The following is a 116,846-nucleotide window of genomic DNA, read 5'->3' as shown; positions in this document are numbered from 1 at the left end:
GGAAGACCCCAAATCCCACCAAAAAAAATCCCAAATTTTGGGACTACATCCATTTTCGGACCAGAATAACCCCAATCCCACCCAAAAAACCCCCAAAATTCAGGAATTCACCAATTTTCAGAGCAGAACAACCCCAATCCCACCCAAAAAACCCCCAAGTTTGGAGCTACACCCCCACTTTTGACCCCGATCCCACCCAAAAAAAACCCCAAAATTTGGGACTATACCCATTTTCGGACCAGAATAACCCAAATTCCACCCAAAAAAAACCCAAAATTTGGGAGTTCACCCATTTTTGGACCAGAACGACCCCAAATCCCACCCAAAAGAACCTTAAAATTCGGGAAGTCACCCAATTTTTGAGAAGAACGACCCCAATTCCACCCAAAAAACCCCAAAATTCGGGATTACACCTCGATTTTTGGAGCAGAACAACCCAAGTTCCACCCAAAAAAAACCCCAAATTTTGGACTGCAACCCCATTTTTGACCCCGATCCCACCCCAAAAAAACCCAAATTTGGGGCTACACCCCCATTTTTGACCCCGATTCCACGCAAAAAAAAACCCAAAATTGGGACTACACCCATTTTGAACCCGATCCCACCCAAAAAAAACCCAAATTTTGGAGTTACACCCCGATTTTTGGAGCAGAACAACCAAAAACCCACCCAAAAAAACCCCAAAATTCGGGAGTTCACCCATTTTCGGACCAGAACAACCCAAATCCCACCCAAAAAAAACCCCAAATTTTGGACTACACCCACATTTTCGACCCCAATCTCACCCAAAAAAAACCCCAAATTTGGGGCTACACCCCCATTTTCGAAGCACAACCCCAAATCCCACCCAAAAAAATCCCAAATTTTGGGACTACATCCATTTTCGGACCAGAATAACCCAAATTCCACCCAAAAAAACCCCTAAAATTTGGGTTACACCCCCATTTTGACCCCGATCCTACCCAAAAAAACCCCATATTTGGGACTACATCCATTTTTTACCTCGATCCCACCCAAAAAAATCCCCAAAATCTGGCACTACACCCATTTTTTACCCCGATTCCACCCAAAAAAACCCCAAAATTTGGGGCTACACCCCCATTTTTTACCTCGAACCCACCCAAAAAAACCCCAAATTTCGGGAAGTCACCCAAATTTTGAGAAGAACAACCCCAATCCCACCCAAAAAAAACCCCAAAATTCGGGATTACATCCATTTTTGAACCAGAATAACCCAAATTCCACCCAAAAAACACCCAAAATTTGGGCTACACCCCCATTTTTGACCCCGATCTCACCCAAAAAAACCCCAAAATTTTGAGAGTACGCCCATTTTTGGACCAGAATAACCCAAATCCCAACCAAAAAAAACCCCAAATTTTGGGACTGCGTGCATTTTCGGACCAGAACAACCCAAAACCCACCCAAAAAACCCCAAAATCTGGCACTACATCCATTTTTTATCCCGATTCCACCAAAAAAAACCCAAATTTGGGACTACACCCCCATTTTTGACCCCAATCCCACCCAAAAAAAACCCAAATTTTGAAGCTACACCCCCATTTTTGAACCAGAACCCCCCAAAAAAACTCATTTTTCCACTCCGTTTCTCCAATAAAAGCCCGTTTATTGCCCGCGCTCACTCCATGGGCGGCTCCAGCAGGTAGCCATTCTCCGCCCCCAGGTAGCCATCGCTCGCCGCCATCCCCTCTCCCCCCAGGAACATCTCGGGCTCTCCCCCGGGGGCTCCCCCATCGCCCCCCTCGGGCCCGGCCCCGCTGCCCGGCCCCGCTCCGCTCCCGGTTCCTCTCTCGTCGCGCCGCTCCCGTTCCCGTTTGTGCTCCCGTTCCCTGTCCCGCTCCCGTTCCCGTCTCCGTTCCCGTTCCCGGTGCCCGCGCCGCCGTTCCCGTTCCCGTTCCCGTTTCTCGGCCGCGTCCCCCGCCATCCCCTCTCCGGTTCCGGGCTCTCCCCCTCCTCCCATCTCCTCGGGGGGTTCCAGCCCTTCCAGGCTCCCCTCGTCCTTCTTGTCCCGTTCCCGCTCGCGTTTTCTCTCCCGGGACCGCGAGCGCCGTTTGCGGTCCCGGTCCCGGTCTCGGTCCTTGCTGCGGTCGCGGCTCCCGCCCCGTTTCCGTTCCCTCTCGTCCTTCTCGCGGCTCCGGGTTCGTCTCCGCCTCTCCCGGGAGCGCGAACGGCGCCGGTCCCGTTCTCGGGAGCGCTCCCGGCGGTCCCGCTCCCGCTCCCGCTCGCGGTCGCTGTGGGGAGGGGGCGCGGTGAGGGGGGGAAAGGGGGGGAAAAGGGGGGATGAGGGGGGTGGGGAGGGGTCCCTGAGCCAGCCCAGGGGGTCCCAAGGGAGTCCCTGAGGTGTTCTGGGGGGTCCTTGAGGTGTCCAAAGGGTCCTTGATCCACTGCAAGGCGTCCCAAGGGGGTCCCTGACTCATCCCAGGGGGTCCTTGATACATTCCAGGGGGGTCCCTGAGGTGTTCTGGGGGTCCCAAGGGGGTCCTGACCCATTCCCGAGGGTCCCTGACCCAGCCCAGTGGGTCCCTGAGGAGTTCTGGGGGGGTCCTTGACCCATTCCAGGGGGTCCCTGACCCATCCTAGGGAGTCCTGAGGAGTTCTGGGGGGTCCCTGGGCCATCCCAGGGGGTCCCACGGGGTCCCTAGCCCATCCCAAGGGGATCCTGACCCAGCCCAGGGGGTCCCAAGGGGGTCTTGGGGGTCCCTGACTCATCCCAGAGGGTCCCTGACCCAGCCCAGAGGGTCCCTGAGGTGTCCAGGGGGTCCCTGACCCATCCCAGGGAGTCCTGAGGAGTTCTGGGGGTCCTTGATCCATTCCCAGAGGGTCCCTGAGGAGTTCTGGGGGTCCCTGGGCCATTCCAGGGGGTCCCAATGGGGTCCCTGACCCATCCCAGGGGGTCCCTGATGTGTCCTGGGGGTTCTTGACCCATTCCAGGAGGGTCCCTAAGGTGTTCTGGGGGTCCTTGATCCATTCCAAGGGGTCCCAAGGGGGTCCCTGACCCATCCCAGGGCGTCCCTGAGATGTCCTGGGGGTCCCTCACCCATTCCATGGGGTCCCCGAGGAGTTCTGGGGGGTCCCTGGGCCATTCCAGGGGGTCACTGAGAAGTTCTGGGGGTCTCTGACCCATTCCAGGGGGTCCCTGAGGTGTCCAGGGGGTCCCTGACCCATCCTAGGGAGTCCTGAGGAGTTCTGGGGGTCCTTGATCCATTCCAGGGGGTCCCAAGGGGGTCCCTGAGGAGTCCTGGGGGTCCCAGGGGGGTCTGACCCATCCCAGGGGGTCCCAAGGGGGATCCTGAGGTGTCCTGGGGATCCCTAACCCATTCCAGGGGATCCAAGGGGGGTCCCTGAGCCAGCCCAGGGGGTCCCTGATGTGTCCTGGGGGTCCCTGACCCATCCCAGGGGGTCCCTGACCCATCCCACGGGGTCCCTGAGGTGTTCTGGAAGGTCCCTGACCCAGCCCAGGGGGTCCCTGAAGTGTTCTGGGGGTCCTTGATCCATTCCAGGGGGTCCCAAGGGGGTCCCTGAGGAGTTCTGGGGGTCCCAGGGGGGTCTCTGACCCATCCCAGAGTGTCCTGACCCATCTCAGGGGGTCCCAATGGGGTCCTTGATCCATCCCAGGGGTCCCTGAGGTGTCCAAGGGGTCCCTGACTCATTCCAGGGGGTCCCAAGGGGGTCCCTGATCCATCCCAGAGGGATCCTGAGGTGTTCTGGGGGTCTCTGACCCATCCCAGGGGGTCCCTGAGGTGTCCTGGGGGGCTCTGAAGTGTTTTGAGGGGTCCCAAGGGGGTCCCTGAGCCATCCCAGGGGGTCCTTGATACATTCCAGGGGGTCCTGAGGTGTTCTGGGAGGTCTCTGATGTGTCCTGGGGGTCCCTGAGGTGTTCTGGGGGGTCCCTAACCCATTCCAGGAGATCCAAGGGGGTCCTTGACCCATCCCAGGGGTCCTGAGGCGGTCGGGGGGGTCCCTGGGCCATCCCAGGGGGTCCCACGGGGTCCCTGGCCCATCCCAAGGGGATCCTGACCCAGCCCAGGGGGTCCCAAGGGGGTCTTGGGGGTCCCTGACCCATCCCAGGGGGGTCCTGAGGTGTCCTGGGGGATCCTTGATCCATCCCAGGGGGTCCCTGACCCATCCCAAGGGGATCCTGAGGTGTCCTGGGGGTCCCTGACCCGTCCCAGGGGGTCCCAAGGGGGTCCCTGACCCATCCCAAGGATCCCCAAGCCCCTCAGAGGCTCCCAAAGGTGACACAGGGGACCCCAAAGGTGACACTGGGGGTCCCCAAGGTGACACAGACAGTCCCAAAGGTGACATGGGGGAGTCCCAAAGGTGACACAGGGGGTCCCCAAGCCCACCCAGGTGTCCCCAACCTCCCCCAGGTGTCCCAAAGATGTCCCCAAGGTGTCCCAGGATGTTACCAAGGTGTCACAGGATGTCCCCAAGGTGTCCCAGGATGTCCCCAAGCCCCCCCCAGGTGTCCTCAAGGTGTCCCAGGATGTCCCCAAGCCCCCCCAGGTGTCCCCAAGCCCCCCCCCAGGTGTCCCCAAGGTGTCACAGGATGTCCCCAAGCCCCCCACAAGATGTCCCCAGGGTGTCCCAGGATGTCCCCAATCCCCACCAGGTGTCCCCAAGCTGTCACAGGATGTCCCCAAGCCCCCTCAGGAGGTCCCCAAACCCCTCCGGGGTCCCAAAGCTGACACTGCGGGTCCCAAAGGGGGTCCCAAAGGTGACACAGGATGTCCCCAAGGTGTCACAGGATGTCCCCAAGCCCCCCCAGGTGTCCTAAAAGTGACACTGAGGGTCCCAAAGGGGTTCCCAAGGTGACACTGGGGGTCCCCAAGCCCCCTCAGGTGTCCCAAAGGTGACACTGGAGGTCCCAAGGGTGTCCCCAATATCCCCCCAGGTGTCCCCAATTCCCCCCCAGGTGTCCCCAAGGTGTCACAGGATGTCCCCAAGGTGTCCCAGGATGTCCCCAATCCCCCCCCAGGTGTCCCCAAGGTGGCCCAGGATGTCCCCAATCCCCCCCAGGTGTCCCCAAGGTGTCACAGGATGTCCCCAAGGTGTCACAGGATGTCCCCAAGGTGGCCCAGGATGTCCCCAAGCCCCCCCAGGTGTCCCCAATCCCCCCCCAGGATGTCCCCAAGGTGTCCCAGGTGTCCCCAAGCCCCCCCAGGATGTCCCCAATCCCCCCCAGGTGTCCCCAAGGTGTCACAGGATGTCCCCAAGGTGTCACAGGATGTCCCCAATCCGCCCCCAGGTGTCCCCAAGGTGACACAGGATGTCCCCAATCCCCTCCCAGGTGTCCCCAAGCCCCCCCAGGTGTCCCCAAGCCCCCCAGGATGTCCCCAATCCCCCCCCAGGACGTCCCCCAGCCCGCACTCACCGCTCGTCGTAGCGGGAGGTGTCGTCCCTGCCCGAGTGCCGGATGTTGACGTCGGCGCCGCCGCGCCGGGTGCCCCCCAAACCTCCCCCTGTGGGGACAGGGACAGGGACATCAGGACACCCCAAAACTGACCCCAAAAACTGAGCCCCCCAAACCTCCCCCTGTGGGGACAGGGACAGTGACATCAGGGGACACCAAAAGTGACCCCAAACTGACCCCAAACTGACCCCAAAGTGACCCCAAACCTCCCCCTGTGGGGACAATGACATCAGGGACCCCAAAGTGACCCTAAAACTGACCCCAAACCTCCCCCTGTGGGGACAATGACATCAGGACACCCCAAAAGTGACCCTAAAACTGAGCCCCCCAAACCTCCCCTGTGGGGACAGGGACATCAGGGGGACCCTAAAACTGACCCCAAAGTGACCCCAAAACTGACCCCAAACCTCCCCCTGTGGGGACAGGGACAGGGACATCAGGGACCCCAAAAGTGACCCCAAAGTGACCCCAAAAACTGACCCCAAACTGACCCCAAAGTGACCCCAAAGTGACCCCAAAGTGACCCCAAAAACTGAGCCCCCCAAACCTCCCCCTGTGGGGACAATGACATCAAGGACCCCAAAACTGACCCCAAAGTGACCCCAAAGTGACCCCAAAACTGACCCCAAAGTGACCCCAAAGTGACCCCAAAACTGACCCCAAAGTGACCCCAAAGTGACCCCAAAACTGACCCCAAAGTGACCCCAAAAACTGACCCCAAAAGTGACCCCAAACCTCCCCCTGTGGGGACAGTGACAATGACATCAGGGGGACCCCAAAAGTGACCCCAAAACTCAAAATTTGGGATGAAATCTTTTTTATAGGGCAAAAACTGCCACAAATTTGGGGCAAAATCTCCTTTTTTAGAAAGAAAAAAACCCCAAATTTGGGATAAAATCGTTTTTAAAAACAAAAAATCCACCCTAAATTTGAGATAAAACCCTTTTTTAGGACAAAAAACAAGCCAAATTTTGGGTGAAATTCGTTTTTGAGAACAAAAGCCACCCCAAATTTGGAGTGAAATCCTTTTAAGTTCCACAAACCCCCAAAAATTTGGGGTGTGACACCACAAAAAAAACTCCAAAACATCAAAATATCCACCAAAATAAACCTAAAAAATCAGAATTCCCCCCAAAAAACCTAAAAAATATCAAAATACCCACCAAAAAAAACCCCTAAAAAATCAGAATACTCCCTCCAAAAACCTAGAAAAATCAAAATACCCACCAGAAAAACCACAAAAAATCAGAATACCCCCCAAAAAACCTAAAAAAATTAAAATACCCACCAGAAAAAAAACTAAAAAAATCAGAATTCCCCCCAAAAAACCTAAAAAATATCAAAATACCCACCAAAAAAACCCCAAAAAAATCAGAATACTCCCCCAAAAAACCTAAAAAAATCAAAATATCCACCAAAAAAACCCCAAAAAAATCAGAATACTCCCCAAAAAAACCTAAAAAAATCAAAATACCCACCAGAAAAACCCAAAAAAATCAGAATACCCACCAGAAAAACCCCAAAAATTCAGAACACCCACCCAAAAACCTAAAAAAAATCAAAATACCCACCAAAAAAAAATCTAAAAAAAATCAGAATACCCCCAAAAACCTTAAAAAATCAAAATACCCACCAGAAAAACCCCAAAAATTCAGAACACCCACCCAAAAACCTAAAAAAATCAAAATACCCACCAGAAAAAACCAAAAAAATCAGAACACCCCCCAAAAACCTAAAAAAAATCAAAATACCCACAAAAAAAAAATCTAAAAAAAATCAGAATACCCCCAAAAACCTAAAAAAATCAAAATACCCACAAAAAAAAATCTAAAAAAATCAGAATACCCCCAAAAAAATCAAAGTAATCTCACAATTATGAGCGCCACTACCGTAATTAACAGTGTATACGCGCACTCTACCATAATTACCCATATATACGTGCACTCTACCGTAATTACCTGTATATAAGTGCACTACCGTAATTACCTGTATATAAGTGCATTACCGTAATTCATGGTGTATACATGCACTACTGTAATTACCCATATACAAGTGCGTTGCCATAATTGCCTGTGTATACGGGCACTCTACCGTAATTACCCTAATAAAGGTGCACTACTGCAATTATCCTAACATATGCACACTCTACCGTAATTGCCCGTATATAAACGCACTACCGTAATTCATAGCATATGCATGCACTCTACCGTAATTACCCGTATATATGCGCGCTCCACCGTAATTACCCGTATATAAGCACACGCTACCATAATTGCCCGTATATAAGCGGACTACCGTATTTGCCCTAATATATGCCTACTCTACCGTAATTACCCGTGTATATATACGCACTACCATAATTATCCTGATATACGCGCACTCTACCATAACTACTCTAATACATGCACACTCTACTGTAATTACCCTAATATACGTGCACTCTACCGTAATTACCCATATACAAGCGCACTCTACCGTAATTACCCCAATATACACACATTCTACCATAATTACCCTAATATACATGCACTCTATCATAATTACCCATATATAAGTGCACTATCGTAATTAATATACGCGTCCTTTACCGTAATTAACTGTATATAAGCGCACTTACCATAATTACCCATATATAAGCGTGCCACCGTAATTTCCCCAATATATGCACACTCTACCATAATTACCCGTACATACATGCGCATTCTACCGGAATTACCCGTGTATACAAGCACTCTACCGTAATTACTCGTATATACAAGCACTCTACCATAACTAACCGTGTATACAAGCACTCTACCGTAATGAACCGTATATAAGTGCACTCTACCGTAATTACCATAATATAGGCACACTACCGTAACTACCCTAATATACGTGCTCTAACGTAATTATCCATCTATAAATGCACTGCCATAATTACCAGTGTATACATACATGCTACCGTAATTATCCGTATATAAGCGCACTACCGTAGTTACGATGCACACGTGCACTCTACCGTAACTACCCGTATATGAGTGCAATACCGTAATTAACTGTATATAGGGACACTCTACCGTAATTATCATACTATACACATGTTACCGTAACTACCCATATATATGCCCACTGTACCGTAATTACCCGTATACAAGCGCGCTACCATAATTACTAGTGTATACACGCAATCTACTGTGATTACCGGTGTGCACGCGCACTCTACCGTAATTACCCATATATAAGCATGCTACTGTAATTCGTGGTGTATACACGCACTACCGTAATCACCTGTATATACGCACACTACCGTAATTAACCTAATATAGGTGCACTCTACCATAATTTACTGCATATAAGCGCACTACCGCAATTACACGTATATATGCACACTACCATAATTACCCATATGTAAGTGCACGACCGTAATTACCACAATATATGCCCGCTCTACCGTAATTATCCGTATATATGAGCGCTACCGTAATTTATTGTGTATGTGTGCACGCTACCGTAATTACCCGTATATAAGAGCACTACCATAACTACCGGTGTATACACGCACTCTACTGTAATTACCCATATATACTCACACTCTACCGTAATTACTCGTATATATATATATGCGCACTCTACTGTAATTACCTATATATAAGTGCACTACTGTAATTTCCAGTGTATATACCCACTCTACCGTAATTACCATAATATAGGCACACTAACGTAATTACCCTAATATACGTGCTCTAACGTAATTACCCATATATAAGCGCATTGCCGTAATTACCGGTGTATACACACACACTATACCGTAATTACCTGTATATAAGCGCACTGCCGTAATTGCCAGTGTATAAACACACTACCCTAATTAACCATATATATGCGCACTACCGCAATTACCCTAATATACGCACACTCTACCGTAATTATCCATATATGCGCTCTACCGTAATTACCCTAATGCATGCGTGCTCTACCGTAATTCCCCTAATATATCTGCGCACTCTACCATAATTACCATAATATAAGTGGACTCTACCGTAATTACCCATATATATGTGCGCACGCTACCGTAATTACCCTAATATAAGCGCTGGCTACCGTAATTACCCGGATATATGCACGCTACCGTAATTACCACAATATAGGCGCACTCTACTGTAATTACCTGTATATAAGCACACTCTATCGTAATTATCCATATATAAGCGTGTTACCGTAATTATCGGTGTATACATGCACTCTATCGTAATTACCTGTATATACACGCACTCTACCGTAATTACATGTATATAAGCGCACTCTACCGTACTTACCAATATATACACGCGTTACCGTAATTACGCGTATATAAGTGCACACTACCATAATTTCCATAATATAGGTGCATCATACCGTAATTACACCGATATAGGCGCACTCTACCGTAATTGCCTGTATATAAGCGCACTACCGTAATTACAGTATATGCGCGCTACCATAATTAATCACACATATGCGTGCTACCGTAATTTACCCATATATACGCGCACTCTACCGTAATTACCTGTATATATGTGCACTACCGTAATGGCCCGTGTGTATATATACGCACTACCGTAATTTATCGTGTGCTGCCGCAGATACCGTAATTTACCGTGCATACTGATGCTGCCACCCAAATTACCGTAATTACCCAAATTACTGCGATCACCAAAATTACCGTAATTACAAAAATCGAGTGCCCCCACAACCCCTCCTGGTGCTCCCATAGCGGTAAGTACGGTGATAGCGGTAGTTACGGTAATTCTTGGAATAATGGCTGAATACGGTAATAGAAGTCAAAAAATCAGAATACCCACCCAAAACCCCAAAACAATCAAAATACCCACCAAAAAAAATCAAAATAGTCACCAAAAAACCTCTAAAAAATCAGAATACCCACCAAAAAACCTCTAAAAAATCAGAATACCCACCAAAAACCCCCTAAATAATCAAAATACCCATCGAAAAAAAAACCCAAAAAATCAAAATACTCATCAAAAAACCCCCAAAAAATTAGAATAACCACCGAAAAAAACCCAAAAATCAGAACACCCACCAAAAAAATCAAAATACTCACCTAAAAAATCCCAAAAAATCAATAACCCACCCAAAAAAACCCCAAAAGTCAAAACACCCACCAAAAAAATCAAAATACCCACCAAAAAACTTCAAAAAATCAGAATACCCACCAAAAAAACCCTCAAAAAATCAAAATATCCACCCAAAAAACCCCAAAAAATCACAATAACCCACCCAAAACCCCACACAAACCCAAATTTCAACACGAAAAAAACCCCAAATTCAGGTTAAGACATTCCAGACCCCCCCAATTTTTGGGGGAGGGGTAGAATTTGGGGAGGGGTCTCACCCAGGCGCCGGGGCCTCCAGCCCTTGACGGTCCTGCCCCGTTCCACGTCCACCAGCACCCGGCGCCCGTCGATTTTCTTGCCGTCCGCGTGTTTGTAGGCGGCTGCAAAATATTTGGGGAGGGGTCCCGAGGGGTTTGGGAAAGGGGAGGGGGATTGGGGTCAGCCACAGTGGGGTCAGAGCAGCCCCTCCACCCCCCACCCCCAAAAAAAACCAAAAAATTTTAAATTAAATAAAAATCCCACCCAAAATTTTTTTCTCGGTCGCGGCGCCGCGGTATTAAAAATAAATAAAATTTAAAATTTAAATTATAAAATTTTTAATTGGGGGGTGTTTTAGGGGTGATCCCCCCCTTTCCTCACCCCAAAAAATGACATTGCTGGAAAGGAAAGGGTTAAAGGATTGAGCCCCCTCCCCCCCAAAATAAATTAAAAATAAATTAAAATTAATTAAAACTAATTAACCCCTTCCTAACCAACAGAAAGCAATTTTAGGGCGTCACACTGACCCCACACACCTGGAATTATTTTTTTGGGGTGGGGGTCAATTTTTTACCTGATTATTGACCCCTCCCCAGTTTAATTTTTTGGGGGGGGTCCCCATTTACTTGTAGTGACCCCACACACCTGGACTTTTCTTTTTTGGGGGGGTTGTCACCTTTTTACTTGTTTATTGCCCCCCAAAATTAAATTTTTTGGGGGTTTCACCCCCCAATTCCCCATTTTTTGGGGGTGTCACCTCATTACCTGTAAACTACCCCTCCCAAATTAAATTTTTTGGGAGTTTCACCCCCCCAAACCTCATTTTTGGGGGTGTTACCTCTTTACCTGTTTATTGCCCCCCCAAATTAAATTTTTTTGGGGTTTCACCCCCTTCACCTGTACCTGTCACCCTCAATTCCACATTTTTGGGGGTGTCACCTCTTTACCTGTTTATTGCCCCCCCAAATTAAATTTTTTGGGGGGGTTTCACCCCCTTGACCTGTACCTGACCCCCCCAATTCCTCATTTTGGGGGTGTCACCTCTTTACCTGTTTGTTATCCCCTCAAATTAAATTTTTTGGGGGATTCACCCCCTCAATTCCCCATTTTTGGGGGTGTCACCTCTTTACCTGTTTATCACCTCCCAAATTAAATTTTTTTGGGGTTTCACCCCCCCAATTCCCCATTTTTTGGGGGTGTGACCTCTTTACCTGTAAATTACACTCCCCCAAATTAAATTTTTTGGGGGTTTCACCCGCCCACACCTCATTTTGGGGGTGTTGCCTCTTTACCTGTTTATTGCCCCCCTCAAATTAAAATTTTTGGGGGGTTTCACCTCCTTCATCTGTACCTGAACCCCCAATTCCTCATTTTTGGGGGTGTCACCTCTTTACCTGTTCATTGCCCCCCAAATTAAATTCTTGGGGCGTTTTCACCCCCTTCACCTTTACCTGACCCCCAAATCCTGATTTTTTTGGGGGTGTCACCACTTTACCAGTTTATTGCCCCTCAAAATCAAATTTTTTGGGGGTTTTCACCCCCCCCACACCTCATTTTTGGGGGTGTCACCTCATTACCTGTTCATTGTCCCCCAAAATTAAATTTTTTTGGGGGTTTCACCTCCTTCACCTTTACCTGACCCCCAAATCCTCATTTTTGGGGGTTGTCACCATTTTACCTGTTTATTGCCTCCCAAATTAAGTTTTTTTGGGGTTTCACCCCCTTGACCTTTACACTGACCCCCAATTCCTCATTTTTTGGGGGTGTCAGCTCTTTACCTGTAAATTCCCTCCCCCTCAGTTTGATTTTTGGGGGTTTTGACCCCCCCACACCTCATTTTTGGGGGTGTCACCTCCTTTACCTTTTCAACAACCCCCCCCCCATTAATTTGAGGGGGGGGCACCCCCAAACCTGCCTTACCTGCACTGCCCCCCCACTCTCACACCCACACCCTTATTTTTATTTTTAATTTTAATTTTTTTTTGGGGGTGGGGGGCACCTGTTCCAACTCAGGCCCCTCCCCCTCCCCAAAAGGAGTCACCACACCGGACGCAGCCCCTCCCCCACCCCCTGAGGGCCCCTCCCCCTCCCCAAATTTCCCCCCCCCATGTCCCGTGCGAGTCCTGGGTGCGGTGGGGGGCGGGTCCGTGTCCCCCCCCCCGGCTGGGGGGGCCCCTCCAGACGAAGCCGCTCCTGGACGGGCGCTGGGGCCTTACCTGAGACCCGTCCTACCTCACCCCCCCCTCCCCGAAAAAACTCCCCCCACCCCTCAGGGACCCTCCCCCACCCTTCCCCAGAGTGGGCTGGGGGGGCTCAGCCCCCCCAAAAACGCCACTTTCATTTTTATTTATTATTTTTTAACCCCCCCATCCCCTCTCGGTCGATGGGACCGGGGAGGGGTCGCTCCCCTTTTTTATTTGGGGGGGGGGCTGAGCCCCCTCCCCACATTCCCACCCCCCCAAACCCGACCCCCCCCCACTAAGGGGCCTGTCCCCTCCCCCCCCAGCGAGCTGTAGGCCCTACACAAACATCCAGGCTCCTGGGGGGGGTCCCCAATTTTTAATTTATTTTTTTTGGGGGGTGGGGGGCACTCGGAGCCCCCCCCCCCCTCCTCCCCTTCCTCCTCCTCCTCCTCCTCCTCGGGCAGAACAAACACGGGGGGGGCACCTGGGAGGGGTCCTGCCTTATCAGCCCCCCATATCAAAAGGGTGGGGGGGGGCTCCTGGAGGGCCCCCTCCCCAAAATTTTGGGGGGGAAGGGGTTGGAGGGGTCACACGTCCCCACCTCAGCAGAGACTGAGGCCGTGACTGTGCTTGGGGGAGGGGAAATTCGGGAAAAATTTTGGGATTTGCTCCCTACCCGCGCTGGGAAGGGGATCCATGAGGTTTAGGGGGGGGGTGGGGGGCGCTGTGAGGAGCCCCCTCCCCAAAAACACAGAGGGGGTGTGGGGCGGCTCCCCTAAACGCAGAGCAGGATTTTGGGGGGTGCTGCCAAACCTCAGGGGGTCCAACCCTGCCACCCCCAGCCCGGCCACGCCCGGCTGGGAGCAGAGGGGGCTCCCCCAAAATCCCAAACCCCCCTCCCCAAACTCCTGCGCTGCCCTGGGGGTGGGGAGGGGTCGGGGGGGAGGTCAGAGCTCCTCCCCAGCCCCCCCCTCACCGCTGTGGTGATTGTGGTTGGGTTTTGGGGGTGCGGGGGGGTACAAACGTGTCTTACCAGGATACAAACCCTTATACCAACCATACACTGAGGTGTGGAGGGGGGAGCATTAGGATCAGCTGCAAGCCAGCAGTGGCAAAAGCCATCACAAAGGTGGCTGCAGTGACAATAAAACAGAGTTAATACGAGCCCGCTGACGGCCGAACGTCCGTCCGTCCTCCCCTCCCCAACCGCACGCGGAGACGGCACCCCCGGAACCGGCACGGGAGGGACACCCCCGGAACCGGGAAAGCCCGGAACCGGAACACACCGGAACTGGGGCGCTGCTGGAACCGGAACTGGGGGACTCCCGGAACCGGAATACCCCGGAACCGGAACATCCCGGAACCGGAACACACCGGAACTGGGGCACTGCTGGAACCGGAATACCCCGGAACCGGAACACACCGGATCTGGGGCACTCCTGGAACTGGAAAACCCTGGAACCGGAACTGGGGTGCCCCCGGAACCGGAACACCCCAGAACCGGAACTGGGGCACAACCGGAACCGGAATACCCCGGAACCGGAACTGGGATGCTCCCGGAACCGGAACACCCCAGAACCGCAACACCCCGGAACCGGAACTGGGGCACTGCCGGAACCGGAAAACCCTGGAACTGGGGTACCCCCGGAACCAGAACTGGGGGACTCCCGGAACCGGAACACCCTGGAACCGGAATACCCCGGAACCAGAACCAGGGCACAGCCGGAACCAGATCTGGGGGGTTCCCGGAACTGGAATACCCCAGAACTGGAACTAGGGCACAGCCGGAACCAGAACTGGGGCACTCCCAGAACCGGAACACCCCAGAACCAGAACTGGGGCACTCCCAGAACCGGGACATCCCCAGAACCGGAACTGGGGCATTCCTGGAACCAGTGTGGCCCCAGAACAGGGACGGGACACCCCCTCTGATCGCCCGTCCCGAGGGGGTGCAGGGATGGAGAGACAGAAACAGAGAGAGAGCGGCGCCGGCACGACGCGCCCGCCGCAGGATGGGCCAGCGGTTGGCCAACCTCAATGGAAGGTTGACCAATGGCATTGACCAATGGTTGGCCAACCTCAATGGAAGGTTGACCAATGGATATGACCAACAGTTGGTCAACCTCAATGGAAGGTTGACCAATGGACATGACCAATGGTTGGCCAACCTCAATCTTCTAATGGCATTGACCAACAGTTGGCCAACCTCACTCTTCTAATGGCATTGACCAACAGTTGGCCAACCTCACTCTTCCAATGGCATTGACCAACAATTGGTCAATCTCAATGGATGGTTGACCAATGCACATAACCAACAGTCGGCCAACCTCACTCTTCCACTGACATTGACCAATGGTTGGCCATCCTCAATGGAAGGTTGACCAATGGCATTGACCAACAGTTGTCCAACCTCAATGGAAGTTGACCAACAGCACTGACCAATGGTTGGCCAACCTCACTCTTCCAATGGCATTGACCAACAGTTGTCCAACCTCAATGGAAGTTGACCAATAGTACTGACCAATGGTTGGCCAACCTCACTCTTCCAATGGCATTGACCAATGTTTGGCCATCCTCAATGCAAGGTCGACCAATGGACATGACCAACTGTTGGCCAACCTCAGTCTTCCAATGGCATTGACCAACAGTTGGCCAACCTCAATGGAAGGTTGACCAACGGGAGCTCTACCCATAGGCTCGGCCAGCTGGACGCTTGACCAATAGGTGGTTGGCCAATGGTAGCCTTGACCAACGGAACGCTGGCCAACCAGAGACTTGGCCAACCCAAATCTTGGCTAACAGTAGCCTTGGCTGCCTATAGTTGCCAAGTTTGAAACCTTGGCCAACGGAAACCTTGGTTGCCCACAGTTTGGCCACATGGAATCTTGGCCAACGGTAGCCATGACGGGTTGTAGGTTGGGCAACAGCACCACTGGCCAACTGTAGCCTTGGCTGCCTCTAAGTTGGCCAACAGTAGCCTTGATCAACCACACCATTGGCCAACCACATCCTTGGCTGCCTGTAGTTTGGCTAGCTGGAGCCTCGGCCACCAACTGCAGCTCTGCCTCCGCTTTGGCCACCATCTGTAAGTTTTGGCCACCGCTCGTAGCTCTGCTCATACCTTGGCTACCACCTGTCCCTCTGCTCGGCCAACCACAGCCTTGGCCACCACCTGCAGTTGAGCGGTGACCACGGTAGCCTCGGTTACCTAGAACTTGCCCTTGTTACCTTGGTAGCCTTGGCTACCTAAAACTGGACCACCTGTAGCCCTGACCACCTGTAAATTTGGCCACCTATGCCCTTGACCACTGGTAGCCCTGTCCACCTACAGTTTGGCCACCTGAGCCCATTCCACTTGTAGCCTTGACCACCTGTATCTTGACCACCAACATCCTCGGCCACCTACGCCCTGAGCGCTCGTAGCCTCGCTGGGCCACGCCCGTTGGCCCGCACGCCCCGGTACTTACCTGGCTCCCGGCCCCGGGGAGGGGTCACGGGGCCCCCCAGGTGTGGGTGGGGGGTGGGTGGGAGGTCAGACATGCGGAGTTGGGGGGGCTGGGGGGAATTTGGGGGGTCCAGGGCGGGGGTCTGGGGGTACTCACAGTGCATGTCCCGCTCGTGCTCGTACTCGATGAAGGCGTAACCGCGCGGCTTCCCCGAGCGCTTGTTGTACACCATGTAGATCTGCGGGGGGGACAGGTGGGACAGGTGAGACAGGTGGGACAGGTGTGGGACAGGTGTGGGACAAGTGGGACAGGTGAGACAGGTGGGACAGGTGTGGGACAGGTGGGACAGGTGAGACATGTGGGACAGGTGTGGGACAGGTGAGACAGGTGAGGGACAGGTGAGACAGGTGTGGGACAGGTGAGACAACCATGGGACAGGTGTGGGACACATGGGACAGGTGAGGACAGGTGAGAAAGGCATGGGACAAGTGAAACAGATGGGAGATGGAGGACAGGTGAGGGACAGGTGAGGCAGGTGTGTGGAGACACGTGGGACAGGTAAGGGATAGGTGGGACAGGTGGGGACAAGTGTGGGACAGGTGTAGGGACAGGTGAGCACCCCAAAACCAGAGTTGGCAGCACAGGTGTGACCCCCTCAGGACAGCAATCACAAGGATATCTGGGGCGATTGTACACCAGGTACATCAGCAGGTGTGAGGGGACAGGTGTGACACCCCAAAATTGAGGTTGAGGGACAGGTGTGACACATCTGGACAGCAGGGAGTGTCTGGGGGGTGTTTTTGGGGGTTCACCCCCCCACTCACCCTCTTGATGGGGCCGTAAACCTCAAACTCTCGGCGCAGCTTCGACTCCGTCGTGTCGTAATTCTGGGGAGAAATGAGGAGGGGTGACCCCAAATTGAGGGGAGGATGTTCCCAAGAATTGGGGGATCCTGGAATATTGGGGGGAGGCCCAAAGGTTGGGAAAGCCCAAAAAGATCAGGAGAAAATCCCAAAGATTGAAGGGAACCCCAAAAATTTGGGGGGAGCAGCACAGATCTCCAAGGATTTCACAGACTGGGGAGTAGAACCCAAAATTAAAAAGATTGGGGAACCCCCACAGCCTGCAGGGACCCCAAAGATTGTGAGGAGACCCCCAAAAACCTGGGGGAACCCCAAAAATTGGTGTGAGCCCCCCAGAATTAGGGGGGACCCCATTTCTTTCCCCCCAGCACTCACCACTCTGGCCACAAACAGGGTTTTGAAGGCATCTCCTTGAGCGTTGGGGTCGTTGTGGGGGTCCCCTGGGGGAGAGGAGGAAAAAGGGGGGGTCAGGAGGGGTCAGAAGAAAAGGGGGGACCCCCCCAAACCCCATGAGAGCCCCCCAATTCCCACAGGACCCCCCCCAGCCCCACAGGACCCCCCCAATTCCCACAGGACCCCCCAACTCACAGAGCTTGAGCTCGGACTCCACCTCCTGCTGCCTCCGCTCGATTTTCTCCCGCCGCTGTTGGGGGACAAAGATTGGGGGAAGTGACCAAAAAATGAGGAGTGGGGTGACCTCAGGGGGGGTCCCAAACCCACAGCCCCCCAAAAGTCTGTGGGGAACCCCAAGAATCCCAACAGGAGGGGATAAAACCCAGCAGGATCCCCAAAAACTCAGAGGGGATGAGCCAAGCTTAGCATTGAGGGTGATCTGAAATTTAGGGGGTGACACCCCCTTGGTGGCAGTTTTGGGGACCCCCAGAGCATTCCCAGCTTTGTGAGGAAGGGGTTGAGACCCCCCTGGGGGGGCTGCACCCCATTTTGGGGGGGTTCTCCCCCAGTTTTGGGGGGTTCTGGACGCACCTTGCGCTCCATGCGCTCCTCACGCGTCTCGGCGCGCGTCGGCGGGGGGGCATCGCGGGGGTCCTGGGGGACACAGAGAGGTTTTGGGGGGGGTCCGAGGGGGTTTTGGGGGTGGGGAGAAGGTTTGGGGTGGGGTTATGGGGTGTGGGTGGAGTCCAGGGTAGGGTTATGGGGGGGCATGGGGGATTTGGGGGAGAATTATGGGGGTCTGGGGTGGTTTTGGGGAGTTCTAGGGTGGGGTTTTGGGGGTCGTGGGGGATTTTGGGGGATCTGGGGAGAGTCTGTGAGGGATTTTGGGGATGTGGGGAGGGTCTGTGAGGGATTTTGGGGGTCTGGGGAGGGTCTGTGTGATGTATGGGGGGTTTGGGGAGGGTCTGTGAGGGATTTTGGGGAGGGTCTGGGAGGGGTTTTGGGGGTCTGGGGATGGTTTGTGTGGAGTTTGGGGGATCTGGGGAAGGGTCTGTGTAGGAATTTGGGGTCTGGGGAGGGTCTCTGAGGGGTTTGGGGGGGGGTCTGTGAGGGATTTTGGGGATCTGGGGAGGGTCTGTGTAAGAATTTGGGGTCTGGGGAGGGTCTGTGAGGGATTTTGAGGATTTGGAGATGGTTTATGTGGGATTTTGGGGATCTGGGGAGGGTCCTTGAGGGATTTTGGGGTCCCAGGGCTTCGGGGTACCTCGAACTCCCGGATGTAGGGCGCGATGCCGCTGTAGGGCTGGTTGTGGTGCTTCTCATGGGGTAACTTCTCGAGAGGGGGCAGGTAAGGGATGGGGTCCCGAGGGGCAAAAAGGGCCAAAAGGTTGGGGGGCAGGAACTGCGTCATCCTGAGGGGCTCTGCAGGGGGACACGAGAGGGGTCAGCACCCCCTGAGCCCACCCAAGATCACCCCAATTACACAAAAATCCCCCAATTCCACCCTCAGTGCATCCACTCACCCCACACCGAACCCCCTCCAGAACCCCAAAAATCCCCCGCGATTCCCCCAACCCCTCCTGGGCTCTTTTCGCCCCACACCAGCCACCCCTAAAGCTCCATTAATCCCCTCCACACCCTCCTGAACCCCCCTCAGACCCCAGCCCAGACACCCCCAGCCCCATCCCGAACCCCCAGACCCACCCCGAGCCCCTCCGGGACCCCCAAAACTCCGCACAACTCCTCCCCCGACACCCACAGCCACCCGCACACCCCACAGCCCTCACGGCAGCTCCCCCCCCACCCCCTCACAGACCCACCCCAGACCCCCCCATGACACCCCCGCCCCTCCGAGCCTCCTCCCCCTCCTCCCCCCGGTCCTTCCCGCCCCATTCCCCCCACGGGACCCCCCGGACCCCCTCAGGCCGCGTCCCCGCCCCCCCCTCGGCCCTCACGGACCCCGCGCTCCCTCCGGCCCGGCCGCTCCGCGCGCGCCTCCCCCCGCGCATGCGCGGCCGCCGCGGCGCCGCCGGAAGTGACGAAACACCGGAAGTGGCGGCGGCGGAAACGCAGGGTGGGGCCGGTAACGGCTCCGTGAGGCGATGGGGGCGGGGCCAAAAGGGATGAGGAGGCGGGGCCAACGGCGGCTGTTGCTATGGGCGTGGTCTAATTAGCCGTTGCTATGGGCGCGGTCTAATTAGCTGTTGCTATGGGCGTGGTATTAGCCGTTGCTATGGGCATGGCCTAGTTAGCCGTTGCTATGGGCGTGGTTTTAGTTGTTGCTATGGGCGTGGCCTAACGAGCCGTTGCTGTGGGCGTGGCCTAGTTAGCCGTTGCTGTGGGCGTGGCCTGGAAGGGGCGTGGTCACCACTCAGTGGCATGGCCACGCCTCCACCGCTCGCCATGGCAACGTGGGTGGGGCCTCGTTACCAGGAGAGCCGTTTCCATGGCAACCGAAGGCATCCTCTGTGTTCCCTCCATAGCAACGGGGAGAGGGGTGAGGAACAGCCCCTCTCGTTGCCATGGTAACCAGGTTGGCTCCCCCCCCTCCGCCCCCCATAGCAACCGGGGTGGGGCGCCCCGTGTGGTTTCCATGACAACCGAGGCGACACCCCCCAAATGTCACATCCCCTCCCGTTGCCACGGTAACCGAGATGTTCCCCTCCCTCACAGGTAGCCAGGTGACACCCCCGTCCCGTTGCCATGACAACCGGGGTGTCACCCAACTCCATGACCCCACCCCCCCCATTCTGTCACTTTTGTCACTTTTGTCACTTTGTCACCCTCGTGCTGCCATGGCGGGGGGAGGGGTCCCAGGGGTGTCCCCCCCGCTCCTTGGGGACAATCGGGATGACCCCGGGGAGGGGAGGGGGGGGAGGACCCGGGTGTCACCCACCCCCCCAACAGTGTCACCCCCCCCACAGTGTCACCCCCCCCAGTGTCACCCCCCCCAGTGTCCGGTCACCCCCCCCAGTGTCCGGTCACCCCCCCCAGTGTCCGGTCACCCCCCCCCCAGTGTCCGGTCACCCCCACCCCACCCCCCCCCCGTTATTTTTAGCGCGGGGGGGAACCCGACACCGCGGGGCCACCCTGTCACCCTGTTTACGGGACAGCGGCGGTGACAGCGGGACGGCGGGCCGGGGACACCCGGCGGTGACACGGGCAGGGGACGGGGACACCCCGTGGGGGAGGGGGGGGTTGGGGACACCCGGGTGACGTGGGAGGGGGGCACCTGGGGACGGGGGGAGGGGGGGACAACAGAGGGTTGGGGACACACCTGGTGACAAGGGGTGACAGGAGGGAGCGTCCCCCCCCTGCTCCAGGGGGGACAGGGGGTCAGGAGGGGTTGGGGACACTCGGTGACACGAATTGGGGACCTCGGAGGTGGCGGGGGTCAGGCGGTGACAGGGTTGGGGTCAGGCGGTGACAGAGGGGACAGGGGTCAGGAGGGTTGGGGACAGCAGGGACGGGGTTTGGGGACACCCAGTGACCGGGGACAGGCCGGGGACAGGAGCTGGGGACCCCCTGGTGGCACCTTGGGGACACAGAGAGCCGGGGACCCCCCGGTGACAGCGGGACAGGAGGGGTGGGGACACCCCCGTGACACGGCCAGGGGGGTTGGGGACAAGTGGGGGACACCTGGTGACAGCGGTCAGGCGGGTTGGGGACACCCGGGTGGACATTCGTGACCCTGGGGACACCAGTGACACCTTTGGGGTCACCCCAAATCTTTGGGGTCACTTTGGGGTCACTTTGGTCACCCCACAACTTCAGGGGTCCCCCAAATCTGTAGGAGCACCCCAATTCTGTTCAGCCCCTAAAAATTTAAAGCCCCCCCCTCAAAAAATCTTTTAGGACCCCAAAAAGTTTTGGGGTGTCCCTGAGGTCCCCCCCAACCCTGAAGAGTCCCTCAGGATTTTGGGGTCCCCCAACATTGTACCCCAAATATTTCAGGGGTCTCCCCAAATATTTAAATCCCATTAGGACCCCCAAGATTTTTGGGGTCTCCCCAAATCCTCAGGATCCCATTTGTGCTCCCCAATATTTTGTGGGTTCCACCAAATTTTTAGGGTCCCCGTTGGGACTCCCGATATTTTTGGGGTCCCCTGATATTTTTGGGGTCCCCTCGATATTTTAAGTCTCTCCCCAAATCTTTAAAGTCCCCATTGGGACCTCTGATATTTTAGGGGTCCCTTCAAAATTTTAGGGGTCCCCTCAAATCTTTAGGATCTCATTGGGACCCCTGATATTTTTGGGGTCCCCCCGATATTTTAGGGTTTCCCTGATTCTTTAGGGTCCCATTGGGACCCCTGATATTTTAGGGGTTCCCCCAATATTTCAGGCCCCTCCCCAAATCTCTAAGCCCCCATTGGGACCCCCGGTATTTTTGGGGTCCCCCTGATATTTCAGGGATCCTACCAAGTCTTAAGGATCTCATTGGGACCCCTGATATTTTAGGGGTCCCCCAAATATTTTAGGGTTTCCCTGATTTTTTAGGGTCTCATTGGGACCCCTGATATTTTTGGGGTCGCTCTGATATTTAGGGGTCTCCCCAAATCTTTGAGACCCCATTGGGACCCCTGATATTTTTGGGGTCCCTCTGATATTTTTGGGGTCCCCCCGATATTTCAGGGGTCCCACCAAGTCTTAAGGATCTCATTGGGACCCCCAATATTTTAGGGGTTCCCTGATTTTTTAGGGTCTCCTTGGGACCCCTGATATTTTTGTGGTCCCCCCAATATTTTCAGCCTCTCCCCAAACCTTTAAGACCCCATTGGGACCCCTGATATTTTTGGGGTCCCTCTGATATTTTAGGGGTCCCCCCAATATTTTCAGCCCCTCCCCAAATCTCTAAGCCCCCATTGCCCCCCAACACCTCAACCACCCCTCAACCCTTTCCCCCCAAACCCCCCAAGAACCCCCCCAAAACCCCCGGGGTGCCCCCCAGACCCCCCAGGCTGCCCTCTGTCCCCTCCGCCCCGCCCGTGGCCCATCCCGGCGCCGCCGCGGGCATGGGGGAGCCGCTGGGCTGCTGCGAGCGCGTGGCCATCAACGTGGCCGGCCGGCGCTTCGAGACGCTGGTGCGGACGCTGCGGCGATTCCCGGACACGCTGCTGGGCGACCCCCGGCGCCGGCGGCGCTTCTTCGACCCCCAGCGCCGCGAGTATTTCTTCGACCGGCACCGCGGCGCCTTCGGGGCCGTGCTCTACTACTACCAGTCCGGGGGGCGGCTGCGGCGGCCGCCCGACGTGCCGCTGGACGTGTTCCTGGAGGAGCTGCGGTTCTACCAGCTGGGGGAGGAGGCCGAGGAGAGGCTGCGCGAGGCCGAAGGCTTCACGGTGGAGGAGCCGCCGGCGTTGCCGCGCGGGGGTTTGAGGCGCCGGGCGTGGTTGTTGTGCGAGCACCCCGAGAGCTCGCCGGCAGCGCGGGTGGTGGCGCTGCTGTCGGTGTTGGTCATCCTGGTGTCCATCGTGGTGTTCTGCCTGGAGACGCTGCCGCAGTTCCGGCCCGGCGCCGAGGGGGAGGTGAGTGGGGGTGGAAGGGTTCGTCATCTTCATCATCATCATCATTGTTATTGTTCTCGTTGTCATTGTCATCGTCACCTTCATTGTCATTGTTATTGTGCTTGTTGTCATTGTCATCACCGTTGTCATTGTCATTGTCGTCATTGTCTTTGTCATCATTGTCATCGTTATCGTTGTCATTGTTCTTATTGTCATCATTGCCATCACCTTCATCATCATCGTTCTCATTGTCATCGTTGTCATCGTCATCGTCATCGTCATCGTTGTCATTGTCCTTGTTGTCATCCTCATCGTTGTCATCATCGTCATAGTTCTCATTGTCGTCGTTGCCATCATTGTCATCGTTGTCATTATTGTTATCATGCTCGTTGTCCTTATCACCATTATCATCATCATCATCGTCATCATCATCATCGTTCTCATTGTCCTCGTTGCCATCTTTGTCATCATCATCATCGTTGTCATTCTCCTCGTTGTCATCGTTTTCATCATCATCATCGTCATTGTTCTCGTTGCCATCATTGCCATGACCTTCATCATCATCGTTCTCATTGTCATCGTCATCATCATCATCATCATTGTTCTCATTGTCGTTGTTGTCATCTTTGTGATTGTCCTCATTGCCATCATTGTCATTATCATCATCATCGTTGTCCTCATCATCATCATCATCATCATCGTTATCGTCATTGTCATTGTTCTCACTATCATTGTCATCGTTGTGATTGTTCTTGTTGTCATCATTGTCATCGTCTTCATCATCGTCATCATCATCATTCTCGTCCTCATTATTGTCATCGCCATCAACTTCATCATCATCATCCTCATTGTTCTCATCATCTTCATCATCATCATCATCATCATCATTGTCACTGTCATTATTCTCGTTCTCCTCATTGTCCTCATCATCTTCATCACCATCGTCGTCGTCATTTTTCTCATCATCCTCATTGTCTTCATCATCCTGTTGGTCCTCATCATCATCATCATCGTTGTCATTATCCTCATTGTCCTCATGGCCCTCATAATCTTCATCATCCTCATCATTGTCCTCATTGCCCTCCTCATCCTCATGGTCCTCATCATCATCATCATCATTGTCATCGTTCTCGTTATCCTCCTTGTCATCGTTGTCATCTTCATCATCATCATTGTCTTCATTGTCCTCACTGCTCTCATCGTGTCCATCTTTATTAACCTCATCATCATTGTCCTCACCATCATCATCATCATCATCATCCTTATTGTCCTCCTCCTCATCATCATCGTCCTCATCGTCCCCATCATCATCATCATCATCATCATTCTCATCGTCCTCATCATCCTCATGCTCTTCTTGCCATCCTTGTCATCCTCATCATCCTCATCACCCTCATCATCCTCATCGTCCAACATGTCATTGTCACCATCCTCATCCTCATCTTCCTCATTCTCGGTGTCCTCGCCATGGCCATCTTCATCCTCACCCTCATCATCCTCAATGTTCTGTTTGTTGTCATCTTCATCATCATCCTCACCATCATCATCCTCATGGTCTTCGGCCTCACCACTCTCATTGTCACCATCCTCATCCTCACCCTCCTTGTCCTGTCCTTCTTCACCATCCTCATCCTCACCCTTCTTGTCTTCATCATTCTCATCATCACCATCCTCATCCTCACCCTTCTCCTCATCCTCACCACCCTCCTCACCTTCCTCATCCTCATCTTCATCTTCTCATGGACATCATCCTCACCCTCCTCATCCTCACCGCGCTGTGCTCCCCTTGTCACCACCCCTGTCCTGATCTTCCTCCTCTTCCTCCTCCTCCTCGCCCTCATGATCCTTGACCTCATTTTCTTCCTCCTTGGCGCCTTCACCATCCTCATCCTCACCATTCCTGCCTTCCTCATCCTCACCATCCTCACCTTCTTCATCCTCTCCATCCTCACCATCCTCACCCTTTCCATCCTCACCTTCCTCATCCTCACCATCCTCACCATCCTCATCTTCACCATCCTCATCCTCAGCATCCTCTCTGTTCGTGCTCGTTCTCACCATCATCTTCATCCTCACCCTCGTGCTCCCCAAGCTCCTCCTCCTTCCCACACTCATCCTCACCATCCCCAGCCTTCATCCTCCCTCTTTTCTTCCTCCTCCTCCTCCTCCTCCTACTTGGACTTTGCCGTGGGACGTGGGGGTCTGGGGGGGTCTCCAACTCATGGTGGGTGATGGGTCTGGGGTCTGGGGGGGTCTCCAACCTTTTTAACTCATGGTGGGTGGGGGATCTGGGGTCTGAGGGGTCTCCAACCCCATGAACCCACCCTGGGGGTGGATCTGGGGGTCCTGGTGGTCTCCAACCCCATTAACCCATACTGGGAGGGTCTCCAACCCCATTAACCCACACTGGGAGGGTCTCCAACCCCATTAACCCAAACTGGGGGGTGAATCTGAGGGTCCTGGTGGTCTCCAGCCCCATTAACCCACAGTGGGAGGGTCTCCAACCCCATTAACCCATACTGGGAGGGTCTCCAACCCCATTAACCCACAATCTAACTTCCATGAACCCATTTTGGGGGTCTCCAATCCCCATTAACCCACATTGGGGATGGATCTGGGGGTCCTGGGTGGTCTCCAACCCCATTAACCCATACTGGGAGGGTCTCCAACCCCATTAACCCACATTGGGAGGGTCTCCAACCCCATTAACCCACTCTGGGAGGGTCTCCAACCCCATTAACCCACACTGGGAGGGTCTCCAACCCCATTAACCCACACTGGGAGGGTCTCCAACCCCATTAACCCATACTGGGAGGGTCTCCAACCCCATTAACCCATACTGGGAGGGTCTCCAACCCCATTAACCCATGGTGGGTGGTCTCCAACCTCATTAATCCACACTGAGTGGTGGGTCTGGGGGTCCTGGTGGTCTCCAACCCCATTAACCCATACTGGGGAGTCTCCAATCCCCATTAACCCACACTGGGAGGGTCTCCAACTCCATTAACCCACGGTGGGTGGTCAGTTTGGGGGTCCTGGTGGTCTCCAACCCCATTAACCCACCCTGGGGTGGATCTGGGGATCCTGGTGCTCTCCAACCCCTTCTGAACCCTGAACTTCAACATCTCCGAGACCCCCCCGTTAACCCCGTCACCTCCCTCCTCTCTCCCCACAGCCCCCCTCGCCCACCCCCACCAACTCCACCACGGCCGCGCCCCCTCCCCACCGCTCGGGCCTGACCGACCCTTTCTTCCTGGTGGAAACCATTTGCATCTGCTGGTTCTCCCTGGAGCTGCTGGTCAGACTGGTGGCCAGCCCCAGCAAGGCGGCGTTCTTCCGCAGCGCCATGAACCTCATCGACCTGGCGGCCATCGCGCCCTACTTCATCGCGCTGGGCACGGAGCTGGCGCAGCAGCGCGGCATCGGCCAGCCCGCCATGTCGCTGGCCGTGCTGCGCGTCATCCGCCTGGTGCGCGTCTTCCGCGTCTTCAAACTGTCGCGCCACTCCACGGGGCTGCAGATCCTGGGCCAGACGCTCAAGGCCAGCATGAGGGAGCTGGGCCTGCTCATCTTCTTCCTCCTCATCGGCGTGGTGCTCTTCTCCAGCGCCGTGTACTTCGCCGAGGCCGAGGACGCGGCCACGGCGTTCACGTCCATCCCGCAGGCCTTCTGGTGGGCCGTGGTCACCATGACCACGGTGGGTTACGGGGACATGGCGCCGGTGACGGTCGGGGGGAAGCTGGTGGGGTCTCTGTGCGCCATCGCCGGCGTGCTCACCATCTCCCTGCCCGTGCCCGTCATCGTCTCCAACTTCTCCTACTTCTACCGGCGCGAGCTGCGCGGCGAGGAGTCCGGCGGCGTGGTGCCGGCGTCGCCGTGTCCGCACCACCCCGAGGAGCCCGAGGCCAAGGGGGTGGACGGGGAGGCGGGGGGGGAGAAGGCGTGGGGAGGGGGGAGGTTGGTGACCGAGGTGTGAGGGGGGGGCTGGGGGGGAAGGAGGGGAGAGAGGATGGACTGGGGGGTGCTGGGATGGACTGGGAGTGCGCTGGGATGCACTGGGATGGACTGGGATGGATTGGAATTAACTGGGAGTGCACTGGGATGGACTGAGATGGATTGGAATTAACTGGGAGTGCACTGGGATGGACTGGAATGAGCTGGGAGTGCACTGGGGTGGATTGGGAGTGCACTGGGATGGACTGGGATGGAGTGGGAGTGCACTGGGATGAACTGGGAGTGCACTGGGATGGACTGGAATGAGCTGGAAGTGCACTGGGATGAACTGGGAGTGCACTGGAATGGACTGGAATGAACTGGGAGTGCACTGGGATGGAGTGGAATTAACTGGGAGTGCACCAGGATGGATTGGGAGTGCGCTGGGATGGACTGGGATGAGCTGGGAGTGCACTGGGATGGACTGGGATGGATTGGGATTAACTGGGAGTGCACTGGGATGGACTGGAATGAGCTGGGAGTGCACTGGGATGGACTGGGAGTGCACTGCAATGGATTGGGATGGACTGGAATGGATTGGGATCGACTGGAATGGATTGGGATCGACTGGAATTAATTGGGAGTGCACTGAGATGGACTGGGAGTGCACTGGAATGGACTAGAATGAACTGGGAGTGCACTGGGATGGACTGGGATGGATTGGAAGTGCACTGGGATGGATTGGGATGGACTGGAATGGATTGGGATGGAATGGAATGAACTGGGAGTGCACTGAGATGGACTGGGAGTGCACTGGAATGGACTGGGATGAACTGGGAGTGCACTGGGATGGACTGGGAGTGCACTGGGATGGATTGGGATGGACTGGGATGGATTGGGATGGACTGGAATGGATTGGAATTAACTGGGAGCGCACTGAGATGGACTGCGATGGATTGGGAGTGCACTGGGATGGACTGGAATGAACTGGGAGTGCACTGGGATGGATTGGGATGGACTAGAATGGACTGGGATGGACTGGGAGTGCACTGGGATGGACTGGAATGAAGGAGGATGAACTGGAGGTGCACTGGGATGGACTGGGATGAACTGGGAGCGCACCAGGATGAACTGGAACAACCAGGAGCGCACCAGGATGAACTGTGGGGTGAATGAGGATGAACTGGGGTGCACTGGGATGAACTGGGGTGCACCAGAACGAATTGGGGATGCACCAGGATGAACTGGGATGAACTGGGGGTGCACCAGAACGAACTGGGAATGCACCAGGATGAACTGGGGGTGCACCAGGATGAACTGGGGGGCACTGGGATGAACTGGGGGTGCACCAGGATGAACTGGGGGTGCACCAGAACGAATTGGGGATGCACTAGGATGAACTGGGATGAACTGGGAATGCACCAGGATGAACTGGGATGAACTGGGGGCGCACCAGAACGAACTGGGGGCGCACCAGAACAAACTGGAGGTGCACTGGGATGAACTGGGAATGCACCAGCATGAACTGGGGGCGCACCAGGATGAACTGGGGGGCACTGGGATGAACTGAGGGACACGAGAGCTCGCCGTGAGGACACGCCGTGACACGCAGAGGACATGGAGGACCCCCCCTCACCCCGGCTGTGTCACCAAAGCCCCCCCGGGAGCCCCCCGGGGCCTGGTGTGATTTTGGGGAGGGGGACACGAGGCAGCCCCACCCCCACAGGACAATAAAGGTGACACTTGGTGGCACGGCGGGGGTCGTGGGGGGGTCCTGGTGTGAGGACAGGGGATCAAGGGGATCCCAGGATCCAAGAACCCTCTCCCAGTTCAAACCAGTCCCTCCCAGTGGCCTCCAGTGCCCTTCCAGTCCTTCCCCATTTCCCTCTCCCAGTCTCTTCCCAGTCCCTCCCAGTTTCCCCCACGCCTCCCCTAGACCCCCACAGTCCTTCCCAGAGCCCTCGCAGCCCCTCGGCCCCTCCCAGCGCTCCCCAAACCTCTCCCAGTCCTCCCCAGTCCTCCCCAGTTCCCCCAAGTTCTCCCACCCACCCTGGGAGGACCCACCCGGTCCTCCACCGCCAGGGGGCGCGGTGGCGCTCAGCCCACCGGAAGCGGCGGCGTAGCAGAACCGGAAGTCGCCTTGAAGGCGCCAAAAGAGGCGTGGCTTTACCCATATATGGAGTGGGCGGGGTTTAAGCGAAGTAGGCGTGGCTTTACAAAGGACAGGCGCGAGTGCAAGGACAAAAAAGGCGGGAACAAAACAAGCGGGGGCGGGGCTGTGAGCGGAAGTGACGTCACACGCAGTGAGGTGAAGGGAGCCCCGGTTCCGGTTCCGGTCCCGCTGCCCGGCCCGGTTCCGTTCTCCGCTCCCGTGGCGATGCGGGCCGAGCTGCGCGGCCTGGCCGGGCCCGTTCCGCTGCCGGACGGGCAGCCCGTGGTGCTGGGCCGCGGGCCGCTCACCGGCGTCACCGACCGCAAGTGCTCCCGGCGGCAGGGTGGGTGCAGGGGCCTGCTCCGGTATCCCGGGACACCGGGACCCCGTCAGAACCCTGCCCGGCCCTCAGTGATGGGGTACCGGGACCACCAACCCACCCCAGGGTGGTGGGGACAGCCCCGAATTCATCCCCAGGACCCCCAAATTCAGCCCTGAGTCTCCCCAAGGACCCCCCAAATTTCTCCTTCAAGACCCCAAAATATCCCCCCCAGGACCCCCAAATATTTCCCCCAAATTCTCCTTCAGCACCCCCAAATATTGACCCCCAGGGCCTCCCCAAGGACCCCCAAAATTCCCCTCAGGACCCCCAAATATTCACCCTAAATTCATCCCTCAAGATCCCGAAATATTTCCCCCAAATTCACCCCCCAGGACCCCAAAATATTCACCCCAAGAGACTCCCCAAGGACCCCCCAAATTTCCCCTTCAAGACCCCCAAATTCCCCCCCAAGACCCCCAAATATTCACCCCAAATTCTCCCCCAGCACTCCCAAATATTCCCCCCAAGACCCTCCCCAAGGACCCCCAAAATTCCCCTCAACCCCCCCAAATTCCCCCCCAGAATCCCCAAATATTCACCCCAAGAGTCTCCCCAAGGACCCCCCAAATTTCCCCTTCAAGACCCCCAAATTCCCCCCCAAGACCCCCAAATATTCACCCCAAATTCTCCCCCAGAGTCTCCCCAAGGACCCCAAAATTCCCCTCAGGACCCCCAAATATTCACCCCAAATATTCACCCCAAATCCCCCCAGCCCCCCAGAACCCCCCCTGGAACCCCCCAGACCCTTTCTGGGCTCCCCCTCCCCTCCCCGATTTTTTGGGGGGCTCAGGGGGGGTCCCCAAATGTGAAACCCCCTCCCCACAGTGGAGATCGTGGCCAACTACGGCGAGGGCACGGCCAGGGTCACACAGGTGGGAAATTTGGGGAGGGGTCTCTCGTGAATTTGGGGTTTAAAGGGAATTTGGGGGCTCATTTTGGATTTTGGGGAGGGGTCTCACATGAATTTGGGGGGTCAGAGGGAATTTGGGGAGGGGTCTCACATGAATTTGGGGTTAAAGGGATTTTGGGGGGGTCAGAGGGAATTTGGGGAGGGGTCTCACATGAATTTGGGGGTTAAAGGGATTTGGGGAGGGGTCTCACATGAATTTGGGGGTTAAAGGGATTTTGGGGAGGGGTCTCACATGAATTTGGGGGGTTAAAGGGATTTTGGGGGCTCATTTTGGATTTTGGGGAGGGGTCTCACATGAATTTGGGGATTAAAAGGATTTTGGGGAGGGGTCTCACATGAATTTGGGGGGTTAAAGGGATTTTGGGGAGGGGTCTCACATGAATTTGGGGAGGGGTCTCACATGAATTTGGGGTTTAAAGGGAATTTGGGGGGGTTTAAAGGGATTTTGGGGAGGGGTCTCACGTGAATTTGGGGGTTAAAGGGATTTTGGGGAGGGGTCTCACATGAATTTGGGGGTTAAAAGGATTTTGGGGAGGGGTCTCACATGAATTTGGGGGTTAAAGGGATTTTGGGGAGGGGTCTCACATGAATTTGGGGGTTAAAAGGATTTTGGGGAGGGGTCTCACATGAATTTGGGGGTTAAAGGGATTTTGGGGAGGGGTCTCACATGAATTTGGGGGGTTAAAGGGATTTTGGGGAGGGGTCTCACATGAATTTGGGGGTTAAAGGGATTTTGGGGAGGGGTCTCACATGAATTTGGGGGGTTAAAGGGATTTGGGGGTGTGTTTATTTGGGGAGGGGGCGTTTTTGACCAGGTTTATTTTGAGGAGAGGGGATTTTAGGGGCTGTATTTATTTTGGGGAGGGGTCTTTACTCCTCTATCTCCCCCTCCCCAGCTCGGGGTGAACCCCAGCTCTGTGGGGGTGTGATTATTTTGGGGAGGGGGATTTTTTGGCTGTATTTATTTTGAGGAGGGGGTGTTTATTTTGAGGAGGGGTCTTTAGGGGCTGTGTTTATTTTGGGGAGGGGTCTTCACCCCTTTATCTCCCCCTCCCCAGCTCGGGGTGAACCCCAGCTCCGTGGGGATGTGATTATTTGGGGAGGGGGATTTTTTGGCTGTATTTATTTTGAGGAGGGGGTGTTAATTTGGGGAGGGGGATTTTAGGGGCTGTATTTATTTTGGGGAGGGGTCTTCACCCCTTTATCTCCCCCTCCCCAGCTCGGGGTGAACCCCAGCTCGGTGGGGGGGTCCCCCCTGGCCCGGGGGGGCTGCGGGACCCTCGCCCCAGGTCAGACCCTGCTGCTGGTGAACGGGAGGTACCCCCTGGTGCTGCACCTGGAGAGAAGCCCCCTCCCCAAAAAACGCCCGGGGAGCCCCCTCCCCAAAAAACGCCCGGGGAGCCCCCCCGAGGAGCCCCCCCCCACCCGCAGAGACCCCCAGGGGGGGTGGCAGAAATTGGGGACCCTCCTCATCCTCACCCCGCCGGGAATGCGGCACAGCAGCAAGGTAGGGAATTTGGGGAGGGGGCTTGGGGGCTTGGACCCCACCCCCAGAACCACTCAAATCCCAGCTGGAGCCCCCAGGACCCCCAAATCCCACCCCAAAATTGCTCAGGACTCCCAAATCTCACCCCAAAATCTCTCAGGACCCCCAAATTCCTCCCCAAAATCCCCCCAGGACCCCCAAAACTCCTCAGGACCCCCAAATCTCACCCCAAAATTGCTCAGGACCCCCAAATCCCACCCCAAAATCTCTCAGGACCCCCAAATCCCACCCCAAAATCACTCAGGACCCCCAAATTCCTCCCCAAAATCACTCAGGACCCCCAAATCCCACCCCAAAATTGCTCAGGACCCCCAAATCCCTCCCCAAAATCCCCCCAGGACCCCCAAATCCCACCCCAAAATCACTCAGGACCCCCAAATCCCTCCCCAGATCCCCCCCAGGACCCCCAAAACTCCTCAGGACCCCCAAATCCCTCCCAAAAATTCCTCAGGACCCCCAAATCCCACCCCAAAACCCCCCCAAGATGCCCAAAATCCCCTCTCTATGACCCCTTTTTTGCCCCCCAAAACCCCCTCTAAGGGGGTCCCAGCCCCCTTGGGGACCCCCCATGACCCCTCCCCTATTTTGGGGACCCCTCCCCATTTTTGGGGACCCCCCCAGATCGCTGGCTTTGACCTGGACGGGACCCTGATCACCACCCGCTCTGGGAAGGTGTTTCCAACCAGCCCTGATGATTGGAGGTGAGGAGGGGGCGTTTTTGGGGGGTCCTGGGGGGGTCTGGGGTCATTTTTGGGGTCTTGAGGGTTATTTTGGGGGTCCTGGGGGTCATTTTTGGGGTCTCATTCCTGGTTTTTGTGTTCCTCTCCAGGATTTTGTATCCTGAGATCCCCAAGAGGCTGAAACAGCTGCAGGATGAGGGGTACAAGGTGAGACCCCCTCCCCAAATTCCACCTTGGGACCCCCAAATCCCTCCCAAACCCCCTCCCAGACCCCCCAAATTCCACCTTGGGACCCCCAAATCTCCCCCAGACCCCCCAAATCCCCTCCCAGCCCCCCCAAACGCCCCTCAGACACCCCAGATCCTCTCCAGATCCCCTCCCAGCCCCCCCAAATCCCCCCCCCAGACCCCCCAAACCGCCCCTGAATCCCCCAAATTCCACCTTGGGACCCCCAAATCCCCCCCCAGTCCCCTCCCAGCCCTCCCAAATCCCCTCCCAGACACCCCAAATTCCATCTTGGGATCCCCAAATCCCCTCCCAGACCCCCCAAATCTCCCCCCAGACCCCCCAAATCCCCCCCAAATCCTCTCCCAGACCCCCCAAATGGCCCCTGAACCCTCCAAATCCCCCCAAATCCCCTCCCAGAGCCCCCAAACACCCCCCAGACACCCCAAATCCCCTTTCAGACTCCCCAGATCCCCTCCCAGACACCCCAAACTGTCCCTGAACCCCCCAAATTCCACCTTGGGACCCCCAAATCCCCCCCCAGTCCCCTCCCAGCCCCCCCAAGTCCCCCCCAAATCTCCCTCCCAGACCCCCTAAGTCACCCCTGAACCCCCCAAACTCCACCTTGGGACCCCCAAATCCCCTCCAAACCCCCCCAAATCCCCTCCAGACCCCCCAAATCCCCCCCAAATCTCCCCCAAATCCCCCCTGACCCCCCAAACCCCCATTTTTTGTGCCCCCCAGCTCGTGGTGTTCACCAACCAGCTGGGGATCTCGCGGGGCCGCCAGCGCCCCGAGGTGTTCCAGGCCAAGGTGGAGGCCGTGGCTCAGCAGCTGGGGGTGGCCCTGCAGGTCTGGGGGACCCCTAAACCCCCCTGGGACCCCCCAAATTTGGGGATCCAGCCCCCCAAAGGGACCCCACCACACCTCCCACTCAATGCAGGTGCTGGTGGCCACAGGGCCGGGGATCTACAGGAAACCAGTGCTGGGAATGTGGGATCATCTGTGTGAGAAGGTGGGACTGGGAGGGACTGGGGAGCACTGGGAGGGGAGTAGGAGGGGACTGGGAGGGGATTGCAGGGGACTGGGAGGGACTGGGAGATACTGGAAGGGGACTGGGATCTGCTGGGGGGGAGTAGGAGGAACTGAGAGACGATTGCAGGGGACTGGGAGGTACTGGAAAAAGATTGCAGGGGACTGGGAGGGACTGGGAGAGGATTGCAGGGGACTGGGGGGAACTGGGAGGTACTGGGGGGCACTGGGAGAGGATTGGGAGGGACTGGGAGGTACTGGGAGGGGATTGCAGGGGACTGGGGGGAACTGGGAGGGACTGGGAGGAGACTGGGGGGCATTGGGAGGTACTGGGAGAGGATTGCAGGGGACTGGGAGGGGACTGCAGGGGACTGGGAGGTACTGGGAGAGGATTGTAGGGGACTGGGGGGCACTGGGAGGGACTGGGGGGCATTGGGAGGGACTGGGAGATACTGGGAGGGGACTGGGAGGAGACTGGGAGGCACTGGGAGGTACTGGGAGAGAATTGCAGGGGACTGGGGGGCACTGGGAGGAGACTGGGGGGCATTGGGAGGTACTGGGAGGGGGTTGCAGGGGACTGGGAGGGACTGGGAGAAGATTGCAGGGAACTGGGAGGCACTGAGAAGTAATGGGAGAGAACTGGGAGGGGACTGGGGGGCACTGGGAGATAGTGGGAGAGAACTGGGGGGCACTGGGAGATAGTGGGAGAGAACTGGGGGGGGACTGGGAGGGATTGGGGGGCATCAGGCGGGAATTGGGAGCTACTGGGAGTTACTGGGAGGTTGTTGGGAATGGAGTGGGGACACTGGGAACTGGGGGGGGGTCACTGGTGTGAACTGGTGTGAACTGGTGTGAACTGGGATCACTGGTTTGGGTCCTACAGGCGAATGGGGACGTGACGGTGTCGGTGCCTGACAGCTTCTACGTGGGGGGTGAGCAGGGGGGGATTTGGGGGGGATTTGGGGGTCCTGGGGGGATTTTGGGGCAGGTTTTGGGGGTCCTGAGGGGATTTGGGGGGTCCTGGAGGAATTTTGGGGGAGGTTTTGGGGGTCCTGGTAGGATTTTCGGGGGTCCTGGGGGGATTTTGGAGAGGTTTTGGGGGTCCTGGTAGGATTTTGGGGGGTCCTGGGGGGATTTGGGGGAGGTTTTGGGGTTCCAGGGAGGTTTTAGGGACTTGGGGACAATTTTGGGGGTCTCAGCCTCCTGCTCTGACCCCCCCAGACGCCGCCGGCCGCCCCCCGAACTGGGCCCCGGGGAGGAAGAAAAAGGATTTCTCCTGCAGTGACCGAGCGGTGGGACCCCAAAACCTTCTAAGGATCCCCCCCAAAATTCCTTGGGACCCCCAAAACCTCCCTGGGGACCCCCAAAACCTGCCTGGGGACCCCCCCAAAACCTGCCTGGGACCCCCAAATCCCTTGGGACCCCCCAAAATTCCTGGAGCTCCACCCTGGGCCCCTCCCAGTGCCTCCAGTTCACTCCCCAGTCCCTCCCAGTATGCCCTTAGTCCCTCCAGTTCGCCCCCCAGTCCCTCACAGTTGTCCCCAGTGCCTCCAGTTCACCCCCCAGTCCCTCCCAGTGCCCCCAGTTCACCCCCCAGTCCCCCCCCAGTGCCCCCAGTTCACTCCCCAGTCCCTCCCAGTCCCTCCCAGTGCCCCCAGTTCACCCCCCAGTCCCTCCCAGTTGTCCCCAGTGTCCCCAGTTCATTCCCCAGTCCCTCCCAGTGCCCCCAGTTCACCCCCAGTCCCTCCCAGTCCCTACCAGTGCCCCCAGTTCACCCCCCAGTGCCCCCAGTTCACTCCCCAGTCCCTCCCAGTTGACCCCAGTACCCCCAGTCCCTCCCAGTTCGCTCCCCAGTGCCCCCAGTTCACTCCCCAGTCCCTCCCAGTGCCCCCAGTTCACTCCCCAGTCCCTCCCAGTTGACCCCAGTACCCCCAGTCCCTCCCAGTTCACTCCCCAGTGCCCCCAGTTCACTCCCCAGTCCCTCCCAGTTGTTCCCAGTGCCCCCAGTTCACTCCCCAGTCCCTCCCAGTTGTTCCCAGTGCCCCCAGTTCACTCCCCAGTCCCTCCCAGTTGACCCCAGTGTTCCCAGTTCGCTCTCAACGCGGGGCTGAGGTTCCTGACTCCTGAGGAAGAATTCCTGGGCTGGGCCCCAGCGCCCTTTGACCTCCCAGCCTTCGACCCCGTGAGTGACCCCTGACCCCGTGAGTGACCACTGACTCCGTAAATGACCTCTGACCTCAGGGCTGACCTTTGACCTTTGTCCGCAGCGTTCCCTGGTCACCAATGTCCCCCCGGAGGTCCCCAAGGCCGAGCTGGTGTCGGACAAGGCCGAGGTGCTGCTGACCGTCGGCTTCCCTGGGGGTGAGAACCGTGAGGGGAAAATGGAGGGAAATGTGAGGGGAAAATGGAGGGGAATGTGAGGGGAAAATGGAGGGGAATGTGAGGGGAAAATGGAGGGAAATGTGAGGGGGAAAAGGAGGGGAATGTGAGGGGAAAATGGCAGAAATGTGAGGGGAAAATGGAGAGAAACATGAGGGGAAAATGGAGGGGAATGTGAGGGGAAAATGGAGAGAAATGTGAGGGGAAAATGGAAGGAAATGTGAGGGGAAAATGGAAGGAAACGTGAGGGGGAAAATAGTGGAAATGTGAGGGGAGAAAATGGTGGAAACACGAGGGGAAAATGGAGGGGAACGTGAGGGGAAAATGGAGGGAAACGTGAGGGGAAAATGGAGGGGAATGTGAGGGGAAAATGGAAGGAAGTGTGAGGGGAAAATGGAGGAAACCTGAGGGGAAAATGGAGGGGAACGTGACCGGGGAAAGAGCGGGAAATGTGAGGGGGAAATGGAGGGGAATGTGAGGGGAGAAAATGGTGGAAAACGTGAGGGGAAAATGGAGGGAAATGTGAGGGGAAAATGGAGGAGAATGTGAGGGGGAAATGGAGGGAAGATGAGGGGGAAAATGGAGGGGAATGTGAGGGAAAAATGGAGAAAAACGTGAGGGGAAAATGGAGAGAAACATGAGGGGAAAATGGAGGGGAACGTGAGGGGAAAATGGAGGGGAACGTGAGGGGGAAAATGGTGGAAACGTTAGGGGAGAAAATGGCAGAAACGTGAGGGGAAAATGGAGGGAAGCGTGAGGGGAAAAAGGCGGGAAACGTGAGGGGAAAAAATGGAGGGAAATGTGAGGAAAAGTCAGGAAATGTTAGAGGAGAAAATGGCGGAAACGTGAGGGGAGGAAAGGCAGGAAACGTTAGAGGAAAAAATGGTCGAAACGTGAGAGGAGAAAACGCAGGAAATGTGAGCGAGAAAGGGCAGGAAACGTGAGGAGAGAAAATGGCGCGAAATGTGAGGAAAAGGCAGGATGTGAGGGGGGAAAAAGGCAGGAAATGTGAGGGGAAAAAGGAGTTGGAAACTGTGGGAAATGTGAAAGGAAAAAAGGAAATTTTTCCTCTCAGCTGGCAAATCCACTTTTGTGAAGCGTCACCTGGTCCCGGCAGGATACGAATACGTGAACAGGGTGAGTGGTGACACCTGTGTGACCTGTGTGCCACCTGTGACACCTGTGACACCTGTGTGTCACCTCTGTCACCTGTGTCACCCCCAGGACACGCTGGGCTCGTGGCAGCGCTGTGTCACCGCCTGCTCGGCCGCCCTGGCTCGCGGCCGCCCCGTTGTCGTCGACAACACCAACCCCGACCCTGAATCGCGACAAAGGCCAGTCAGGGCACTGGGATGGACTGGGATGGACTGGGAATGTCCCCCCAGCCCTTGGGGACACTTTTTTGGGGATTTTGAGCCCCATGTCCCCCCATTTTTGGGGCTGTTCCCCCCCAGGTTTGTGAGCTGTGCCCGCAGCGCTGTGCCGGTGCCTCCTGTTCACGGCCAGCCTGGGAACTGGGATGGACTGGGAGGGACTGGGATGGACTGGGAGAGCACTGGGATGGACTGGGAATGTCCCCACAGCCCTTGGGGACACTTTTTTGGGGGTTTTGAGCCCTGTGTCACCCCGTTTTTGGGGCTGTCCCCCTCCAGGTTTGTGAGCTGTACCCACGGCACTGCCGTGCTGGTGCCTCGTGTTCACGGCCAGCCTGGGAACTGGGATGGACTGGGATGTACTGGGATGGACTGGGAGGGCACTGGGATGGACTGGGAATGTCCCCCCAGCCCTTGGGGACACTTTTTTTGGGGGTTTTGAGCCCCGTGTCACCCCGTTTTTGGGGCTGTCCTCCCAGATTTGTGAGCTGTGCCCACGGCGCTGCTGTGCCGGTGCCTCCTGTTCATGGCCAGCCTGGGAACTGGGATGGACTGGGATGGACTGGGAATGTCCCCACAGCCCTTGGGGACACTTTTTTGGGGATTTTGAGCCCTGTGTCCCCCCAGGTTTGTGAGCTGTGCCCGCAGTGCCGCCGTGCCGTGCCGCTGCCTCCTGTTCACGGCCAGCCTGGAGCAGGCCCGGCACAACTGCAGGGTGAGGAGGGGGCTTGGGGGTCCTGATGTCCCCTCTGAGGGGTTGGGGGCGTCCCTCAGCTCCTTCCAATCCTTTTTTGTTTGGGTTTTCACCCCAAAAAGTTCCGGGATATGACGCAGAGCGGGCACGTCCCCGTCACCGACGCCGTGCTGTTCAGCTACAAGTGAGGGGGTGGGGAGGGGTGGGGGGGTCTGGGGGGGAATTTGGGGGGTCTGAGGGGATTTTGGGGGATCTTGGGGGGGATTTTGGGGGTCTGGGGTGGTTTGAGGAATCCCTGGGGAGGATCTGGAGGGGATTTGAGGGGGATTTTGGGGGATCTGAGGGGAATTTGGGGAGTCTGGGGGAGGATCTGGGGGGATTTTGGGGATCCCTGGGGAGGATTTGGGGGGGTTTTGGGGGATCTGAGGGGAATTTTGGGGGGTCTGAGGGGGATTTTGAGGGGTTTGAGGAATACCTGGGGAGGATCTGAGGGTGATTTGGGGGGTCTGGGGTGGTTTGGGGAATCCCTGGGGAGGATCTGGGGGGGCATTTTGGGGGGTCTGAGGGGGATCTGGGGGAATTTAGGGGGGTCTGGGGGGATTTTTGGGGATTTGGGGAGTCTGGGGAATCCCTGGGGAGGATCTGGGGGGATTTTGGGGGGTCTGGGGTGGTTTGAGGGATCCCTGGGGAGGTTTTGGAGGGGATTTGAGGGTGATTTGGGGGGTCTGAGGCGGATTTTGGGGTGTCAGGGGGGATTTTGGGGATCCCTGGTGAGGATCTGGGAGGATTTTGGGGGAATTTTGGGGGATCTGAGGGGGATTTTGAGGGGTTTGAGGGCATTTGGGGAATCCCTGGGGGGATCTGAGGGTGATTTTGGGGGGTCTGGGGAGGATCTGGGGGTGGTTTGGGGAATCCCTGGGGAAGATCTGAGGGGATTTTAGAGGAATTTTGGGGGGTCTGAGGGGGATTTGGGAATCCCTGGGGAGGATCTGGGGGGATTTTTGGGGGATCTGAGGGGGGATTTGGGGGATCTGGGGTGGTTTGAGGAATTCCTGGGGAGCTTCTGGGGAGGATTTTGGGGGGTCTGAGGGGAATTTTGGGGGATTTGGGGAGTCAGGAGAATCCCTAGGGAGGATCTGGGGGAATTTTGGGGCATCTCAGGTGTTTTGGGAGCTCTTCTTTCTTCTGTCTTGGCTGAGTTTGCCAAATTTTTCCCATTTTTCCCGGGTTTTGCCCCATTTTTGCTGCATTTTACCCCATTTTTGCTGCATTTTACCCCATGTTTGCTGTGTTTTCCCCGATTTTTGCTAATTTTTCCCCCATTTTTGCTGGATTTATCCCATTTTTCCTGGTTTTCCCCCATTTCTGCTGGGTTTTGCCCCATTTTTCCCCATTTCTGCTGAATTTTGCCCCATTTTTCCTGCATTTCACCCCATTTTCCCCCATTTTTCCTGGGTTTTCTCCCATTTTTTGCTGATTTTCCCCCATTTTTGCCAGGTTTGCCCCATTTTTCCTGGGTTTTGCCCCATTTTTGCAACATTTTCCCAAATTTTTGCTAATTTTCCCCCCATTTTTTGCTGATTTTCCCCCCTTTTTGCCCCATTTTTGCCAGGTTTGCCCCATTTTTCCGTGGTTTTGCCCCATTTTTCCCCATTTTTTCCTGGGTTTTGCCCTATTTTTGCCCCATTTTTACTAATTTTTCCCCCACTTTTTGCCAATTTTTCCCTCTTTTCCCCAAACCCATCTGATTTTTCCCCGTTTCCTCCCCTCAGGAAGAGCTTTGTGCCCCCATCTCTCTCAGAAGGTTTTTCCCAAATCCTCCAGATCCCCTTCGTGCCCCATTTCGGGGACCCCCCGGACCCCCGGCGCCGCCGCCTCTTCCTGCAGTTCAGCGATGGCTGAACCCCAAATCAACAAAATTAACAATAAATTAATTAATAAATTAATAAAGGCACTGCCCCTCCCCCTCACCCCAAATTTTGGGGAATTTTTGGGTTCCAAATCAGATTTATTGTACAAAGGGGGGGTGGGGGAGGGGTCACGGCGTCTCCATGGATTCGCCCTCTGTGGAGAGAAGGGGGAGGGGCTGCTCAGGGACCCCCCCAGTGTCCCCAATGTCCCCTCAGTGTCCCCAGGTGCCCCCCAGGTGTCCCCCCAATGTCTCACAATGTCCCCAGTGTCCCCCCAGTGTCTCCCAATGTCCATTCAGTGTCCCCCAGGCTCCCTCCAGTGTCCCCAATGTCCCCTCAGTGTCCCCAGGTATCCCCAGTGTCCCCTCAGGTGTCCCCAATTCCCCCCCATTGTCCCCAGGTGTCCCCCCAGTGTCCATCCAGTGTCCCCAGTGTCCCCTCAGGTGTCCCCAATGTCCCCTCAGGTGTTCCCAATGTCCCCAGTGTCCTCCCAATGTCCTCCCAGTGTCCCCAAGTGTCCCCCAATGCCCCCCCAATGTCCCCCAGGTGTCCCTCCAGGTGTTGTCAGGATCCCCCCAGTGTCCATCCAGTGTCCCCAATGTCCCTCCAGTGTCCCCAATGTCCCCCCATTGTCCCCAGGTGTTCCCCAGGTGTCCCCAATGTCCCCCTGGTGTTCCCCCAGATGTCCCCAGTGTCCTCCCAGTGTCCTCCAGGTGTCCCCCAGGTGTCCTCAGGATCCCCCCAGTGTCCATCCAGTGGTCCCCATTGTCCCCACAATGTCCTCCCAGTGTCCCCAATGTCCCCTCAGTGTCCCCAGGTATCCCCAGTGTCCCCACAGGTGTCCCCAGGTGCCTTCAAATGCCCCTCCAATGTCCCCCAGGTGTCCCTCCAGGTGTCCTCAGGATCTCCCCAGAGTCCCCAGAGTGTCCCAAATGTCGCCCCAGTGTCCATCCACTGTCCCCCAATGTCCCTCAAGGTGTCCCCATGTCCCCAGTGTCCCCAGGTGTCCCCCAATGTCCTTGCAGTGTCCTCAGGTGCTCCTCAGGTGTGTCCCCAATGTCCCCTCAGTGTCCCCAGGTGCCCCCCAGGTGTCCCCCCAATGTCTCACAATGTCCCAGCAGTGTCCTCAGGTGCCCCCAGTGTCCATCCAGTGTTCCCCAATGTCCTCCCAGTGTCCCCAGGTGCCCTTAAATGCCCCTCCAATGTCCCCCAGGTTCCCCCCAGGTGTCCATCCAGTGTCCCCAGGTGCCCCTCAGGTGTCCCCCCAGTGTCCCCAGGTTCCCCCCAGTGTCTCCAGGTTCCCCTCAGGTTCCCCTCAGGTGTCCCCAATGTCCCCCAGTGTCCATCCAGTGTCCCCAGGTGCCCTCAAATGACCCCCCAATGTCCCCAGGTTCCCCCCAATGTTCCCCCAGTGTCCCCCTGTTCCCCCAGTGTCCATCCAGTGTCCCCCCAATATCCCCAGGTTCCCCCCAGGTGCCTCCCCACTGTCCTCCCAGTGTCCCCCCAGGTGTCCCCAGCTGCCCCCCCAGATGTCCCCAGATGTCCCCAGGTGCTCACGGAGCTCGTTGAACAGGAAGGCCTCCTGGTACTCCCTCATGTACTGCGTGGAGCGCGACTCGTCCAGGAACAGCGAGTACACGCGCTTGATGTCCTCCACGCCCACCTCCGCGCCCTGCGGGGACCCAAACATCTCATTTCCCACTCTTGTTCCTCTTTCTTAATCTTTTTTTCCCCTCACATTTCCACCATTTGCTCCCCTAATGTTTCCCGCTCTTTTCTCCCCTCACGTTTCCTGCCATTTTCCCCTCACATTTCCAACATTTTCCCCCCTCACATTTCTGCCCTTTTTCTCCTCAGGTTTCTACCATTTTTCCCCTCACGTTTCTGCCATTTTCTCCCTTCACGCTTCCCGCTCTTTTCTCCCCTCACAATTCCCATAATTTTCCCCTCATGTTTTCTGCCATTTTCTCCCCTCACGTTTCCCTCCCTTTTCCCCTCACATTTCCACCATTTTCCCCCTCACGTTTCCGCCATTTTCCCCTCACGTTTCCGCCATTTTCCCCTCACGTTTCCCTCCATTTTCCCCTCACATTTCTGCCATTTTTGCCCTCATGTTTCCACCCTTTTCCCCTCACGTTTCCACCATTTTCTCCCCTCACATTTCCCATTTTCTCCCTTCACGTTTCCACCCTTTTCCCCCTTACATTTCTGCCATTTTCTCCCTCACATTTCTGCCATTTCCCCCTCACGTTTCCCTCCATTTCCCCCTCTTGTTTCCCTCCTTTTTCCCCCCCTCGTTTCCGCCATTTTCCTCTCACATTCCCCTCCATTTACCCCTCACGTTTCCCTCCATTTTCCCCTCATGTTTCTCTCCATTTTCCCCCCACGTTTCCCACCTTTTCCCCCCACGTTTCCCACCCTTTTCCCCCTCACGTTTCCCTCCGTTTTCCCCTCATGTTTCTGCCATTTCCCCCTCACGTTTTCCACCATTTTCTCCCCTCACGTTTCCGCCATTTCCCCCTCACATTTCCGTCCTTTTTCCCCTCATGGTTCCACCATTTTCCCCTCACGTTTCCTGCCTTTTTCCCCCTCACATTTCCTGCTCTTTTTTCTCCCCTCACATTTTCCACCCATTTTCCTCCCCTCACGTTTCCCGCCCCTTTCCCTCTCATATTCCCCTCCATTTTCCCCTCACATTTCCGCCCTTTTCCCCTCACATTTCTCACCCTTTCCCCCCTCACGTTTCCCGCTCTTTTCTCCCCTCACATTTCCGCCATTTCCCCCCCTCACATTTCTGCCCTTTTTCCCCTCACATTTCTGCCCTTTTCCCCTCACGTTTCCCTCCATTTTCCTCTCACGTTTCCCGCCCTTTTCCCCTCACATTTCCCTCCATTTTCCCCTCACATTTCTGCCATTTTTGCTCTGTTTCCTCCCTTTTCCCCCCACATTCCCTCCATTTTCCCCCTCACATTTCCCACCCTTTTCCCAAAATCCACACAAGACCCCAAAACCCCAGGAGCACCCCAAACCCCACAGCATCACCCGCCATATTGGCCTCCCACCCCACCTCCTTCCCGCCGTTTTGGGATCCCCCTCCCCAAATTTTGGGGTGTCCTGTGAGGATTTTGGGGGCTCCCACCTTGCGTTTCCTGGCCACCAGGCTGGCGGCGGTGATGAGCTGCATGGCGTAGCGCAGCGACGTCTCCAGCCCGATGCGCGTCAGCACCGCGTACGCGTCCTCCGTCATCTCCACGTCCTCCTCCTCGCACCTGCGCCCCGAAACCGGGCGGGGGGGACCCCAAAATGCCCCTAAAAAATGGGCAGGGGGGTCCCCAAAACCCACCCCAATGTTGTGGAGGAGCCAGGTGGGCAAGTGGGGTGGCCCAGAGGGGTTTTGGTGTGTCTGAGGGCACCCCAGGTGTGATCAGGGCACCTGAAAAAAGTTATGGGGTACCCCAAGAGGTTTTTAGGGTGTCAAAGGTTTTGGGGGCACCCTGAAAGGAGTTAAGGGGCACCCCAGGTGTGTTGAGGGAGAACCAGCCACGTTTAATGTTTTATTTGGGGTGTCCAGGTGGGTTTTGGGAGGTGCCCAGGTGTGTTTGGGGGTGTCCCAGATGGTTTTTGGGGTGTCCCACCCTATTTTGAGGATCTGCTGGGTCTCCTTCTCCCTGTAAAGAGCCATGGTGACGTTTTTGGGGTGCCCAGGTGTCGTTTGGGCTGTGCCAAGGAGGATTTTGGGGTGCTCAGGTGTGGTTTGGGCTGTGCCAAGCAGGATTCAGGGGTGCCCAGGTGTGGTTTGGGCTGTGCCAAGGAGGATTTTGGGGTGCCCAGGTGTGGTTTGGGCTGTGCCAAGCAGGATTTTGGGGTGCCCAGGTGCGGTTTGGGCTGTGCCAAGGAGGATTTTGGGGTGCCCAGGTGTGTCAGGGTGTGAATTGGGCTGTCCCAAGCAGGATTTTGGGGTGCCCAGGTACGTCAGGGTGTGGATTGGGCTGTCCCAAGGAGGATTTTGGGCTGCCCAGGTGTGTCAGGGTGTGATTTGGGCTGTCCCAAGGAGGATTTTGGGGTGCCCAGGTGTGTCAGGGTGTGGTTTGGGCTGTGTCAGGGAGGATTTTGGGGTGCCCAGGTGTGATTTGGGCTGGGCCAAGGAGGATTCAGGGGTGCCCAGGTGTGGTTTGGGGTGTGTCAAGGAGGAATTTGGGGTGCCCAGGTGTGTCAGGGTGTGGTTTGCGCTGTCCCAAGCAGGATTCAGGGTTGCCCAGGTGTGGATTGGGCTGTCCCAAGGAACATTTAGGGTTCCCCAGGTACATTTTTGGTGTGCCCCACCGGATTTTGAGGATCTGCCGCGTCTCCCTTCACCCCATACAGGGATGTGGTGACACTTTTGGGGTGCCCAGGTGTGTCAGGGTGTGGTTTGGCCTGTGCCAAGCAGGATTTTGGGGTGCCCAGGTGTGGATTGGGCTGTCCCAAGCAGGATTCAAGGTTCCCCAGGTACATTTTCGGGGTGCCCCACCGGATTTTGAGGATCTGCCGCGTCTCCTTGTCGCCGTACGGCGCCGTGGCGATGATCAGCAGCCGGTCCAGCAGATCCAAGGGCAGCCCGTGGGGGCTGCGGTGCGCGGTTCCCCGGATCCTGAGGGCACAGGGGAGGGTCAGGGGGGGCTCAGGTGAGCTCTGGGGGTGCCCAGGTGTGCCCAGGTGTGCCCAGGTGTGCCCAGGTACCTGGTGATGCCGCGGTTGGTGGCCATGATCAGCACCGGCGCCATGTCGCTCTCCAGGGCGCGGTTGAGGAACGAGAAGCTCTCGATGTCCAACATGTGAACCTCGTCAATGAACAACACCTGGGGGGGTTTGGGGGGAGCTCTTGGTGACCCCAAAAGGATTTTGGGGGGGATCTTGGTGACCCCAAAGGGAGTTTTGGGGGTCCCCATGGGGTTTTGGGGGTTCTGGTGCAGCTCATTTGTCGCCTCCTTCCTCCAACAGGTGAATTTTGGGGGGTTCCTGAGGGGATTTTTGTGGGTCTGGGGGCTCTGGGAGAATTTGGGGGTTCCACAAAGGGGTTTGAGGAATCTCTGAGGAGTTTTTCGGGGGGGCCCTGCTGCACCTGATTCGGGTTTTTTGTCACCTGGTTCCTCAGACAGGTGGGGTGTGGGGGTCTCCAGGGGGTTTTGGGTTGGTCTGGGGGGGATTTTGGGGTTCCAGGGGAGGTTTGAGGGCCTTGTGGGGGTCCCAGGAAGGATTTTGAGGGTCCCAGGAAGGATTTGGGGGTCCCCAGGAGAATTTTGGGGGTCCCAGGAAGGATTTTGGGGGTCCCAGGAAGGATTTGTGGTCCCCAGGAAGGATTTGGGGGTCCCAGGAAGGATTTGAGGATCCCAGGAAGGATTTGAGGATCCCAGGAAGGATTTGAGGGTCCCCAGAAGGATTTTGGAGGCCCCAAGAAGGATTTGAGGATCCCAGGAAAGATTTGAGGGTCCCCAGAAGGATTTGGGGGTCCCCAGGAAGGATTTGAGGGCCCCCAGGAGGATTTTGGGGTCCCAGGAAGGATTTTGAGGGTCCCAGGAAGGATTTGAGGTCCCAAGAAGGATTTTGAGGGTCCCCAGGAAGGATTTGGGGATCCCAGGAAGGATTTTGGGGTTCCAGGGAGGATTTTGAGGATCCCAGGAAGGATTTTGGGGTTCCCAGGAAGGATTTGGGGGTGCCCAGGAAGGATTTTGGAGGTCCCAGGAAGGATTTTGGAGGTCCCCAGGAAGGATTTTGAGGGTCCCAGGAAGGATTTTGGGGTTCCCAGGAAGGATTTGAGGGTCCCAGGAAGGATTTTGGGGTTCCCCAGGAAGGATTTGGGGATCCCAGGAAGGATTTTGGGGTCCCCAAGAAGGATTTGGGGGGGTCCCAGGAAGGATTTGAGGATCCCCAGGAGGATTTTGGGGTCAGGGCTCACCCCAGGGATGACCTCAGCCTTGCCCTCCTCGCGCCACTCGGCCACCTTGGCGTTGATCTGCTCCCTCACCTCCGGCTTGATCTCACCTGTGTCACCTGCATTTGGGGTTTGGGGGCGTCAGGAGAGGAATTTTGGGGGTTTAGGGGGGCCAGGGGTATTTTTGGGGGGTTATGGGGGGGTCAGCAGAGGGATTTTGGGGGGGTTATGAGGTGTTGAGGCCATTTTGGGGTGGTTTGCTGGGATTAGGAGCAATTTTTGGGGTCTCAGGGATGGTTTTGGGGATCTGATGGTAGCCCAGGAAAGGGAAATGAAGCCCTGGGTGGGTAAGGGACAGTTTGGGGTTTTGGGGTCAGTTTTGGGGTCTGGGCATACCTGAGAACAGGGACTGGGTGGGTGAGGGACAGTTTTGGGGTCAGTTTTGAGGTCAGTTTTGGGGTCTGAGGTACCTGAGAACAGGGCCAGGAACCCCTGGGCTGGGTGAGGGACAATTTGGGAATTTTGGGGTCAGTCTGGGGTCAGTTTTTGGGGTCAGTTTTGGGGTCTGGGGGTACCTGAGAACAAGGTGAGGAAGCCCCAGGTGTGTGAGGGACAGTTTGGGGTCAGTTTTGGGGTTTTAGGGTCAGCTTAGGGTCAGTTTTGGGGTCAGTTTTGGGGTTTTGGGGTACCTGAGAACAGGGCCAGGAAGCCCTGCGTGGGTGAGGGACAGTTTGGGGTCAGTTTTGGGGTCAGTTTGGGGTCAGTTTTAGGGTTTTGGGATCAGTTTTGGGGTCAGTTTTGGGGTCTGGAGGTACCTGAGAACAGGACCAGGAACCCCTGGGTGGGTGAGGGACAGTTTGGGGTCAGTTTTGGTGGTTTTGGGGTCAGTTTTTGAGGTCTGAGGTACCTGAGAACAGGGCCAGGAATCCCTGGGCTGAGTGAGGGACAATTTAGGAATTTTGGGGTCAGTTTTGGGGTCTGAGGTACCTGAGAACAGGGCCAGGAATCCCTGGGCTGGGTGAGGGACACTTCAGGAATTTTGGGGTCAGTTTTGGGGTCTGGAAGTACCTGAGAACAAGGCCAGGAATCCCTGGGTGGGTGAGGGAGAGTCTGGGGTCAGTTTTGGGGGTTTTGGGGTCAGTTTTGGGGTCTGGGGGTACCTGAGAACAAGGCCAGGAACCCCTGGGTGGGTGAGGGACAGTCTGGGGTCAACTTTGAGGGTTTTGGGGTCAGTTTTGGGATCAATTTTGGGATTCTGAGGTACCTGAGAACAGAGCCAGAAACCCCTAGGTGGGTGAGGGACAATTTTGGGGTTTTAGGGTCAGTTTTGGGATCAGTTTTGGGGTTTGGGGCTACCTGAGAACAGGGCCAGGAAGCCCTGGCTGGGTGAGGGTCAGTTTTGGGGTTTTGGGGTCAGTTTTGGGATCAGTTTTGGGGTTTTGGGGTACCTGAGAACAAGGCCAGGAAGCCCTGGGTGCGGGAGTTGATGACGTCGATCTCGTGCAGCGACACCGTGTGCACGACCTCGCGCCGCTTCTGCAGCTCCCCGTCGGGGCACTGCACGAATTTCGTCTGGGGAGGAAAACCCAGGGGGGTCAGAGCAACCCCAAAACCCCCCTGTACCCCCCAGAGACCCCCCAAAACCTCACCTGTGCCCCCATGGCGTCGTAGTCCCGCGCCCGGGTGAAGGAGCGGCCCAGCTTGGAAATCTTCCCCGTGGCTTTGTCAATGGTGATGACGTCCCTGGGGACAGAAAATTGAGATTTTGGTTTTTTTTTTTTCTCCCCTCACGTTTCCCACCATTTTTATTCCCCTCGTGTCTCCTGCCATTTTTTCCCCTTCACGTTTCCCACCCCTTTTCCCCTCATGTTTCTGCCATTTTCCCCTCAGGTTTCCCTCCATTTTCCCCTCACATTTCTCTCCCTTTTCCCCTCACATTTCTCTCCATTTTTCCCTCATGTTTCTGCCATTTTCCCCTCAGGTTTCCCTCCATTTTCCCCTCACATTTTCCCTCCCTTTTCCCCTCACGTTTCTCTCCCTTTTCCCCTCACATTCCCCTCCATTTTCCTCTCATGTTTCTCTCCATTTTCCCCTCATGTTTCCCTCCATTTTCCCCTCACGTTCCCCTCCATTTTTCCCTCACATTTCTCTTTTTTCCCCCTCACTTTTCTCTCCATTTTCCCCTCACGTTTCCCTCCATTTTCTCCCCTCACATTTCCCTCCATTCTCCCCTCACTTTTCTCTCCATTTTCCCCTCACTTTTCTCTCCATTTTTCCCTCACGTTTCCCTCCACTTTCCCCTCACATTCCCCTCTTTTCCCCTCACGTTCCCCTCCATTTTCCCCTCACATTCCCCTCTTTTCCCTTCACATTCCCCTCCATTTTCCCCTCAAATTTCTCTCCTTTTTCCCCTCACTTCTCCCTCCATTTTCTCCCTCACATTTTCTCTCCATTTTCCCTTCACATTTCCCTTTTCTCCCCTCACGTTTCCCTCCATTTTCCCCTCATGCTTCCCTCCATTTTCCCCTCATGCTTCCCTCCATTTTCCCCTCATATTTCCCTCCCTTTTCCCCTTACATTCCTCTCCATTTTCCCCTCACGTTTCCCGCCTTTTTCTCCCCTCACATTCCCCTCCATTTTCCCCTCATACTTTCCTCCATTTTCCCCCCTCACATTTCCTTTTTTCTCCCCTCAATTCCAACCCTCACCCCCCAACCTCCACCTCCTCCTCCCCAACTCTGGGGTTCCCCTCTCAATTTTGGCATCTCCCCAATTTTTGGGATCTCCCCACTCACCCGGCCTGCACCTTCTCTTTGCTCAGGGCCTCGATCATCTTGGCCCCCAGGTCGTAAATCGTCTCCATTTCCGTGGTTTTCAGCGTCAGCTTCCCCACTTTGGTCCCCTGTGAGGAAGAGGAAGGTTTGAGAGGGATTTTGGGGAGATTTTGGGGCACAAAAAGGGTTTTGGGGTCCCCCCTCACCGTGCCGGTGGCCGGGCGGTCGATCTGGATTTCCACCACTTCCCCTTCAATGATCTCGGTCTCCTCTCTGTGAGGTAAAAAAATTTAAAAAAAACCCAAAAATTAAGGGGGGAACCCCAAAATTTGCATGTTGGGATGTTTAAACGTGGTGGGGGAGAACCCCAAAAATGAAACTTGGGGAATAGAGACTCTACAAGAGTAGTAGAACAGGACATGGGAACCCCAAAATGGAGTGAGAGCCCCCGAAATGAGGTGAGACCCCCCCCAAAATGTGGTGTGGGACCCCCGAAATGAGATGAGATCCCCCCCAAAATGTGGTGTGGGACCCCCAAAATGTGGTGTGGGACCCTGAAAATGGAGCAAGACCCCCTCAAAATGGGATGAGACCCCCCAAAATGGGGTGTGGGACCCCCGAAATTAGGTGAGACCCCCCCAAAACGGGCTGAGATCCCCCAATAGGTGGTGTGGGACCCCCAAAATGTGGTGTGGGACCCCCAAAATGGGGCGAGACCCCCCCAGAAGAGGCCGAGATCCCCCAAAAGGTGGTGTGGGACCCCCAAAATGGGGTGAGATCCCCCAAAATGGAGTGTGGGACCCCCAAAATAGGGCAAGACCCCCCCAAAATGTGGTGTGGGACCCCTAAAATGGGGTCTGGGACCCCCAAAATGAGGTGAGACCCCCCCAAATCGGGCTGAGATCCCCCTAAAAGCGGTGTGGGACCCCTGAAATGGGGCAAGACCCCCAAAATGAGGTGAGACCTGCCAAAAAGGGGCGAGATCCCCCTCAAACGTGCTGTGGGACCCCCAAAATGGGACGAGACCCCCCCGAAATGGGGTGAGACCCCCCAAAAATGGGACAAGAACCCCCAAAATGTAGTGTGGGACCCCTGAAATGTGGTGTGGGACCCTCAAAATGGGGCAAGACCCCCAAAATGGGGTGAGACCCCCCCAAAACAGACTGATATCCCCCAATAGGTGGTGTAGGACCCCCCAAACGTGGTGTGAGACCCCCTCGAAATGGGGTGAGACCCCAAAATTGGCCGAGATCCCCCCAGATGTGGTGTGGGACCCCCAAAATGGGGCGAGACCCCCCCAAAATGAGGTGAGACCCCCCCCAAAATGGGCTGAGACCGTGTGGGGCCCCCAAAATGGGGTGTGGGACCCCTCAAAATGGGACAAGATCCCCCCAAATGTGGTGTGGGACCCCCGAAATGGGGCAGGACCCCCTCAAATGAGGTGTGTGACCCCCAAAATAGGGCAAGACCCCCCCAAAATGGGACAAGACCCCCCCAAATGTGGTGTGGGACCCCCCCCGTACTTGATGCGGACGCCGATGGAGCGGCGGAAGGCCTGGGTCAGCGCCTCGGTGCGCGACATCTCCAGGGAGAAAATCTCGCTGCCCGCGATGGCCGTGAAGGGCGTGTCGGGGCCCAGCGCCTGCGCCATCCCTGCGGGAGAAACGGGACGGGGAGGGGGTTAGGAGGGGTTTGGGGGGGATTTAGGGGGGTCAGGAGGGGATTGGGGGGCATTAGGAGAGGTCTGGGGTGAGTTTGAGGGGGGTTTAGGAGGGGTCAGGGGTGAGTTTGAGGGGGGTTTGAGGGGGTTAGGAGGGATTTTGGGAGGACTGGAGGGGTCTGGGGTGAGTTTAAATGGGATTTGGGGGTGTTTAGGATGGGGTTTGGGGGGCTGGAGGGGTCTGGGGTGAGTTTGGAGGGGCTGGAGAGGTCTGGGGAGAGTTCAGGGGGATTTAGGAGGGGTCTGGGGTGAGTTTGAGGGGGATTTGGGAATATTTTAGGTGGGGTTTGGAAGTTCTGAGGATATTTTGGGTGGGATTTTGGGATATTTTGGGGTCTCACACCCATAGCAATGGCCGTTTTCCCCGTCCCCGGCTGCCCAGCGATCAGCACAGGGATTTGAGGATATTTTGAGGATATTTTGGGATATTTTTTGGGATATTTTAGGGTCTCACACCCATAGCAATGGCCGTTTTCCCCGTCCCTGGCTGCCCAGCGATCAGCACAGGGATTTGAGGATACTTTAAGGATACTTTTGGGACATTTTTTGGGATATTTTGGGGTCTCACACCCATAGCAATGGCCGTTTTCCCTGTCCCTGGCTGCCCAGCGATCAGCACAGGGATTTGAGGATATTTTAAGGACATTTTAAGGATATTTTGGGACATTTTTTGGGATATTTTGGGGTCTCACACCCACAGCAATGGCCGTTTTCCCCGTCCCTGGCTGTCCAGCGATCAGCACTGGGATTTAAGCATATTTTGAGGATATTTTAAGGGTATTTTTTGGGATATTTTGGGGTCTCACACCCATAGCAATGGCCGTTTTCCCCGTCCCTGGCTGCCCAGCGATCAGCACAGGGATTTGAGGACATTTTAAGGATATTTTAAGGATATTTTAGGTGGGATTTTGGGATATTTTGGGGTCTCACACCCATAGCAATGGCCGTTTTCCCCGTCCCTGCCTGCCCAGTGGGATTTGAGGATATTTTGAGGATATTTTCAGGATATTTTTGGGATGTTTTATGGATATTTTGGGGTCTCACACCCATAGCAATGGCCGTTTTCCCCGTCCCCGGCTGCCCAGCGATCAGCACAGGGATTTGAGGATATTTTAAGGACATTTTAAGGATATTCTGGGATATTTTTTGGGATATTTTAGGGTCTCACACCCATAGCAATGGCCGTTTTCCCCGTCCCTGGCTGCCCAGCGATCAGCACTGGGATTTGAGGATATTTTGAGGATATTCTGGGATATTTTTTGGGATATTTTGGGGTCTCACACCCATAGCAATGGCCGTTTTCCCCGTCCCCGGCTGCCCAGCGATCAGCACTGGGATTTCAGGATATTTTAAGGATATTTTAAGGATATTTTAGGTGGGATTTTGGGATATTTTAGGGTCTCACACCCATAGCAATGGCCGTTTTCCCCGTCCCCGGCTGCCCAGCGATCAGCACAGGGATTTGAGGATATTTTAAGGATATTTTTGGGATGTTTTATGGATATTTTGGGGTCTCACACCCATAGCAATGGCCGTTTTCCCCGTCCCCGGCTGCCCAGCGATCAGCACGGCTCTCCCGGCGATTTTCCCCTCCTTGATCATCTCCAGGATGACGCCGGCGGCGCGGCGGGCCGAGAGCTGCCCCACCATCCCCTGGGACACCTGAGGGGGAGCACAGAGAGGGGTGAACCCCCCAAACCCCCCCAAAAAAAGCTTCAAACCCCTCCCCGACCCTCGTACCTGCCGCGGCTCCAGGGCGTCGTCCAGGCCCAGCCCGCGGATGTGGGAGTGGGCGCCTGGGGGAGGAATTTGGGGGGGTTATCAGGGGTCCCCTCAATTTTTTAGGGGGTCAAAAGGGGTCTTCTCCATTTGGGGGATCCCCTCAATCCCCTCTCAAAGTTGGGAGTGATCCCCCAAATTTCTGAGCTGCATGTTTTTCTGATTTAAGCAGTAAAAATGGAATTATCCAATTTCCAGTCCTGCACCACGAGGTGGAAATGGGGGGGGTTGAGAGGTTAAAAGGGTTCCCTCAATTTGGGGATGCCCCTAAAAATGGCGTGAGACCCCCCAAAAATCACCCAAAGCCAGCCCCACACTCAAATGTGGGAGTGGGTGTCTGGAAATGGAGATTTGGAACAATTAAAGGCATTTTCCTCCACGTTGGGATCACCTAAAGCCCCCCAAAAATGGGACAGAAATCACAAAATGGGGGTGGGGGTCCCCAAAAATGAAAAAGGAAGGGGATGTGCCTCACCGATGCGCTCGATCCGGGTGACATCCCGAACCTCGGGAACTTTGGGGGTCTGGGAGGGAATGAAAGGGTTTGGAATCACCCCGGGACCCCTTCAAAATCCCCTCAGGAACTTTTCCCGTGCCCTCAGGGATTCCTTCATGCCCTCAGGGATTCCTCCATCCCCTCAGGGACTCCTCCATGCCCTCAGGAATTCCCCCATCCCCTCAGGGACTCCTCCATCCCCTCACGGATTCCTCCATCCCCTCAGGGACTGCCCCGTGCCCTCAGGGATTCCTCCATCCCCTCATGGATTCCTCCATCCCCTCAGGGATTCCTCCATCCCCTCACGATATTCCCGCACCTCCTCACGACGTTCACCTTTCCCCTCACGGCACCCTCCCCAAACACCTCCAGGACCCCCCAAACACCCCCAGGACCCCCCCGGCACCTCCCCCATCCCCTCAGACCCCTCGCAAACCCCCTCAGAGCTCCCCCGTCCCCATCCCCCCACCGCGGTTGCCATGGCGGCGCCGCTTCGCTCCCGCGCTGCCCTCGCGCTCTCCCCGGCCGGAAGTGACGTCAGGGGAAACCGGAAGGGCGGGGCGAAGGCGGGAGCGGCCGCTCTGGCCGCGCCTCTCGATGGTTCGCGGTCCTCCAGCACCTCCGGGGGGCCCCTTGTAGGGGGGGGGCGGCTCCAAAACCCCAAAAGCGGCCCCAGAGCCACAAAAACGACCTCAGAACCTGCTCTTGACCTGCCCCATAGATATCCCGCCCCAGCTTCATACGTGCCCCCTATCCTGCCCCACGACCCCATAACCTACCCCATAACCAGCCACACAGTCACCTCAAAGCCGCACAAGCTGCCTTAGAGACACCCCAGGGCCCCACGACCTGCCCCACAACCTGCCCCACAACTCCACAACCAGCCCCACAGACACCCCATAACCTGCCCCATAACCCCCAACCGCCCCACGGGGCGCCACACGACCCCATAACCCCACGAGCAGCCCCACCCCACACCCAACCCCCCCACAGCCCCTCCATCCCCTCCCCCCCTCCAGCACACACACCCTCAATGTCCTCCCCGTTGCCCTTTTAAGGCGTCGTTGCCCCTTTAAGCCGCCCCCCCCTCGCCCCCCGCGCGCCGCCCCTCCCGCCCGTCCCCCCTCTCACCCCCGCCTCGACCAATCAGCGCCGGGGGGCGTGGCCGCGGCGGGGGGAGGGGGCGTGGCCTGGGGGACGGGGGGCGGGAGGGGTCATTCCGCGATCAGCTGCGGGAGCGCGGGGAGGTGAGGGGGGGGCGGCCCAAAGGACCCCCCCGGAGACCCCCCCCGCATTCAGGGACCCCCCCCACAGGGAGGGTCCCCCCCTCGGGGGGGTCCCATGGGGGTGGGGGAGTCCCCGGGGTGAGGGGGGGGCTCCTCGTGGTGCTGGAGAAGTTTGTAACGGTGGGGGGGGGCTCCCTTGGGGGGGGTCCCGTGAGTTGGGGAGGGGTCTCAGAGGGCTGGGGGGGGTCCTGGGTGGGTTGGGGGGGTTGGGGGGGACAGGACGGGGGGGGGCGGTGAGGACAAGGGGTCACCCATGGGTGGGGGGGTCCCCAAGGGGGGTTTTGGGGGGGGGGCTGAGATGGGAAGGGAACTGGGAGGGGCTGGGGGGGGGATTTTGGGGAGGGGGTCCCGTGAAATTGGGGGGGGGGTCCTGGTGGTGCTTGGGAGGGGTCATGGGGTCATGGGGGGGTCCCATGGGTGGGGGCATTATGGGATCATGAGGGGGGGTCCTCATGGTGGGGAGGGGGCGAATTTTGGGGTCGTGGGGGGGTCTGAGGGGGGGCTCCACACTGGAGACCCCCACCCTCCGTTCCTTTTCAACCCCATTTTGGGGTTCTGGGGACCCCTCCCCAATATAAACCCCCCTAATTTTGGGGTCCTTTCCCCCTCCCCAACCCATTTTTGGGGTCTCCCCATCACCGGCGCCCCCTCCCCAATTTTTGGGACTCCTCCCACAGCCCCCCACCCAATTTTAGCATCGCACTTTCTCATTAATTATTTTATTTTGGGGAGGGGTTTTTTTGGGTGGGGGGGTTTTCCCCATTCCTCACCCCTTCCCCAATTCGGGGGGGCTCTCCCTGAGCCCCCTCCCCACAATTTGGGGGTCCCCAGATGCCGCTGGCCCGCAGTGTGTCCGTGAGCTCCCTGCCGGGGCTGGAGGACTGGGGGGGTCCCGGCGCCCCCGACAACGTCGTGCTCTTCGAGGTGGCCTGGGAGGTGGCCAACAAAGGTGAGACCCCCGAAAAAATCCCCAAAATAATGTTGGGACCCTCCAAAATTCCCTTGGATTGCTGAGACCCCCCCCCCAAAATCCTGTTAGGACTCCCAGAATTCACTGAGACCCCCCAAAAAATCCACCAAAATCCTGTTGGGGACTCCCAGAATTCCCTTGGATTGCTGAGACCCCCCCCCAAAATCTGTTGGGACTCCCAGAATTCCCTTGGATTGCTGAGACCCCCCCCAAAATCCCTCCTGAGCCCCCCCAGACCCCTGGGACCCCCCAGATTTCCCCCCAAATCCCCCCTGGATCCCCCCAGGACCCCCCAAATCCCCCCAGGACCCCCCAAACCTCTCCAGGACCCCCCAAATTTCCCCCCAAAATCCCTCCTGGACCCCCCCAGGACCCCCCAAATCCCTCCTGGACCCCCAAAATTCCCCCAGGACCCCCCAAATCCCCCTCTGGACCCCCCCTAGGATCCCCCAAATCCCCCCAGGACTCCCCAATTTCCCCCTGGACCCCCCCAGGACCCCCCAAAATCCCCCCCAGGACCCCCCAAACCCCTTCTGGACCCCCCAAATTTCCCCCCAAAATCCCTCCTGGACCCCCCCAGGACCCCCCAAATTCCCCCAGGACCCCCCAAATTCCCCCTGGACCCCCCCAGGACCCCCCAAATCCCTCCAGGACCCCCCAGGACCCCCCAAAATCCCCCCAGGACCCCCCAAATTCCCCCAGAACCCCCCAAATCCCTCTTGGACCCCCCCAGGACCCCCCAAAACCCCTCCTGGATCCCCCCAGGACCCCCCAATTTCCCCCTGGACCCCCCCAGGACCCCCCAAATTCCCCCAGGACCCCCCAAACCCCTCCTGGACCCCCCCAGGACCCCCCAAATCCCCCCAGGACCCCCCAAAATCCCCCTGGACCCCCCCAGGACCCCCCAACCCCCCCCAAATCGGTTCCCGTTGGGATTTCGGGAGGGTCGCGGTCCTTTAAGGGTTAACGGGAGCCGCGGTGCATCCTGGGATACTCCAGCAGCGCTCCCCCGCGGGGCATTGTGGGAAACTCCGGCGCCGCGGGGCGTCATGGGATGGCAGGGCATCAGCGTGTCCCACAATGCACCGCGGCAACCCCCAAAGGGGGGATTTTGGGGGGTCCTGGAGGGGATTTTGGGGTTCCCAGGTGTCCTGGATTTTGGGATTTGGGGTTCTGAGCTGTCCTGGATTTTGGGATTTGGGGTTCCCTGGATTGGGATTTTGGAATTTGGGATTCCCAGGTGTCCTGGATTTTGGGATTTGGGGTCCTGGGATTTTGGGATTTGGGGTTCCCAGATGTCCTGGGTTTTAGGATTTGGGGTTCCAGGTGTCCTGGAATTTGGGATTTGGGGTTCCCAGATGTCCTGAATTTTGGGATTTCGGGGTCCCTGCATTTTGGGATTTGGGGTCCCAAGTGTCCTGGATTTTGGGATTTGGGGTTGCCTGGATTGGGATTTTGGGGGTCCCTGGATTTTGGGATTTGGGGTTCCCAGATGTCCTGGATTTTGGGATTTGGGGTTCCCAGGTGTCCTGGATTTTGGGGTTCCCAGGTGTCCTGGATTTTTGGGATTTGGGGTTCCCAGCTGTCCCGAATTTTGGGATTTTGAGATTCCCACATATTTGTGGCCCCCCTAAGACCCCTTTTTCCCCCCAAACGCAGTGGGGGGGATCTACACAGTGCTGCCCTATGGTCTGTGGGGTCCCAGGTGTCCTGGATTTTGGGATTTGAGGTTCCCAGATGTCCTGGGATGGGATTTGGGGGTTCTTTGGATTTTGGGATTTTGGGGTTCCCAGATGTCCTGGATTTTGAGACTTGGGGTTCCCTGGATTGGGATTTGGGAATTTGGGATTCCCAGGTGTCCTGGATTTTGGGATTTGGGGGTTCCAGGTGTCCTGGATTTTGGGATTTGGGGGTTCCCTGGATTGGGATTTGGGAATTTGGGATTCCCAGCTGTCCTGGATTGGGATTTTGGGGGTCCCTAGATTTTGGGATTTGGGAGTTCCAGGTGTCCTGGGTTGGGATTTTGGGGTCCCAGGTGTCCTGGATTTTGGGATTTTGGGATTTGGGGTTTCCCTGGATTGGGATTTTTTGATTTGAGGTTCCCAGGTGTCCTGGATTTTGGGATTTGGGGTTGCCTGGATTGGGATTTTGGGGGTCCATGGATTTTGGGATTTGGGGTTCCCAGGTGTCCTGGATTTTGGGATTTGGGGTTTCCAGGTGTCCTGGATTTTGGGATTTGGGGTTCCCAGGTGTCCTGGATTTGGGATTTGGGGGTCCCTGGATTTTGGGATTTGGGGTTCCAGGTGTCCTGGATTTTGGGATTTGGGGTTCCCTGGATTGAAATTTTGGGATTTTGAGATTCCCAGGTGTCCTGGATTGGGATTTGGGGTTCCCTGCATTTTGGGATTTGGGGTTCCCAGGTGTCCTGAATTTTGGGATTTAGGGGTCCCTGGATTGGGATTTGGGGTTCCAGGTGTCCTGAGTTGGGATTTTGGGGTCCCAGGTGTCCTGGATTTTGGGATTTTGAGGTTCCCAGGTGTCCTGGATTTTGGGATTTTGGGGGTCCCTGGATTTTGGGATTTGGGGGTCCCTGGATTGGGATTTTGGGATTTTGAGGTTCCCAGGTGTCCTGGATTTTGGAATTTGGGGTTTCCTGGTGTCCTGGATTTGGGGATTTGGGGTTCCCAAGTGTCTTGAATTTTGGGATTTTGAGGTTCCCAGCTGTCCTGGATTTTGGGATTTGGGGTTCCCAGCTGTCCAGAATTTTGGGATTTGGGGGTTCCCATGTATTTAGGGTCCCCCTTAACCCCTTTTTTCCCCCCCAACCGCAGTGGGGGGGATCTACACGGTGCTGCAGACCAAGGCGCGGGTCACGGCCGACGAGTGGGGCGAGAGCTACGTGCTGGTGGGGCCCTACGTGGAGAGCAGCGTGCGCACCCAGGTGGAGCTGCTGGAGCCGCCCCAGCCGGCCCTGAGACGGACCCTGGCGGCCATGAACGCCCAGGGGTGCAAGGTGGGAGTTATGGGGTCGGTTATGGGGTCAGGGGATGGGTTATGGGGTGAGAAATGGGGTTATGGGGTCAGGGAATGGGTTATGGGGTCAGTTATGGGGTCAGGGCTGGAGCCGCCCCAGCCGGCGCTGAGACGGACCCTGGCGGCCATGAACGCACAGGGGTGCAAGGTGGGGTCGGTTATAGGGTCAGGGGTCAGTTATGGGGTCAGTTATGGGGTCAGTTATGGGGTCAGTTATGGGGTCAGGGCTGGAGCCGCCCCAGCCCGCGCTGAGACGGACCCTGGCGGCCATGAACGCACAGGGGTGCAAGGTGGGGTCGGTTATGGGGTCAGGGGTCAGTTATGGGGTCAGGGAATGGGTTATGGGGTCAGTTATGGGGTCAGGGCTGGAGCCGCCCCAGCCGGCCCTGCGACGGACCCTGGCGGCCATGAACGCACAGGGGTGCAAGGTGGGGTCGGTTATAGGGTCAGGGGTCAGTTATGGGGTCAGGGGTCAGTTATGGGGTCAGGGAATGGAGTTATGAGGTCAGTTATGGGGTCAGTTATGGGGTCAGTTATGGGGTCAGTTATGGGGTCAGGGCTGGAGCCGCCCCAGCCCGCCCTGAGACGGACCCTGGCGGCCATGAACGCCCAGGGGTGCAAGGTGGGGTCGGTTATAGGGTCAGGGGTCAGTTATGGGGTCAGGGGATGGGTTATGGGGTCAGTTATGGGGTCAGGGCTGGAGCCGCCCCAGCCGGCCCTGCGCCGGACCCTGGCGGCCATGAACGCTCAGGGGTGTAAGGTGGGGTCAGTTATAGGGTTAGGGATCAGTTATGGGGTCAGGGGATGGGTTATGGGGTCAGTTATGGGGTCAGTTATGGGGTCAGTTATGGGGTCAGCGCTGGAGCCGCCCCAGCCGGCCCTGAGACGGACCCTGGTGGCCATGAACGCCCAGGGGTGTAAGGTGGGGTCAGTTATAGGGTCAGGGGTCAGTTATGGGGTCAGGGAATGGGTTATGGGGTCAGTTATAAGGTCAGGGGTCGGTTATGGCGTCAGGGAATGGGTTATGGGGTCAGTTATGGGGTCAGTTATGGGGTCAGGGCTGGAGCCGCCCCAGCCCGCGCTGAGACGGACCCTGGCAGCCATGAACGCACAGGGGTGCAAGGTGGGGATTGTGGGGTCAGTTATGGGGTCAGTTATGGGGTCAGGGCTGGAGCCGCCCCAGCCTGCGCTGCGCCAGACCCTGGCGGCCATGAACGCACAGGGGTGCAAGGTGGGGATTGTGGGGTCAGTTATGGGGTCAGGGAATGGGTTATGGGGTCAGGGAATGGGTTATGGGGTCAGGGAATGGGGTTATGGGGTCAGGGAATGGGGTTATGGGGTCAGTTATGAGATCAGGGAATGGGTTACGGGGTGATAGATGGAGTTACAGGGTCAGTTATGGGGTTGATTATGGGGTCAGGGAATGGGTTATGGGGTCAGTTATGGGGTCAGGGAATGGGTTATGGGATCATTTATGGCGTAAGAAATGGAGTTATGGGGTCAGGGATCGTTATGGGGTCAGTTATGGGGTTATGGGGTCAGTTATGGGGTCAGGGATGATTTTATGGGGTCAGGAATGGATTTATGGAGTCAGTTATGGGGTCTGGGATGGATTTGTGGGGTGAGGGATCAGTTATGGGGTCAGGAATGATTTTTGGGGTCAGGGATCAGTTATGGGGTCAGGGAATGGGTTATGGGGTGAGAAATGGAGTTATGGGGTCGGTTATGGGGTCAGGGATGATTTTATGGGGTCAAGGATGATTTTTGGGGTCAGGGATCAGTTATGGGGTCGGTTATGGGGTCAGGAATGGATTTGTGGAGTCAGGGATGAGTTATGGGGTCAGGGAAGATTTTATGGGGTCGGGGATCAGTTAAGGGGTCAGTTATAGGGTTAGTTATGGGGTTATGGGGTCAGGGATCAGTTATGGGGTGAGAAATGGATTTATGGGCTTAGGGATGGATTTTATGGGGTCAGGGATGATTTTATGGGGTCAGTTATGGGATCAGAACTGATTTTTTGGGGTCAGAGATGATTTTTGGGGTCAGGAATGATTTTATGGGGTCAGAGATCAATTATGGGGTCAGTTATGGGGTCAGGAATGGATTTGTGGGGTCAGGAATTATTTTATGGGGTCAGGGATCAGTTATGGAGTCAGTTATGGGGTCAGGAATGGATTTATGGGGTCAGGAATGATTTTTTGGGGTCAGTTATGATTTTTTGGGGTCAGGGCTGATTTTTGGGGTCGGGGGTCAGTTATGGGGTCAGAGATGATTTTATGGGGTTGGTTATGATTTTATAGGGTCAGTTATGACTTTTTGGGGTCAGGAATGGATTTTTGGGATCAGGGCTGATTTTTGGGGTCGGGGCTCCCCAGCGTTTTTGGGGCCCTCCCCCGGATTTTGGGGGTTGGGATTTTTGGGTGTCCTGGGGGGGTTTGAGGTGTCCCCAGATGTCCCCAGATGTCCCCAAATGTCCCCGGGGGGGGTTGGGCACACCCAGACCCGCCCCTCCCCCCCCCTCAGTCACGTGGTTTCTATTTTTAGCCCCCTCCCCCCAGCAAAGGTCAGCGCGGCCCCTCCCCCACCCCAAAAACGGGGGAGGGGCCCCCAAGGGGGGTCCCGAGGGGGTTTGGGACAAAAATTAAATTATAGAGTCATTAATTAAATATTTAGGGTCATTAATTAAATTTTAGAGTCATTAATTTAAATTTTTAGGGTCATTAATTAAATTTTTAGGGGCATTAATTTCATTTTTAGGGTCATTAATTTCATTTCTGGGGTAATTAATTAAATTTTTAGGGTCATTAGTTATATTTTTGGGGTCATTAATTTCATTTTTGGGGTCATTAAGTAAATTTTTGGGATCCTTATTCCATTTTTTAGGGTCATTAATTAAATTTTTAGGGTCATTAATTAAATTTTTAGGGTCATTAATTTCATTTTTTGGGTCAATAATTTCATTTCTGGGGTAATTAATTAAATTTTTAGGGTCATTAGTTAAATTTTGGGGTAATTAATTAAATTTTTGGGGTCATTAATTAAATTTTTCGGGTAATTAATTTTAATTTTTGGGGTCATGAATTTCATTTTTGGGGCCCTTACTCCATTTTTTAGGCTCATTAATTAAATTTTTAGGGTCATTAATTTTGATTTTAGGGTAATTAATTTCATTTTTAGGGTCATTAATTTAAATTTTTGGGTCAATAATTTCATTTTTAGGGTCATTAATTTTACTTCTGGGGTAATTAATTAAATTTTTAGGGTCTTTAATTAAATTTTTAGGGTAATTAATTAAATTTTTAGGGTCATTAATTAAATTTTGGGGGTCACTAATTAAATTTTTAGGGGCATTAATTTCATTTCTGGGGTCATTAATTAAATTTTTGATGTCAATTAAATTTTTGGGGTGTTAATTCAATTTTTGGGGGCATTAATTAAATTTTTAGGATCATTAATTAAATTTTAGAGGTGATTAATTAAATTTTTGGGGTCATTATCACAGATTTTGGGACATTAATTAAAATTTTTGGGTAATTTTTCCAGTTTTGGGGTCATTTATTCAATTTTTAGATTTATTATTTCATTTTTAGGGTCATTTATTCAATTTTTAGAGTCATTAATTTGACTTTTGGGATAATTTATTCAATTTTTAGGTTTATTATTTCATTTTTAGAGTAACTTATTCCATTTTTAGGATAATTTTTCCTATTTTAAGGTTTATTATTCAATTTTTAGGGTAATTTATTCCATTTTTAGGATAATTTTTCCTATTTTAAGGTTTATTATTCAATTTTTAGGTTTATTATTCCATTTTTAGGGTCATTAATTTCAATTTTGGGGTTATTTATCCCATTTCAGAGTAATTTATTCCGTTTTTAGGGTTTTTATTCCACTTTTGGGGTTTTTAACTTTATTTTAGGGATCTCTCCCAGGACATTTTGGGGCTCTGAAAATTTGGGAACCCCCCAAATTTTGGGGTTCAGGTGAATTTAGGACATTTTATAATGGGAATAACCCCAAAAAATGGGATTTGGGGTCACTCTAGGATTTGGGATTTTCATATTTTGGGGGAATTTCCCCATTTTGGGCTCCTGGGACCTGCTCAGGACCCATTTTAGGGCTCTGACACTTTATGAACCCCCAAAATTTTGGGGTTCAGGTGCATTTTGAATATTCCCTGATAGGAATAACCCCAAAAAATGGGATTTGGGGTCACTCTGGGATTTGGGATTTTTAAATTTTGGGCTCCTGGGATCCCCTCAGAATCCATTTTGGGGCTCTGACACTTCATGAACCCCCCGAATTTCGGGGTTCAGGTGCATTTTGGGCATTTCTTTATGGGAATAACCCAAAAAATGAGCTTTGGGGTTACCCTGGGATTTGGGATTTCCCTTTTTTGGGAGGGATTTCCCCATTTTGGGCTCCTGGGACCCTCTCAGGACCCATTTTGAGTCTCTGACCCTTTGTGAACCCCCAAATTTTGGGGTTCAGGTGCATTTTGGGCATTTCTTAATAGGAATAACCCAAAAAATGGGATTTGGGGTCACTCTGGGATTTGGGATTTCCCATTTTTGGGAGGGATTTCCCCATTTTGGGCTCCTGGGACCCTCTCAGTTTCCATTTTGAATCTCTGACACTTTGGGAACCCCCAAAATTTTGGGGTTCAGGTGCATTTAGGGCTTTTTTTTAATAGGAATAACCCAAAAAAGGGGATTTGGGATGAATTTGGGATTTGGGATTTTCACATTTTGGGCTCCTGGGACCCTCTCAGTTTCCATTTTGGAGTTCTGACAATTTGTGAACCCCCAAAATTTTGAGGTTCAGGTGCATTTTGGGGCATTTTTGGAATTTTTTAATGGGAATAACTTCAAATAGGAGCTTTGGGGTCACTCTGGGATTTGGGATTTCCCCATTTTGGGCTCCTGGAATCATCTCAGGACCCATTTTGAGCCTCTGACACTTTGTGAACTCCCAAAAATTTTGGGGTTCAGGTGCATTCGGGGCATGTCTTTATAGGAATAACCCAAAAAATGAGCTTTGAATGAATCTGGGATTTGGGATTTTCACATTTTGGGCTCTTGGGACCCTCTCAGAATCCATTTTGGGGTTCTGACAATTTATGAACCCCCCGAATTTTGGGGTTCAGGTGCATTTTGGATATTCCCTGATAGGAATCACCCCAAAAAAGGAGATTTGGGGTCACTCCAGGACTTGGGATTTCCCCATTTTGGGCTCTTGGGATCCTCTCAGTTTCCATTTTGGGGTTCTGCCAATTTATGAACCCCCCAAATTTTGGGGTTCAGGTGCATTTTGGGCATTTTTTAATGGGAATAACCCAAAAAAGGGGATTTGGGGTCTGTCTGGGATTTGGGATTTCCCTGTTTTGGGGGAAATTTCCCCATTTTGGGCTCTTGGGATCCTCTCAGGACCCATTTTGGGGCTCTAACCCTTTGTGAACCCCCAAAATTTTGGGGTTCAGGTGCATTTTGGGCATTTCTCAATAGGAATAATAAAAAAATGAGTTTGGGGTCATTCTGGGATTTGGGATTTTTACATTTTGGGAGGGATTTCCCCATTTTGGGCACCTGGGATCCTCTCAGTTTGCATTTTGAGCCTCTAACCCTTTGGGGACCCCCAAAATTTTGGGGTTCAGCTGCATTTGAGGCATTTTTAAATGTGAATAACCCAAAAAAGGGGATTTGGGGTTACCCTGGGATTTGGGATTTCCCTTTTTTAGGAGGGATTTCCCCATTTTAGGCTCCTGGGACCCTCTCAGAATCCATTTTGGGGTTCTAACCCTTTGGTAACCCCCCAAATTTTGGGGTTCAGGTGCATTTTGGGCATTTCTTTATAGGAATAACCCAAAAAATGAGCTTTGAATGAATCTGGGATTTGGGATTTTCACATTTTGGGCTCCTGGGATCCCCTCAGTTTCCATTTTGAGCCTCTGACACTTTGTGAACCCCCCAAATTTTGGGGTACAGGTGCATTCTGGACATTCCCTGATAGGAATCACCCCAAAAAATGGGATTTGGGGTCACCCTGGGATTTGGGATTTTCACATTTTGGGCTCCTGGGACCCTCTCAGGCTCCATTTTGGGGCTCTCACACTTTGTGAACCCCTCAAATTTTGGGGTGCAGGTGCATTTTTGGAATTTTTTAATGGGAATAACTTCAAGTAGGGGATTTGGGGTCACTCTGGGATTTGGGATTTCCCTTTTTCAGGAGGGATTTCCCCATTTTGGGCTCCTGGAATCATCTCAGGTTCCATTTTGGGGTTCTGAACCCCCCAAATTTTGGGGTTCAGGTGCATTTTGGACATTTTATAATGGGAATAACCCAAAAAATGAGCTTTGGGGTCACTCTGGGATTTGGGATTTTCACATTTTGGGGTCCTGGGATCCCCTCAGGTTCCATTTTGGGGCTCTGACACTTCAGGAACCCCCAAAATTTTGGGGTCCAGGTGCATTTTGGATATTCCCTGATAGGAATCACCCCAAATAGGATCTTTGGGGTCACTCTGGGATTTGGGATTTCCCCATTTTAGGCTCTTGGGACCCTCTCAGGTTCCATTTTGGGGTTCTGACAATTTATGAACCCCCCAAATTTTGGGGTTCAGGTGCATTTTGGGACCTTCCTGATAGGAATAACCCAAAAAATGGGATTTAGGGTCACTCTGGGATTTGGGATTTTCGCATTTTGGGCTCCTGGAATCATCTCAGGTTCCATTTTGGGGCTCTGACCCTTTGGGGACCCCCAAAATTTTGGGGTTCAGGTGAATTTAGGACATTTTTTAATGGGAATAACCCAAAAAATGAGCTTTGGGGTCACTCTGGGATTTGGGATTTTCGCATTTTGGGCTCCTGGGATCCTCTCAGGTTCCATTTTGGGGCTCTGACACTTTGTGAACCCCCAAAATTATGGGGTTCAGGTGAATTTTGGACATTCCCTGATAGGAATAACCCCAAAAAATGGGATTTGAGGTCACCCTGGGATTTGGGATTTTCACATTTTGGGCTCCTGGGATCCTCTCAGGACCCATTCTGGGGCTCTGAAAATTTGGGGACCCCAAAATTTTGGGGTTCAGGTGAATTTTTGGAATTTTTTAATGGGAATAACTTCAAATAGGAGCTTTGGGGTCACTCTGGGATTTGGGATTTTCACATTTTGGGCTTCTGGGACCCTCTCAGGCTCCATTTTGGGGTTCTGACACTTTGTGAACCCCCAAAATTTTGGGGTTCAGGTGCATTTAGGACATTTTTTAATGGGAATAACTTCAAACAGGATCTTTGGGGTCACCATTGGATTTGGGATTTTTACATTTTGAGGGAAATTTCCCCATTTTGGGCTCCTGGGATTCTCTCAGTTTCAATTTTGAGCCTCTAACCCTTTGGGGACCCCCCAAATTTTGGGGTTCAGGTGAATTTTGGACATTCCCTGATAGGAATAACCCCAAAAAATGGGATTTGAGGTCACCCTGGGATTTGGGATTTTCACATTTTGGGCTCCTGTGATCATCTCAGGAGCCATTTTGGGGCTCTGACACTTCAGGAACCCCCAAAATTTTGGGGTTCAGGTGAATTTGGGGCATTTTTGGCATTTTTTGATGGGAATAATTTCAAATAGGATCTTTGAGATCGCTCTGGGATTTGGGATTTCCCTTTTTTAGGAGGGATTTCCCCATTTTAGCCTCTTGTGACCCTCTCAGAATCCATTTTGGGGTTCTAACCCTTTGGTAACCCCCCAAATTTTGGGGTTGAGGTGAATTTAGGACATTTTATAATGGGAATAACCCCAAATAGGGGATTTGGGGTCACTCTGGGATTTGGGATTTCCCCATTTTGGGCTCCTGGGATCCTCTCAGGACCCATTTTGAGGTTCTGACAATTTATGAACCCCCCAAATTTTGGGGTTCAGGTGCATTTAGGACATTTTATAATGGGAATAACCCAAAAAATGAGCTTTGAATGAATCTGGGATTTGGGATTTTCATATTTTGGGGAAGATTTCCCCATTTTGGCCTCCTGGAATCCTCCCAGGACACATTTTGAGCCTCTAACCCTTTATGAACCCCCCAAATTTTGGGGTTCAGGTGCATTTGGGGCATTTTTAAATGTGAATAACCCAAAAAAGGGGATTTGGGGTCACTCTGGGATTTGGGATTTCCCCATTTTGGGCTCTTGGGATCCCCTCAGAATCCATTTTGGGGTTCTGACCCTTTGGTAACCCCCCAAATTTTGGGGTTCAGGTGCATTTGGGGCATTTCTTTATAGGAATAACCCAAAAAATGAGCTTTGAATGAATCTGGGATTTGGGATTTTCACATTTTGGCCTCCTGGGATCCCCTCAGGTTCCATTTTGAGCCTCTGACACTTCAGGAACCCCCAAAATTTTGGGGTTCAGGTGAATTTTGGGCATTTCTTAATAGGAATAACCCAAAAAAGGATCTTTGGGGTCACTCTGGGATTTGGGATTTCCCTTTTTTAGGAGGGATTTCCCCATTTTAGGCTCTTGGGATCGTCTCAGGAGCCATTTTGAGGTTCTGACAATTTATGAACCCCCCAAATTTCGGGGTGCAGGTGCATTTTGGCTGCTGGCTGATCAAGGGCAGCCCTGAGAGGATCTTTGGGGTCACTCTGGGATTTGGGATTTCCCATTTTTGGGAGGGATTTCCCCATTTTGGGCTCCTGTGATCATCTCAGGAGCCATTTTGGGGTTCTAACCCATTTTGAACCCCCCAAATTTTGGGGTTCAGGTGAATTTGGTGCTTTTTAAAATGGGAATAACCAAAAAAAGGAGCTTTGGATGAATCTGGGATTTGGGATTTCCCCATTTTGGGGTCCTGGGATCGTTTGGAGACCTCTCAGTTTCCATTTTGGGGTTCTAACCCTTTGGTAACCCCCCAAATTTCGGGGTGCAGGTGCACTTTGGCCGCTGGCTGATCGAGGGCAGCCCGGCCGTGGTGCTGCTGGACGTTGGGGCCACGGCCTGGAGCCTGGAGCGCTGGAAGGGCGAGCTCTGGGAGAGCTGCGCCATCGGCGTGCCCTGGTACGACCGCGAGGCCAACGACGCCGTGCTCTTCGGGTTCCTGGTGGCCTGGTTCCTGGGAGAGGTGGGTCTGGGGTCTCTGAGGGGATTTGGGGTGGGATTTGGGGTCTCTGATGGGATTTGGTGATGGTTTTGGGGTTGGGTTTGGGGTTGGGTTTGGGGTGCCCTGGTACGACCGCGAGGCCAACGACGCCGTGCTCTTCGGGTTCCTCGTCGCCTGGTTCCTGGGAGAGGTGGGTCTGGGGTCCCCTTTATGGGATTTTGGGGTTCCTGATGGGATTTGGGGTGGGTTTGTGGTGAGATTTGGGGTCCCTGATGGGATTTGGGGTTGGGTTTTGGGGTGATTTTGGGGCGGTTTTTGGGTGGTTTTGGGGTGGTTTTGGGTCCAACGACGCCGTGCTCTTCGGCTTCCTGGTGGCCTGGTTCCTGGGAAAGGTGGGTCTGGGGTCTCCTTGATGGGATTTGGGGTCCCCCTGAAATTTTTGGGGTTCCTCTGAAATTTTTGGGGTTCCTGAGGAGGTTTGGGATGTCCCTGATGGGATTTGGGGTGAGTTTAAGGATTGGTGTTGGGGCGGTTTTGGATCCTACGACGCCGTGCTCTTCGGGTTCTTCGTTGCCTGGTTCCTGGGAGAGGTGGGTCTGGGGTCTCCTTGAAATTTTTGGGGTCCCTCTGAAAATTTTGGGGTCCCTGATGGGATTTAGGATGGTCTTGGGTTGGATTTGGGGTGATTTTGGGGTGGGTTTTTGGAGGTTTGAGATGGTTTTGGGGCGGTTTTGGGTCCAACGACGCCGTGCTCTTTGGCTTCCTCATGGCCTGGTTCCTGGGAGAGGTGGGTCTGGGGTGTCCATGAAATTTTTGGGGTGTCCTTGATGGGATTTGGGGTTCCTGGGGGAGTTTGGGGTGTCCCAGAAGATGTTTGGTTTGGGTTTGGGGTCGTTTGGGGTGGTTTTGGGGCGATTTTGTGTCCAACGACGCCGTGCTGTTTGGGTTCCTCATGGCCTGGTTCCTGGGAGAGGGGGGTCTGGGGTCTCCTTGATGAGATTTGGGGTCCTCCTGAAATTTTTGGGGTCTCTGAAGGATTTTTGGGGTTCCTGATGGGATTTGGGGTGAGTTTGGGGTGGATTTTTGGAGGTTTGATGTGATTTTGGGGCGGTTTTGGGTCCAACGACGCCGTGCTCTTCGGCTTCCTGGTGGCCTGGTTCCTGGGAGAGGTGGGTCTGGGGTCTCCTTGATGGGTTTTGGGGTTCCTCTGAAAATTTTGGGGTCCCTGATGGGATTTAGGATGGTTTTGGTTTGGATTTGGGGTGGGTTTGGGGTGGATTTTTGGAGGTTTGAGGTGGTTTGGGGGCGGTTTTGTGTCCAATGACGCCGTGCTCTTTGGGTTCCTCGTGGCCTGGTTCCTGGGAGAGGTGGGTCTGGGGTCCCTGAGGGGATTTCGGGTGTCCTTGATGGGATTTGGGGTGGGTTTGGGGTGGGATTTGGGGTCTCTGATGCGATTTGGGGTGTCCCAATGGAGTTTTGGGTAGTTTAGAGATGGTTTTGGGGCGGTTTTGGGTCCAACGACGCCGTGCTCTTCGGCTTCCTGGTGGCCTGGTTCCTGGGAGAGGTGGGTCTGGGGTGTCCATGAAAGTTTTGGGGTCCCCAGGTAAATTTGAGGTATCCCAAAGGAGTTTTGGGGGATCCTTCCAGTGACTCTTGGTCACACCTGTATCACACACCTGTGTCAAACCTTTGTCACACCTGTCACTCACCTGTGTGTCACACCTGTGCTGTCCTTGTGTCCCATCTGTGTCTCACCTTTGTCCCACCTATCTCACACCTGAATCACACACCTGTCACACACCTGTCACACACCTGTCTCACACCTGTCACACACTTGTCACACACCTGTGACACACCTGTCACACCCCTGTCACACCCCTGTCACACCCCTGTCACACCCCTGTCACACCCCTGTCACACCCCTGTCACACACCTGTCACACACTTGTCACACACCTGTGACACACCTGTCACACACCTGTCACACACCTGTCAGACCTGTCACACACCTGAGTGACACACCTGTCACACACCTGTCACACACCTGTCACACCTGTCACACCCCTGTCACACCCCTGTCACACACCTGTCACACACCTGTCACACACCTGTATCTCACCTGTATCTCACCTGTCTCAGTTTGCAGCTCAGTCCGAGGAGCGCCTGTTCATCGTCGGCCATTTCCACGAGTGGCTGGGGCTGGTCACACCTGAGTGACACCCCTGTCACACCCCTGTCACACACCTGTCACACACCTGTCACACACCTGTCACACACCTGTATTTACCTGTATCTCACCTGTCAGTTTGCAGCGCAGTCCGAGGAGCGCCCGTTCATCGTCGGCCATTTCCACGAGTGGCTGGCCGGGCTGGGGCTGGTCCTGAGCCGCGCCCGGCGCTTGCCCGTGGCCACCATCTTCACCACGCACGCCACGCTGCTGGGGCGCTACCTGTGCGCGGGGAGCGTGGACTTCTACAACAACCTGCACAGCGTGAGTACACTGGGGGGTGGGGACACACCTGGGGGGTGGGATACACACCTGGGCACACCTGGGATACACCTGGGACACACCTGGGCACTCCTGGGCACACCTGGGCACTCCTGTGCGCCGGGAGCGTCGACTTCTACAACAACCTGCACAGCGTGAGTGCCTGGGCACACCTGGGGAGACACCTGGGGGGGATGAGACACACCTGGGCACACCTGGGCACACCTGGGGACACCTGGGTGGGTGGGACACACACCTGGGGGGGTGGGGATATACCTGGGACACACCTGGGCACACCTGGGTTGGGCTGGGATATACCTGGGCACACCTGGGGGGTGGGACACGCACCTGGGACACACCTGGGGGGGTGGGATGCACACCTGGGCACACCTGAGATACACCTGGGTGGAGTGGGACACACACCTGGGGGGTGGGACACACACCTGAGCACACCTGGGCACACCTGGGGACACCTGGGGAGGGTGGGACACACACCTGGATACACCTGGGCACACCTGGGACATACTTGGGACACACCTGAGTACACCTGCGGGGTGGGATACACCTGGGATACACCTGAGGGCATGGGACACACACCTGGGACACACCTGGGCACACCTGGGGTGGGCTGGGATATACCTGGGATACACCTGGGAGGGTGGGACACACACCTGGGATACAACTGGGCACACCTGGGGGGTGGGATACACAGCTGGGCACATCTGGGCACACCTGGGATACACCTGAGGGTGTGGGACACACCTGGGATACACCTGGGCACACCTGGGCACACCTGGGGAGGTGGGATACACACCTGGGCACACCTGAGCACACACCTGGGCACACCTGGGGTGGGGCGGGACACACACCTGGGATGCACCTGGGGGGGTGGGGCACACCTGGGCACACCTGGATACACCTGGGGACACACCTGGGACACACCTGAGGGGGTGGGACACACACCTGGGCACACCTGGGATACACCTGGGCACACCTGGTGGGTCAGGGACACACCTGGGGTCATGGGGACACACCTGGGGACACTCCTGGACATTTTTGGGGACATGGGGACCCACCTGGAGTAGTCAGGACATACCTGAGGACACCTGGGGACATTCCTGGGGATGTGGGGACACACCTGGAGAAGTGAGGACACACCTGGGGACATTCCTGGGCTCACCTGGGGACACTGGGGACACACCTGGGGACATTCCTGGGGATGTGGGGACACACCTGGAGCTGTCAGGGACTCACCTGGGGGTCAGGGACTCACCTGAGGACACCTGGGGACATTCCTGGGGACACACCTGGGGACACACCTGGGGACATGGGGCCACACCTGAGCACACCTGGCCATTCCTGGGGACATGGGGACACACCTGAGGACTTCAGGGACTCACCTGAAGACACCTGGGGACATTCCTGGGCATGTGGGGGTGTGTCCAGGTGAGCTCAGTTGACCCCCAGGTGTATCCAGGTGTATCCCAGTTGATCTCAGGTGTATCCAGGTGAGCTCAGGTGTATCCAGGTGAGCTCAGGTGACCCCAGGTGTATCCCAGGTGTATCCCAGGTGTATCCCAGGTGACCCCAGGTGTGTCCCTCCCCAGTTTGACGTGGAAAAGGAGGCCGGTGAGGGGCAGATCAGGGCTGGGGGGTGTTCCCAGGTGACCTCAGCTGAGCTCAGGTGTATCCCAGGTGACCCAGGTGTATCCAGGTGAGCTCAGGTGTATCCCAGGTGAGCTTAGGTGTGTCTAGGTCAGTTCAGGTGTATCCCAGGTGTATCCAGGTGACCCCAGGTGTATCGAGGTGAGCTCAGGTCTATCCCAGGTGATCTCAAGTGTGTCCAGGTGAGCTCAGGTGTAGCAGGGGGGTTCCCAGGTGTGCTCAGGTGTATCCAGGTGAGCTTAGGTGTGTCTAGGTCAGTTCAGGTGTATCCAGGTGTATCTTAGGTGACCCCAGGTGTATCCCAGGTGATCTCAGGGGTATCTCAGGTGTATCCAGGTGAGCTCAGGTGTACCCCAGGTGTGTCCCAGGTGTATCCCAGGTGAGCTCAGGTCTATCCCAGGTGTATCCAGGTGACCCCAGGTGAGTTCAGATGTGTCCCAGGTAATCTCAGGTGTATCCAGGTGACCCCAGGTGTATCCAGGTTATCTCAGGTGTATCCCAGCTGAGCTCAGGTGTATCCCAGGTGAGCTCAGGTGTGTCTAGGTCAGTTCAGGTGTGTCCCAGGTGTATCCAGGTGACCCCAGGTGTAGCAGGGGGGGTTCCCAGGTGTGCTCAGGTGATCTCAGGTGTATCCCAGGTCTATCCCAGGTGTATCCAGGTGAGCTCAGGTCTATCCCAGGTGTATCCCAGGTGACCCCAGGTGACCCCAGGTGTATCCAGGTGACCCCAGGTGTGTCCCAGGTGACCCCAGGTGTGTCCCAGGTGTGCCCAGGTGAGCTCAGGTCTATCCCAGGTCTATCCCAGGTGAATCCAGGTGTAGCAGGGGGGGTTCCCAGGTGTGCTCAGGTGATCTCAGGTGTATCCCAGGTGACCCCAGGTCTATCCCAGGTGTATCCAGGTGTGCTCAGGTGAGCTCAGGTGTATCCCAGGTGTATCCCAGGTGTATCCCAGGTGACCCCAGGTGTGTCTGTCCCCAGTTTGACATGGACAAGGAGGCCGGTGAGAGCCAGATCAGGGCTGGGGGGGTTCCCAGGTGACCTCAGGTGAGCTCAGGTGTATCCCAGGTGTATCCCAGGTGACCCCAGGTGTATCCAGGTGAGCTCAGGTGTGTCTAGGTCAGTTCAGGTGTGTCCCAGGTGTATCCAGGTGATCCCAGGTGTATCCAGGTGAGCTCAGGTGTGTCTAGGTCAGTTCAGGTGTGTCCCAGGTGTATCCAGGTGATCCCAGGTGTATCCAGGTGATCTCAGGTGTATCCCAGGTGACCCCAGGTGTGTCCCAGGTGTATCCAGGTGTATCCCAGGTGACCCCAGGTGTGTCCCCCCCCAGTTTGACGTGGACAAGGAGGCTGGAGAGCGGCAGATCTATCACCGGTACTGCCTGGAGCGCGCGGCCGCGCACTGCGCCCACGTCCTGACCACCGTGTCCCACGTCACCGCGGCCGAGGCGGAACACCTGCTCAAACGGAAACCAGGTGTGACAACTCACCTGGGCACCCAAAATCCCTTCAGGGAACCCCAAAATCCCCAAATCCCACCCCAAAATCCCACCCCAAAATCCCAGCCCACTCCTGACCACCGTGTCCCACGTCACGGCTGCTGAGGCCGAGCACCTGCTCAAACGGAAACCAGGTGTGACCAACTCACCTGGGCACCCCAAAATATCCAAAATCCCCTCAGGGAACCCCAAAATCCCCAAATCCCACCCAAAATCCCACCCCAAAATCCCACCCCTGTCACTGCTGAGATCGAGCACCTGCTGAAACAGAAACCAGGTGTGACCCCAGCTCACCTGAGCACCCCAAAATATCCAAAATCTCCAAATCACAACCCAAATCCCATCCAAATCCCCAAATCCCACCCAAATCTCCTCAGGGAACCCCAAAATCCCACCCCATAGTCCCCAAAATCCCAAAATCCCACCCAAAATCCCACCCCTGTCACTGCTGAGATCAAGCACCTGCTGAAATGGAAACCAGGTGTGAGCCCAAACTCACCTGAGCACCCCAAAATCACAAAATCACAACCCAAATCCCACCTGAAATCCCACCCAAAATCACAAAATCCCCCCAAAATCCCCTCAGGGAACCCCAAAATCCCACCCCATAGTCCCCAAAATCCAAAAATCCCACCTGAAAATCCCACTAAAATCCCCAAATCCCACCCAAAATCCCAGCCCTGTCACTGCTGAGATCGAGCGCCTGCTGAAATGGAAACCAGGTGTGACCCCAAACTCACCTGGGTACTCAAAATCCCTTCAGGGAACCCCAAAATCCCCAAATCCCACCCCCAAAATCCCACCCTGTCACTGCTGAGATCGAGCACCTGCTGAAATGGAAACCAGGTGTGACCCCAGCTCACCTGAGCACCTCAAAATATCCAAAATCCCCAAAATCCCACCTGAAAATCCCACCCAAAATCCCCAAATCCCACCTGAAAATCCCACCCAAAATCCCCAAATCCCACCCCAAATCCCACCCCAAAATCCCAGCCCACGTCCTGACCACCGTGTCCCACGTCACCGCGGCCGAGGCCGAGCACCTGCTCAAACGGAAACCAGGTGTGACCAACTCACCTGGGCACCCAAAAATATCCAAAATCACAAAATCACAACCCAAAAATCCCCAAATCCCATCCCAACATCCCCTCAGGGAACCCCAAAATCCCCCAAATCCCACCCAAAATCCCACTCCTGTCACTGCTGAGGCCAAGCACCTGCTCAAACGGAAACCAGGTGTGACCCCAAACACACCTGGGCACCCCAAAATATCCAAAATCACAAAATCACAACCCAAAAATCCCCAAATCCGACCCAAAATTCCCAAATCCCACCTAAAATCCCATCCCAAAATCCCACCCTGTCACTGCTGAGATTGAAACCAGGTGTGACCCCAAACACACCTGGGTGCCTCAAAATACTCAAAAACCCCAAATCCCACCTGAAAATCCCACTAAAATCCCCAAATCCCACCCAAAATCCCCTCAGGAAACCCCAAAATCCCCGAATTCCCCCCAAAATCCCTTCAGGGAACCCCAAAATCCAAAAATTCCACCCCAAAATCCCACCCAAAATCCCACCCCAAAAATCCCCCAAATCCCCAAAGTGCCCAAATCCCAAAAATCCCAATGAACCCCTCGTGACCCCTCCCCAAAATTCTTCAACCCCAAAATTCCTCACGGGGTTCCAGGACAGGATTTGGGATTTTGAAGAATCTGGGATTTGGGGAATCAGGGATTTTTTGGGGTGATCCAGGGATTTTTGGGGTCCCCCAGACCTTTCCCCCAGACCTGGTGACCCCAAAATCCCAAAGAACCCCTCAAGACCCCTCCCCAAAATCCTTCAACCCCAAAATTCCTCACAGGTTCCAAGGCAGAATTTGGGGTTTTGAAGAATCCGGGATTTGGGGAATCAGAGAATTCTGGAATCAAAAAAAATTTTGGGGTAATCTTGGGATTTTTTTGGGGGGGTTCTCCGGGATTTTTGGGGTCCCCCAGACCTGGAGACCCCAAAATCCCAAAGAACCCCTCGAGACCCCTCCCCAAAATCCTTCAGCCCCAAAATTCCTCGAAGGTTCCAGGGCAGGATTTGGGATTTTGAAGAATCCGGGATTTGGGGTAATCAGGGATTTTTTGGGGTGATCCAGGGATTTTTTGGGGGGGTTCCCCAGGATTTTGGGGTTCCCAGCACCTGGCGACCCCAAAATCCCAAAGAACCCCTCAAGACCCCTCCCCAAAATCCTTCAACCCCAAAATCCCTCAAAGGTTCCAGAACAGAATTTGGGATTTTGAAGAATCCGGGATTTGGGGAATCAGAGAATTCTGGAATCAAAAAATTTTTTGGGGTGATCCTGAGATTTTTTGGGGGGGTTCCCCATGGATTTTGGGGTTCCCAACACCTGGTGACCCCAAAATCCCAAAGAACCCCTTGAGACCCCTCCCCAAAATCCTTCAACCCCAAAATTCCTCAAAGGTTCCAGGACAGAATTTGGGATTTTGATTTTTGGGGGAATCCAGGGTTTTTTTTAGGGGTATCGGGGATTTTTTGGGGGTGATCTTGGGATTTTTTTGGGGGGGTTCTCCGGGATTTTGGGGTTCCCCAGACCTGGTGACCTCAAAATCCCAAAGAACCCCTCAAGACCCCTCCCCAAAATCCTTCAACCCCAAAATTCCTTGAAAGTTCCAGGACAGGATTTGGGAATTTTGAAGAATCCGGGATTTGGGGAATCAGGGAATTTTGGGATCAGGGATTTTTTGGGGTGATCCAGGAATTTTTTGGGGGTGCTCCCCAGGATTTTTGGGGTCCCCCTGACCCCCCTGTCCCCCCTCCCCAGACCTGGTGACCCCCAACGGGCTGAACGTCCGCAAGTTCTCGGCCATGCACGAGTTCCAGAACCTGCACGCCCAGAGCAAGGCCAGGGTGCAGGAGTTCGTCAGGGGGCACTTCTACGGGTAAGGCACCCCAAAAAACCCAAAAAAACCCCAAAAAAACCCCAAAATCCTGAGGGTGGGGGCCAGGAGTTCATCAGGGGGCACTTCTACAGGTAAGGGACCCCAAAAAACCCAAAAAATCCTAAAAGGGAACCCAAAAATGCAAAAGGGACCCCAAAAACACAGAGAACCCAAAGGGAACCCAGAAACACAAAGGGACCCCAAAATCCTGGGTGGGAAACCAAAAATCCCAAAACAGAACCCAAAGGGACACCAAAAACCCCAAAGGGACCCCAAAAATCCTAAAGGGACCCCAAAATCCTAAAAGGAAACCCAGAAACCCAAAAGGGACCCCAAAAATCCAAAGGGAACCCAGAGGGAACCCAGAAACCACAAAGGGACCCCAAAATCCTGGGTGGGAAACCCAAAAATCCCAAAACAGAACCCAAAGGGACCCCAGAAATCCAAAGGGACCCAAAAAATCCCAAAGGGACCCCAAAATCCTGAGGGTGGGGGCCAGGAGTTCGTCAGGGGGCACTTCTATGGGCAGGTGACCCAAAAATCCTAAAGGGGACCCAAAAACCACAAAGGGAGCCCAAAAATCCTAAAGGGACCCCAAAGGGAACCCAGAAACACAAAGGGACCCCAAAATCCTGGGTGGGAAACCAAAAATCCCAAAACAGAACCCAAGGGGACCCCAGAAATCCAAAGGGGACCCCAAAAACCCCAAAAGGGACCCCACAAAGTCCAAAGGGACCCCAAAAATCCTAAAGGGACCCCAGAAACCCCAAAAGGACCCCAAAACCTGGGTGCTCTGGGTGTTTCTTGGGGTATTTTTGGGGTGTTTTGTGGTGTTCTGGTTGGTTTTGGGGTGTGTTTGGGGTGTGTTTTGGGGTATTTTTGGTGTATTTTGGGTTATTTTGTGTATTTTGGGGTGTATTTTGTATATTTTGGGTTGTTTTTGGTGTATTTTTGGTGTATTTTGGGTTGCTTTGGGGTTATTTTTTGTGTATTTTGGGTGTATTTTGTATATTTTGGGTTATTTTTGGTGTATTTGGTGTATTTTGGGTTATTTTGGTGTATTTTTGGTGTATTTTGGGTATTTTTGGTGTATTTTTGGGTTATTTTGGGTGTATTTTGGGTATTTGTAGGGGTTATTTTGGTGTATTTTGGGTGTATTTTGGGTATTTTGGGTATTTTTAGGGGGTATTTTTTGTGTATTTTGGGGTTTTTTGGTGTATTTTGGGTTATTTTTGGTGTATTTTGTATATTTTGGGTATTTTTCGTGTATTTTGGGGTGTGTTTTGGCTATTTTTAGGGGGTGTTTTGGGTGTATTTTGGGTATTTTTGGTTATTTTGGGTTGTTTGTTGTGTATTTTGGGTGTATTTTGGGTTATTTTTGGTGTATTTGGTGTATTTTGGGTGTATTTCAGACACCTGGACTTTGACCTGGACAAGACTCTTTCGGGGGTTATTTTGGTGTGTTTTTGGTGTATTTTGTGTATTTTGGGTTATTTTTGGTGTATTTTTAGGGGGTATTTTTGGTGTATTTGGGGTTATTTTGGTGTATTTTTGGGGTGTATTTCAGACACCTGGACTTTGACCTGGACAAGACTCTTTTTGGGGTTATTTTGGGGTGTATTTTGGGTTATTTTTGGTGTATTTTGGGGTGTATTTTTTGGTATTTTAGGGGGTATTTTTTGTGTATTTTGGGTGGTTTTGGGGGTTATTTTTTGTGTATTTTTGGGTGTATTTTGTGTATTTTTAGGGGGTATTTTTGGTGTATTTTGGGTTATTTTTGGTGTATTTTGAGTTATTTTGGGTTATTTTTGGTGTATTTTTGGTGTATTTTGTGTATTTTTGGTGTATTTCAGACACCTGGACTTTGACCTGGACAAGGCACTTTTTGGGGGTTATTGTGGTGTATTTTGGGTGTATTTTAGGTTATTTTGGTGTATTTCTGGTGTATTTTGGGTCATTTTTGGTGTATTTTTGGGTTATTTTTGGTGTATTTTGGAGATTATTTTGGTGTATTTTGTGTATTTTTAGGGGGTATTTTTGGTGTATTTTAGGTTATTTTTTGTGTATTTTTGGTGTATTTTGGGTTAATTTTGTGTATTTTTGGTGTATTTTGAGTTATTTTTGGGTGTATTTTGGGGTGTGTTTTGGCTATTTTTAGGGGATATTTTTGGTGTATTTTGGTGTGTATTTTTGATGTATTTTTGGTGTATTTTGGGTTATTTTTGGTGTATTTTTGGTGTATTTTGTCTATTTTGGGGGTTTATTTTTGGTGTATTTTGTGTATTTTTGGTGTATTTTGGGGTGTATTTTGTGTATTTTGGGTTATTTTGGGTTTGTTTTGTGTATTTTGGGTTATATTTGCTGTATTTTGGGTTGTTTTTTGTGTATTTTGTGTTATTTTGGTGTATTTTTGGTGTATTTTGGGTTATTTGTGGTGTATTTTGGGGTGTATTTTAGGCACCTGGACTTTGACGTGGACAAGACACTTTTTGGGGGTTATTTTGGTGTATTTTGGGTGTATTTTGGGTTATTTTTGCTGTATTTTGGGGTGTATTTTGTGTATATTTGGTGTATTTTTTGGTATTTTAGGGGGTATTTTTTGTGTATTTTGGGTGGTTTTGGGGGTTATTTTTGGTGTATTTTTGGGTGTATTTTGTGTATTTTTAGGGGGTATTTTTGGTGTATTTTGGGGTTATTTTTGGTGTATTTTGAGTTATTTTGGGTTATTTTTGGTGTATTTTTAGGGGGTATTTTGGTGTATTTTGGGTTATTTTTGGTGTATTTTGGGTGTATTTCAGACACCTGGATTTTGACCTGGGCAAGATGCTTTTTGGGGTTACTTTTGATGTATTTTGGGTATTTTTTGTGGTTATTTTGGGGTGTATTTTGGGTTATTTTGGGTTATTTTTGGCTATTTTGGGGCTGTTTCTCTCAGACACCTGGACTTTGACCTGGACAAGACGCTTTTGGGGGTTATTGTGGTGTATTTTGGGTTATTTTTTGTGTATTTTGCGTATTTTGGGTTGTTTTTGGTGTATTTTGGGGTGTATTTTGGCTATTTTTAAGGGGTGTTTTGGGTGTATTTTTGGTATATTTTAGGTTATTTTGGGGTGTATTTCAGGCACCTTGATTTCGACCTGGACAAGATGCTTTTTGGGGGTTATTTTGGTGTATTTTGGGTATTTTGGGGATTATTTTTGGTGTATTTTGGGTTATTTTTGGTGTATTTTGGGTTATTTTTGGTGTATTTTGGGTTATTTTGGGTGTATTTGGTGTATTTTGGGGTTATTTTTGGGTTATTTTGGGTGTATTTTGGTTATTTTTGGTGTATTTTGGGTATTTTTAGGGGGTATTTTTTATGTATTTTGGGGTTTTTTGGTGTATTTTGGGTTATTTTTGGTGTATTTTTGGTGTATTTTTGGTGTATTTTGGGTTGGTTTTGGGTTATTTTGGGTGTATTTTGTGTTATTTTTGGTGTATTTTGGGCACCTGGACTTTGACCTGGACAAGACTCTTTTTGGGGTTATTGTGGGTTATTTTGGGGTGTATTTTGGCTATTTTTAGGGGTTATTTTTTGTGTATTTTGGTGTATTTCAGACACCTGGATTTTGACCTGGACAAGACTCTTTTTGGGGGTTATTTTGGGTTATTTTTGGTGTATTTTGTGTATTTGGGTTATTTTTTCTCTCTCACAGACACCTGGACTTTGACCTGGACAAGACTCTTTTGGGGTTATTGTGGTGTGTTTTGGGTTATATTTTGTTTATTTTTGGTGTATTTCAGGCACCTGGACTTTGACCTGGACAAGACTCTTTTGGGGTTATTGTGGTGTATTTTGGGTGTAGTTTAGGTTATTTTGGGTTATATTTTGTTTATTTTGGGTGAATTTCAGACACCTGGACTTCGACCTGGACAAGACTCTTTTCTTCTTCATCGCCGGGCGCTACGAGTTCTCCAACAAGGGAGCGGACATTTTCCTGGAGGCGCTGGCCAGGCTGAATTATCTACTCAGGGTGACACTGGGGGGACATTGGGGACATTGGGGGGACATTGGGGACACTGGGGACACTGAGGGACACTGGGGACATTGGGGGGACAATGGGATCTTCCTGGAGGCACTGACCAGGCTGAACTACCTGCTCAGGGTGACACTGGGGGGACACTGGGGACAGTGGGGACATTGAGGGGACAATGGGGACAGTGAGGGGACATTGGGGACATGGGGGACATTGGGGGCATTGAGGACACTGGGATCTTCCTGGAGGCGCTGGCCAGGCTGAATTATCTACTCAGGGTGACACTGGGGGGACATTGGGGACACTGGGGACACTGGGGACACTGAGGGGACACTGGGGTCTTCCTGGAGGCGCTGGCCAGGCTGAACTATCTACTGAGGGTGACACTGGGGGGACACTGGGGACATTGGGGACACTGGGGACAGTGGGATCTTCCTGAAGGCGCTGGCCAGGCTCAACTACAGTAATTTCCCAACCATAAGGCGCACCGGACTATAAGGCGCTTTTTTTGTAGCGAGGCCCCACGTCCCCGCCTCCACCCGGCAGCCGTGGCCCTGCCGGTTCCCCCCGCGGCTCGCGGCTCACGCTTCCGGCTTGGCAAATTCCGCCGCTTTTCCTCACCTGCGCCGCTTTTCGCCGCTTTCCCGCAGCCGCCCGGGCCGCGCCGCCGCCGCTCCGATGGCGCCGCCGGGCGGGCTCTGCTCGGGGCTGTCGTGGGCTTGGACTTCTTGTTCGCCCCGTGCCCTTGGTGGCATCGCCCGGTTTCTCGTTCTGCCGGGGCTGGTGCCGGCTCCCTCCCTCCCCTCGCATCTCAGCATTCCCGCCGGCTGCTGCCACCCGCTCCCACCTCCCCTCGACACTCCCGCCGGCTGCTGCTGCCCGCTCCCGCCTCCCCTCACTGCTCGGTGTTCCTGCTGGCTGCTGCCGCCCACTCCCTCCCTCCCCTCTCTGCTCCCGCCTCCCCTCTCTGCTCCCACCTCCCCTCTCTGCTCCCACCTCCCCTCCCTGCTCCCACCTCCCCTCTCTGCTCCCACCTCCCCTCTCTGCTCCCACCTCCCCTCAGTGCTCCCGCCTCCCCTCAGTGCTCCCGCCTCCCCTCTCTGCTCCCACCTCCCCTCTCTGCTCCCACCTCCCCTCAGTGCTCCCACCTCCCCTCAGTGCTCCCGCCTCCCCTCAGTGCTCCCGCCTCCCCTCTCTGCTCCCACCTCCCCTCTCTGCTCCCACCTCCCCTCTCTGCTCCCACCTCCCCTCTCTGCTCCCACCTCCCCTCAGTGCTCCCACCTCCCCTCTCTGCTCCCACCTCCCCTCTCTGCTCCCACCTCCCCTCGACACTCCCGCCGGCTGCTGCCACCCCATCGCAGGTGACACTTCCAGGGTGGCAAATGTCCCAACTTTGTCCGTATAAGGCGCACACCGCACTATAAGGCGCGCTTCTGGGTTTGGGGAAAATTTTAGTCAAAAGGGTGCGGCTTATAGTTGGGAAATTACTGTCACTGCTCAAGGTGACACTGAGGGGACACTGGGGACACTGAGGACACTGGGGACACTGAGGACAGTGGGGACACTGAGGACACTGGGGACACTGAGGACAGTGGGGACACTGAGGACAGTGGGGACACTGGGGACAGTGGGGACACTGAGGACACTGGGGACACTGAGGACAGTGGGGACATTGGGGACAGTGGGGACACTGAGGACACTGGGGACACTGAGGACATTGGGGACAGTGGGGACACTGAGGACACTGGGGACACTGAGGACAGTGGGGACACTGGGATCTTCCTGGAGGCGCTGGCCAGGCTCAACCACCTGCTGAGGGTGACACTGAGGGGACATTGGGGACACTGAGAGGACACTGGGGACATTGGGGACATTGGGGACACTGGGGACACTGGGGACACTGAGAGGACACTGGGGACATTTGGGGCCCCCCCCAGGTGACATTTGGTGGCCCTTGGTGCCCTCCCAGGTGACACCAGGTGACATTTGCTGATATTTGGTGACCCTGGGTGACATTTGGGGGCCCCACAAGCGACTCTTGATGACATTTGGTGACATTTAGTGACATCTGGTGACTGTCGGTGACCCTTGCTGACCCTTGGGGCCCCCTAGTTGACATTTGGTGACCCCAGGTGACATTTGTGGTGACCCCAGGTGACATTTGATGACCCCAGATGACATTTTTGGTGGCACTTGGTGACTGCAGGTGTCCCTGTGACAGGTGAACGGCAGTGAGGTGACATTTTGGTGACATTTTGGTGACATTTGGTGACATTATTGGTGACATTTGGTGACATTTGTGACAGGTCAATGGCAGTGAGGTGACAGTGGTGGCATTTTGGTGACCCCAGGTGACATTTGGTGGCATTTGTGACAGGTCAATGGCAGTGAGGTGACAGTGGTGGCATTTGGTGACACTTGGTGACCTTTGTGACAGGTGAATGGCAGTGAGGTGACAGTGGTGGCATTTCTGGTGACATTTGGTGACATTTGTGACAGGTCAATGGCAGTGAGGTGACAGTGGTGGCATTTTTGGTGACACTTGGTGACATTTGGTGACATTTGTGACAGGTGAATGGCAGTGAGGTGACAGTGGTGGCATTTTTGGTGACCCCTGGTGACATTTGGTGACATTTGTGACAGGTCAATGGCAGTGAGGTGACATTTGGTGACCCCTGGTGACATTTGGTGACATTTGTGACAGGTCAATGGCAGTGAGGTGACAGTGGTGGCATTTTTGGTGACCCCTGGTGACATTTGGTGACATTTGTGGCAGGTGAATGGCAGTGAGGTGACAGTGGTGACATTTTGGTGACATTTTGTTGTCCCTGTCACAGGTGAATGGCAGTGAGGTGACAGTGGTGACATTTTGGTGACATTTTGTTGTCCCTGTCACAGGTGAATGGCAGTGAGGTGACAGTGGTGGCATTTTTCATCATGCCAGCCCGGACCAACAACTTCAACGTGGAGTCGCTCAAGGGCCAGGCCGTGAGGAAACAGCTCTGGTGGGGACACAAAAATGTCACTGAATGTCCCCAAAAATGTCCCCAAAAATGTCCCTAAATGTCCCCAAGGTGTCCCCAAAAATTTCCAAAAAATGTCCCAAAAATACCCAAGAAAACCCCAAAAATGTCCCAAAAAATGTCCCCAAAAATATAAAAAAGAAACCAAAAATGTCCTCAAAAAAAACCCCAAAAAATCCCAAAATATCTGAAAAAGTCTCCAAAAATGTCCCCAAAGATGTGACAAAATGTCCCCAAAAATGTGACAAAATGTCCCCAAAAATGTCCCCAAAATGCACCCCAAAAAACCCTAAAATGGCCTAAAAAAACCCCAAAATATCTCCTAAAATATCAAAAAAATGTCCCAAAAAACCCCCAAAAATGTCCCAAAAATACCCCAAAAAATGTCCCCAAATGTCCCCAAAAATGTCCCAAGAAATGTCACAAAAAACCCCAAAAATGACTTAAATATCTCCTAAAATATCCCAAAAATGTCCCCAAAAAACCCCCAAAAATGTCCCCAAAATGTCCCCAAAAATATCCAAAAACCCACCAAAAAAACCCCAAAAATGGCCTAAAAAAACCCCAAAATATCTCCTAAAATGTCCCAAAAATGTCCCAAAAAACCCCAAAAAATGTCCCCAAAATGTCCCCAAAAAAACCCCAAAAATGTCTCCAGAATGTCCCCAAAGTGACCCCAAAAATGTCCCCGAAAATGTCACAAAAAAACCCAAAAAAGGCCTAAAAAACCCCAAAATATCTCCTAAAAAATCCCAAAAATGTCCCAAAAAAACCCGAAATATGTCCAAAAAATACCCCAAAAATATCCCAAATATATTCTCAAAATGTCCCAAAAGTGTCCCAAAAATGTCCCAAAATGCCACCCAAAATACCCCAAAAATGGCTTAAAAAACCCCAAAATATCTCCTAAAATGTCCCCAAAATGTCCCAAAAAACCCCCAAAAATATCCAAAAACCCACCCAAAAAAAACCCCAAAAATGGCCTAAAAGAGCCCCAAAATATCTCCTAAAAAATCCCAAAAATGTCCCAAAAATGTCCAAAAATTACCCCAAAAACCCACCCAAAAAAACCCAAAAAATGTCCCCAAAAATGTCCCCAAAACCACCAAAAATACCCTAAAAAACCCCAAAATATCTCCTAAAATATCCCAAAAATGTCAAAAAAATGCCCCCAAAAACCCACCCAAAAAAACCCAAAAAATGTCCCCAAATGTCCCAAAAAGTCACAAAATGTCCCCGAAAATGTCACAAAAAATGTCACAAAAAACCCCAAAAATGACCTAAAAAACTCCTAAAATATCCCAAAAATACCCCCAAAAAAACCCCAAAAAATGTCCAAAAAATACCCCAAAAGTGTCCCAAAAATGTCCCAAAAAATTGCCAAAATCCCACCCAAAAAACCCCAAAAATGGCCTAAAAAAACCTCAAAATATCTCTTAAAATGTCCCAAAAATGTCCCAAAAAACCCCAAAAAATGTCCCCAAAATGTCCCCAAAATGTACCAAAAAAAGTCCCCAAAATGTCCCCAAAATGTTCCAAAAATGTGCCAAAATCCCACCCCAAAAAAACCCAAAAATGGCCTAAAAAACCCAAAAAATGTAAAAAAATACCCCTAAAACCCACCCAAAAAAAACCCAAAATGTTCTCAAAAATGTCCCCAAAAATACCAAAAAATGTCCCCAAAAATGTCACAAAAAATGTCGCAAAAAACCCCAAAAATGGCCTAAAAAACCCCCAAAATATCTCCTAAAAAATCCCAAAAATGTCCCAAAAAAACCCAAAAAATGTCCAAAAAATACCCCAAAAGTGTCCCAAAAATATCCCCAAAATGTCCCAAAAAATTGCCAAAATCCCACCCAAAAAACCCAAAAAATGTCCTAAAAAAACCCAAAAAATGTCAAAAAAATACCTCTAAAACCCACCCAAAAAAACCCCAAAATGTTCTCAAAAATGTCCCCAAAAATACCAAAAAATGTCCCCAAAAATGTCCCAAGAAATGTCACAAAAAACCCCAAAAATGGCCTAAAAAACCCCCAAAATATCTCCTAAGAAATCCCAAAAATGTCCCAAAAAAACCCAAAAAATGTCCAAAAAATACCCCAAAAGTGTCCCAAAAATATCCCCAAAATGTCCCAAAAAATTGCCAAAATCCCACCCAAAAAAACCCAAAAATGGCCTAAAAAAACCCAAAAATATCTCCTAAAATATCCCAAAAATGTCCCCAAAAATGTCCAAAAACCCACCCAAAAAACCCTAAAATGACCTAAAAAAACCCAAAATGTCAAAAAAACGTCCCAAAAATATCACAAAATGTCCCAAAAAATGTCCTCAAAAAGTCTCCAAAAATGTCACAAAAAATGTCCCAAAATCCTGCTCCAAAAAACCCCAAAAATACCCCAAAAAACCCCCAAAAATGTCCCCAAAAATGTCCCCAAAATACCCCAAAAATACCCAAAAAACCCCAAAAATCCCCCCAAAAATCCACCCAGGAACCCCCAAACCCCATAAATTCCCCCAGGGACTCCCAAAAATCTTTTCAGGACCCCAAAAATCCTCCCCAAAAAACCCCAAAAACCTCAAAAATCCCCCCAAAAGACCACCCAGGACCCCCAAAATCCCTCAAGGACCCCAAAAAATCCCCCTGGGACCCCCAAAATCTTTCAGGACTCCTCAAACCCTCCCAAAAAAAACCCAAAAATCCCCCCAGGGACCCCCAAACCTTCCCCAAAAAACCCCAAAATCCTCCCCAAAAACCCCAAAAATCCCCCAAAAAAACCACCCAGGAACCCTCAAACCCCATAAATTCCTCCAGGGACCCCCAAAATCCCCCCAGGGACCCCCAAAATCTTTCAGAACCCCCAAAAAATCCCCCAAAACCCCAAAAATCCCCCAAAAATTCAGCCAGGAACCCCCAAAACCCCCTCAGGGAACCCCAAAAATCACTCAACGACCCCCCAAAATCCCCCCAGGACCCCCCAAAATCTTTCAGGGACCTCCAGACCCTCCCAAAAAAACCCCAAAAATCCCCCCAGGAACCCCAAAAATCCCCCAAAATCCCCAAAAAATCCCTCAGGGACCCTCAAAATCTTTCAGGGTCCCCAAACCCTCCCAAAAAACCCCAAAAATCCACCCAGGAACCCCAAAAATCCCTCAAGGGCCCCAAAAAATCCTTCTAGGACCCCCAAAATCCCCCTGGGGACCCCCCAAAAATCCTCTGGGGGTCCCAAAAATCCTTTAGGGACCCCAAAAAACCCAAAAATCCCCCAAAAATCCACCCAGGACCCCCCAAAATCCCCCAAAAATCCCCCCAGGGATCCCCCAAAATCTTTCAGGACCCCAAAAAATCCCCAAAAATCCCAAAAAATCCCCAAAAAAACCACCCAGGAACCCCAAAAATCCCTCTGGGACCCCCAAAAATCCCTCAGGGACCCCCAAAAATCTCTCAAGGATCCCCCAAACCCTCCTGGGACCCCCAAAAATTCTCCCTGGGACCCCCTAAAATTCCCCAGGATCCCCCAAAATCTTTCAGGACCCCAAAATCCTCCCCAAAAACCCCAAAAAATCCCCAAAAAATCCACCCAGGACCCCCTAAAATCACTCAAGGACCCCAAAAAATCCCTCAAGGACCCCCAAAATCCCTCTGGGACCCCCAAAAATCTCTCAAGGATCCCCAAACCCTCCTGGGACCCCCAAAAGATCTCCCTGGGACCCCCTAAAATGCCCCTGGGACCCCCAAACCCTCCCCAAAATCCCCAAAAAATCCCCAAAAACCCAAAAAAATCCCCCAAAAAAACACCCAGGACCCCCCAAAATCCCCTTGGGACCCCCTAAAATCCCTCAGGGACCCCAAAATCCTCCCCAAAAATCCCCCAAAAAAACCATCCAGGACCCCTAAAATCCTTCAAGGACCCCCAAAAATCCCCCAAAATCCCCAAAAAATCCCTCAAGGACCCTCAAAATCCCACAGGGACCCCCCAGACCCTCCCAAAAAAACCCAAAAATCCCCCCAGGAACCCCCTAAAATCCCTTGGGGACCCCAAAATCCTCCCCCAAAACCCCAAAGAATCCCCAAAAAAACCACCCAGGACCCCCTAAAATCCCCTTGGGACCCCCTAAAATCCCTCAAGGACCCCCTAAAATCCCCCCAGGACCCCCCAGGACCCCCCAAAATCCCCCCAGGACCCCCCAGGACCCCCCAGGACCCCTCCCCAAATTCTCCCCCCCGCAGGGACACGGCCAACGCCGTCAAGGAGAAATTTGGGAAGAAGCTCTACGAGTCTCTGCTGGTGTAAGAAACCCCCAAAAAAATCCCAAAAAAATCCCAAAAAATTCTTGGGGGACCCCTCAAGGTGGGGAGGGGTCTCCTGAGAGCCCCCTCCCCAAAATTGCAGAGGGAACCTCCCGGACATGAACAAGATGCTGGACAGGGAGGATTTCACCATGATGAAGAGAGCGATCTTCGCCACCCAGGTGGGGTCTGGGGGTGGGACCCCCTTTTTGGGGGGGCTGGGACCCCCTTTTTGGGGTTTTGGGGGATTTTTTTTGGGGTTTGGAGAGCCCTGGGTGGATTTTTGGGGGATTTTTGGGGGTTTTTTTGGGATATTTTTAGGGTTTTTTGGGATATTTTTGGGGTTTTTTGGGGATTTTTTGGGGTTTTTTGGGGTTTTTTTGGGATATTTTTAGGATTTTTTGGGACATGTTTGGGGTTTTTTGGGGATTTTTTGGGGGTTTTTTGGGGCATTTTTGGGTTTTTTTTGGGGCATTTTTGGGGTTTTTTTTATATTTTTGGGGTTTTTTGGGGATATTTTTGGGACATTTTTGGTGTTTTTTTGGGATATTTTTAGGGTTTTTTGGGGTTTTTTTTGGATATTTTTGGGTTTTTTTGGGATATTTTTGGGGTTTTTTGGGGATTTTTTGGGTTTTTTTGGGATATTTTTGGGGTTTTTGGGGATTTTTTGGGGGTTTTTTTGGGATGTTTTTAGAGTTTTTTGGGACATTTTTTTGGTTTTTTAGGGATTTTTTTGGGGCATTTTTGGGGATTTTTTGGGATATTTTGGGGGTTTTTTGGGGATTTTTTGGGGTTTTTTTTGGATATTTTTAGGTTTTTTTTGGATATTTTTAGGTTTTTTTGGGACATTTTTAGGGTTTTTTGGGACATTTTTGGGGTATTTTGGGGATTTTTTGGGGTTTTTTTGGGATATTTTTTTGTTGTTTTGGGATATTTTTAGGGGTTTTTGGGGTTTTTTTGGGGATTTTTTTGGGGGTTTTTTTGGGATATTTTGGGGGTTTTTTTGGGATATTTTGGGGGGTTTTTTGGGATATTTTTGGTGTTTTTTGGGATATTTTTGGGGGTTTTTTGGGGATTTTTTTGGGGGGTTTTTGGGATATTTTTGGTTTTTTTGGGGATATTTTTAGGGGGTTTTTGGGGGATTTTTTGGGAGTTTTTTGGGATATTTTTGGGTTTTTTTGGAGTGGGATTTTGGGAAATTTTTGGGGGGGTTTTTTGGATATTTTTGGGGACATTTGGGACTCCATTTTTGGGGGGCTGGGAGAAGTTTTAGGGGGGTCTGGGACCCTTTTTGGGAGGGTGGGACCCCCTTTTTGGGGTTTTTGGGGATTTTTTGGGGTTTGGAGATCCCTGGGTGGATTTTTGGGGGATTTTAGGGGTTTTTTTGGGATATTTTTGGGGTTTTTTTGGGATTTTTTTGGGGTTTTTTTGGGAATTTTTTGGGGTATTTTGGGGGTTTTTTGGGGATTTTTTTGGGATTTTTTTGGATATTTTTGGGGTTTTTTGGGGTTTTTTGGGATATTTTTGGGATATTTTTGGGGTATTTTGGGGACATTTTTGGGGTTTTTTGGGGATTTTTTGGGGGGTTTTTTTGGACATTTTTGGGGTTTTTTGGGGTTTTTTTGGGGTTTTTTTGGGATATTTTTGGGGGTTTTTGGGGGTTTTTTGGGATATTTTTGGGGGTTTTTTGGGATATTTTTTGGTTGTTTTGGGATATTTTTGGGGTTTTTTTGGGATATTTTTAGGGGTTTTTGGGATATTTTTGGGGTTTTTTGGGGATTTTTTGGGGTTTTTTTGGGATATTTTTGGGGTTTTTTGGGGGTATTTTTGGGGTTTTTTGGGATATTTTTGGGTTTTTTTGGACATTTTTGGGGTTTTTTTGGGTTTTTTTGGGATATTTTTGGGTTTTTTTGGAGTGGGATTTTGGGAAATTTTTTGGGGGTTTTTTTGGATATTTTTGGGGACATTTGGGACTCCATTTTTGGGGGGCTGGGACCCCCTTTTTGGGGTTTTTGGGGATTTTGTTTGGGGTTTGGAGATCCCTGGGTGGATTTTTGGGGGATTTTTGGGGGTTTTTTTGGGATGTTTTTAGGGATTTTTGGGGGTTTTTGGGGATTTTTTGGGATATTTTTGGGGTATTTTGGGGATTTTTTTAGGGTGTTTTGGGATATTTTTGGGACATTTTTGGTGTTTTTTTGGGATATTTTTGGGGTTTTTTGGGGGATTTTTTGGGAGTTTTTTGGGATATTTTGGGGGTTTTTTGGAGTGGGATTTTGGGAAATTTTTTGGGATTTTTTTTGGATATTTTTGGGGACATTTGGGACTCCCTTTTTGGGGGCTGGGAGAAGTTTTAGGGGGGTCTGGGACCCTTTTTGGGAGGGTGGGACCCATTTTTGGGGTTTTTTGGGGATATTTTTGGGGTTTTTTGGGATTTTTTTGGGGTTTTTTGGGTTTTTTTGGGATATTTTTAGGATTTTTTGGGGATTTTTTGGGGTTTTTTTGGGATATTTTTGGGGTATTTTTGGGATATTTTTAGGATTTTTTGGGGATTTTTTGGGGGTTTTTTTGGGATATTTTTGGTGTTTTTTGGGATATTTTTGGGGTTTTTTTTGGATATTTTTGGGGTTTTTTTGGGATATTTTTGGGGTTTTTTGGGGATTTTTTGGGGGTTTTTTTGGGATATTTTTGGGGTTTTTTTGGGATATTTTTGGGGTTTTTTTGGGGATTTTTTGGGAGTTTTTTGGGATATGTTGGGGTTTTTTTGGCGATTTTTTGGGGTTTTTTTGGGGTATTTTTGGGGTTTTTTTGGGGATTTTTTGGGGTTTTTTTGGGATATTTTTGGGGGTTTTTTGGGGATTTTTTGGGGGTTTTTGGGGCATTTTTGGGGTTTTTTGGGGTTTTTTTGGGATTTTTTTGGGGTTTTTTTTGGCATTTTTTGGGGGTTTTTTTGGATATTTTTGGGGACATTTGGGACTCCATTTTTGGGGCTGGGACCCTTTTTTGGGGGGCTGGGACCCCTTTTTGAGGTGAAAATTTGGGGAATTTGCGGCTCCTGGGCACCATTTTTTGTGGGGTACAGAAGATTTTGGGGTTCCTGTGCCCCTCTTTTTTTTGGGGGGGTGCAGATTTGGGGCTGTTCCTTTTTGGGGTGCAGATTTTGGGTTCCTGGAGCCCTTTTTGGGAAAAATTTTGGGTTCCTGGTGCCCTTTTTGGGTGTAAATTTGTGGAATTTGTCCCTCCTGGGTGCCATTTTTTGTGGGGTCCAGAAGATTTTTGGGGTTCCTGTGTCCCCTTTTTTTGGGGCTGTTCCTTTTTGGGGTCTGGGGTCTCTGACCCCTTTGGGATGGAGATTTTGGGGGTTCCTGGAGCCCTTTTTGGGGAAAATTTTGGGTTCCTGGAGCCCTTTTGGATGTAAATTTGTGGAATTTGGTGCTCCTGGGCACCATTTTTTTTTTGTACAGAAGATTTTTGGGGTTCCTGTGTCCCCTTTTTTTTGGGGTGCAGCTTTGGGGCTGTTCCTTTTTGGGGTCTGGGGGCTCTGACCCTTTTGGGGTGCAGATTTGGGGTTCCTGGTGCCTTTTTTGGGGAAAATTTTGGGTTCCTGGAGCCTTTTTGGGTGTAAATTTGTGGAATTTGATGCTCCTGGGTGCCATTTTTTGGGGTGAGGGGACAATTATGGGGTCCCCCCTTTTTGGGGGTGCAGATTTGGGGCTGTTCCTTTTTGGGGTGGAGATTTTGGGGTTCCTGGAACCCTTTTTGGGGTGAAAATTTTGGGGTCCTGGAGCCCTTTTTGGGTGTAAATTTGAATAATTTGGTGCTCCTGGGCACCATTTTTTGGGCGTTCCAGAAGATTTTTGGGGTTCCTGTGTCCCCTTTTTTGGGGTGAGGGGACAATTATGGGGTTCCCCCTTTTTGGAGTGCAGATTTTGGGGTTGTTCCTTTTTGGGGTGGAGATTTTGGGATTCCTGGAGCCCTTTATGGGGAAAATTTTGGGTTCCTGGAGCCCTTTTTGGGTGCAAATTTGTGGAATTTGTCCCTCCTGGGCACCATTTTTTGTGGGGCGCAGAAGATTTTTGGGGTTCCTGTGTCCCCTTTTAGGGGTGAGGGGACAATTATGGGATTTCCCTTTTTGGGGTGGAGATTTTGGGATTCCTGGAGCCCTTTTTGGGGAAAATTTTGGGTTCCTGGTGCCCTTTTTGGGTGTAAATTTGTGGAATTTGGTGCTCCTGGGTGCCATTTTTGGGGTTCCTGTTGCCCTTTTTGGGGTTCCTGTTCCCCCTTTTTTTGGGGGGTGCAGATTTGGGGCTGTTCCTTTTTGGGGTGCAGATTTTGGGGTCCCTGGAACCCTTTTTGGGAAAAATTTTGGGTTCCTGGAGCCCTTTTTGGGTGTAAATTTGTGGAATTTGATGCTCCTGGGTGCCATTTTTTGGGGTTCCTGTTGCCCCCTTTTTTTTGGGGTGCAGCTTTGGGGTTGTTCCTTTTTGGGGTGCAGATTTTGGGGTTCCTGGAGCCCTTTTTGGGGAAAATTTTGGGTTCCTGGAGCCCTTTTTGGGTGAAAATTTGAATAATTTGTCCCTCCTGGGCACCATTTATTGGGGTCCAGAAGATTTTTGGGGTTCCTGTTGCCCCCTTTTTTTTGGTGTGTGGGGACAATTATGGGGTCCCCCCTTTTTGGGGTGAAAATTTGGGGTTCCTGGAACCCTTTTTGGGGAAAATTTTGGGTTCCTGGAGCCCTTTTTGGGTGTAAATTTGGGGAATTTGATGCTCCTGGGTGCCATTTTTTGGGGTTCCTGTTCCCCCTTTTTTTTGGGGTGCAGCTTTGGGGCTGTTCCTTTTTGGGGTGCAGATTTTGGGGTCCCTGGAGCCTTTTTTGGGGAAAATTTTGGGTTCCTGGAGCCCTTTTTGGGTGTAAATTTGTGGAATTTGATACTCCTGGGCATCATTTTTTGGGGTTCCCGTTCCCCTTTTTTGGGTTTCCTGTGTCCCCCTTTTTTTGGGGCTGTCCCTTTTTGGGGTCTGGGGTCTCTGACCCCTTTGGGGTCCCCCCCAATCCCCCTCCCCACAGCGCCAGAGCTTCCCCCCCGTGTGCACCCACAACATGCTGGACGACGCCACCGACCCCATCCTGACCACGATCCGCAGGATTGGGCTCTTCAACAGCAGCAACGACCGGGTCAAGGTGACACTGGGGACATTGGGGACACTGGGGACATCTGGGGACATTGGGGGGATTGGGGACATGGGGGACATTGGGGACACCGACCCCATCCTGACCACGATCCGCAGGATTGGGCTCTTCAACAGCAGCAACGACCGGGTCAAGGTGACACTGGGGACATTGGGGACACCTGTGACACTGAGGGGACACTGGGGGGTTTGGGGACATTGGGGACATTGGGGACGTTGGGGACATTGGGGACATTGGGGACATTGGGGACATTGGGAACATTGGGGACACCGACCCCGTCCTGACCACGATCCGCAGGATTGGGCTCTTCAACAGCAGCAACGACCGGGTCAAGGTGACACTGGGGACACTGGGGACACCTGTGACACTGAGAGGGATTGGGGACATTGGGGACACTGAGGGGATTTGGGGACATTGGGGGGATTGGGGACATTGGGGACAGTGGGGACATTGGGGACACTGAGGGGACATTGGGGGGATTGGGGACACTGAGGGGACACTGGGGACACTGAGGGGACATTGGGGGGATTGGGGACACTGAGGGGACACTGGGGACACTGAGGGGACATTGGGGACACTGGGGACACTGAGGGGGTTTGGGGACATTGGGGACACTGGGGACATTGGGTGGATTGGGGACACTGAGGGACATTGGGGACACTGAGGGACATTGGGGATACCTGTGACACTGAGGGGGATTGGGGACACTGAGGGGATTGGGGACATTGGGGACATTGGGGACACCTGTGACACTGAGGGGATTGGGGACATTGGGGACATTGGGGGGATTGGGGACATTGGGGACATTGGGGACACTGGGGACACTGGGGACACTGGGGACATTGGGGACACTGAGGGGTTTGGGGACATTGGGGACACTGGGGACACTGGGGACATTGGGGACATTGTGGGGGTTTGGGGACATTGGGGACATTGGGGACACTGAGGGGATTGGGGACATTGGGGACATTGGGGACATTGGGGACATTGGGGACACTTGGGGACATTGGGGACATTGGGGACATTGGGGACATTGGGGACACTTGGGGACATTGGGGACATTGGGGACATTGGGGACATTGGGGACAGTGGGGACACCGACCCCATCCTGACCACGATCCGCAGGATTGGGCTCTTCAACAGCAGCAACGACCGGGTCAAGGTGACATTTGGGGACACTGGGGACATCTGTGACACTGGGGGGGTTTGGGGACATTGGGGGGATTGAGGGGATTGGGGACATTGGGGACATTGAGGGACATTGGGGGGATTGGGGACATTGGGGACATTGGGGACATTGAGGGACATTGGGGGGATTGGGGACATTGGGGACATTGGGGACATTGAGGGGATTGGGGACAGTGAGGGGATTGGGGACATTGGGGGAATTTGGGACACTGAGGGACACTGGGACATTGGGGACACTGAGGGGACATTGGGGACACTGAGAGGACATTGGGGACACTGAGGGGACATTGGGGACACTGTTTTGGGGTGCAGATCAGGATTTTGGGGTTCTGGAGCAGTGATTTCGGGGTTCCAAATCAGGATTTTGGAGCGCAGCTCAGATTTTTAGGGTTCTCAATCAGGATTTTGATGTTCTGGAGTGGGAATTTCAGGGCGCAGGTCAGGATTTCGGGGTTCTAGATCAGGATTTCGGGGTTCTGGAGCAGGAATTTTGGGGTTCAACTTGAGGATTTTGGGGTGCAGATCAGGATTTTGGGGTTCTGGAGAGGATTTCTGGGTTCACTGCAGGATTTCAGGGTTCTGGAGTGGGATTTTCAGGATTTCAGGGTTCAGCTCAGGATTTCGAGGTCCTAGCTCAGAATTTTATGGTTCTAGATCAGGATTTCAGGGTTCTGGAGTGGGAATTTCAAGATTTTGGGGTTCAATCTCGTAATTTCAGGGTTCCAGATCAGAATTTCGGGGTTTCAGCTCAGGATTTCGGAGTTGTAGATCAGAATTTCGGGATTCTAGTTCAGGATTTTAGGGTTCTAGCTCAGAATTTGGGGTTCCAGATCAGAATTTTGGGGTTCTAGATCACGATTTTTATGTTCTGGCTCAGTATTTCAGGGTTCCAGCTCAGAATTTCAGGGTTCCAGATCAGAATTTCGGGGTTCCAGCTCAGATTTTCAGTGTTCCAGCTCAGAATTCCGGGGTTCCAGCTCAGAATTTTGGGGTTCCAGCTCAGAATTTCAGGGTTCCAGCTCAGTATCTCATGTCTCACCCCCTTTTCCGCCCCCAGATCATCTTCCACCCCGAGTTCCTCTCCTCCACCAGCCCCCTCCTACCAGATCAGGATTTCGGGGTTCTGGATCAGAATTTTGGTGTTCAGCTCAGGATTTCAGGGTTCAAGATCAGGATTTCGGGGTTCTGGAGTGGGAATTTTGGGGTGCAGATCAGGATTTCGGGGTGAAGAGCAGTATTTTAGGGTTCTAGATCAGGATTTTTCAGGGTTCTGGAGTGGGAATTTCAGGATTTCGGGGTTCAGCTCAGAATTTCGGGGTTCTAGACCAGAATTTCACGGTTCTGGAGTGGGAATTTCAGGATTTCAGTGTCCTAGCTCAGAATTTTGGGGTTCTAGGTCAGGATTTCGGGGTTCTGGATCGGGAATTTTGATGTTCAGCTCAGGATTTCAGGGTTCTGGATCAGGATTTTGGGGTTCTGGAGCGGGAATTTCAGGATTTCGGTGTTCTAGCTCAGAATTTGGGGTTCCAGATCGGGATTTTTGGGCTCCAGCTCAGAATTTTGGGATTCTGGATGAGAATTTCAGGGTTCCAGCTCAGAATTTCAGGGTTCTGGATCAGAATTTCGGGGTTTTAGATCAGAGTTTCGGGGTTTCAGCTCAGAATTTCGGGGTTCTAGATCAGAATTTCAGTGTTCCAGCTCAGAATTTCGGGGTTCCAGCTCATAATTTCGGGGTTCCAGCTCAGAATTCCATGTCTCACCCCCTTTTCCCCCCCCAGATCATCTTCCACCCCGAGTTCCTCTCCTCCACCAGCCCCCTCCTGCCCGTGGACTACGAGGAGTTCGTCCGCGGTTGCCACCTGGGCGTCTTCCCCTCCTACTACGAGCCCTGGGGCTACACCCCAGGTCAGAGCCGCCCCTTTTCGGGGTGTCCCCCCAGCCTGGGGACCCTCAGAGTTTTGGGGACGCCCCCAAATTTGTCTCTCCCCAGCTGAGTGCACGGTGATGGGGATCCCCAGCGTCTCCACCAACCTCTCGGGGTTCGGCTGCTTCATGGAGGAGCACATCGCCGACCCCTCGGCCTACGGTCGGTGGGGAGGGGGCTGGAAATGGGGAGGGGTCCCTGAAATGGGGAGGGGGCTGGAAATGGGGAGGGGGGCTGGAAATGGGGAGGGGGGCTGGAAATGGGGGGGGGGTCCCTGAAACTGGGGAGGGGTCCCTGAAACTGGGGAGGGGTCCCTGAAATGGGGAGGGGGCTGGAAATGGGGAGGGGGGCCTGAAAATGGGGAGGGGTCCCCAAACTGGGGAGGGGTCCCCGGAACTGGGGAGGGGGCTGGAAATGGGGAGGGGGCTGGAAATGGGGAGGGGGGCCTGAAACTGGGGAGGGGTCCCTGAAACTGGGGGAGACACTAAGAAACCTGAGGATCCCAAAAAACCTGGGGGGACTCACATGGATAACCCCAAAAACCCTGGGGGTCCCCAAAATGGGGAGGGGTCCCTGAAACTGGGGAGGGGTCCTAAAAACTGGGGAGGGTCCCTGAAACTGGGGGGGACCCTAAAAATCCTGTTCCTGTGTCCCTGTCCCCATGTCCCCATCCCCATCCCTGTCCCTGTGCCCACCCTGACTGTCCCTGTCCCCATATCCCCATCCCTGTCCCTGTTCCTGTGTCCCCCTGTCCCTGTCCCCTGTTCCCATGTCATTGTCCCTATCCCCATCCTGTCCCCATGTCCCTGTCCCATGTCCCTGTCCCCATCCCTGTCCCACTGTGACTGTCGCTGTCCCCATATCCCCATCCATGTCCCCATCCCTGTCCCTGTCCCCATGTCCCTCTGTCCCCATCCCTGTCCCACCCTGACTGTCCCCGTCCCCATGTCCCTGTCCCCATGACCCCATCCCTGTCCCACCCCGTCTGTCCCTGTCCCCATCCCTGTCCCCGTATCCCAATGTCCCTGTGTCCCCATCCCTGTCCCTGTCCCCACCCCAACTGTCCCCTGTCCCAATGTCCCTATCCCCATCCTGTCCCCATCCCTGTCCCATTCTGACTGTCCCTGTCCCCCTGTCCCTGTCCCTGTCCCCGTGTCCCCATCCCTGTCGCTGTGTCCCTGTCCCCACCCCTGTCCCCATGTCCCTGTCCCTGTTGCCATGTCCCCATGTCCCCATGTCCCTTGTGTCCCCACCCGACTGTCCCTGTCCCCATGTCCCTGTGTCCTCTGTCCCTGTCCCCATGTGCCACCCTGACTGTCCCTGTCCCCCTGTCCCTGTCCCATCCCTGACTGTCCCCATGACCCCATCTCATCCCTGTCCCCATATCCCCATGTCCCCATCCCTGTCCCCATGTCCCACCCTGACTGTCCCTGTGTCCCTGTCCCCATCCTCAACTGTCCCCATCCCCATCTCTGTCCCCCTGTCTCCATCCCTGGCTGTCCCTGTCCCCATGTCCCCATCCCTGTCCCTGTCCCTTTCTGCCTGTCCCTCTGTCCCTGTCCCACCCCAACTGTCCCTGTCCTGTCCCCATCCCTGACTGTCCCTGTCTGTGTCCCTGTTCCCATATCCCCATATCCCCATGTCCCTGTCCCCATCCCTGTTCCTGTCCCCCTGTCCCCATGTCCCCCTGTCCCTGTCCCTGTCCCATGTCCCTGTGTCCCCCATCCCTGTCCCCATATCCCCATATCCCTGTCCCCGTCCCCATCCCTGAATGTCCCCTGTCCCTGTCCCTGTCCCTGTTCCCATATCCCCATATCCCCATCCCTGTCCCCATGTCCCTGTCCCCATCCCTGTCCCTGTCCCTGTCACCATCCCTGACTGTCCCCTGTCCCCATGTCAATGTCCCTGTGTCTCCATATCCCTGTCCCCATATTCCCATCCCTGACCTTGTGTCCCTGTCCCCCTGTCCCCGTCCCTGACTGTCCCCTGTCCCCTGTCCCCATATCCCCATCCCTCTCCCTGTCCCCATCCCTGTCCCCATCTCTGTCTGCCTGTCCCCCTGTCTCCATCCCTGACTGTCCCTGTCCCTGTTCCCATATCCCCATATCCCTGTGTCCCCATCCCTGTCCCTGTCCCTGTGCCCATCTCTGACTGTCCCTGTCCCTTTCTGACTGTCCCTGTCCCCACCCTGACTGTCCCCTGTCCCCTGTCCGCAGGGATCTACATCGTGGACCGGCGTTTCCGCGCCCCGGAGGAGTCGTGCGCGCAGCTGACGGCGTTCCTGTACGGCTTCTGCCAGCAGAGCCGGCGGCAGCGCATCGTGCAGCGCAACAGGACCGAGCGCCTCAGCGACCTGCTCGACTGGAAGTACCTGGGCAGGGTGAGAGGGACATCCTGGGGACATCCTGGGGGCTTGGGGACATCCTGGGGTCACTGTGGGGTCACTGTGGGGTCACAGCACATCGTGCAGCGCAACAGGACCGAGCGCCTCAGCGACCTGCTCGACTGGAAGTACCTGGGCAGGGTGAGAGGGGACATCAGAGAGGGGTTTGGGGACATCTCAGAGGGGTTTGGGGACATCCTGGGGTCACCCTGGGGTCACTGTGGGGTCACAGCACATCGTGCAGCGCAACAGGACCGAGCGCCTCAGCGACCTGCTCGACTGGAAGTACCTGGGCAGGGTGAGAGGGACATCAGAGAGGGGTTTGGGGACATCTCAGAGGGGTCCTGAGGTCACTCTGGGGTCACTCTGGGGGTCCTGGGGTCACTCTGGGGTCATACAAAGTGTCCTGGAGAGGCTCCTTGGAGGTCTGGGGACAACTCAGAAGGTTTGGAGGCATCTGAGAGGGGTTTGGGGACATCTCAGAGGGGTTTGGGGACATCTCAGAGGGGTCTGGGGACATCTCAGAGGGGTCTGGGGACATCTCAGAGGGGTGTGGGGACATCTCAGGAGGTTTTGAGGAGCTCTTTGGGTCATGCAGGTGTTCCTGAAGGTTCTAGAGAAGTTTTTTGAGTCCTACAAGGGGTCCTGGGGTCACCCTGGGGTCACTCTGGGGTCATACAAGGTGTCCTGGAGAGGTTCCTCAAAGGTTTGGGGACATCTCAGAGGGGTTTGGGGACACCTCAGAGGGGTCTGGGGACACCTCAGAGGGGTCTGGGGACATCTCAGAGGGGTTTGGGGACACCCTGGGGTCACTGTGGGGTCACAGCGCATCGTGCAGCGCAACAGGACCGAGCGCCTCAGCGACCTGCTCGACTGGAAGTACCTGGGCAGGGTGAGAGGGACATCAGAGAGGGGTTTGGGGACATCTCAGAGGGGTCCTGAGGTCACTCTGGGGTCACTCTGGGGGTCCTGGGGTCACTCTGGGGTCATACAAAGTGTCCTGGAGAGGCTCCTTGGAGGTCTGGGGACAACTCAGAAGGTTTGGAGGCATCTGAGAGGGGTTTGGGGACATCTCAGAGGGGTTTGGGGACATCTCAGAGGGGTCTGGGGACATCTCAGAGGGGTCTGGGGACATCTCAGAGGGGTGTGGGGACATCTCAGGAGGTTTTGAGGAGCTCTTTGGGTCATGCAGGTGTTCCTGAAGGTTCTAGAGAAGTTTTTTGAGTCCTACAAGGGGTCCTGGGGTCACCCTGGGGTCACTCTGGGGTCATACAAGGTGTCCTGGAGAGGTTCCTCAAAGGTTTGGGGACATCTCAGAGGGGTTTGGGGACACCTCAGAGGGGTCTGGGGACACCTCAGAGGGGTCTGGGGACATCTCAGAGGGGTTTGGGGACACCCTGGGGTCACTGTGGGGTCACAGCGCATCGTGCAGCGCAACAGGACCGAGCGCCTCAGCGACCTGCTCGACTGGAAGTACCTGGGCAGGGTGAGAGGGACATCAGAGAGGGGTTTGGGGACATCCTGGGGGGTTTGGGGACATCCTGGGGACATCCTGGGGTCACACAAGGTGTCCTGGAGAGGTTCCTCGGAGTTTTGGAGACATCTCAAAAGGTTTGGAGACATCTCAGAGGGGTCCTGGGGTCACTCTGGGGGTCCTGGAGAGGCTCCTTGGAGGTCTGGGGACACCTCAGGAGGTCTGGGGACATCTCAGAGGGGTCTGGGGACATCTCAGAGGGGTTTGGGGACATCTCAGGAGGTTTTTGAGGAGCTCTTTGGGTCATGGAGAAGTTCCTGAAGGATCTAGAGAAGTTTTTTGGGTCCTACAGGGGGTCCTGGGGTCACTCTGGGGTCATACATGGTGTCCTGGAGAGGCTCCTTGGAGGTCTGGGGACATCTCAGGAGGTTTGGAGACATCTCAGAGGGGTTTGGGGACATCTCAGGAGGTTTGGAGACATCTCAGAGGGGTTTGGGGACATCTCAGAGGGGTTTGGGGACATCTCAGAGGGGTTTGGGGACATCTCAGAGGGGTTTGGGGACACCCTGGGGTCACTGTGGGGTCACAGCGCATCGTGCAGCGCAACCGGACCGAGCGCCTCAGCGACCTGCTCGACTGGAAGTACCTGGGCAGGGTGAGAGGGACATCCTGGGGACATCCTGGGGGCTTGGGGACATCCTGGGGACACCCTGGGGACATCCTGGGGACACCCTGGGGTCACTGTGGGGTCACACAAGGTGTCCTGGAGAGGTTCCTCGGAGGTTTGGGGACATCTCAGAGGGTTTAGGGACATCTCAGAGGGGTCCTGGGGTCACTCTGGGGGTCCTGGAGAGGTTCCTTGGAGTTTTGGAGACATCTCAGGAGGTTTGGGGACATCTCAGAGGGGTTTGGGGACATCTCAGGTGGTTTGGGAACATCTCAGAGGGGTTTGGGGACATCTCAGGTGGTTTGGGAACATCTCAGAGGGGTTTGGGGACATCCTGGGGACACCCTGGGGTCACTCTGGGGTCACACAAGGTGTCCTGGAGAGGCTCCTTGGAGTTTTGGAGACATCTCAGGAGGTTTGGAGGCATCTCAGAGGGGTTTGGGGACATCTCAGGAGGTTTTTGGGGAACTCTTTGGGTCATGGAGGAGCTTCTGAAGTTTCTGGAGAAGTTCTTTGGGTCCTACAAGGGGTCCTGGGGTCACTCTGGGGTCACTCTGGGGGTCCTGGGGTCACTCTGGGGTCATACAAGGTGTCCTGGAGAGGCTCCTCAAAGGTTTGGAGACATCTCAGGAGGTTTGGGGACATCTCAGAGGGATTTGGGGACATCTCAGAGGGGTTTGGGGACATCTCAGAGGGATTTGGGGACATCTCAGAGGGGTTTGGAGGCCACTCTGGGGGTCCTGGAGAGGCTCCTTGGAGGTTTGGAGACATCTCAAAAGGTTTGGAGGCATCTCAGAGGGGTTTGGGGACATCCTGGGGACATCCTGGGGTCACTGTGGGGTCACACAAGGTGTCCTGGAGAGGCTCCTTGGAGGTTTGGAGACATCTCAGAGGGGTTTGGGGACATCTCAGAGGGGTCCTGGGGACATCTCAGAGGGGTTTGGGGACATCTCAGAGGGGTCTGGGGACATCTCAGAGGGGTTTGGGGACATCTCAGAGGGGTCCTGGGGACATCTCAGAGGGATTTGGGGACATCTCAGAGGGGTTTGGGGACACCTCAGGAGGTCTGGGGACATCTCAGGAGGTTTTGAGGAGCTCTTTGGGTCATGGAGCAGCTCCTGAAGGTTCCAGATGATTTTTTGGGTCCTTCAGGGGATCTTGAGGGGTCTCTGGGGGTCCTGGGGTGACTCCTGAGAATCCCAGTGAGGTTTTTTGGGGTTTTTTTGGGGGTCCCTGACCCTGAATCCCCCTCCCCAGTATTACACCTGGGGTTTTTGGGGGTCCCTGGATATATTTTGGGTTTTTTTGGGGTTTTTTTGGGGGTCTCTAACCCCTGACTCCCCCTCCCCAGTATTACACCTGGGGTCTCTGGGGTCTCAGGGGGTTGTTTTTGGATTTTTGGGGGATATTTTGGGGGTCTCTAACCCCTGAATCCCCCTCCCCAGTATTACACCTGGGATCCCAGGGGGTCTCTGGATATATTTTGGGGATATTTTGGGGGTCTCTAACCCCCGACTCCCCCTCCCCAGTATTACACCTGGGATATTTTGGGTTTTTTTGGGGATATTTTTGGGGGTCTCTAACCCCCCAATCCCCCTCCCCAGTATTACACCTGGGGATTTTGGGGTTCCCAGGATATATTTTGGTTTTTTTGGGGGGGTTTCAGGGGGTCTCTCACCCGAATCCCCCTCCCCAGTATTACACCTGGGATATTTTGGGGTTTTTGGGGTTTTTTTTGGGGGTCTCTAACCCCGAATCCCCCTCCCCAGTATTACACCTGGGATCTCTGGGGGTCTCTGGGATATTTTGGGGTTTTTTTGGGGGGTCTCTAACCCGAATCCCCCTCCCCAGTATTACACCTGGGGTTTTAGGGGGTCTCTGGATATATTTTGGTTTTTTTGGGGGGTTTTTGGGGTCTCTAACCCCGACTCCCCCTCCCCAGTATTACACCTGGGATCCCAGGGGGTCTCAGGGTTTTTTGGGGGGGTCTCTGGGATATTTTGGGGATATTTTGGGGGTCTCTAACCCGAATCCCCCTCCCCAGTATTACACCTGGGGATTTTGGGGTCTCAGGGGGTCTCAGGGGGTTGTTTTTGGTTTTTGGGGGATATTTTGGGGGTCTCTAACCCCGACTCCCCCTCCCCAGTATTACACCTGGGATCCCAGGGGGTCTCAGGGTTTTTTTGGGGGGGTCTCTGGGATATTTTGGGGATATTTTGGGGGTCTCTAACCCTCAATCCCCCTCCCCAGTATTACACCTGGGGTTTTTAGGGTTTTTTGGGGGGGTTTCAGGGGGTCTCTAACCCGACTCCCCCTCCCCAGTATTACACCTGGGGTTTTTAGGGTTTTTGGGGGGATTTTTGGGGGGTCTCTAACCCCTCAATCCCCCTCCCCAGTATTACACCTGGGGTTCCCAGGGGATATTTTGGTTTTTTTGGGGGTCTCTAACTCCCCAAATCCCCCTCCCCAGTATTACACCTGGGATATTTTGGGTTTTTTTGGGGTTTTTTTTGGGGGGTCCCTGACTCTGACTCCCCCTCCCCAGTATTACACCTGGGGTCCCTGGATATATTTTGGGGATTTTTTTGGGGGTCTCTAACCCAAATCCCCCTCCCCAGTATTACACCTGGGGTCCCAGGGGATATTTTGGATTTTTGGGGGATATTTTGGGGGTCTCTAACCCCCGACTCCCCCTCCCCAGTATTACACCTGGGATCCCAGGGGGTCTCAGGGTTTTTTTGGGGGGGTCTCTGGGATATTTTGGGGATATTTTGGGGGTCTCTAACCCTCAATCCCCCTCCCCAGTATTACACCTGGGGTTTTTAGGGTTTTTTGGGGGGGTTTCAGGGGGTCTCTAACCCGACTCCCCCTCCCCAGTATTACACCTGGGGTTTTTAGGGTTTTTGGGGGGATTTTTGGGGGGTCTCTAACCCCTCAATCCCCCTCCCCAGTATTACACCTGGGGTTCCCAGGGGATATTTTGGTTTTTTTGGGGGTCTCTAACTCCCCAAATCCCCCTCCCCAGTATTACACCTGGGATATTTTGGGTTTTTTGGGGTTTTTTTGGGGGGTCCCTGACTCTGACTCCCCCTCCCCAGTATTACACCTGGGGTCCCTGGATATATTTTGGGGATTTTTTTGGGGGTCTCTAACCCAAATCCCCCTCCCCAGTATTACACCTGGGGTCCCAGGGGATATTTTGGATTTTTGGGGGATATTTTGGGGGTCTCTAACCCCCGACTCCCCCTCCCCAGTATTACACCTGGGATATTTTGGGGATATTTTGGGGGTCCCTGACTCTGAATCCCCCTCCCCAGTATTACACCTGGGGTCCCTGGATATATTTTGGGGATTTTTGGGAGGTTTTTTGGGGGGTCTCTAATCCCAAATCCCCCTCCCCAGTATTACACCTGGGATATTTTGGGTTTTTGGGGGGTCTCAGGGGGTTGTTTTTGGTTTTTGGGGGGTCTCAGGGGGTCTCTAACCCCAAATCCCCCTCCCCAGTATTACACCTGGGGTCCCTGGATATATTTTGGGGATTTTTGGGGGGTCTCAGGGGGTCTCTAACCCCTGACTCCCCCTCCCCAGTATTACACCTGGGGTTTTAGGGGATATTTTGGATTTTTAGGGGATATTTGGGGGGTCTCTAACCCCTGACTCCCCCTCCCCAGTATTACACCTTCGCCCGCCGCATGGCTCTGGCCAAGGCTTTCCCCGAGAGCTTCACCTACGAACCCCCCGAGGCTGCGGCGGTGAGTGAGCAAAAATCACCCCAAAATAACCTCAGTTACCCCAAAATAATCCTAAAATAACCTGGGTTATCCCAAAAATAACCTGAGTGAGCAAAAATCATCTGAGTTACCCCAAAAATAACCCCTGAGGGGCCAAAAATAATCCTAAAAATAATCTGAGGGACCAAAAATCATCTGAGTTACCCCAAAAATCATCCCTGAGTGAGAAAATATCACCCCAAAAATAACCTGAGGGACCCTAAAATAATCCTAAAAATAACCTGAGTGACCAAAAATCACCCCTGAGTGAGAAAAAATCACCCCAAAATCACCTGGGGGACCCTAAAATAATCCTAAAAATAACCTGAGGGACCAAAAATCATCTGAGTTACCCCAAAAATCATCCCTGAGTGACCCCAAAATCACCTCAGTTACCCCTAAAATCACCCCTGGGTGACCAAAAATAACCCTAAAATAACCTGAGTGACCCCAAAATAACCTGAGTTATCCCAAAAATAACCCCTGAGTGAGCAAAAATCATCCTAAAATAACCTGGGGGACCCTAAAATCACCCCTGAGTGAGAAAAAATCATCCAAAAATCACCTCAGCTACCCCAAAATAATCCTAAAATAACCTGGGTTATCCCAAAAATAACCTGAGTCAGCAAAAATCACCCCTGAAATCACCTGAGTGAGCAAAAATCACCCCAAAATAACCTCAGTTACCCCAAAAATCACCCCAAAAATCACCTGGGTTATCCCAAATAATCCCTGAATGAGTAAAAATAATCCTAAAATAACCTGGGGGACCAAAAATAACCTGAATTATCCCAAATAATCCTTGAGTGACCCCAAAAATAATCCCTGAGTGAGAAAAAATCATCCTGAAAATAACCTGAGTTACCCTAAAATAATCCTAAAATAACCTGGGTTATCCCAAATAATCCCTGAGTGAGAAAAAATAACCCTGAAATAACCTGGGGGACCCTAAAATAATCCTAAAATAACCTGAGTGAGCAAAAATCACCCCTGAGTGAGAAAAAATAACCCCAAAAATCACCTGAGGAACCAAAAATCACCCCAAAATCACCTCAGTTACCCCAAAATAACCTGAGTGAGCAAAAATCACCCCAAAATCACCTGGGGGACCCTAAAATAATCCTAAAAATAACCTGAGGGACCAAAAATCATCTGAGTTACCCCAAAAATCATCCCTGAGTGACCCCAAAATCACCTCAGTTACCCCTAAAATCACCCCTGGGTGACCAAAAATAACCCTAAAATAACCTGAGTGACCCCAAAATAACCTGAGTTATCCCAAAAATAACCCCTGAGTGAGCAAAAATCATCCTAAAATAACCTGGGGGACCCTAAAATCACCCCTGAGTGAGAAAAAATCATCCAAAAATCACCTCAGCTACCCCAAAATAATCCTAAAATAACCTGGGTTATCCCAAAAATAACCTGAGTCAGCAAAAATCACCCCTGAAATCACCTGAGTGAGCAAAAATCACCCCAAAATAACCTCAGTTACCCCAAAAATCACCCCAAAAATCACCTGGGTTATCCCAAATAATCCCTGAATGAGTAAAAATAATCCTAAAATAACCTGGGGGACCAAAAATAACCTGAATTATCCCAAATAATCCTTGAGTGACCCCAAAAATAACCTGAGTGAGAAAAAATCATCCTGAAAATAACCTGAGTTACCCTAAAATAATCCTAAAATAACCTGGGTTATCCCAAATAACCCCTGAGTGAGCAAAAATAACCCTAAAATAACCTGGGGGACCCTGAAATAATCCTAAAATCACCTCAGTTACCCCAAAAATAACCCCTGAGGGATCCCAAAATAACCTGAGTGACCCTAAAATAATCCTTGAGTGACCAAAAAATCATCCTAAAATAACCTGGGGTACCCTAAAATAATCCTAAAAATAACCTGAGTCACCAAAAATCACCCCTGAGTGAGCAAAAATCACCCCAAAATCACCTCAGTTACCCCAAATAATCCCTGAGTGAGTAAAAATCATCCTAAAATAACCTGGGGGACCCTAAAATCACCCCTGAGTGACCCAAAAATAATCCCAAAATAACCTGAGGGACCAAAAACAACCCCAAAAATAACCTGAGTTACCCTAAAATCACCCCTGAGCGAGCAAAAATAATCCTGAAATAACCTGAGGGACCAAAAATCACCTCAGTGACCCCAAAAATAATCCCTGAGTGAGCAAAAATAACCCCAAAAATAACCTGGGGGACCCTAAAATAATCCTAAAAATAACCTGAGGGACCAAAAATCATCTGAGTTACCCCAAAAATAACCCCTGAGTGACCCAAAAATAACCCTAAAATAACCTGAGGGACCCTAAAATAATCCTAAAAATAACCTGAGTCACCAAAAATCACCCCTGAGTGAGAAAAAATCACCCCAAAAATAACCTGAGGGACCAAAAATAACCCTAAAATCACCTCAGTTACCCCAAAAATCACCTCAGTGACCCTAAAATAATCCTAAAATAACCTGGGTTATCCCAAAAATAACCTGAGTGAGCAAAAATAACCCCAAAAATAACCTGAGGGACCAAAAATCACCCCAAAATCACCTCAGTTACCCCAAAATAACCTGAATTATCCCAAATAATCCCTGAGTGACCCCAAAAATAACCCCTGAGTCAGCAAAAATCACCCCTGAAATAACCTGAGTGAGCAAAAATAACCCCAAAATCACCTGGGGGACCCTAAAATAATCCTAAAAATAACCTGAGGGACCAAAAATCATCTGAGTTACCCCAAAAATCATCCCTGAGTGACCCCAAAAATAACCCCTGAGTGAGAAAAAATAATCCTGAAATAACCTGAGTCAGCAAAAATCACCCCAAAAATAACCTGAGTCAGCAAAAATCATCCTAAAATAACCTCAGTGACCCTAAAATCACCCCTGAGTGAGCACAAATCACCCCAAAATCACCTCAGTTACCCCAAAATAACCTGAATTATCCCAAATAACCCCTGAGTGACCCCAAAAATCACCCCTGAGTAACCCTAAAATCATCCCTGAGTGACCAAAAATAATCCTAAAATAACCTGGGTTATCCCAAATAATCCCTGAGTGAGCAAAAATAACCCCAAAATCACCTCAGTTACCCTAAAATCACCCCAAAAATCACCTGGGTTATCCCAAAAATAACCTGAGTGAGCAAAAATAACCCTAAAATAACCTGAGTTACCCCAAAAATAACCTGGGGGACCCCAAAATAATCCTAAAATAACCTGGGTGAGCAAAAATCATCTGAGTTACCCCAAAAATCATCCCTGAGTGAGCAAAAATCACCCCAAAAATAACCTGAGGGACCAAAAATCACCCAAAAATAACCTCAGTTACCCCAAAAATCACCCCTGAGTGAGCAAAAATCATCTGAGTTATCCCAAAAATAATCCCTGAGTGACCTAAAAATAACCCTGAAATAACCTGAGTGAGCAAAAATCACCCCAAAATCACCTGGGGGACCCTAAAATAATCCTAAAAATAACCTGAGGGACCAAAAATCACCCCTGAGTGAGAAAAAATCACCCCAAAAATCACCTGAGGGACCAAAAATCACCCCAAAATCACCTCAGTTACCCCAAAATAACCTGAATTATCCCAAATAATCCCTGAGTGACCCCAAAAATAACCTGAGTCAGCAAAAATCACCCCTGAAATAACCTGAGTCAGCAAAAATCACCCCAAAATCACCTGGGGGACCCTAAAATAATCCTAAAAATATCCTGAGTGAGCAAAAATAACCTGAATTATCCCAAATAATCCCTGAGTGAGAAAAAATCATCCTAAAATAACCTCAGTGACCCTGAAATAATCCTAAAAGTAACCTGAGTGACCAAAAATCACCCCTGAGTGAGGAAAAATCATCCTGAAATAACCTGAGTGACCAAAAATCACCCCAAAAATCACCTCAGTGACCCAAAAATAACCCCTGAGGGATCCCAAAATAACCTGAGTGACCCTAAAATAATCCTTGAGTGACCAAAAAATCATCCTAAAATAACCTGAGGGACCCAAAATCACCCCTGAGTGAGCAAAAATCATCCTAAAATCACCTCAGTGACCCTAAAATAATCCTAAAAGTAACCTGAGTGACCAAAAATCACCCCTGAGTGAGAAAAAATCACCCCAAAAATAACCTGAGGGACCAAAAATCACCTCAAAATCACCTCAGTTACCCCAAAATAACCTGAATTATCCCAAATAATCCCTGAGTGATCCCAAAAATAACCTGAGTGAGAAAAAATCACCCCAAAATAACCTGAGTTACCCAAAAATCACCCCTGACGGTCCAAAAATAACCCTAAAAATAACCTGAGTGAGCAAAAATCATCTGAGTTACCCCAAAAATCACCCTAAAAATCACCTCAGTGACCCTAAAATAATCCTAAAATAACCTGAGTGAGCAAAAATCATCTGAGTTACCCCAAAAATCATCCCTGAGTGAGAAAAAATCACCCCAAAAATAGCCTGGGGGACCCTAAAATAATCCCAAAATAACCTGGGTTATCCCAAATAATCCCTGAGTGAGCAAAAATCATCCTAAAATAACCTGGGGGACCCTAAAATCACCCCTGAGTGACCCCAAAAATAATCCCTGAGTGAGAAAAAATCACCCCAAAAATAACCTGAGTTATCCTAAATAATCCCTGAGTGAGCAAAAATAATCCCAAAATAACCTGGGGGACCCTAAAATAATCCTAAAAATAACCTGAGGGACCAAAAATCATCTGAGTTACCCCAAAAATCATCCCTGAGTGAGCAAAAACCCCCAAAATCACCTCAGTTACCCCAAAAATCACCTCAGGGACCCCAAAATAACCCCTGAGTTATCCCAAATAATCCCTGAGTGACCCCAAAACCCCAAATTATTTTATTTTATCCCCCCATAACCCATTTCTTTTTTTATTTCCCCCCCTCTAACCCCATAATTTTATTTTTTTTACCCAATAACCCTTTTATTTTTTTATTTTACCCCCTCTAACCCCAAATTTATTTTTTATTTCCCCTCTAACCCCATAATTTTATTTTTTTTATCCCCCCATAACCCATTTTTTTATTTTATCCCCATAATTTTATTTTTTTTAACCCGTAACCCTTTAATATTTTTTATTTCCCCCTCTCTAACCCAATTTTTTTTTATTTCCCCCTCTCTGACCACATTTTTTTCATTTTATCCCCCATAATTTTATTTTTTTTACCCCATAACCCTTTAATATTTTTTATTTCCCCCACTCTAACCCAGTTATTTTTATTTTATCCCCCCATAACCCTTTTATTTTTTTTCTTTCCCTCTCTCTAACCCCAAATTTATTTTTATTTCCCCCTCTAACCCCCATAATTTTATTTTTTTTATTTTATCCCCCCATAACCCTTTTTTTTAAATTTTATCCGCCATAATTTTATTTTTTTTTTTCCCCATAACCCTTTTATATTTTTTATTTCCCCCTCTCTAACCCCATTTTTTTAATTTCCCCGTTTCTAACCCAGTTTTTAAAATTTTATTCCCCCATAACCCAATTTTATTTTATTTTTACCCCATCTCTAACCCCAAATTTATTTTTTATTCCTCCATAACCTTTAATATTTTTTATTTTACCCCCCTCTAACCCCCATAATTTTATTTTTTTTACCCAATAACCCTTTTATTTTTTTTATTTTACCCCCCTCTAACCCCCATAATTTTATTTTTTTACTCTATAACCCCATAATTTTATTTATTTTACCCCCTATAACCCCCATAATTTTATTTTTTTTATCCCATAACCCCATAATTTTTTTTATTTTATCCCCCATATTTTTAATTTTTTTTACCCTATAACCCCATAATTTGATTTTTTTTATCCCCCCGTAACCCATTTTTTTTATTTTATCCCCCATAATTTTATTTTTTTTACCCCATAACCCTTTAATATTTTTTATTCCCCCCTCTCTAACCCCAAATTTTTTTATTTACCCCTTTATTTTATCCCCCTCTAACCCCCATAATTTTATTTTTTATCCCCCCATAACCCTTTAATATTTTTTATTTCCCCTCTCTAACCCATTTTTTTTAAAATTTTATCCCCCCATAACCCATTTTTTTTATTTTATGCCCCATAATTTTATTTTTTTTACCCCATAACCTTTTATAATTTTTATTTTACCCCCCTATAACCCCATAATTTTATTTTTTTTATCCCATAACCCCATAATTTGATTTTTTTATCCCCCCGTAACCCATTTTTTTTATTTTATCCCCCATAATTTTATTTTTTTTACCCCATAACCCATTTTTTTTTTTATTTTATCCCCCATAAATTTTATTTTTTTATCCCATAACCCTTTAATATTTTTAATTTCCCCCTCTCTAACCCAATTTTTTTTATTTTATCCCCCATAATTTTATTTTTTTTACCCCATAACCCTTTTATTTTTTTTATTTTACCCTCCTCTAACCCCCATAATTTTATTTTTTTTATCCCATAACCCCCATAATTTTATTTTTTTTATCCCATAACCCCATAATTTTATTTTTTTAATCCCATAACCCCATAATTTTATTTTTTTATCCCATAACCTCATAATTTTATTTGTTTTACCCCCTCTAACCCCCATAATTTTTTTTATTTTACCCCCCTCTAACCCCCAGAATTTTATTTTTTTTAACCCATAACCCCATAATTTTATTTATTTTACCCCCCTCTAACCCCCATAATTTGATTTTTTTTATCCCATAACCCCCATATTTTTCTTTTTTTTATCCCATAACCCCATAATTTTTTTTATTTTATCCCCCATACTTTTAATTTTTTTTACCCGATAACCCCATAATTTGATTTTTTTTATCCCATAACCCCATAATTTGATTTTTTTTATTTCCCCCTAACCCAATTTTTTTTTTATTTTATCCCCCCGTAACCTATTTTTTTTTATTTTATCCCCCATAATTTGATTTTTTTTATCCCATAACCCCATAATTTTATTTTTTTATCCCATAACCCCATAATTTTATTTGTTTTACCCCCTCTAACCCCCATAATTTTTTTTATTTTACCCCCCTCTAACCCCCATAATTTTATTTTTTTATCCCATAACCCCCATAATTTTTTTTTTTAATCCCATAACCCCATAATTTTATTTTTTTAATCCCATAACCCCCATAATTTTATTTTTTTTATCCCATAACCCCATAATTTTATTTATTTTACCCCCCTCTAACCCCCATAATTTGATTTTTTTTATCCCATAACCCCATAATTTGATTTTTTTTATCCCATAACCCCATAATTTGATTTTTTTTATCCCATAACCCCATAATTTGATTTTTTTTATCCCATAACCCCCATAATTTTATTTTTTTATCCCAATAACCCTTTTATTTTTTTTATTTTATCCCCCTATAACCCCATAATTTTATTTTTTTTATCCCATAACCCTTTAATATTTTTTATTTCCCCCTCTCTAACCCCATTTTTTTTAAATTTTATCCCCCATAATTTTTTTTTTTTTATCCCAATAACCCTTTTATTTTTTTTATTTTACCCCCCTCTAACCCCCATAATTTTATTTTTTTTATCCCATAACCCCATAATTTGATTTATTTTACCCCCTCTAACCCCCATAATTTTATTTATTTTACCCCCCTCTAACTCCCATAATTTTATTTTTTTTACCCCATAACCCTTTAATATTTTTTATTTTACCCCCCTCTATCCCCCATAATTTTATTTTTTTTTACCCCATAACCCATTTTTTTTATTTTATCCCCCCATAACCCAATTTTTTATTTATTTTATCCCCCATAATTTTATTTTTTTATCCCATAACCCTTTCATATTTTTTATTTTATCCCCCTCTAACCCCATAATTTTATTTTTTTTTACCCCATAACCCTTTAATATTTTTTATTTTATCCCCCATAATTTGATTTTTTTTATCCCATAACCCCATAATTTGATTTTTAATTTGATTTTTAATTTGATTTCCCCTCCCGCAGGGTTTCCGCTACCCCCGCCCCGCCTCGGTCCCGCCCTCCCCGGCGCTGTCGCGGCTCTCGAGCCCCCGGCACAGCGAGGACGAGGACGAGCGCTACGATGAGGAGGAGGAGGCGGCCAAGGACCGAGCCAACATCCGGCGGCCGCCGAGCCCGCCCGGGCTGCCCCCGACCAGAAACTGAGACTAAAATATCCAAAAAATGTCCCAAAAAATGTCCCAAAAAATGTCCCAAAAATCCAAAAAAAATATCACAAAAAATATCCGAAAAATTCCAAAAAATATCACAAAAAAATCCCAGAAAATATCCCAAAAATCCAAAAAAATATCGCAAAAAAATCACAAAAAATGTCCCAAAAATATCACAAAAATCCCAAAAATCCCAAAAATCAAAAATACCAAAAATATCACAAAAATGAAAAATATCCCAAAAATCCCAAAAATCATGAAAATCAAAAATATCCCAAATTGGGGAGGGGGCTCTGAGCCCCCCCGGGCTGCCCCCGACGCGAAATTGAGACAGAAAATATCAAAAAAATGTCCCAAAAAATGTCCCAAAAAATATCCCAAAAATCCAAAAAAAAAATCACAAAAAATATCCGAAAAATTCCAAAAAATATCACAAAAAAATCCCAGAAAATATCCCAAAAATCACAAAAAATATCACAAAAAATATCCCAAAAAATGTCCCAAAAAATATTCCAAGAAATGTCCCAAAAATCCCAAAAAATATCACAAAAAATATCCCAAAAAATAACAAAAAAATCCCCAAAAATATCCCACAAAATATCCCAAAAATCACAAAAAATATCCCAAAAAATATCCCAAAAATCAAAAATATCCCAAATGGGGGAGGGGGCTCCGAGCCCCCCCGGGCTGCCCCCGACACGAAACTGAGACTAAAAATATCCAAAATAATATCACAAAAAATGTCCCAAAAATCAAAAAAAATATCGCAAAAAATATCCGAAAAATCCCAAAAAATATCACAAAAAACAAAAATATCCCAAATGGGGGAGGGGGCTCCGAGCCCCCCCGGGCTGCCCCCGATGCGAAACTGAGACTAAAATATCACAGAAATATTACAGAAAATATCACAGAAATATCCCAGAAAATATCCCAAAAATCCCAAAAAATATTCCAAAAATCAAAAAAAAATCACAAAAAATATCCCAAAAATATCCCAAAAATAAAAAAAAATCACAAAAATCCCAAAAAATATCCCACAAAATATCCCAAAAATCCCAAAATATATTCCAAAAAATATCCCAAAAATCACAAAAAAATCCCAAAAAATATTCAAAAAATGTCCCAAAAAATATCCCACAAAATATCCCAAAAATCAAAAATATCCCAAATGGGGGAGGGGGCTCCGAGCCCCCCCGGGCTGCCCCCGACGCGAAACTGAGACTAAAATAACACAGAAAATATCCAAAAAATATCATAGAAAATATCACAAAAATATCCCAGAAAATATCCCAAAAATCCAAAAAAATATCACAAAAAAATCCCAAAAAATATCCCACAAAATATCACAAAGATATCCTAAAAATCCAAAAAAATATCACAAAAAATATCACCAAAATAACAAAAAATATCCCAAAAAATATCCCAAAAATCAAAAATATCCCAAATGGGGGAGGGGGCTCCGAGCCCCAAAAAATCCCAAAAATGCCAAAAATCCCGAAAATCCCAAAAATCAGAAAAATCAGAAAAATCAAAAATATCACAAAAATCCCAAAAATCCCGAAAATAAAAAAAAATCACAAAAGTCAAAAATATCCCAAAAATCTCAAATATCACAAAAATCAAAAATATCCCAAAAATCCCAAAAAATCCCCAAAATCCCAAATGGGGGAGGGGGCTCCGAGCCCCCCCGGGCTGCCCCCGACACGAAACTGAGACTAAAAATATCCAAAAAATATCCAAAATATATCCAAAAAATATCACAGAAAATATCCCAAAAATCAAAAAAAAATCACAAAAAAATCCCAAAAAATATTCAAAAAAATATCTCAAAAATCCCAAAAAATATCACAAAAAATATCCCAAAAATCACAAAAATATCACAAAAAATATCCCAAAAATCCCAAAAAATATTCCAAAAATCACAAAAAATATCCCAAAAAATATCCCAAAAAATATCCCAAAAATCAGAAAAATCAAAAATATCACAAAAATGAAAAATATCCCAAAAATCCCGAAAATCCCCAAAATCTCCAAAATCAAAAAAATCACAAAAATAAAAAAAAATCCCAAAAATCCCGAAAATCAAAACAATCCCAAAAATCCCAAAAATCAAAAAAATGAAAAAAATCCCGAAAATCCCAAAAATCCCGAAAACCCCAAAAATCATGAAAATTCCAAAAATCAAAAAAATCCCAAAAATCCCGAAAATAAAAAAAATCCCTAAAATCCCAAATTGGGGAGGGGGCTTCGAGCCCCAAAAAATCCCAAAAATCCCAAAAATCAAAAAAATGAAAAAAATCCCAAAAATCAAAAAAATCCCAAAAATCTCAAAAATCATGAAAATTCCAATATCCCAAAAATCAAAAATATCCCGAAAATCCCAAAAATCCCGAAAATCAAAAAAGTCCCAAAAATAAAAAAAAATCCCAAAATCAAAAAAATCCCAATAATCAAAATAAATCCCGAAAATTCCAAAAATCATGAAAATCAAAAAAATGAAAAAAAAATCCCCAAAATCAAAAAAATCCCAAAAACCCCAAAAACCCCAAATTGGGGAGGGGTCTCTGGCACGACCCCCCCTCCCCCCCCTGCACTTCCTCAGGCTCACGGAATTTGGGGGGGGGGTCCCAAAATTTATTTTTTTTTTCCCAATTTTTGCCTTATTTTGGGGGAGGGGGTCCCCAAAATTTTAATTTTAATTTTATTTTATTTTATTTTATTTTATTTTATTTTATTTTATTTTATTTTATTTTATTTTTATTTATTTTATTTCATTTTATTTTATTTTATTTTTTTTTTTTTTTATTTTATTTTTTTTTATTTTATATTTTATTTTATTTTATTTTATTTTATTTTTAATTTTATTTTATTTTTTCCTTATTTTATTTTATTTTATTTTTATTTTATTTTATATTTTATTTTAATTTTTTTTCCTAATTTTCAGTGCCTTGCCCCTCCCCCAAATTTTGGGGAGGGGGTCCCCAAAATTTAATTTTATTTAATTATTTTATTTTATTTTATTTTATTTTATTTTTTTCCTTATTTTTTCTTATTTTATTTTATTTTTATTTTATTTTATTTTATTTTTTATTTAAATTTTATTTTATTTTATTTTATTTTTTAATTTTATTTATTTTATTTTATTTTATTTTATTTTATTTTATTTTATTTTATTTTATTTTTATTTTATTTTTTTTTCCCTTATTTTCAGTGCCTCACCCTCCCCCAAATTTTGGGGAGGTGGTCTCCAAAATTTAATTTAATTTATTTTTTTTTTTTTTAATTTAAATTTTATTTTATTTTATTTTATTTTTTTTCCGTATTTTCAGTGCCTTGTCCCTCCCCCAAATTTTGGGGGGTGGTCTCCAAACTTTTATTTTATTATATTTTATTTTATTTTATTTTATTTTATTTTATTTTATTTTATTTTATTTCATTTCATTTCATTTCATTTCATTTCATTTATTTTATATTTTATTTTATTTTTTTCCTTATTTTCAGTGCCTTGCCCCCCCCCCACGCCCCCCACATTTTGGGGAGGGGTCCCTAAAAATTTTTTTTTTTTCCATATTTTCAGTGCCTTGCCCCTCCCCCAAATTTTGGGGGGTGGTCCCCAAAATTTAATTTAATTTAATTTTTTTTTCCTTATTTTCAGTGCCTTGCCCCCCCATCCACATTTTGAGGAGGGGTCTCCAAAATTTAATTTAATTTTTTTTTCCTCATTTTCAGTGCCTTCCCCCCCCCATCCACATTTTGAGGAGGGGTCTCCAAAATTTAATTTAATTTAATTCAATTTAATTTAATTTTTTCCCTCATTTTCAGTGCCTCACCCCCCTCCTCCCCACCCCCCCTCATTATTTTATTTTATTTTTTTTTGGGGGGTGGGACCCCCCACCATTCACACTCCACATCCCCCCCACCCCAAAATAAACCCAAAAAAAACCCCCAAAAAAATAAAAATAAAAAATAAAAAATTAAAAAAAATAAAAAATAAAAAATAAAAAATAAAAAATAAAAAATAAAAAATAAAAAATAAAAAATAAAAAATAAAAACCCGGGGCCGGGGGGGCCCCGCATCCGTCCGACCCCCCCCTGAATAAAGGAGCTGCACAGCCCCGACCCCGAGTGCGAGTTCTGGGGGGACCCCTCCCCAAATTCGGGGGTTTGGGGATTTGGGGGGACCCCTCCCCAAATTCTGGGGTTTGGGGATTTGGGGGGGGACCCCTCCTCAAATTGTGGGGGGCGGCACCCCCGGATCTGGGGGGGTTTGGGGTGGGAAATTCGGGTTAAAAAAAAAAGGGGGGAGGGGGTTTGGGGTCCTCAAAATGAGATAATTTGGGGAGGGGTCGCAGTTTTTGGGGTCTCAATTTGGGGTGGTTTCAAGACCCCTCCTCAAATAGGGACAGTTTTGGGGTCCCCAAAATGAGATAATTTGGGGAGGGGGTCTCGGTTATGGGGGGAATTTTGGGGTTCCCATTTTTGGGGTCTCATTTTTAGGGTCTGATTTTTGGGGTCTCATTTTGGGGTTGTTTTCAAGCCCCCCTCCCCAATTCAGGGATTTTTGAGGTCCACAAAATGAGATAATTTGGGGAGGGGTCTCGGTTTTGGGGTTCTCATTTTGGGGTCTCATTTTGGGGGTGGCTTCAAGCCCCCCTCCCCAATTCAGGGATTTTTGGGGTCGCCAAAATGAGATAATTTGGGGAGGGGT

General features: G+C 51.6%; 5 protein-coding genes across 15 annotated transcripts; 3 read left to right on the top strand and 2 right to left on the bottom strand.

The window, feature by feature from the left end:
* Window positions 1–1,610: 1,610 nt before the first annotated feature.
* On the bottom strand, window positions 1,611–19,710 carry SNRNP70 (small nuclear ribonucleoprotein U1 subunit 70). The gene is made up of 10 exons (XM_033084063.2): window positions 19,630–19,710; window positions 18,935–19,092; window positions 18,262–18,324; window positions 17,866–17,920; window positions 17,653–17,717; window positions 17,239–17,301; window positions 16,571–16,652; window positions 10,806–10,907; window positions 5,396–5,483; window positions 1,611–2,252 (listed from the first exon to the last, which is right to left on the bottom strand). Exons 2-10 carry the CDS (start codon window positions 19,079–19,081, stop codon window positions 1,640–1,642), a joined length of 1,278 nt encoding a protein of 425 aa, XP_032939954.1. The 5' UTR covers window positions 19,082–19,092; window positions 19,630–19,710; the 3' UTR covers window positions 1,611–1,639.
* Window positions 19,711–22,682: 2,972 nt separating this feature from the next.
* On the top strand, window positions 22,683–27,150 carry KCNA7 (potassium voltage-gated channel subfamily A member 7). Its single transcript, XM_033084024.1, has 3 exons — window positions 22,683–23,170; window positions 26,134–26,177; window positions 26,390–27,150. Exons 1-3 carry the CDS (start codon window positions 22,683–22,685, stop codon window positions 27,148–27,150), a joined length of 1,293 nt encoding a protein of 430 aa, XP_032939915.1.
* A 2,247-nt stretch (window positions 27,151–29,397) lies between these two features.
* LOC117009749 (polynucleotide kinase 3'-phosphatase) lies at window positions 29,398–40,430 on the top strand. 2 transcript variants are annotated; one of them, XM_033084072.2, is made up of 16 exons: window positions 29,424–29,602; window positions 30,467–30,513; window positions 31,771–32,058; window positions 32,719–32,798; window positions 32,927–32,984; window positions 33,747–33,854; window positions 33,946–34,017; window positions 34,918–34,966; window positions 35,256–35,326; window positions 36,124–36,216; window positions 36,302–36,395; window positions 37,489–37,550; window positions 37,638–37,747; window positions 38,414–38,501; window positions 38,603–38,664; window positions 40,253–40,430. In XM_033084072.2, the coding sequence occupies exons 1-16, from the start codon at window positions 29,485–29,487 to the stop codon at window positions 40,380–40,382; spliced, it is 1,530 nt and encodes a 509-aa protein (XP_032939963.1). In that variant the 5' UTR covers window positions 29,424–29,484; the 3' UTR covers window positions 40,383–40,430. The 2 variants fall into 2 exon arrangements, with proteins under 2 accessions (XP_032939962.1, XP_032939963.1); XM_033084071.2 differs by lacking the exons at window positions 38,414–38,501; window positions 38,603–38,664; window positions 40,253–40,430 and adding an exon at window positions 37,868–38,253 and having other exon boundaries at window positions 29,398–29,602.
* Window positions 40,431–40,464: 34 nt separating this feature from the next.
* RUVBL2 (RuvB like AAA ATPase 2) lies at window positions 40,465–53,857 on the bottom strand. The gene is made up of 15 exons (XM_033084070.1): window positions 53,540–53,857; window positions 53,050–53,098; window positions 52,536–52,591; window positions 52,316–52,457; window positions 50,599–50,728; window positions 49,282–49,348; window positions 49,097–49,203; window positions 47,951–48,044; window positions 47,750–47,873; window positions 46,326–46,420; window positions 45,110–45,228; window positions 44,901–45,020; window positions 43,530–43,659; window positions 41,948–42,062; window positions 40,465–40,544 (listed from the first exon to the last, which is right to left on the bottom strand). Exons 1-15 carry the CDS (start codon window positions 53,840–53,842, stop codon window positions 40,519–40,521), a joined length of 1,677 nt encoding a protein of 558 aa, XP_032939961.1. The 5' UTR covers window positions 53,843–53,857; the 3' UTR covers window positions 40,465–40,518.
* A 423-nt stretch (window positions 53,858–54,280) lies between these two features.
* Window positions 54,281–113,057, top strand: GYS1 (glycogen synthase 1). 10 transcript variants are annotated; one of them, XM_033084078.1, is made up of 18 exons: window positions 54,281–54,317; window positions 55,188–55,305; window positions 58,158–58,339; window positions 67,280–67,471; window positions 69,755–69,940; window positions 72,929–73,073; window positions 75,930–76,047; window positions 79,940–80,060; window positions 82,962–83,068; window positions 87,315–87,374; window positions 87,478–87,556; window positions 92,440–92,553; window positions 95,529–95,655; window positions 95,741–95,836; window positions 97,891–98,054; window positions 103,870–103,950; window positions 111,954–112,140; window positions 113,018–113,057. In XM_033084078.1, the coding sequence occupies exons 2-17, from the start codon at window positions 55,188–55,190 to the stop codon at window positions 112,131–112,133; spliced, it is 2,070 nt and encodes a 689-aa protein (XP_032939969.1). In that variant the 5' UTR covers window positions 54,281–54,317; the 3' UTR covers window positions 112,134–112,140; window positions 113,018–113,057. The 10 variants fall into 10 exon arrangements, with proteins under 10 accessions (XP_032939969.1, XP_032939970.1, XP_032939971.1 ...); XM_033084079.1 differs by lacking the exon at window positions 113,018–113,057 and adding an exon at window positions 80,174–80,192 and having other exon boundaries at window positions 79,940–80,041; window positions 111,954–112,191; XM_033084080.1 differs by lacking the exon at window positions 113,018–113,057 and adding an exon at window positions 77,615–77,640 and having other exon boundaries at window positions 79,966–80,060; window positions 111,954–112,191.
* The last annotated feature ends 3,789 nt before the right edge of the window (window positions 113,058–116,846 follow it).

This window comes from Catharus ustulatus, chromosome 35 (genome assembly GCF_009819885.2).
Source record: "Catharus ustulatus isolate bCatUst1 chromosome 35, bCatUst1.pri.v2, whole genome shotgun sequence".
Lineage (NCBI taxonomy): Eukaryota > Metazoa > Chordata > Aves > Passeriformes > Turdidae > Catharus > Catharus ustulatus.
The sequence above is the reverse complement of the archived record's forward strand: the minus strand, read 5'-3'. Positions and strand labels throughout refer to the sequence as shown.

Excerpts from the sequence above, each read along its gene's own strand:
- RUVBL2 (XM_033084070.1), bottom strand. The coding sequence starts at position 53,842 with ATGGGGTCGTGGGGCAGGATAGGGGGCACGTATGAAGCTGGGGCGGGA. Across the intron at positions 53,099-53,539 it reads GCGCCGCCATGGCAACCGCG|ACCCCCAAAGTTCCCGAGGT; the intron begins GTGGGGGGATGG and ends ATTCCCTCCCAG. Across the intron at positions 42,063-43,529 it reads TGGTGGCCAGGAAACGCAAG|GGCGCGGAGGTGGGCGTGGA; the intron begins GTGGGAGCCCCC and ends GGGTCCCCGCAG.
- SNRNP70 (XM_033084063.2), bottom strand. The coding sequence starts at position 19,081 with ATGACGCAGTTCCTGCCCCCCAACCTTTTGGCCCTTTTTGCCCCTCGG. Across the intron at positions 17,302-17,652 it reads CCCTGTTTGTGGCCAGAGTG|AATTACGACACGACGGAGTC; the intron begins GTGAGTGCTGGG and ends ATTTCTCCCCAG. Across the intron at positions 2,253-5,395 it reads ACCTCCCGCTACGACGAGCG|CGACCGCGAGCGGGAGCGGG; the intron begins GTGAGTGCGGGC and ends CCCTCCCCACAG.
- LOC117009749 (XM_033084071.2), top strand. The coding sequence starts at position 29,485 with ATGCGGGCCGAGCTGCGCGGCCTGGCCGGGCCCGTTCCGCTGCCGGAC. Across the intron at positions 29,603-30,466 it reads CAAGTGCTCCCGGCGGCAGG|TGGAGATCGTGGCCAACTAC; the intron begins GTGGGTGCAGGG and ends CCCTCCCCACAG. Across the intron at positions 36,396-37,488 it reads GACCGTCGGCTTCCCTGGGG|CTGGCAAATCCACTTTTGTG; the intron begins GTGAGAACCGTG and ends TTTTCCTCTCAG.
- GYS1 (XM_033084078.1), top strand. The coding sequence starts at position 55,188 with ATGCCGCTGGCCCGCAGTGTGTCCGTGAGCTCCCTGCCGGGGCTGGAG. Across the intron at positions 55,306-58,157 it reads CTGGGAGGTGGCCAACAAAG|TGGGGGGGATCTACACGGTG; the intron begins GTGAGACCCCCG and ends CCCCAACCGCAG. Across the intron at positions 95,656-95,740 it reads GCCCTGGGGCTACACCCCAG|CTGAGTGCACGGTGATGGGG; the intron begins GTCAGAGCCGCC and ends GTCTCTCCCCAG.
- KCNA7 (XM_033084024.1), top strand. The coding sequence starts at position 22,683 with ATGGGGGAGCCGCTGGGCTGCTGCGAGCGCGTGGCCATCAACGTGGCC. Across the intron at positions 23,171-26,133 it reads TGCCTGGAGACGCTGCCGCA|TCTCCAATCCCCATTAACCC; the intron begins GTTCCGGCCCGG and ends CATACTGGGGAG. Across the intron at positions 26,178-26,389 it reads TGGGAGGGTCTCCAACTCCA|CCCCTCCCCACCGCTCGGGC; the intron begins TTAACCCACGGT and ends CCACGGCCGCGC.